The 144,179-nt window shown below is 37.4% G+C and overlaps 1 protein-coding gene and 1 long non-coding RNA gene across 8 annotated transcripts; one reads left to right on the forward strand and one right to left on the reverse strand.

The window, feature by feature from the left end:
• Positions 1-55,626: 55,626 nt before the first annotated feature.
• On the reverse strand, positions 55,627-77,520 carry LOC132650104 (uncharacterized). 2 transcript variants are annotated; one of them, XR_009588472.1, is made up of 4 exons: positions 77,391-77,520; positions 71,317-71,458; positions 56,721-56,772; positions 55,656-55,726 (listed from the first exon to the last, which is right to left on the reverse strand). It is a non-coding gene; the product is annotated as an uncharacterized LOC132650104 (long non-coding RNA). The 2 variants fall into 2 exon arrangements; XR_009588471.1 differs by lacking the exon at positions 56,721-56,772 and having other exon boundaries at positions 55,627-55,726.
• A 100-nt stretch (positions 77,521-77,620) lies between these two features.
• Positions 77,621-114,273, forward strand: Fmr1 (fragile X messenger ribonucleoprotein 1). Of its 6 annotated transcripts, none has more exons than XM_060375432.1 (17): positions 77,621-77,938; positions 86,053-86,105; positions 89,287-89,380; positions 91,935-92,006; positions 92,421-92,569; positions 94,101-94,194; positions 94,281-94,397; positions 96,522-96,692; positions 96,805-96,883; positions 100,949-101,058; positions 102,499-102,633; positions 103,104-103,166; positions 104,852-104,938; positions 107,308-107,503; positions 108,944-109,090; positions 109,751-109,833; positions 111,885-114,273. In XM_060375432.1, exons 1-17 carry the CDS (start codon positions 77,888-77,890, stop codon positions 111,993-111,995), a joined length of 1,812 nt encoding a protein of 603 aa, XP_060231415.1. In that variant the 5' UTR covers positions 77,621-77,887; the 3' UTR covers positions 111,996-114,273. The 6 variants fall into 6 exon arrangements, with proteins under 6 accessions (XP_060231415.1, XP_060231414.1, XP_060231417.1 ...); XM_060375431.1 differs by having other exon boundaries at positions 77,622-77,938; positions 108,908-109,090; XM_060375434.1 differs by having other exon boundaries at positions 77,622-77,938; positions 108,983-109,090.
• The last annotated feature ends 29,906 nt before the right edge of the window (positions 114,274-144,179 follow it).

Raw genomic sequence — 144,179 nt, forward strand, 5'->3', positions numbered from 1 at the left:
AGATTATCCCCACATCATGGGCTAATTTCAAATGAGATAAGAACAAATTACCTTTTAAGATTGTATGTAAACTACCACATTAAATACTGATTGTAAGAGGTTTTGGTAATACTTCAACTTAATAACAGAGGCAAAATTGTAATTTTAGCTCAGTTTATCTTTGCAGGTCCTCCTGTGGTACATTTCTACTACTGCAGTTTGGGCCTGGAAACTTTAGTCTGAAAAAAAATTTTTTTTTTGAGAGGAAAATTTTTTTGCTTTACTTAAGCAATTATGTAAATAGCATTGCACACTTCATAGCAAACTATCTGTTAGATAATATTTGCTTTATTTGCAGCTCAGGCTTCATATTTGGAAGGACAGCACTGTCTCATGTCATATGATTGTGTATCACATATGGCCTTTGAGAACTTGAAAATTATTCTTAAGAAATTCTACTACATTTTATTTAATTAGCTTACATTTAAATATTCTATTCAATTTTTACTATTTTATATGACTATTCCTCACTGCCACCACTGACAATTTGGTACCTTGATTGATATGTGCTATTGGTAAATTATACACCTAATTTCAGGTACTTAATATAAAAAGGAGTATATATCATGAATATATTTTTTAATACAGGATTTTGTTGTGTAGCCATAGCTGGCCTGAAACTTGGTACATAGAACAAGCTATATTCAAACAGGTCTGCCTCTGCCTCCCAAGTGTTGAGATTAGGAGTGTATGCCACCAAGCTCAGCTCATAAATATTTAACAAGTAACTATATATTAGTTTATTTCTATAATGCTTCTCCAAGGGAAGTATAATTTTTTTAAATTCACTTATGAGCCAGGAAGTGGTGGTGAGTGCCTTTAATCCCAGCACTTGGGAGGCATATGCAAGTGGATCTCTCTGAATTCAAGGCCAGAGTGGATTACAGAGTGAGTTCCAGGACAGCCAGAGTACACAGAGAAAACCTCACCCAACACCTCCCCCCAATTTTTACCTCTATTTTTACTTGTTGAAGTGGCTAGATAACTTTCTTTGTGCATGATGCTTATATTAATCTTTATTTTATTAAACAATTCTACTGTAGAACATTTAAATAGTAATGAGTTCTATTAGACTGTTAAGACTTAAATATTAAATTTGCTGAAAATTATAAGAATTATATACTTTCCTCAGTGCAACTTTATGTTGATATTCAGGAACATTTATTGAAAGAGTTGTCAATATTACCTCTAATTCCTCATCGTTCTATTTTAATTTTCCTGTTTCCAAAATTCATTTTACTTATTATTGTTTCCCATATACACATTCTCTACCACCTTCCCCCTTCATACTATATTTTTGTGCACTGATTTCTTTTGCAACCTTCCAGTACTGTTTCATAAAAATGAAGAGCTTAGGAATATGTTGCCCTGACTTCTTCAGCTCTGACTTTTACAACAGGTAGCACTCATTGCTCTGTCCATTATTTTACACACTTTGCAAAATATTCTAATATATTAGGTTGACATCACTACATAGGCATAACCTTCATTATAATTCTATTGTATAATATTCTATTAGATATCCCATGGTTTATTTAAATAGCCTACAGTACCAGAATATGGGATCTTTTACTATTAAGTACACATGTAAGAATACTGAGTCCTGACATTTGGCACGAAGAGACTTGAGAGAGACTATACTATCATGAATTCTAACAATGTCTAAATGTCTGTTTCCTTACCATTTTTTCTTCTCTGAAATCTCTTTTGTAAATTGTATTTGTTTATTTCTGTGTATATGTGCATATATAGGTTCAGAATAGAAAAAAATCTCACAAGAGTCAGTTTTCTTCTACCATGTGAGTTAAACTCACATTGTCAGGCTCAGCACCACATGCCTTTATTCACTGAGCTATTGTAACTATCCCTCTCATGAACTCTTTCCCATTGGACGTGGAATTTTGCATGGAATAATAGCATTAGAAAAAACAACACATTGAAACTGTTCAAATATTATAATATAATGGAAGTATAATATATACATATATACTGAGAGAAAGAGGCTAATTGAAACACAAGTGTACAGCTGGAGCTGAAGGAAAGAAATAGGGGAAGGGAGGTACACATATAGCTACATATAAAGGGCATTCTACTAATTCAGTAGTATTTGTGTCTATTATATGAATGTAGAGAAGAGTTAAACAGATGTAAACAAAAATGCAGTATATATCACCTAGTATATGTCAAATAAATATTTGTTAAAAGAATCAATGAATAAAAAGTTAAAATTCAAGTGTGAATTGTGTTTGTACATTTACCTGTATGTACTGGCTTCTGTGTTAAGAACATTTCTTTCTAGATTCTTTTTACTCAAGTTAAACTATTGTGGCCATATTTAAAGCTTTCTGTTATTTTTTAATTCTGCAACAAAACTCCAGTTCAGGTATTAATTTTTGAGAACAGTCAAAAGTGGCTTGGGTTCTGAAGGAAGTTGATTTGGTAGCCGAAACACTACAGAGAAAGTGTCCAATATCTCTCTGCTGTTGGTGGATTCTTTTAAATGGCTGGCTGTTCTTTCATTCTGTATACTGGTTTGTTTAGGCATGCTTATGCATGTCAGCTTCTGCATCAATAAACAAACAGTTAAAAGTTAAATCTCTTGTTTAAATAGCTTGCTCTCTCCATGCCCTTAAGATGTGACTAGATTTTCCAAAGCTTATCTCCACAAAGCTTTTCATGAAAGTACATGTTTTGTGAAATAAAAGTCTTATTTAGTACCAACTTTAAGCTGCCATTGTGTGCTTGCTGATTTTAAAAACTGTATTAAAACCTCACTAATGAAGAATCAAAAAGCAAAATCTCTCTATTGGTTACTTTTCAGTAACTATGTACAGAAAGTTCACCTAACTGGATGCTAGGAGAACCTAGAGTTTCTTGTATCAGTACTTTAGCACTCATCTTGACAGAGTTGGTAAATTTTATTAACAGTCTTCCATTCAGTTCTGGGTGTTATTTTTCAGGAATAAATTTCAGTATAACTTGTTCCAGATCAAGTTTCTTAAAATCTCTCAGAAAATCCTTTGTTATTTCTTTGTTAATTTGCTTTATTTTACCTAGTGCAGCATTGGTGCTTATATTGATATCTGACAGGAAGATTTGTTTCTGAGGTATATATGTACTACTAGTCACTGTTGTAGGCAGGAAGGTAGAGCAGAATGTAACCCTTTTGCAATATGGGGAAGAAAAAGATTTAAAACAAGAGCATTGGAAAATGAGAAACAGAAAAAGTGGTGCTCCTGAGGGAATAGTCTTGCTCATGGCATGCTGCCCAGAAACTGCTGTTCCTTCCTGGCTAAAACCATGGGGAAGATGAAAAGCTGAGTCCAACAAACAGAGGCAAATTGTGGTGGGAAACAGAGCTTCATGGAAGTCAGCAGTTTTCAAGGCTAAATGTCCAGTGTGGGAACAAGGCAAGCCAGGAATGTATACAGCTTAGCCAATGGCACCTGGACAGATCAGGACAAAGGGAAGAAAAGTGTTCCCAGTGAGACAGGGACTTTGTAGGCACAAAGCTGAGAATATGGTTTCTCAGAAAGAACATGGGACTTAGGCTCACTTTTTGGAAGGATAGTACAGTACACATACAAATAGAATAGTACAAACAGTAGCAGTCTTAAGAGCAGCCACAGAAGCAGTAGCAACAGCAGTAGAATAGCAGCTGCAATGAAATGGAACATAAAACCTGATTTTTGCAGTAGATCCTGAAAAGGTGCTTAAAGAATGCAAGAGTACAAGATTTCATGTAGCAAGCACAAGTAAAAGATCCAAAACAAGGCTGGAGATGAAAGTCAGTTTTAGAGTGCTTTCCAACTGTATGTGAGGACATGGGTTTGATATCCAAAAACACCAAAAAAAATAATAAAGAAATAGCACATGTATGGGAGAGGATAAATTAAATAAAACTGAGACCTAGCCTACCATGGCAATATTTTATGATGCTGTGGGGCATGAAATAATGAACACCAATGGGATCCGGTAGGATAGAAACAGGACTTAAAATAGTGTGCCAGCTATACTGGGATGTAAACTTCTTGACAGCCAACTATTGGAATAACCCATCTAGAGAGACACTGCTTCCTTAAATTAGCCCCATCCCAGCCATGTCTCTGGTATGTCATGATTCAGCTTAAGGGTCACTCAGGCCAACTCCTGCCTGCAGCTAAATACACTCCAGCCAAGCTGGTGCCAGCGACTGACCCAACGGGTCACAGTTTTACCCAAGGGATGTGACACCTGGTGTCAGAAATATCCCAGGTCGAGTTCCCTTGAATTCCATAGGCTTGCTTAGTAAGCCCCACATCTATTGCAACTGTCAGAAAATTTTCAAGCCAGTTTTTCATGACCAAAAACATAATCCTATAATCCTTGAAAACTATTCAGAACAGATATCTCTTATAGCTTAGGACCTGACACAACCAGGCACCAAATACTATGGTCTTATTAGGTAGTGGTATTCAATACAATTAAACCTTTCATGCAGCATAGGAGCCTAGCCCACTATTGGAATTGTTGCAGTTTAAAATCCTTTCTGCTGGAGAGCAGGTTGCATGCACTCAGATAAAGGGTGAATAAATAATGTTTGATGAAAGAAGTATTTCTTTCCACAAAGATTACTGGAAGCTGGTCCAAACACCTAAATAAGTACTTGGAAGATTATCTTTTCTATTGAGAAGCCAAAGTGATTTACCTTTGGATACATAAATTTGAATACAAGGATTTGGTATTAAAATAGAAAATTAAATTAAATAGGCCCTTCCATCTAATGGTCAGTTCATGGAATCTATTTTTTTGAAGAATTGTTGTGTGTGTAATGAAAAATGTTGCTAATGTTTAATCCTGAGTGGTTTTGAAAGTTCACCAATTAACTTGAAAGACTATTGAAAATAAAGCAAAAGCTCTTATTAAAAACAGAATGAATAACATTCCATTTTGCTGGAATTACAACATTAGAGGCTTAAGCTGGACTTTGAGAAAAAGTGAAAATAGCATCAAGTTTTCAATGAAACAATAATTATGAAAACTGTTCACTTAAATGGGCCGTAGATGAGGAAGCTAACCACCGACCTTTGAATTCAGAGCTCTTCTTTTGAATTGCATGTGATAGCAAACTGGTTTTCTTACCTGCTTTTTCCCTTTATCCTCACTCTTTCTGAAGTGTCAGTTAGATCAGAAACACTGAGGAAGTAAGTAAAGAATGAGAAGTAGGTTTGCTTAAAAGAAATACCCAAATCAGAGAATACTGAAGACTACAAATACAATTCAAGGTGGGATCTTCTGAGAGTCATTTACTAAGAGATAAATCAACTTCCATACTCACTGTTCAATAAAGCACAGGAAAGATATAAGGCATTTTTTTTTAACTTCCAGCTTTTGGATAAAAGAATAAATTGAACTTAGGAAAAATATAACCATAAAAGAACACACTCCTGAGAATACCCCATTCCTGCATGGATCCTCCCTTAGTCACTCACAGAAAGTGCTCCATAGCTTCATGGAGTACACCTGGTTCCTTGTAGCTCAAGATAAATGGTAAGAACAGCTAGCACTCAGTACTTCTATTCAGAGAGTCTGTCAGTGCCTGAGCTTCACTTCAAATTGAGTACTGTACATATCCAAACCCTTCTTATTATTCAGAAACTCAAGAAGAAGAAAATCTTCAATTCCGACTCATAAATGCCCAAGAGGCACCTGATGAGATACAGCCACCATAAGACTATATGCAAACTCAACCAAGATGGCATATCATATCTTAAAATCTCCATTACATATGTGACCTCTTTCCTAAGAATTAAATGAACTTATTCTGTGGTATTGATCCACTCTGTGTAGTACTGAGAAAGGGCTAGTCATAATCAAAAGGACATTTACTAACAATTGAGAATAAAGATGTGGAAAATTGGAAATTTCAGACACTACTAGTTGGGATATAAAATGGTGAAGCTGTTTTGTCAAAGGGTCTTGTCATTGTATAAAACATTAACACAACCTGCCAATACAACTGGAAAATTCTACTTCTGGGTGCATACTAGAGATAAATAAAAATAAGTGTTCTGGCAAAATTTGTAATTAATGTTCATAGCATATTATTCATATTTTTCCAAAGTGGCAGTAAGTGCAATTTCTACCAACTGAGGAATAGATCTTTAAAAATCATCATATTCATACAGCACAATAAAATAAATATTGTACTATCAAAAGATTAGGTACTAGCTAGGTGTGGTGGTACAAGCTTTTTATTCTGACACTCTGGAGGCAGAGGTGGGAGGATCTCTGTGAATGTATGACAAGTCTGGTCTACATAATGAGTTCCATGACAACTAGAGCTACAGAGTAAGACCCTGTCTCATAACAAAAAAGAAAAGATAAGATACTTCAATGTGGATGGGCCTCAATAACATGAAGAGAAGTAAAGGAAACAAGTTATAGGGGACCATGTATTGTGCGATTTATTTTTATAAGAAAAGCAAGAAAGGGAAAGCATGTTTTTCTGTTACATTGGGGATCTTAAGCAGGAACTGGGGAAATTGAAACTCAGAACAGTAGGGAGTGAGAGTTACTTGACACTGGTTTCTTTTGGAAGTAATAAATGTTTTATGAAAGTGGCTGTGGTGATTTTTTTTTACAACTTTGTTAATATAGCAAAACTAATTTAATTCACAGTTAGCATGAGTGAATCATGTGGAATATGAATCACATTGCAGTACAAATAATTTCAAATGAACATGTGGGTTGTGCTCCATCCAGCATATCTGACGGGCTTTTTAAAATTAAATATTTTTACTCCGGTATTTCTCAAATTTCTTATGAAGTACTGTTTTGAGTTAAAATCAGTGATGTACTTATGCTTGTTTGTTTTAAACAGTGCTGAGTGAGACATATTTTGATATTGTTTACTCTTAAACATCAGGACATTATTAGTAATTTTTCACAATACAATACATTCACATTAAGGCAACAGGTAAATCTGTCTAGGGATATGGAAGATTTTTTCTTTAAATTTTTAATTTAGAAAAAAAATTCTCAGTTATAAAATAACACATAACCAGCATATGTAATTTGAGAAAATGCAAAATAGATAAGAAAAAAAGCCAGTCACTTAATTTCCAGCCACAATACAACTGTTAACATTTTCATTAATTTACCCTTGTTTTATAATGCATATTTTTCATATAATTGTGGGGACATGTGGTACTTCAGCATTTATCCACTACTTGCTTTCATTATAACTTTGAAGAATGAGATTAATGAAACTTGGACACTGATTTGTCTCTCAAGCTACCTCCTTTCTCCTCTTTTGTTTTCTCTACAGCTCAAAACCATCACCAAGTAAGTCTGAAGACCATGAAGCCATTGTGAAGAAAGCTATCAAACCAGGCTTTTAGTGCCCATAATCTTGAAGTACCCATCCATCACCATGATGTCTCTCTCAGGGTTATATAAAATAAATTAATACCATAACAGTTCAGTTTCAACTTACAAAGAAGATCTCTATTCTAATCAAGTATTACCCACTTGTCATCTCACAGGAGATTTGCCATGCTGTTGCAGCTTTCTTAATGCATGACCTCTTTAATGGTGCTGGTACAAGGACACACCTAGTACAAACTGGAAAGTTATTTTCATTTGGGTAGGACATGATGCTAATAGTTTAAGAATGGGCTAAGCCAAGGATTATATTTTATTTTTTTAAATTTATATATTTTTATTAATTACATTTGATTCACTTTGTATCACACCTGTAGTCCCATCCCTCATCCCTTCCTAATAACACCTTCCATCCCTACTCTCCTCCCATGCCCATCCCCAAGACCACTGATAAGGGAGGTCCTCCTCCCCTTCTATTTGACCCTAGCCTATCAGGTCTTAGGAGGACTAGCTGCATTTTCTTCCTCTGTTGCCTGGTAAGGCAGCTCCCCATCATGGGGAGGTGATTAAAGAGGCAGTCACTGAGTTCATGTTAGAGACAGTCCCTGTTCCCCTCACTAGAGAACCCACTTGGATACTGAGCTGCCATGGGCTACATCTGTTCAGGGGTTCTAAGTTATTTCCATGAATGGTCCTTGGTTGGAGTATCAGACTCAGAAAAGACCCTTGTGCCCATGTATTTTGGTTCTGTTGCTCTCCTTGTGGAGACCCTGTCCCCTTCAGGTGTCTAATTAACCACTTCTTTCATAAGATTCCCTGCATTCTACCCAAAGTTTGGCTATTAGTCTCAGCATCTGCTTTGATACCCTCCCGGGTAAAGTTTTTCAGAAGTCCTTTGGTGAAGGCTCCTGACTTGTTCCCTGTTTTCTCCCTCTTCCAATGTCCACTCCTTTTGCCTTTCTGAGTGAGGATTGATCATTTTAAATAGGGTCTTCCTTCTTGCTTAGCTTCCTGAAGGTATACAGATTTTAGTACTCTTATCCTATGTTATATGTCTAATATCTACTTATAAGTGCATATATCACCTGTGTGTCTTTCTGTTTCTGGTATAACTCAAGCAGGATGAGCTTTTCTAGTTCCCACCATTTGCCTGCACATTTCATGATTTTCTTCTTTATAATACTGAGTAGTATTCCATTGTGTAAATGAACAATTTCTGTATCCATTCCTCCAACGAGGGACATTTGGATTGTTTCCAGCTTCTGGGTATTATGAATAGAGCTGCTATGAACATGGTTGAGCAAATGTCCTTGTTCTACACTTGAGCATATTTTGGATATATGCCTAGGAGTGGTTTAACAGTATCTTGAAGAAGCACTGTTTCTAATTGTCTGAGAAAGTAGCTGTACAGGTTTAAATTCCCACCAGCAATGGAGAAGGGTTCCACTTTCTCCACATCCTCTCCACCATGTATTGTCGCTTGAGTCTTTGATCTTAACCATCCTGTTGGGTGTAAAATAAAATCTCAGTGGATCCAATATGGTGGCGACCAGCACCCACCGTATCTGAGAGACAGCGGATCTGAAACTCCAAAAATGGTGAGTGGAGGGGCAAATGAAGCCAGAAAATTGACATTGAGGTTTCCTGAATGAGAGGGGACAACACATGGGCTGAGAACATTTAGATTCAGATCACTACCCATGGACTTCTCTGGGGATGGAGAGTGGCAAACATTCCAACCGCTTACACTGTTTCGGGCCTCCCTCCTTTTCTGCAGAGCCAGCCCACAGAGACTCTTAGAGACTATTAGCACAGAACTCACTGCCTGGGGATTGAGACAGCAGAGGTGGGACTCCTAGCTCCTCAGCCATGGCTGCCAGCTACACCAGCCTTCTGAGTCCCAGATCAGTGGTACCATCCTTCCAGGTTCCGGGTCTGCAAGAGGCTGTGTGGACTCCTCAGGGCCTCCCAGCCAGTGACTGTACAAGCCACTCAATCCCCCAGTGGTGGACAGCCAGCTATACAGCCAACAAACTCACCAGACCAGCCAAACCACCAAGGTACACCAGGCACCGGGCCACCTAGGTCTGTGGACCACTGTTGTGGTTCCCCAGGACTTCCCAGCAGGCACCTGGGGCCACTTCCCAGTTTTGCTGCTGTATCTGGACTGCCAAGTTCAGAGGCTTCAGTACAAGTGAGCTGAAAGAGCTCTTATACCCGCATTTGACCCAGCAGGCCCAAAACTGAGGGTACGGAACAGGTGGAACCCCTGTGCTTTCCAATGTGACCTGCTAGAGAGTGAGTGTGCCTTCAAGTGCCTGCAGAGCCCCAGATCTAGGGACCTTCTAAGCTAGCAGTCAGACATCGGATCCCTTATACTCATATACCTACTGTGGGAAAGAGAGGAACAATGTTTTCAACATTGAGGCCCCTGTTCTGCAAATCTACCAGTAGAGTTCAGGCAAATAATTCCTGGAGCTCAAACAGAGCTGAATACCAGTGGCCTGCAGGCCATTGAGGTATTGAAAAATCTGCACAAGCAAATTGTGCCTACAAAGACCTCAAGAGCCTGCAATCTTTTTGCTGCCTGCATAGTGCTCCTGCCCCACACTTCCACACTTCAGGCATCTACATTCTCTAACACCTTGTCCATCAAGGCACATTTCCACACACAAGCACACTCACATGCTTGCCAGCATTTGTCCTTTTGCACCCACAAATCGTTCTCCCTAAGGTACAGCTGAATCAACAACACACACTCTCAAACCACTGGACTTCTCTCATCTTCCTGAAGAATTCTCCAGACACCAGAGAAAGACTGTACCACTCTGAACTGCAGAATCCAGGAACAGTGAAGGTTAAAGATAAGCAAATCGCCAGAGATCTGCTTAAGAACATATCCAAAAAAATCAGGACATCAAGTCATCACCAGTAAACCCAAAAATCAACAGGTACTCCAAGTCATCAGAAACACAGGAAAATGATGTTAAAGCTATGCTTATGCAGTTATTAGAGGCACATAAAGAGGAAACAAACAAATCTCTCAAAGAAATAGGCACACAAATGGAAGGAAATAAACAGGAAATGAACAAAGCTCTCAAAGAAACACAGGCAAATATAGCTAAAAAAAAAAAGTAGAGGCACAATTAGTGGCATATAGAGAGGAAACCAACAAAAAATAGAGACTTTCATAGAGAGACAGGAATACACATTCAAACAGATAAAGGAAATGGTGCAGGACATGAAAACAGAATTAGAATCAATAAAGAAAACACAAACTGAGAAAAGCCTGGATCTGGAGAACTTAGAGAAAAGATCAGGAACCACAAAGGTAAACATCACTAATATAATACAAGGGATGGAAAAGAGAATCTCTGGTGCTGAAAACATTTGCAGAAATTGATACTTCTCTCAAAGAAAAAGTAAAATCAGAAGAGGCCCAAAGACAAAACATCCAAGAAATCGAGGATGCCATGAAAAGGCAAAATCTAAGAATTATAGGAATTGATGAAAAAGAAGATAACAGCGTCCAAGGTCCCAAAAATTTTTTAAAGAAAATCATAGAAGAAAATTTTCCCAACAAACAAGAGGCCTACAGAACACCAAATAGACTAGATGAGAAAGAAAACTCAAGTCACATCATATTCAAAACACTAAACCTACAGAACATAGAAAAGATATTAAAAGGAACAAGGGGAAAAGGCCAAGTAACATACAAAGGTAGACTTATTAGAATCACAACAGACTTCTCATTAGAAAATATGAAAGCCAGAAAGGTCTAGGCAGATGTCATACAGACTTTAAGGGACCACAGATGCCAACCCAGAGTGCTACAACAAGCAAAGATTTCAATCAACATGGATGAAGAAAACAAAATATTCATGACAAAACTAAATTTAAGCAATATCTACACAGCAAACTAGCCTTACAGAAGCTACTAGAAGGAAAACTCCAATCTAAAAAAAAAAAAAAAAAAACAAAAACAAAAACAACTACACCCAAAAAAATATAGGACACAAATAATTTACCAAGAAAAATTAAAAGAAAACAAGCAATGAATCACAGTAAGACCACCAACTCCACAATAAAAGGAACTATCATTCATTTGTCACTATTATCTATCATCATCAGTGGACTCAACTCTCCAATTGAAAGACAAAGACTAACAGAATGAACGTGGAAACAGGATCCAACATTCTGCTGCATCCAAGTAACACACCACAGTGACAAACATAAACACAACCTCAGAGTAAACACTTGGAAAAAGGTTTTTCAAGCAAATGGACCCAGAAAACAAGTTGGGGTAGCTATCCAAATATCTAATAAAATAGACTTTCTACCAAAATTAATCAAAAAAAGGAGGGGCACTTCATTCTCATCAAAGGAAAATTCCACATGAAGACATCATAATTTTAAACATCTATGCCCCAAATACAAGACCACCTACATTTGTAAATGAGACATTATTAAAGCTAAAATCACACATCGATCCCAACACCTTAATAATGGGAGACATCAACACTCCACTCTCACCAAGGGACATATCATACAGACAGAAGTTAAACAGGAGAATAAGGACACTTACAGAGTCTGAAATCAAGCTGACCTAATAGATGTCTACAAAATTTTTCACCCGAATTCAAAAGATTATAACTTCTTTTCAGTACCTCATGGAACCTTTTCCAAAATAGACCTTATAGCTGGTCACAGGGCAAGCCTCAGCAGATACAAGAAGACTGAAATAATCCCTTGTATCCTATCTGACCATCATGGTCTAAAGCTGGACATCAACAAAAACAGAAATTACAAAAGTCCTACACATACATGGAAACTGAACAACTCACTACTCAATGACAGCTGGGTGAGGGAAGAAATTAAAGACTTCTAAGAATCAAATGAAAATGAAGGCAAAACATACCCAAACTTATGGGACACAATGAAAGCAATGCTAAGAGGAAAGTTCATAGCACTAAGTGCCTTCAAGAAGAAATTTGAAACATCTCATAAAAGCAACTTAATAGTTCACATGAAAGCCCTAGGGAAAAAAAAGCAGACACACCCAAGAGGAGTAGATGGCTGGAAATACTCAAGATGAGGGGAGAAATCAATAAATTAGAATCAAATAAAACTATTCAAAGAATCAATGAAACCAAGATCTAGTTCTATGAGAAAATCAACAACACAGACAAGCCCTTAGCAAAACTAATTAAAAGGCTGAGAGACACTGTCCAAATCAGCAAAATCAAAAACAAAACGGTGGACATAACAACAGACACTGAGGAAATCCAAACAATCATTAGGTCTTACTACAAAACCCTATATGCCACAAAATTTGAAAATCTAAATGAAATGGAAAATTTTTTTTATAGATTCCATTTACCAAAATTAAAGCAAGATCAGGTAGAAAGACTGAGTAGTCCTGTATACCCTAAGGAAATAGAAGCAGTCATCAAAAGTTTCCCTTCCAAAAAAAAAAAAAAAAGCCTAAGGCAAGATGGTTTCAGGGCAGAATTCTACCAGACCTTCAAAGAAGAGCTAACTCCAATTCTCTTCAAACTATTCCACAAAATAAAAACAGAAGGAACATTATCAAACTCATTCTATAAAGTCACAGTCACCTTGATACCTAAACTACACAAACATCCAACAAAGAAAGAAAACTTCAGACCTATCTCTCTTATGAACATTGATGTAAAGTTACTCAATAAAATACTTGCAAACCGAATCCAAGAACACATAAAAGATATCATTCACCCTGAACAAACAGGATTCATCCCAGGCATGCAAGGGTGGTACAATATGCAGAAATTCATCAATATAATCTACCATATAAACAAACTGAAGGAGTAAAACCACATGATCATCTCCTTAGATGCTGAAAAAGCATTAGACAAAATCCAACATCCATTCACTTTTAAATTCTTGGAGAAATCAGGAATACAAGGAATATACCTAAACATAGTAAAAGGCAATATACAGTAAGACTATAGTCAACATCAAACTCAATGGAGAGAAACTTAAATCAATCCCACTGATATCAGGGACAAGGCAAGGCTGCCCACTCTCTCCATATCTTTTCAAAATAGTACTTGAAGTCCTAGCTAGAGCAATAAGACAACTAAAGGAGATCAAGGGGATACAAATCAGAAAGGAATAAATCAAAAGTATCACTATTCTCAGATGATATGATAATATACATGAGAGACACCAAATATTCAACCAAAGAACTCCTTCCACTGATAAACACCTTCAGGAAAGTGGCTGGATATAATGTTAACTCCAAAAATATCAGAAGCCCTCCTGTGTACCAAAACAAAAGGGCCAAAAAAGAATCAGGGAAACAACACCCTTCACAATAGCCACTAATCACATAAAGTACCTTCTTCGTGTGACTCTAGCCAAGCAAGTGAAAAACCTGTTTGAAAAAAACCTCAAGTCTCAGAAGAAAGAAATTGAAGAAGCTATCAGAAGATGGAAAGGTCTCCCATGCTCGTGGATCGATAGGATTAACATACTGAAAATGGCCATTCTGCCAAAAGCAATCTACTGATTCAATGAAATTTCCATCAAAATATCAACGCAATTCTTTACAGACCTTGAAAGAAAAATTATCAACTTCATATGGAAAAAGAAAAACCCATAATTTCCAAAACGATCCTGTACAACAAGAGGTCATCTGCAGGTATATCCATCCCTGATCTCAAGCTATATTACAACGCAATAGCAATAAAAACTGCATGGATTGGCATATAAACAGAATGGTGGATCAATGGAACCAAATAGAATACCTAGAAATAAATTCACACACCTATGGATACTTGATTTTTACAAAGAAGCCAAAACCATTCAATGGAAAAAAGACAGCATCTTCAACAGATGGTGCTGGTCCAACTAGATGTCAACATCCAGAAAATTGAATATAGATCCATAATTTATCACCCTGCACAAAATGAAAGTCCAAGAGGATCAAAGACCTCAACATAAAACCAGATAAAATAAATCAGTCAGAAGAAAAAGTGAGGAAAAGCCTAGAACTCATTGGCACAGGACACAACTTCCTGAGTAGAATACCAACAGCACAGACTCTAATATCAATGATCAATAAATGGGACCTCATGAAACTGAAAAGCCTCTGTAAAGCAAAAGACACTGTCATCAGAACAAACTGACAGCCTACAGACTAGGAAAGGATCTTCACCAATCATATATCTGACAGAGGACTAATATCCAGAATATATAAAAAACTAAAGAAGTCAAAAAGCAACAAATCAAGTAATCCAACTTAAAAAATGGGGTACAGAGCTAAACAAAGAATTCTCTGTAGAGGATAGAATCGCAGAGAAACACCTAAAGAAATACTCAACATCGTTAGTCATTAGGAAGATGCAAACGAAAACCATCCTGAGATTTCACCTTACACCCATCAGAATGGCTAAGATATAAAACTCAAGTGACAATACATGCTGGAGAGGATGCAGAGAAAAGAGACCTCCTCCTCCATTTCTGGTGGGAATGTAAAATTTACAACCACTTTGGAAATCAATTTGGCACTTTCTCAGAAAACTAGAAATAGTGCTTCCTCAAGATCCAGCTATAACACTCCTAATCGTATATCCAAAATATGCTCAAGTACACAACAAGGACGTTTGTTCAACCATGTTCGTAGCAGGTTTATTCTTAATAGCCAGAACCTGTAAACAACCCAGATGTCCCTCAAGAGAGGAATGGATACAGAAATTGTGGTATATTTACACATTGGAATACTACTCAGTAATTAAAAACAAGGAAATCATGAAATTAACAGACAAAAGGTGGGATCTAGAAAAGATCATCCTGAGAGATGTATTACAGAAGCAGAAAGATACACATGGTATATATTTACTTATAAGTGGATGCTAGACCTAAAAGATAGGATAAACATACTAAAATCTGTACACCTAAAGAAGCTAAACAAGAAAGAGTACCCAGGGTAAGATAATCAATCCACACTTAGAAAGACAAATTGGATGGATATTGGAAGTAGGAGAAAACAAGAAACAGGAGAAGAGCCTACCATAGAGGGCCTCTGAAGGACTCTACTAGCAGTGTATCAAGGTAGATGTTGAAAATCATGACCAAACCTTGGACAGAGTGCAGGGAATCATATGAAAGAAGGGGAAGTTAGTAAGACCTGGAGAGGACAGGATCTACACAAGGACCAAATATATCTGGGCAAAGGGGTCTTTTCTGAGACTGATTCTCCAACAAAGGCCTATGTTTGCATATAACTTAAAACCCCTGCACTGATGTAGCCCATGGCAGCTCAGTCTCCAAGTGGGCTACCCTAGTAAGGGGAACAGGGACTCAATGGCAGGCTCTTTGACCTCCACCCTGTGAGGGAGGAACAGCCTTGCTAGGCCATATTGTAGCAAGTCCTGATGAGACCTAATAAGCTAGGGTCAGATGGAAGGTGAGGAGTTTTTCTCCTATCAGTGGACTTATAGAGGGACAGGAAGGAGATGAGGGAGGAAGGGTGGGATTGGAGGGAATGAGGGAGGGAGCTAAAGCTGGGATACAAAGTAAATAAACTGTAATTAATAAAAAAAAAAAGATGAAATCTCAGGGTTATTTTGATTAGGTTATCTCTGATGACAAAGGATGTTGAGCATTTCTTTTCTCTGCCATTCAATATTTCTCTATGAGAATTCTCTGTTTAGTGCTATACACCACTTATTAATAGGATTACATGATTTATTGTGTTTTAACTTCTTAAATTCTTTATATGTTCTGGATTTTAGCCTTTTGTCAGATATAGGGTTGGTGAAGATCCTTTCCCACTCTGTAGCCTAGCATTTTGTTCTGAAGACAGTGTCCTTTGCTTTACAGAAGATTTTCAGTTTCATGAGATCCCATTTATTGATTGTTGATCTTAGAGCCTGTGCTGTTAATGTTCTGTTCAGGAAGTTCTCTCCTGTGCCAATAAGGTCAAGGCTCTTCATCACTTTTTCTTCTTACAGATTTAACATGTCTGCTTTTATAGTGAGATCTTTGATCCACTTGGACTTTAGTTTTGAGCAGGGTGATAAATATGGTTCTATCTGCATTTCTCTACATGTTGACATCCAGTTAGACCAGCGCCATTTATTGACGATGCTGTCTTTTCTTCCATTGAATAGTTTGGGCTTCTTCGTCAAAAATCAAATATCCATAGGTGTGTGGGTTTATTTTTGTATCTTCTATTTTATTCCATTGATCCACCATTCAGTTTCTTTGCCAGTACCATGCAATTTTTATTACTATTGCATTTTAGTATAGCTTGAGTTCAGAGATGGAGATACCTCCAGACAATCTGCTGCTGTACAGGACTGTTTTTACCAATTCTGTTGTTTGGTTTGTTTGTTTGGTTGGGTGGTTGGTTTTGTTTGCTTTTCCATATGAAGTTGAGAATTCTTCTTTTGAGGTCTCTAAAGAATTGTGTTGGTATTTTGATGGGAATTTTAATGAATCTGTAGATTGCTTTTGGCATTTTCACTATGATAGTCCTACTGATCCATGAGCATGGGAGATTTTTCCAACTTCTAATATCTTCTTCAATTTTTTTCTTCAGAGACTTGAAGTTTTTTTCAAACAGGTTTTTCACTTGCTTGGTTAGAGTCACACCAAGGGACTTTATGTTATTTGAAGGGTGTAGTTTCCCTAATTCCTTTTTCAGCCATTTTGTCTTTTTTTTCTTTGAATAAATATTTATTTATCCAATTACATAAAATATTTATAAATATAAATAAATGTGGGATAAAATATCTGTGGCTCCCCACCAAAGAAATGCAAGTGCCAGAAACTGCCAAACTCACCTAAATTATTATTTAATTAGCATAGGCTAAGGACTTGGAAATATACTCTTTCTTTCTTGGCAAAAAAAAAAAAAAAAAAAAAAAAAAAAAAATCTGTTGTTTACCCAAAGATTATTTTTTTTAATTTTTAATTTTTTAAGTTTTAGTTACATTTTATTACCTCTGTATCCCACCTACATCATGTTCCCTCATTCCATCCCAAACCCTCCCTCCCTCATCTCCTCCCTGCCCCTCTCCAAGTCCACTGATTTCATTTTTGAAATTTATGTATTTATTCTTTCATACATTACATCCTAACCATAGTTTCCCTACCATCTGCTCCTTCCAGTCTCTCCTGTCCCACTTCCCTTCTTTTTATTTTATATATTTTTATTTTTTTAAATATTAGTTACAGTTTAACTTTGTATCCTTGCTGTATCCCACTCCCTCTTTCCCTCCCAATCTCACCATCCCTCCCTCATCTCCTCTCTGCCCATTTCCAAGTCCACTGATTGGAGAGGACCTCCTCCCCTTTCATCTGACCCTATTTTATCAGGTATCTTCAGGACTGGCTGAAAAGTCCTCCTCTGAGGCCTAGCAGGAATGATCCTCCCTTGGGGAGAAGGGGTAAAAGTGCCTGCCATTGAGTTCCTGTCAGAAATAGTCCCTGTTCCCCTTGCTGTGGGAAACCAATTGGTTACTGAGCTACCACGGACTTCATCCAAGCAGAGGTTCTTGGTTTATATCCATATGGTCCTTGGTAGAGTGTCAGTCCCAGAAAAGACCCCTGTGCCCAGACGTATTTGGTCCTTGTGGAGCTACCATCCTTTCCACGTCGTACTAACTCCCCCTTCTTTTATATGATTCCCTGCACTCTGCCGAAGGTTTGGTTATGAGTCTTAGTATCTGCTTTGATACACTGCTGGGTAGAGTCTTTCAGAAGCCCTCTGCAGTAGGCTCCTGTCCTGTTACTTGTTTTCTCCTATGTCCAATGCACTTTTCATTTGTCTTTCTAAGTGAGGATTGATCATCTTATTCCAGGTCCTCTTTCTTGTTTATCTTCTTTAGATGTATAGATTTCATTATGTTTATCATTTCTTATAGGACTATATGCACGTGTGTCTTTCTCCTTCTGGGATACCTCACTCAGAATGATCTTTTCTAGATCCCACCATTTGCCTGCCAATTTCATGATTTCCTGGTTTTTGATTGTTGAGTAGTATTCCATTGTGTAAAAATACCACAATTTCTGTATCCAATCCTCCACTGAGGGACATCTGGCTTGATTCGGCTGATCTGGCTGGCTAGGATGGTGTCCCCCTTCCTCCCTCACCACTCCGTGTGAATCTCTCCCGAAGCTGTGAGCTCTTTGGAATAGGACGACCTTCCCTGAATAGAGGAGGACAGGTCTTAGGTCAAGGGTTAGAGTACCTGCTCTCCCCTGCTAGAACCTCCAAACAAGCTCAAGGTCCATTTTGTCTTTCTTATTCATGAAGGTAATTTTGTATCCAGCTACTTTGCTGAAGGTTTTTATGAGCTGAAGGTGTCCTCTGGTTGAATTTTGAGGGTCACTCAGATATACTATCATATCACTATTATAATGATATTTAGATTTCTTCCTTTCTGATTTGTGTTCCCTTGATCTTCTTTAGTTGCCTTATTGCTCTAGCTAGGACTTCAAGGACTATGTTGAAGAGATACAGAGAGAGTGGGCAGCCTTGTTTTGTCTCTGATTTCAGTGGGATTGATATGTTTCTCTCCATTTAGTTTAATGTTAGCTATAGGCTTTCTCAATATTGTCTTTACTATGTTTAGGTATGTGCCTAGTATCCTTGATCTCTCCAAGACTTTAAACATGAATGGGTGTTAGATTTTGTCAAATGTTTTTTTAGCATCTAAGGAGATGATCATGTGGTTTTTCTTCTTCAGTTTGTTTATATGGTGGATTTCTTTGGTGGATTTCAGTATGTTGAACAACCCCTGCATGCCTGGGATGAAGCCTGCTTGGTCATGATGAATGATATCTTTGATGTGTTCTTGGATTTGGTTTGCAAGTATTTTATTGAGTATTTTTGCATCAATGTTCACAAGAGAGATAGGTCTGAACTTCTCTTTTTTGGTTGGGTCTTTGTGTTTTAGGTACCAAGGTGACTGTGACCTTATAGAACAATTTTGGTAATGTTCCTTCTCTTTCTATTTTGTGGAATAGTTTGGAAATAACTGAAGTTAGCTCTTCTTTGAAGGTCTGGTAGAATTCTGCACTGAAACCATCTGGCCCCTGGCTTTTTATGGAGTGGAGAATGCTTCTATTTCCTTGGTTGATATAGGAATATTTAATCTATTTATCTGATCTTGCTTTAATTTTGTAAGTGGAATCTATCAAGAAAATTGTGCATTTCATTTAGATTTTCAAATTTTGTGGCATATAGGCTTTTGTAGTAAGACCTATTGATTGTTTAGATTTCCATAGTGTCAATCATTATGTTCCCTTTTTGTGTGTGAATTTGCTGATTTGGATAGTTTCTCTCTGCCTTTTAAGTTGTTGGAAGTTGTTGGGCTAAGTGTTTGTCTAGCTTATTGATTTTCTCAAAGAACCAGCTTTTTGTCTCATTGATTCTTTGAATTGTTTTCTTTGTTTCTAATTCATTGATTTCAGCTCTGAGTTTGATTATTTCCAGTCCTCTACTCATCTTGGGTGTGTCTCCTTCCTTTTTTTCTAGGGCTTTTTGGTATGCTGTTAGATTACTAGTATGAGAAGTCCCAAACTTCCTTCTGGAGCTGATTAGTGTTATGAAGTTTTCTCTTAACAATGCTTTCATTGTGTCCCATAAGTTTGGGTAAGTTGTACCTTCACTTTCATTGACTTTTAGGAAATCTCTGATTTTTTTTTTCATTTCTTCCTTGACCAAGCTGTCATTGAGTAGAGTGTTGTTTAATTTCCATGTGTATGTAGGCTTTTTGTTATTTCTGTTGTTGTTGAGTTCTAGTTTTAGTCCTTGGTGGTTTAAAGGGTACAAGGAATTTTTTTATTAAATATTTATTTTTTATATTTATTATATTTTATTCACTTTGTATCCCAACTCTAGCCCTAATTCCCTCCCAATCCTACCCCCCTCATTTCCACCCATTCCCTTCTCCAAGTCCACTTATAGAGGAGGCACTCCCCTTCCATCTGACCCTAGCTTATCAGATCTCATCAGGACTAGCTGCATTGCCCTCCTCTGTCGCTTGGCAAGGCTGCTCCTCCCTCAAGGGAGGTGATCAAAGAACCAGCCACTGAGTTCATGTCAGAGACAGTCCTTGTTCCCCTTATTAGAGAATGCACTTGGATACTAAACTGCCATGGGCTACATCTGAGCAGGGGTTCTAGGTTATATCCATGAATGGTCCTTGGTTGGAGTATCAGTCTCAGAAAAGACCCCTGTGCCCAGAATTTTTGGTTCTGTTGAACTTTCGGCAGAGTGCAGGGAATCTTAAAAAAGAAGTGGGAAATAGTAAGACCTTGGAGAGGGCAAGGATTCATATAGATCTTCTTGTATCTGTTGAGGCTTGCTTTGTTTCCGTTATGTGGTCAATTTTTGAGAATGTTCTATGAGGCGCTGAAAAGAAAATACACTCTTTTGAATTTGGGTAAAAAGTTCTGTAGACATCTATTAGGTCCACTTGATTTAGGACCTCTTTAGGTGTCATTATTTCCTTATTTAGCTTCTGTCTAGATGATCTGTCCCTCATTGAGAGGGGAGTGTTGAAGTCTTCCACTATTAAGGTGATGGGTTCAATGTGTGATTTAAGCTTTAATGTTTCATTTACAAATGTAGGTGCTCTTGTTTTAGGGGCATAGATGTTTAGGATTGTGATGTCCTCCTGGGAGATTTTTTTTTTTCTTAGATGAGATTGAAGTGCCTCTCCTCATCTTTTTTTTATTAATTTTGGTTGAAAGCCTATTTTATTATATATTTGTATAGTTACCCCAGCTTGTTTTCTGAGTCCCTTTGCATGAAAAACCTTCTTCCAGCCCTTTCCTTTGAGGAAGTTTTTATCTTTGTTGCAAAGTTGTGTTTCTTGAGTGCAGCAGAATGTTGGATCCTGTTTTAGCAACCATTCTGTTAGTCTGTGCCTTTCTACTGGAGAGTTGATTCCGTTGATGTTGATAGACAACAGTAACTAATGAATGTTAGTTCCTTTTATTGTGGGGTTGCTGTTGTTACTGTGTTTCTATGCTTGTTTCCTTTTATTTTTTTGTTGTGAAATTATTTATATCCTGTGTTTTCTTGGGTGTGGCTGATTTCATTGGATTGGAGTTTTCCTTCTATTATCTTCTGTAGGACTGTGTTGCGGTGGAGATATTGTTTAAGCTTAATTTTGTCCGGGACTATTTTGTTTTTGCCATGTATGTTGATTGAAAGCTTTCCTTGTTATAGTAGTCTGTGTTCGCATCTGTGGTCTCTTAGAGTCTGCATGACATCTGCCCAAGCCCTTCTGGCTTTTACAGTTTCTGTTGAGAAGTCTGGCACAATTCTGATAGGTCTACATTTATATGTTAGTTGGCCTTTTTTCCTTGCTGCTTTTAATATATATATATATATATATTTTTTTTTGTTCTGTAGATTCAGTGCTTTGACTATTATGTGATATGAGGTGATTCTTTTCTGGTCTACTCTTATTCGGTGTTCTGTAGGTCTCTTGTACTTTTTCTTTAAGTTGGGAAATTTTTTTTCTATGATTTCCTTGAAAATAATTTTTTGAGCTTGGAGCCTAGAGTCTTCTTTTGTCTATTTCTATTATTCTTTCTTTCTTTCTTTCTTTCTTTCTTTCTTTCTTTCTTTCTTTCTTCTTTCTTTCTTTCTTTCTTTCTTTCTTTTTATGGCATTCTTGATTTCTTGGATTTTTTTGGGGGGGTGAACTTTTCCGATTTTACTTTTTCTTTAGAAGATGTGTCAATTTCTGCAATTGTATCTTTAGTGCCTGAGATTTTCTCTTCCATCTCTTGTATTCTGTTCGTGATGCTTACCTTTGTGATACCTGACCTTTGCTCTAAGTTCTCTAGCTCCAGGGTTTTCTCTGTTTCCGTTTTCTTTATTGATTCTAATTATTTTTTCATGTCTTGTACCATTTCCTTCATCTGTTTGAATGTAGATTCCTATCTTTCCATGATGGCCTCTATTTTTTTGTTGTTGTTGTTGTTGTTGTTGTTCATTTCCTCTCTATATGCCACTGCTTGTGCCATTACATGTGCTTTTATTTGCTTGGCTATATTTGCCTGTATTTTTTTTTGAGAGCTTTGTTCTTTTCTTCTTTATGTGCCTTTAATCACTGGATAAGCATAGCTTTAAAATAATTTTCCTGTATTTCCAATGAATTAAAATATCCAATCATTTCAGGGGTTGCTATTGAAGCCATAATGTCCTAATTTTTGTCAGATATGTTCTTATGCTTACCCTAGCCATCTGTTTATCCAAAACCTTCTTTGTTTATTCCTGTAGTCAGTATTTCCGACTGGTCTTGTCTTTCTCTGATTCTTCAGGAAGATGAAAGAGGTCCACTGGTTCAAGAGTGAATGTTGGTGTTTCACTTGTACCTAAGGGAGGAAAGTGGCAGGCGCATGTGTGCAAGCACAGGTATGTGTGGAAGTGTGCCTTGAAGGACAGAGTAATAGAGAGTGTAAATGCCTGGAATGGTGGAGCATAAGGGCAAGAGGAGTTCCTGGAGCTGTTGGTGGGCTCAGTGCACATGGGCAAGGTGCTCCTAATATCTCAGTGTGCTACAGGCCTGTTGTACTGTCCTCCTGGTATTCTGATCTGTCTAGGATCCAGGAATTGTCTGCCTGGACTCCACTGGGAAACCCACAGAACAGGGTCTGTGTTGATAACACTGTCCCAAGGATCCCTATGTTTCCCACAGTGGGGTTGAGGGTATGAGGGATCCAATGTCTGGATGCTAGCTTATAGGGACCCTGAATCTGGGGCTGTCCATGCACTCACTTGAATGTGCACTCACCTGCTTGCAGGCCTAATCTGAAAGCACAGGGTTTCCCTCTGTTCTCTACTCTCAGATTTGAACCCACAGGGAAAATGAGAATGTCAAATATCTGTCAGCTCTGCCAGGCAGGGAGGCTGGTACTTGGGACAGCCACCTCTGCTATCTCAGTCATTTATCACAGAGACACTTGTTTAGGCTAGCTGCTGCTAGGCTAGCTGCTGCCAGCCCTGCTGCAGTTGCAGACCTGGGAGGCCCTTACTGCCACTGCCTCTGCTGTCTCAGTCACCGAGCACTGAGGTTCCTGCTTGGGACAACCACTGCCTTCTCCATGTAGCAGGAAGGTCCATGCTTGGGGGAAAGAAAAGTTTGGGGGGGGGGGTAAATATTTGCCACTCTCAGTCCCCAGAGATATCTACAGGTGGCCTGGATCCAAACTGTCCCAGCTCGTGAGTTGTCCCCTCTTGCCCAGGAAGCCTCAATGTTGATATTCTGGCTTCAACTGTCCCTCCACTCACCAATTTTGGTGAGTGTATCCTGTATCCTGTGTCCCTCAGATAGGGTGTGCGCTGGTCACTGCCATCTTGGACACTCCACAAAGGTTGATTTTAAAAGACCCATTGATATTAGTTGCATCCATAAACAGTATAGAGTCACTTTAAGCCACTGGACTATTTATTCCAAACTCGCAAACCAGCCATTGGCATATAGGTACAGAGCTTGCAGATATAATGAATGGAGAGAGGATGCAGTAGAAGAGAGAGATCTTGTAGAGTTTCAATAGAGTCACTGAGCTGTGCAGATGTGCCCATTGGAAGAAGTGCCATTTGACTTCACAACTGAAAATAATTGGTGGACATAACATCTACAACATTGGCACCAAAAGATTTACTAAGCTTACTTTACCAAGACGAAACTAAAGAAGTTATTGAAGTGTTTGATAAATGGAAGACTTAAGGAAACTTACTGCTAATATCCTAGTGATTCTTTTTTTTTTTCTTTTTTTTTTTTTTTTGCATTCTTTTTTTTTTTTTTCAATGCAGTTTATTCAGGAACATTGAACAATCCTCGGACCCCGGGGAAAGCAGGAGCAAATTGATACCCTATGGCAAATCGCTCAACCTGGCTGTCAATGAAAGTATGCTGGACTTTGTGTCACTAGCATACAACATGAGAATTTTTCCTGTGCTGCAAATCTGTCTAAACAATTGTCGAGCTATATTTTAGGTAATTGAACTGGAGAATTCGATACTACGATGGAGCAGCTGAGAGGGGCCATTGTCACGGTAAATTCTACCAGAGTGGACGCAGGACTAGCCACAGGATTATCAACATGGATTGCTGCAGCCATGAATCATCTGAAGGAATGGGCGGGCATGGGAGCGTTAGCAGGCCTTCTAGTGATTCTTAAGTCCCATATTTCTCTGTTATAATTTTATAAAATGTCTTTACTAACCTATACCAGCCTTATGTACAGATGAAAACAAGGTGTGAAAGGGGTAAAGGCATCTTAAAACACTTCTTTGGCTCTGTTTATGATCAAAAGAACTATAGGACAAAGGCAGAAAGAATTGGAATATTAAAATCCTGTAATATCAGTCACTAATAACATACTGGGAGAAAATCAATCACAATAGCTTGGCTAAACAGTATGATATCAAATTGTTAAGGACTGTAGAGCTAGAAGAAAAAACAAAAAAAGCAAAGGGAAAATATGTGAAGCTTGAATTTAAAGGTCAAAAGTTACGAACAAATCTCTCAATCCATACACATTACTGGAATGAACTGATGTTAAAATAGTCACTCCAATAGAAATAAATGTATTTGGTTAAAATGTGGAAATAAACCCAACTTAGTTCCTGAAGAAGTGGTGTTCTAAAAGATCAGTTGCAGAGAAATAGTTACATGGATACAATTTCAAAGTTTACTTTGTCAGTTTGATGAACAAGTACCCTTGAAGTGAACTAAAGCCTTAAAGAAAGAGACTTATGTATGACAAACAGTGATTAAATAATTACTTTGCAACAAGCAAAAGATGGCTGAGGGGTAAAGGTCCTAATGACTTCTGTTGGTTCTCCAGAACCATATGGTAGAAAGAAAAAGGACTCTGGCAAGTTGTCTTTTGACCATCACGCTTTTGCTGTGGAGCACCAGTGCTCAAAATAAACAAATATAGAACAAATATAGATAGATAGATAGATAGATAGATAGATAGATAGATAGATAGATAGATAGATAGATAAGCAAATGGGTGATTAAACTCATAAGTCCTTTGAGAGGTAAACTTTTAATTTATATCAAAGCATCCGTGAGTCCGAGTGATCAACAATAGACTCAATCCAGAAATGACATTTGAAAGATGGAGAGAATATTTCATCATCAGAGACTTATTTCCTTAAATATGATCTTGAAGTTTCAGGCTTACTGGAAAGCATGCTAGCAGTGGAGATCCTGACCATCCCATTATTTTGATTAGGAGTAAAGAAAAATAATTTGAGAAGCTCATTCTAAATTTCAGTTTGTCATTTTTCTTTGAAAAAGACAGATGGGATTGGGGGAAGCATACGGGGAGAGGTTTTTTTTTTTTTTTTTTTCTAAGTCTCAGATATCTTGTATACTTGTAAAAATTTCCCATTATTTTACAGGGATAGTCTGTAACTTGACTGCCACCTTAAAGCAATTTCATCTGCAATACAGAACCTATCCAGTCCTACATTAATCCTCTAAAGAAACAACACACAATATAGAAAACAGCTTCATAACAGAACAGGTTTTTCTCTTCCCTTCATAAAAACTACCTTTGACCTACATACTGAGAACAGATCAATCATAATCTCCTCATTCCATTCTCTCAGCAAACTTTGGACTCTATATGAGGCTTCCAGGTTTTCCATGACACAACAGATCACAAATTTGATTTCATTGTTATGTTATCATGTGTATGGTCATACTCACCTCCAATGTTTGAAGCTAAATCACCAGAAGAGTTTCTTACTCTTTCCCCCCATTGGTGTTTGAAGTTTGCTTGCCACCAAAATGTCACTGTTTTTAAACAGACTCATATAAACCCACTTCACTCAGGTGCCAAAACTACCAAGAAAATTTAATATGATGTGATTTGTTACATAGTTGGCATAGTTCATTTTTCCTATGTTTAGGAGTAGATTAAATTTTTCTTCCCATTTTTCTTTGAATCACTCCTTCCCTATACTCAAAAGTCAAACAGGATATCATTCAGCTACCTTATTATGTTATATGCATGTATGTGGAGTATGTGGCATATACATACCACAGCTATATGAAGAAGTTAGAGGACAACCTCTATGAGTCTTTTATCTTTTTCTACCATGTGGCCCTGAAAATATTTCTGATCATCAGTCTTGGAAGCAAGCATATTAACCACCTGAGCTATCTTGAGGGCCCAGGTGGTTTGAATTAAAATAAAACAATGAAAAATCAAGAAGGAAATAGAGAAGATTATTAACATTTTCTAAGAATGGAATAGGATTTTACAAACAAAAGAGAAAACATTGTGAAATCAAGGATATATGAACATAACAAATAATATAAATCTTTTCAGGTTGAAACAAAATTTAATTGTAAACAAAAAAGTAGTGAAATATTTGCTTAAAATATGTGACACACAAAGTAAAGTTAATAAATTAATAACCTGATGAGTTAGTCAATAATTGCATTGTCCTTTACCTATTTATCTATCAGATTGTTTGTCTTTCTGCGTTAAGTTTTGAACTGTCTTTTGTATACTAACAATATTAATTTTGCATGTCACTGAGGAAATTATATAGAGGTAAGGGTGACAAGTTTGCACTTATTATAATTGAACAAATTTATGAACTGAATTACTCATCCTATACTGTATACAACAGTCAAATTGAATTTAAATAAAACACTGAAAGAACATTTCTTACCTGCATAAGATGTAATGAAGAACTCTAGTTCCACATCCTTTAATACCTTTTAACTTCTTTTTACATTTATTTATTTATTTATTTATTTATTTATTTATTCATTCATTCATTCAATCGTTTATTTACCTTCAGTGGGAAAAGTCCATTATGCCACAGCACATTTATGGAGATCAGAACACAACATCCTCTCCACTAAACCATGTAGGGATCCAGGGAACAAATTCAGGTCATAAGAAGTGGTGGCAGGTACCTTTTCTCACCAATCCATCTCTCCAGCTCCTCCTAACTTTTCTAACACATAATAATTGTATATACTTATGTGATACAGTGTGATATGGAAGGGAAATTTCTAAGAAACTTTGTTTTGTTTACTAAAATTATAAATTTCATGTGTCTTATTTGCTTTTTTCTTTTTGCTTTAGAAAAAGAAAAGGTGATTAAAGCTAAAATATTCAGCTTTAAGCCAATGGATCAATACCAGCAACTTTTTACATCAAAATACCCATTTTGTGAATGAAAACTATTTTTATTAAACAACTGTTATTTTTACATTGCAGCAAAGAACATTTCTTGTGGATCTTTTTCCTATGATTAAAAAACCAACACAAAGAAAAGAGATGTAAATACTATGTCACTTCTGTGATGCTGAATTCTTTGACCCAACCTAACTTACCAAGAGATATTTAGATACCTGATAAAATGTTAATTCTGAGTGTGTTTGGAATTATTTCTTCAGGAAGAGATTGTCATTGAAGTTGGCAGACTGAACAAAAAGATTGCTCTCACTAATGCAAGTGAGGACATTCAAATTTGAAGACCTTAAACAAAACAGCACAGACACACAATAATACGTTCCCAGCCTTAGAACATTGGCTCAGTTACAATACTGGGTTTTTCTTCTTTTTTTGAGCTTTTAGCTGGTAGCTCAATAATCCCATGAGCAAATTGCTATAATAAATAAATCTCCTTCTATGTAATGATGTAGATTTCTGTTCATTGATTTTAACCTTATATATAACCTGTATATTGACAACAAAATATCAAGCTTAAAACATTCTTCAAATTGAAGAGTTAGGCAGAAAAGGTCAAATTCTACTTGATTTCACTTTCAAGCATAGATTCAAGCATGTTACAGATTATAGGGATAGAAAAATGATAGAAGCTAGGGATTCATGGGATAGAGATGAATTGGGAGGCATTGTTTAATGGGTACAGGGTTTCAGGTAGGAAAGAAGAAAGAGTTTGGGAAATATAAGATGGTAATGGTTGTATAACAATGTGAATTTCTCTGATGTCCCTGAACTGTATAGTTAAAATAGTTCAAAATGGCAAACAAAGATACATACGTATACATACACAGTGAAATCAGAAGGAAAATCATTGCAATCATTTTTAGAAAATTAAAACTTGCTGTATTTTAAACTTTTAATGTCTCTGGTTAATGATGGTCCATTTGTTTTGAGAATGAAGAAAACAGCTTCACTCACAAACTGAGGGAGGGATAATCTAAATTGGTCAAACCACTTTAGAGGAAAAGATAGTCAATTTTACCCAAAAGTCCTATAAATATTCATGTACTTAAATACACTGATTCCACTTCTAGGAATACAGCCAATAAAGGAATTAAAAAGTGCAATGTTTTATTTCCAAAGATGTTCATAAGAGAATTTTTTTTCCTGATACCAAGTAATAGGAAGTAACATGTATCCAGAAAAAGGTTGGTTTAAATGAACTGTAGTGCAAACTTTCCAAGAGATATTGGATCATTATGATGAACAATAGGTAGATATCTAGCTGTGTTTTTAAATGACCTAAGAAGATGTTTCAATTTATAGTATCAGCCATACCTCAAATTTCGTAAATTAGGACTTCTGAAGGTGGGGCTCAAACATCAGTATTTTTTAAAGCTACCCCATCCCACCACCTACTGATTTCACTATGCAGCCAAGCTTAAGAAGCACTTGTGTTGACTTCTATTTATTAACAAGGAAAATATATAAATATTCACTGGAATTTGATGGTAAAAGCAAATTATAGAAGACTTCGGTATAGCATGAGCTTATTTAAAAATAAAAATGTGTGGGACTTTTGAGTAATGATGATAAATTGAACTCCCACATTTGCTTTTATTTCCTCCTGAATCTCCAGTAAAACAACAAAAAAAATTAATTTGCAAACTTTTAAGAAAAAATAACTGTCTGGGAAAAACAGCCATGAAATCTTGGAAGCCAGAAAGCATTTCAGTATTAACTTAGAAGAAGAGTTGAGTTTCAAACCCATAGAAAACACTAAGAATGCAATTTACATCACAGAAACCCCCACACATAGTAAAGAAATATAGAAACAATTGCCAGAAATGAAGGACAGATTTCCAACTCAAATGGGGCCACTAAGTGCTCAATCTAGAAGATAAAAACAGTCACATAAGTTACATCTCAGATAAATTATAGAACATTTAAGTCTATGTATTCTAAGTTTCTTTTTGCTGTTTGCATTTTTTTCTTCTAACGCCCTGTTGATGAGACAAACCATCATTACACAATTCTGTGTCCCCTTTGTAAGGAGTGAGTTACTGCAGTTAGTCAATGATTCATATTGCACAAATGAAGCCAAAGTCGACTCTTCTCAGAATAGGCAGACAGATTATGAAAGATTGCTTCTGAACCTGTAAGCACCAGGGCAACTATGAAACCATGTGTCAGCAGCCTTCATGACTAGAAACCCAACATTAAAGAAGTATGGATAGAACAACTCTAAGATCAACAATCAATAAATGGGACCCCATGAAACTGAAAAGCTTCTATAAAGCAAAGGACACTGTCATCATAAATAAACGACAGCCTACAGACTGGGAAAGAGTCTTCAGCAACCCTATATTTGACAAAGGGCTAATATCCAGAATATATAAAGAACTAAAGTTAAAATGCAAGAAATCAAGTAATCCAATTGAAATGGGGTATGGGCCTAAACAAAGAATTCTCTGTAGAGGAATATTGAATGGCAGAGATACACTTAATGAAATGTTCAGTGTCCTTACTCATCAGGGAGATGCAAATCAAAACGACCCTGAGACTTCACCTTACACCCATCAGAATGGCTAAGATTAAAAACTCCAGTGACAACACATGCTGGAGAGGATGTGAAGAAAGGGGATCCCTCCTCCATTGCTGGTGGGAATATAAACTTGTACAACCACTTTGGAAATAAATTTGGCACTTTCTCAGACAATTAGGAATTGCTTCCTCGAGATCCAGCTATACCACTCTTAGACATATATTCAAAATATGCTCAACTACACAAGGACATTTGTTCAACCATGTTTATAGCAGCTTTATTCGTAATAGTCAAAACCTGGAAACAACCCAGATGTCCCTCAGCAGAGGAAAGGATACAGAAATTGTGGTACATTTACAGAACGGAATACTACTCAGCACTTAAAAACAAGGAAATCATGAAATTTGCAGGCAAATGGTGGGATATAGAAAAGATCATCCTGAGTGAGGTATCCCAGAAGCAGAAAGACAGACACAGAATATACTCACTTATAAGTAGATACTAGACATATAATATAGGATAAACATACTAAAATCTGTACACCTGAAGAAGCTAAGCAAGAAGGAGGACCCTGGGTAAGATGATCAATCCTCATTCAGAAAGACCAAAGGGATGGACCCTGAAAGAAGGAGAAAACAGGGAACAGGGCAGAAGCCTACCACATATGGTCTCTGAAATACTCTACCCAGCAGTGTATCAAAGCAGATGTTGAGACTCATAAACAAACTTTGGGCAGAGTGCAATGAATCTTCTGAATCTTCTGAAAGAAGGGGGAGATAGTGGGTCCTGGAGACAACAGGAACTCCACAACAAGGATTTCAACAGAACCAAAATATTTGGGCACATGGGTCTTTTCTGAAATTGATACTCCAACCAAGGACCATTCATGGATATAACTTAGAACCCCTATTCAAATGCAGCCCGTGGCAGCTCAATATCCAAATGGGTACCCCATTAAGGGTAACAGGGACTATCTCTGATGTGAACTCAGTGGCTGGCTCTTTGACCTCCCTTATCAGTGCACTTTGAGATGGGCATAGGAGGAGATGAGGGAAGGAGGGTGGGATTGGGAGGGAATGATGGAAAGGGCTACAGCTGGAATACAAAGAAAATAAACTGTAATTAATATAAAATAATAAAAATTTAAAAGGAAAAAAAATCAGGCAATTGAAGAAAGCTGGAATCAGGAAAGGTGGCCCTCCCTAGGAAAGAGCCCACCAAGGGCTTTTTTCTGAACTTATTTATTTCTTATTCATTTTACATCCTGGTTGCAACCCCATCCCTCCTCCCTTCCTAGTCCCACACTTCTTCCCTTTTCCCTCCCCCTCCCCTCTTTCCTCTTCCTCAGAAAAAGGGAACTCTCTTTCCCATCTACTGAAGCTCATCATCAAGTTGTATCCAGACTGAGGTGTCCTCTTTCACTGTGACCTGGCAAATATCTGTGCAAATAAAATCTTAACAAAATATGACAGAAATTCTCATGTCAGTTATAATCCTCTATTATACAAGTGGTAATGTGGCCTTAGCTGGTATTTATAACCACCACCCTCTACTACCCATTCTGCAATTCCTCTATCCTCAATAAGCTCCTCAGCAGGTCTTGGCTTTCTTATCTCCATTGTGGAGGTGCAATCCAATTTCCCGTTGGTAATATGGATCAATAACCCCTACTAAAACTTGTTCCTTTCTTAGCCTGTTGGCTTAAGGGCATTAGAAACCCAAAGTGGCTGGAGGGAAGTCTGAGCTTGTAGTTCAAAGGAATGTTTGATTTATCTCCTGGCAGGGACACTCCCCACTCTGAAGCAAAACTTCTAGGCCGACAGAACTTAGGTTTTGGGAACAGGAAGCAAACATTTTCCTAATGGGTCACTAGGGGTGATAGTGAGTAGAACTATTTTCTTTTCCACCCCTTGATACATGGACAGGTAGATAGATCGTGACTATGGAAGAAACCATACCACATATTGGACACTGATTCAAAATATATACCTACCTCTGGAGAACCATACCCCAGCCCTCTAGGCTGCAGATACCCAATTGGCACTGTAAGTGTGTCTTCAAAAGATCATTCTATCTTTCATTCAGGATAGCTGCTTCAGGATGGTAGAGAACATGGTAAGACAAGTGGATTCCATCATCATGAGCCCATTTTTTATCTTCACTGGCTCTGATGTTAGTTCCTTGGTCAGAAGCAATACTGTGTGAAATACCATGATGGTGCATAAAGAATTCTGTAAGTCCACAGATGGTACTTGTAACAGAAGCATTACATGCCAGAAAAGTCAATCCCTAACAAGAATAAGTATCTCCTAGAGTAAAGACAAAGCATTGTCCTTTCCTCAGAGGGAATGGTCTATATAGTCAACCAGCCACCAGATCAATGTATGGTCACCCTGAATAATGATGCCATATCTAGGTCCTTGCTGTTTGCAGATTTTTCAATCAGCAGCAAATGTAGCCAGGTCAGCATTGGTGAGTTAGAAGTCTATGTTATCATAGACATTACCCTATCTCTACTACCACAACTACTTTGTTCATGGGACCATTGAGCAATGAGTGGGATGCCTGGGGAAAGGAGCTGACATTCCACAGAATGGATCATCCTATCTATTTGATTACTGAACTTCGCTTCTGTTGAAGTCATCTTTTGATGAGCATTTACATGAGACACAATATCTTTACATCCTTCACCCATTTGGAGAGATCTATCCACATACTTCTTCCCAAGATAACTTTCTTATCAATTTTTCTATCATGTTCTTTCCATGTTACTGACCATCCAGTCAATCCAGTCCATAAATCAGTGAACAACCACATATCTAGCCATTTCTCCTTTCAAACAATGTGGGCATTTTTACTATGGAAGTTCTGCCCACTGTGAAGATTTTTCTTTGTCAGTGTCTTCCAGTATTGCCTCAGAAAAGGGTTGTAATTCCACAGCTATCCACTTATAGGTGGTGCCTGCATAATGTGCAGAACCATCAGTGGGCTTGGCCTTAGTTGTCTCTTCCTCAGTCAGCCTACCACAGGGCACGTGCATGGGGCTATAGATGCATTTACAGAAGACAGCATTGTAATAGAATCACTGGAATAAAAATCATAGACATTTGGGTAACTTCATCATGTAACTAACTTTCTTACACCTTCAAAACCTACTTGGACCGAATCACATATATTCCACTTCCACTTGATAATAGATTGCTGCTGTGCACTTCTTACTTTATGACTTGGTGGAACAGATAACACCCAGCTCATGATGGGCAACTTAGGTCACATGGAAACTTGGTGGCTTATTGTCAAATATTCAGTTTCCACGAAGGCCCAGTAGCAGGCTAAAGGCTGTCTTTACAAGGGAGAATAGTTGTCTGCAGATGATGGAACAGCCTTGCTACAAAATCCCAAAGGTCTCTTCTGTGATTCAGCTATAGGGACAGCCAAAGGCTCCAAAAAGCATCCCTATCTGCCACTTGATACCTCAAGTACCATCAGTGCTGGATCATATAATCCAACTGGTAGAGCAGCCAGCTCAGCAGCCAGGACCTGTTAAAGAGCCATCTATTTCAGGCCCCACAAAGCTAGCAGAATTCTGAATCAGTTGGTATATGGCTGGAGTAACAAACCCAAGTGAGGAATATGTTGTCTTCCAGAATCCAAATAGGCCCACTAAATGTGCTTTTTACATGGTGATGGGAGAGGCCAGTGCAATAACTTACTCTTCACTTTAGAAGAGACTATCTCTGCATGCTCTACACCATTGGACTCCTAAGTTTTTCACTTAGTAAAAGGCCCTTGAATTTTGGTTGAATTTATTTCTCATCTTCTGTTGCACATGTAGTACCAATAAGTCGAAAGCAGTTGCTACCTGTTGCTCACTTGGTCCAGTCAGCATAAAATCATCAGTATAGTGAACAAATATGATACTTTGTGGGAGAGACAGATGATCAATATTCCTTCGAATTAAATTTTGACATTGGGCAAGAGAGTTAATACATACTAAGGTAAAACTGTAAAGCTATACTTCCGGTCTTGCTAAGTGAAAGTAATTTTTTTTCTGGTGATCCTTATGGACAGGTACCATGAAAAATGTATTTTCTAGATCAATAGCTGCATACCATGTACAAAGAGATTTGTTATTATGCTCAAGAAAAAACACCACATCTGGTACAGCAGTTACAATTTAGTCACTCACTACTTGCTTGAGTGATCAATAGTCAAGTGTCATTCTCCATGATCTGTCTTCTGCACTGGCCAGATGGAAGAGTTAAAGGGAGATGCGGCAGAAAAGACCACCTGTGCATCTTTCAAGTCCTTGATGATGGCACTTATTTCTGCAATTTATCTAGGCATGTAATACTGTTTTTTATTCACTATTTTTTCTTGGCAGAGGCAACTCTAAAGTATTTCATTCAGCCTTTCTAAACATAAGAGCCCTCACTCCACATGCCAGAGAATCGATGTGAGAATTCTGCCAACTTCTAATATATTGATGCCAAATTTACATTCTAGGACTGAGGACATAACCACATGATGATATTTGGGGCCCACTGGACCTACTACATGTTAGATTTTAGCCAAAACCACTAATCACCTGACTTTATAAGTCCATACTTTAACTGGAGTGCCACAGTGTTTCTTGAGGTCTCCTTGAATCAATGGCAATTCAGATCTAACATCCAATAGAACACAGAAAGTCTGCTTTTCTTTCCTCTTAATGTGAAGTTACCCCTGTAAAAGGCCATATTCCTCTGGGAAAGGACTAGGGAATGGCTAACAATAAAACTCTTAGGTTTTGAGATTTTATCTTACACCCATCAGAATGGCTAAGATAAAAAACTCAAGTGACAATGTGTGTTGGAGAGGATGTAGAGAAAGGGAAACCTTCCTCCATTGCTGGTGGGAATGGAAACTTGTACAACCACTTTGGAAATGTGCTTTCTCAAAAAATTAGAAATAGTGCTACCTCAAGATCCTGCTATACCAGGAGGACCCTGGGTAAGATGCTCAATCCTCATTCAGAAAGGTAACAGGATAGACAGCAGAAGAGGGAGAAAACAGCGCAGGACAGGAGCCTACCATAGAGGGCCTCGGAAAGACTCTACGCAGCAGGGTATCAAAGCAGATGCTGAGACTCATAGCCAATCACTGCCGACACCTAGCTCCTGCTACATTGGGACCTAATTAAACTCACCACTTTTAATTCATCCAGCTGAGCAGCTGCATGCCCAATGAGGAAAAAGATGACAAACTCTTTAAATATGCCCATGTCCTTCTCAACATTTTGTCTTATAGAATTAGTGAAGGGCATGTGTTCTAGGTCTTCTCTAGAAGACATGTGGAATTAATTATGGAGAATTGGGTTTTAAACAGTGTATCCACTCTAGCATTGCAACTTACCTGAGCCTTAAAATCCTTTCAACACCAAACCAAAGGATATCAAGCATCTACAACTCCTTTTCAGTTGCCAATCTTTTGACAAATGTTTCAATCAACCATGCAAATTTTTTTCACTTTTTTTAAGTGTGACACCTTCCATATTAATCCTAGAATCTACACTCAAGGGGTCCATATCAATAAATGCAGCCTGCTCCAGTTTTATGTTCCTTTCACCATTATCCCACACTCTTCAAATCTATACCCACACATATTCCCCAGACTTCTGCTTGAATGACTTTGCAAATAAGCTATTTAGTAGTATAGAGCACCTCTTCATGGACTATACTTTTTCTATCTTCCTTCTAAAAGCCTGCTTTTTCTTAAATCTGGTTGTAGGACTGTTGGTAGGCCCCGAGAAACATCAGTATTTTCTTACCTGGCATCTCCTTCAGAGAAACTCACCACTGGTTTAGCAAACAATGGAGGATTAATTTCCCCAGTCAAAGGTGAAAAAGGCAATAGTTAAGGAGGTAGGAATGGGAGAACATCTTCTGCTCAGGTGAAAAAACTACTTTCTCAGATGAGATGAACCCTTGATAAGGGTTTAAAGTTATCAGCCTCAATAGGGACCTCCTAAACATCCTCACCTCATGTTACAGAATCCTGTTATTTACCAATTAATGACCTCATTTTAATGGTTTACACCCTCCAAAGCTGACACTTGGATTTTCTTTGTAAGTCAGCCAAACTTACAATGAGGGCTTTGGTTTGATTTTCTGCAACTTTGAACTCTGTCGCTGCTGGAGAGAAGATTCTCTTCCAGGGCACACATAGAAATATTTAGACTTTTATGTACATCTGGAGGTGGTCAGTTTAATCACTGAGTTCATTGTTGTACTTTATATTATTCTGAGACACTAGACATTAGTTAATTTTATCATGGAGTGTATTGCACTCCTTTGTCAATTTATCCAGAAATGCTAGGAGCAACTGAGCAGCAGCATCATTTTTCTTATTTTTCCACTAACTGTCAAAAGTTTTATATACAGAGTCACCAAATATGTTACCTCTTACAATTGGTGAAGCAGGATAATCAGATGCATTTGTCTCCTTAAGTTTGTAAAATAGTCCACAACATGGGCTTTCAGTATTCAATATGCTCCAGGAGAGGCTTCAGTAACCAAAGAGGCTTCAGTAATTGGAGGTTCTGGCAAATTAGACAGCTTTTTTAAGATAATTAAAAATTCATCTGTATATTTCTGTTACTAAAGAAGAGAGGTTCTCAACAATGGCTGTCTCTTAAAGGAATGTCCTAATTGTTCAGTCTAAGACTCTGGATGTTTCAGCTGGTCTTCAGTATATACCAGATTCCCAAAGAAGCAGGCTCTAATGCACTGAAGGAATGGGCTTGGCAGAGAGAGCAAGCAGGCTTCTATGCCCTTTGTAGAGGCTGCCAGCAGACCGTGTAGTGCAGATTAAAGGTATATCTTCCACCTCACAAAAAAAAAAAATCCAGATTTAAAGAAAAAAAAAGTCTTCCCTTCTCTCCTGGGAGGACTAGGAACCCCAGGTAGGACACCAACTACCTCCTGCTAACACATTTAAAAAAAAAAATCATTTTACTGCCTGATCCCAGTTCCCTCCCTCCTCTCCTCCCAGTCCCACAATCATGCCCCCTTCTCCCTGTCCACCTTCCTTCTTCTCAGAGAAGGAGAGGCCCCAAAGGAGTACCAACCTGGCACCTAAAGTCACAGAAGGACTAAGGGCATCCCATCCCTTAGGCCAGACAAAGCAGTCCAGCTAGAATAAAAAAAATGAAAGGCAGGCAAGAGAGTGAGAGACAGCCTCTACTCCAGTTGTTAGGAGACTTACATGATGACCAAGCTGCACATCTGCTACTATGTGTATCAGGCCTACGTCCAGCCATGGAAGCTCTTTGATTAGTGGTTCAGACTCTGAGAGCCCCCATGGGCCCAGATTGGTTGGCTCTGTTGGCCTTCTTGTGGTATCCTCTCCATCACCCCCAAACCTCCACCCTTCCACAAGACTCCCTGAGTTCTGCCTATTGTTTGGCTGTAGGTCTCTGTATTTATCCACCCACTACTGGATAAAGTCTCTCAGAAGGCAATTATTCTAGTCTCCTGTCTGTAAGCCTAGTAAAGTATCTTTAATAGTGTCATGGATTGGCTCTCTCCCGTGGAGTGGGCCTCAAATTGGGTCACCTTGTCATTTCCTCAATATTTTGTTCATCTTTACCCCCACACTTCTAGTAAGTGAGACAAATTTTGGACTGTAGGTTTTATGGATGGGTTGGTGTACCCCTCCCTCCACTGGACATCCCATCTGACTACAGGAGGTAAGGACTTCAGGCTCCATATCCCCTGCTGCTAGAAGTCTTAAGTAAGGTCATCCTCATAGACTCCCATGATCCTCTTCTGTCCCAGAGATTCCCCCACCCAATTTCTGTTCTCTTTCTAGGTACTCCCTCTTGGTGTACCCCACTCTCCCCACATCTTATTCCCAACCCTGCTTCCTTTCCTACCTACCCTACGCCACCCAGTTCCCTCCTTCCATCTACTTCAGATGTCTATTTTATTTCCCCTTCTGAGATTCAAGAATCCTCTCTTGGACCTTCCTTATAACTCAGCTTTTTGGGGTCTGTGGATTTTAGCATGGTTATCCTGTGCTTTATGGCTAATATCTGCTGCTAAGTGAATACATTCCACATGTGTCTTTATAGGTCTGATAGCTCACTCAGGATGATATTTTCTAGTTCCCACAATTTGCCTGCAAATTTCATGATTTCCTTGCTTTTAGTAGCTGAGTAATATTCTATTGTGTAAATGTACCATATTTTTAATTTTTTCTATTATTATCATTTATTACAATTTATTCAACTTGTATCCCATCTGTGGCTCCCTCCCTCAACTCCTCCCAATCCAACCTTCCTGCCCTTATGCCCTTCTCTTAGTCCACTGATACAGGAGGTCCTCCTCCCCTTCTATTTGACCTTAGCCTATCAGGTCTCATCAGGACTGGCTGCGTTGTCTTCCTCTGTGGCTTAGAAAGGGTACACCCCCAGGGGTGATGATTAGAGAGCCTGCCACTAAGTTCATGCCAGAGAAAGTCCCTGCTCTCCTTACTAGAAAACCTACTTGGATACTGAATCTATGGGATACATCTGAGCCAAAGTTTTAGGTCTTCTCCATGCATTGTCCTTGATTGGGGTATCATTCTCTTCAGGGCTCACAAGGCTCAGTTTTTATGGCTCTATTGGCCACCTTTTGGAGCTCATCCATTCCAGGTTTTTCTGTCTCCCCATTCTTTCCTAAAATTCCCTGCACCCTGCCCAAAGTTTGGCTATGAGTCTAAACCTCTTCTTTGATACCTCGATCAGTAGAGTCTTTCAGAGGCCTTCTGTGGTAGGCTCCTGTCCGGTTCCCTGTCTTCTTCTGCTTCCAATGTCTATCTTGTTTATCCTTCTGAATTAGGACTGAGCATCTTCTCTAGGGTCTTCTCCATTGCTGATGGGAATTGTAAACTTGTACAACCCTTTGGAAATAAATCTGGTACTTTCTCAGAAAATTGGGAATAGTGCTACCTCAAGATCCAGCTATTCATCTCTTAGGCATACATCCAAAAGATGCTCCACCATTCAATAAGGACATTTGCACAGCCATGTTCACAGTAGCTCTATTCATAATAGCCAGAATATGTAAACAACCCAAATGTCCCTCAACAGAGGAATGGATACAGAAATTGTGGTATATTTACCCAATGGAATACTACTCAGTTATTAAAAACAAGAAAATTATGGAATTTGCAGTCAAATGATAAGAACTAGAGAAGATCATCTTGAGTGAAGTACCCCAGAAGCAGAAAGACACATATGTTATATACTCACTCATAAGTGGATACTAGCCAAATAATATAGGATAACTGTACTAAAATCTATACTCGTAAAGAAGTTAAACAACAAGGAAGACCCTAGGGAAGATATATCACGATTTTTTTTTTTTTTTTTTTAATCCATTATTCAGTAAGGGGCATCTAGGTTGTTTCTAGTTTCTGACTATTACAAATAAAGCATACATGAACATGGTTGAGCAAATGTCCTTGTTGTACAAGGGAGCATCTTTTTAGTGTATGCCAGAAGTGGTATGGCTGGGTCTTGAGGGATAACTATTCCCAACTTTCTGAGAAAACTTCATATTGATTTTCAGAGTGGTTGTACAAGTTTGCACTCCCACAAGCAATGGAGGAATGTTCTACTTTCTCCATATCCTCCCTAGCATGTGTTTTCACTTGACTTTTTGATCATAAGCATTCTGATAGCTGTTAGATGGTATCTCAGGGTTGTTTTGATTTGCATTTTCCTGACATTTATGGATGCTGAACATTTCTTTAGGTGGTTTTTGATCATTAGAGATTCCTCTGTTGAGAAATCTTTGTTTAGCTCTGTACCCCATATTTAATTTGGTTATTTAGTTTGCTGGTGTTTAATTTCTTGAATAATTTATATATTATTAATATTATCCCTCTGTCAGATGTAGAGTTGGGGAAGAACTTTTGGATTGCCTGAAGACTGCCATTTTGTCCTGTTGACAGTGTCCTTTGCTTGACAGAAGCTCTTCCTACCAATACTTAAGAACCTGTGTAGCTGATACAAGAGCACTTTTCCCCCTCTGTTCCATATGGAAGCCCACACTCCTGCAGGAGATCCCTGCTCCTCCAGAAGCCAATCCAGTACCTAGAAGCTACACCAATATCCAAAACCTCAGAAGTCACACCAAAACCCCAGCAGACAAATCTTACTGGACCTGAAGACTCATTAATCACCAAAATCCCAGGGCACTTAGGATAGAAGACCAGAGAGGAAAGAAACAAGAGGGGAAAAAACATCCATCCAACAATGATAAACTCAAAATTCAGCACCTACACCTATAATTACCTCAAACCCAGATGCCTAGAAGCTACCATAAAAATACAATTAACAACAGGTGGGGCAATATGGCACCAACAAAGCCCAGCTATCTTATAACAGAAAGCCCTGGATATTCCAACTTAGCTGAGGCACAAGAAAGTGACCTTAAAACAAATTTTATGAAAATGATAGAGGTACTTAAAATAAAATTAATCCTTTAGTTTCTCTTTAAGGAAATGGCCAAGCAAAGACTATCCCAACCTGAGACCCACCACATAGGAGAAAGACAACCCCTGACACTATTAATGTCATTCTGCTATGACTGCAGACAGAATCCTAGCATAATTGTTCTCTGAGAGGCTCCACCCAACAGCAGATCAAAACAGATGTTGAGACCCAGAGCCAAATATCAGGCAGAGCCCAGAGAGTCTTGTTGAAGAGTTGGGGGAAGGATAGAATGTTTAAAAAGGGACAAGAACTCCTCAAGAATACCAAAAGAGTCAAACAACCCATAAGAGGCTTACAAAGACTGAACTACCAACCAAAAAGCATGCATGGACTGGACCTTACAGATATGTAACTAATGGGCGACTTGGCCTTCCTGTAGGTACTCTAGCAAGTGGGGCTGTGGGTATTCTCTGACATGGACTCTATTGTTAGATTTTGGATCACTTTCCCCCATCTAGGCTGACTTTTCTTGCCTCAGTGAAAGAGGATGTGCTTAGTCTTAATTCAACTTGATTTGCCAGTGTGGGTTTGTATGGGGGGTGTTTATTTTTTCTGAGGAACAAGGATAAAAGGGGGAAGAGAGTGAGGGTGTGGGACTGGGACCAGGTGAAGAGGAGGGAGGGGGCTATGATCAGGATGTAAAATGAAACAAGCAATAAATTAATTTAATTTAAAAATAAAAACTTCCTAAAATTCAATGAAAATGAAAGCACAACACACCCAAACTTATGGAATACAATAAAAGCAGTGAGAAGAGGAAAGTTCATAGCACTAAGTGCCTTCATGAAGAATTAGAGAGATCTCATACTACCAACCTAACAGCATACCTGAGAGCACTAGAACAAAACAGAGCAAACACATTCAAGAGAAGTAGACAGCAGGAAATAATCAAACACAGGGCTGAAATCAATAAAATAGAAACAATACAAAGAATCAATAAAACAAAAAGTGGGTTCTTTGAGAATATCAGCAATATAGACAAACATTTAACTAAATGAACTAAGGAGGAGAAAGAGAGTATCCAAATTAACAAAATGAAAAACAAAAAGGGGATATAATAACACCAAGAAAATCTAAAGAATTATTATGTCATACTTCAAAAACCTGTACCTGTACTCCACAAATTGGAAAATCTAAAAGAAATGGACAAATCTGTTGATAGGATATCACTTTCCAAAGTTAAATGAATGTCAGATAAAGAATTTAAATGGAGCTATAACCTCTAACAAAATAAAAGCAGTCACCCAAAATAAAATAAAATAAAATAAAACAGCCCAAAGCCAGACAGTTTTAGTACAGAATTCTACCAGACTTCCAAAGAAAAGCCAATACTAATACTGTTCAAATTAGTCCACAAAATAGAAACAGAAGGAACATTGTCAAATTAATTTTATGAGTCCATAGACACCCTGATTCACAAACCACATAAAGACTCAGTAAAGAAAGATAATTACAGACCAATATTTCTCACAAATATTGATGCAAATATATTTAATAAAATATTTGCAAGCCAAACCCAAGAACAAATCAAAGATATCATCCACCATGAACAAGCAGGCTTCATCCTAGAGATGAAGGAATGCAACATATGAAAATCTGTCAATGTAATCCACCAAAGAAACAAACAAAAAAAATTACATGACCATCTCATTAGATGCAGAAAAAGCCTTTGATAAAATTCAATACCACTTCATGATAAAAGTTTTGGAAAGATCAGTGATACAAAGCCCATACCCAAATATAATAAAGGTTGTATATTGAAAGCCTGTAGCCAGCATTAAACAAATCAATTCCACTAAAATAAGGAACTAAGGAACAAGAAAAGGCTGCCAACTCTCTCCATATCTTTTCAATATAGTATTTGAAGTTCTAACCTAAAAGAGATCAAGGGGATATAAATTGGAAAGGAAAAAGTCACTATTGGAAAGAAAGAAGTATCACTATTCGGAGATGATATAATAGTATACATAATTGACCCAAATAAATTCTACCAGAGAACTTCTACAGCTGATAAACTTTTAGCAAAGTAGCTGGATGCAAGATTAACTCAAAAGAAAAAAAGAAAAAGAAAGACTAACCCTCCTGTATACAAATGACAAATGCACTGAGAAAGAAACCAGGAAAACAACACCCTTTAAAATAGCCATAAATTATATAAAATATCTTAAGATATCTTGATGTAATTCTAAACAAGCAAGTGAAACACCTGTATAATAGAAACTTCAAGTCTTTGAAGAAATTGGAGAATATATCAGAGGATGGAATGATCTCCCATGCTCATGGATCAGTAGGATTAACATAGGAAAAATGGCCATCTTATCAAAGCAATCTATATATTCAATGCAATCCCTATCAAAATTATAATACTATTAATTATAGACCTTGAGTCTTAGTCAGGGTTTCAATTGCCATGAAGAGACACTGTGAACACAGCAACTCTTATAAAGAAAAACATTTAATTGAAGCTGGCTTACAATTTCAGAGCTTTAGTCCATTATCATCTTGAGGTGGAGCTTGGCAGCATCCAGGCAGACATGGTGCTGAGTTCTACATCTTGATCCACAGGCAGCAGAAGGAGGCTATGTAGCATACTGTGTACCTGAGCATATATAACCACAGAGCCTGCCTCCATAAATGACATACTTCCTCCAAAAAGGCCACACCTCCTAATAAGGCCACTTTCTATGGACAACTACTTAAACTCATGAGTTTATGGGGGCTATACCTATTCTACTCATGACACCTTGAAAGAACAATACTCAACTTCATGTGGAAAAGCAAAAAAACAAAGGATAAATAAAACAATCCTGCAATCCTTTATCTCAAGCTTTACTACAGAGCTATAGTAAAAGCCACATGGTATTGGCATAAAAACAGACAACTTGACCAATGAAATCAAATCAAAGACCCATATATAAACCCTCATAACTTTGGACAGTTGATTTTTTTTATGAAGAAACCAGATTTATACATTAGAACAAATAAAGCATTTTCAACAAATAGTGCTGGTCTAATTGGATGTCTGCATGTCGAAGACTGCAAACAAATTATTACTGTCACTCTGCACAAAATTGCACAAAATTCAATTCCAAGTGGATCAATGAACTCAATATAAAACTAGAGTCATAGAACCTGATAGAATAGAAAGTGGGAAATAGCCTTGAGCACATTGGCAGGGCACACAACTTCCTGAATAGAATACCAGTAGGACATGCACTAAGATCAGCAACCAATAAATGGGACCTCATGAAACTGAAAGGCTTCTATAAGGCAAAGGACACTGTCAACATAACAAAATGGCAGCGTACAGATAGGGAAAATATTTTCACCAACCCTACATCTGACAAAGCGCTAATATTCAAAATAAATAAAGAACTCAAGAAACTAGACAACAACAAAACAATCCAATTTTAAAATGGGGTGCAGTCCTAAACAGATAATTCTCAATAGAGGAATATGAAATGGCCAAGTAGCATTTAAAGAAATGTTCAACACCCTTATCCATCAGGGAAATGTAAATCAAATATATTTTGAGATTTTGCCTTACACCTGTCAGATTGGCTAAGATCAAAACTCAAGTGACAGCACATGCTGGCAAGGATGTGGAGAAAGGGGAACATTCCCTCATTGCTGGTGGGAGTGCAAACTTGAACAACCACTGTGGAAGTCAGTCTGGAGCTTTCTCAGAGAATTGGGAATAGTTCTACCAGTATACCACTCCTGGACATATGCATAAAAGATGCTCCACCATACAACAAGGACATTTGCTCAACTATGTTCATAGCAACTTTATTCATAATAGTGAGAATCCGGAATCAACCAAGATGTCCCTCATTTGAAGAATGGATACAGAAATCGTGGTACATTTACACAATGAAATGCTACTTCACTATTAAAACAAGGAAATCGTGAAATTTTCAGGCAAAAGGAAGGAACTAGAAAAAATCATTCTGAATAAGTTAACCCAGACCCAGAAAGACTCACATGGTATATATTCACTTATAAGTGGATACTAGCCATCAGTACAGGATAACCATACTACAATCCACAGACCCAGAAATACATACTCACTTATGTATGTACTCACTTATAAGTGGATATTAGGCTATTAGCTGTAAAGTACAGGATAACCTTGCTACAGTCCACAAGCTACAATCCCAGAAAGGCTAAGTAACAAGGAGGGCTCAAGGGGTAGATTATGAATCTCTCTGTGAAAGGGAAATAGATTAGATATCTTGGGTGGACTGGGCATAGGGGGGGACAGGAACAGGAGGCATCAGGCAGGGGCAGGGGAAGGATGGAGGGAGAGAGTACAGAGAGAGACAACTTGAATTGGGGAGCACTTAAGAAGCAAAGCAAAAATCTAGTGCAACGGAAACTTCCAGGAATCTACTAATATGACCCTAGCTAAGACTCCTAATAGGGGGAGGATATGGAGGCTGAATAGGTCATCTCCTATAACCAGAAAAGACTTCTAGTGGAGGGATTGGGATATCAACCCAGCCACATAACCTTCAACCTATAATTTGTTCTGCTTACAAAATAGATGTGCTGTGCATAAATTGTGGACTCGACCAACCTATGACTGGTCAAGCTTGAGACCCCTGCCATGAGAGGGAGCCCACTCCTGACACTGTTTGCAGGGTCAGATACCAGAGGGTAGATGGCCCAAAGATCCGGAATAAAAGCACACAAGATCAGAAAAAGTCAATGAAACTATTTCTAATGATATTCTTCTATACTGATGCATTGCTACCTAGTGCAATTGTCACCAGAGACTTCATCCAGCAACTGATAAAAACAGATGCAGAGACCCACAGACAAACATCATGATGGTATCAGAGAATCCTGCAGAAGAGGACAGGATATACCGTAGAAGCCAGAGAGATCAAGGACACCACAAGAAAACCTATAGAATAAATTAGCATGAGCTCAGAGGAGCTCACAGAGACTGAATTGACTATCAGGGAGACTACATGGGTCTGACCTAGGCACTCTGCATATATGTCACAGTTGTGTAGCTTGCTGTTTTTGTGGGAATCCTAACAGTGCAAGCTGAAGCTGCCTCTGACACGTTTGCCTATTCCTTCAACTTAGTTGCCTTTTCCAGCCTTAATGTAAGGGGTGGTGCACAGCTTTATTGTAACTTTTTATGCAATGTTTAGCTGATATCTGTGGGAGGCCTACCCTTTTCTGAAGGGAAATGGAGACGTGGATATAGAAAAGAAGGGTAGAGCCTTTCAGAGGCCCTCTGTGGTAGGCTGCTGTCCTGTTACTTGTTTGCTCCTATATCCAATGTCCATCCCATTTGTCTTTCTAAGTGAGGATTAATCATCATACCCTGGGTCCTCTTTCTTGTTGATCTTCTTTAGGTATTTCGATTTTCAGTATGTTTACCCTATCTTATAGGTCTATATAAATGAGTATAAACCATGTGTGTCTTTCTGCTTTTGGGATACCTCACTCAGGACGATCGTTTCTAGGTCTGACCATTTGCCTGCAAATTTCATGATTTCCTTGTTTTTAATTGCTGAGTAGTATTCCATTGTGTAAAAGTACCACAGAGGGCCTCTGAAAGACTCTACCTAGCAGTGTAACAAAGGAGATATTAAGACTCATAACCAAATCTTCAGCAGAGTGCAGGGAATCAAAAAAAAAATGGGGGTGGGGGTGGGAGGAGTTAATATGACCTGAAGAGGACAGGAGCTCCACAAGGACCAAATATATCTGGGCACAGGGGTCTTTTATGAGACTGTTTCTCCAAACAAAGACCATGTATGGATGTAACCTAGAGCCTCTGCTCAGATGTAGCGCTTGGTAGCTCAGTATCCAAGTGGGTACCCTAATAAGAGAAACAGGGACTGTTTATGACATGAACTCAATGGCGGGCTCTTTGACCTTCTTCCCCCACCCCACCCCTGAGGGAGGAGCAGCCCTCCTAGGCCACAGAGGAGGACTTTGCAGCCAGTCCAGAAGATACCTGATAAAACAGGGTGAGATGAAAGGGGAGGAGGTTCTCCCCTATCAATGGACTTGGAAAGGGGCAGGGAGGAGATGAGAGAGGGAGGGTGAGATTGGGAGGAAAAGAGGGAGTGGGATACAGTAGTGATACAAAGTTAACAAACTGTAACTAATATTATATATATATATATATATATATATATATAATAAAAAGAAGAGAAGTGGGACAGGAGAGACTGGAAGGAGCAGAGGATGAGGAAACTGTTTAGGATGTAATGTATGAAAGAATAAATAAATTTCAAAAATGACTTTAAAAATAAACGATGGTCTTCCCACTTCAAATTATTTTATTCAGAAAAAAAATCCCCACAGGTGTGTCTAGCTATTTGGGTTTTAATTAATTCCAGATGTGGTCAAGCTGACAACAAAGAATAGCCATCACAAGTGGTTTACATATTTTAGCATGCTCAGTCATCACAATGTCCTCTGTGGTAAGCATGATTAATGTCTGTATAGTAGAAATGAGGAAACTGAGACTCAGAGTGATGTAACTTGCAAAGATGTAAGGAGAGGACCCCAAAAGTGACCCATCAGTAATATCCCACAGTATGAAGGACTTTTCCCTTGTGCTTGGAGCTTAGAAATTTGGTTAAAAATTGTTTTCTGAAAATAATTGCATTCTCAAAAAAAAATATGACTTCATATTTTTTTTTGAGAACACTACACTGAATATAAAAATTAGAATTACTGGGCACCTAATAAAAGAAAATTTCCTTCTAGTCGGTAAACATCTATTCAGATCAAACCATTATTATTATATTAAAATATAATGAAAATGCATTGGTAGAAATCCCAAATCTATTTGAATAAGAAAACGTTTAATTATAAACAAGTATTTATGAAAAGAATTTACCTTTTCACTTTTAAAAAAGCTGTCACGGGGCTGGTGAGAGGGCTTAATAGATAGAATTGCTTGCCACCAAGCATGATGACCCAAGTTCTATCCATAGGATCTACGTAATAGGAAAAGAAAACAGATTCCTGCCAGTTATTCTCTGAATATCACATATATGTGTATGGGATACTTACACACACACACACACACACACACACACAAACACCTGCATGCATGCACATAGTAACACAAAATAAGGCAATTTTAGGGTGATATTTCAAAAAGCTATCACATTTTTTTCTGTCAAATCATTCAAGAGTTGATTTTGATAATTAGAGGATAATAGTTTATCACAACACACAACAAAAGCAGCTTTTTTGCATATTTTCATTTTGTTAGATTCATTCATCTAAATGGAATTAAGTCACAGAATATAGAGAATCCCTGCAAAATACAGCAGACCTCAAATTTCTCAAAATCTGGATACACTATTCCAAATCAAAACTTTTGTGTTGTTTTTCATTTTGCACTCTTGGCAAATGTGCTCAATATGCTTCTGCTTCTATTGTTTGATTTGTATCTGGCAACACCCTTATAACCCTGACAGGAAAGATGAGCTCTTTATTCACATGATCCCTTCTGGTCTTCGAATGTCTTGTCTTTTGATCTTTGTCAGTTTTATTTCTCTTCTAGTTACCTAGGTAACTTTAAATATTGTATTGAAAGCTCTACCAATTTTTGAGAGTATTACAGATAGAATGCAAATAGAAGTAATAATAACGACCTAGAAGATGGCATGTGAGCAGGGTCAATTTTTTTAAGTGTGTGATCTACATGGTTTAATACTATACTATTATTAGTCCTGACATCCCTTATTCATTAACAATATCTTAAAAAGAACAGGGATGCCTTGTTTGTGGTCTAGTGGTATGTAATAAAATGTAATTCTAACTAAAGTCACAACAGGTGTTTGTGTGTGTGTGTGTGTGTGTGTGTGTGTGTGTGTGTGTGTGAAAGAGAGAGGGGCAGAGGAAGACAGACAGACAGAGAGAAGAGAAAGGGAGGGAGAAGGTGAGAGAGGAAGAAAGGAAGGGGAAGGGAGAGGGAGAAAAGGAATGGGAGGGAGAGAATGACAGGTAGAGAGATTGAGGTTGTTGGTGCTATGTATGTCAGTTTGCCCATCCTTTTTTATTTTTATTAATTACATTTTATTCACTTTGTATCCCCCATGTAGCTCCCTCCTTGCTCCCCTCCCAATCTCACCCTCCCTCCCTCTTCCCTAACTGTGCCCCTCCCCCAGTCCACTGAAAAGGGAGGTCCTCCTCTCCTTCCCTCTGATCCTACTCAATCAGGTCTCATCGGGACTGGCTGCATTGTCTTCATCTGTGGCCTAGTAAGGCTGCTGCCCCTTCAGCAGAGGTGATCAAAGAGCAGGCCAATCAGTTCCTCTCAGAGACAGTCCCTGTCCCCATTACTATGGAACCCACTTGGACACTGAATTGCCATGGGCTACCTCTGTGCAGAGGTTCTAAGTTATCTCAATGAATGGTCCTTGGATGGAGTATCAGTCTCAGAGAAGACCCCTCTGCCCAGATTTTTTTGATCTATTGCTCTCCTTGTGGAACTCTTGTCCCCTCCAGGTCTTACTATCTCCCACTTCTTTCATAAGATTCCCTGCACTCTACCCAAAGTTTGGCTATGAGTCTCAGCATCTGACTCCATACCCTGCAGGGTAGAGTCTTTCAGAGGCCCTCTGTGGTAGTCTCCTGTCCTGTTCCCTGTTTTCTCCCTCCTCCAATGTCCATCCTCTTTCCCTCTCTGAATGGAGATTAAGCATCATAGCCAGAGTCCTCCTTCTTCATTAGCTTCCTTAGGTACACCAATTTTAGTATGTTTATCCTATATTGTATGTCTAATATTCACTTATGAGTGAGTATCTACCCTGTGTGTCTTTCTGCTTCTGGGATACCTCACTTGGGATGATCTTTTCCAGTTCCCACCATTTACCTGCAAAATTCATAACTTCCTTGTTTTTTATTGCTGAGTAATATTCCATTGTGTAGATGTACCACAATTTCTGTGTACATTCCTCAACTGAGGGGCATCTGTGCTGTTTCCAGATTCTGGCTATTAGAAATAAAGCTGCTACAAACATGGTTGAGCAAATGTCCTTGTTTTATACTTGAGCGTCTTTGGATATATGCCTAGGAGTGGTATAGCTGGATCCTGAGGAAGCACTATTCCTAATTGTTGGAGAAAGAGCCAGATTGATTTCCATAGTGGTTGTACAAGCTTACATTCCCACCAGCAATGGAGGAGGGTTCCCCTTTCTCCACATCCTCTTCAGCATGTGTTGTCACTTGAGTTTTTGATCTTCACACAAAACTAGAGTCCAAGTAAATGAAAGACCTCAATATAAAACCAGACACACTAAACCTGCTAGAAGTAATAATGGGGATGAGCCTTGAACTCATTGGCATAGGAGACAACTTCCTGAATAGAATACCAACAGCACAGGCTCTAAGAGTAACAATCAATAAATGGGACCTCATGAAACTGAAAAGTTTCTGTAAAGCAAAGGACACTGTTGTCAAAACAAAACAACTGCCTACAGAATGGGAAAAGATCTTCACCAACCTTATAGCTGACAGAGAGCTAATATCCAGGATATATAAAGAACTCAAGGAGCTAAACAGCAACAAAACAAGTAATACAATTAAAAAATGGGATATAGTGCTAAACAGATAATTTTCAATTGAGGACTATAGAATGGCAGAGAAGCACTTAAAGAAATGTTCAACGTCTTTAGTCATCAGAAAAATGCAAATCAAAACAACCCTGAGATTTCACCTTACACACATCAGAATGGCTTTTTTAATTAAATTTTTATTTTTTACATTAATTAAATTTTATTAGCTATTTATCCCAGCTGTAACTCCCTTCTACATTTCCTCCCAATCCTTCCCTCATCTCCTCTAATGCCCCTCTCCAAGTTCACTGATAGGGGAGGTTCTCCTCCACTTCCATCTGACCCTAGCTTATCAGGTCTCATCAGGACTGATTACAATGTCCTCCTTTTTGATGCCTGCAATTACTTTTGGGAATGCCCTCCTCAGTTGCTGCTACATGTTATATTTTTAGACCAGATTTTTAATTCAATCTAGAGCTCATTGTTCTGGTTAGGCTGGATGGTCAGTGAGTTCTGGAGATTTTCTGTCCCTGTGCTCTAGTTGGGTTTAATCATGCACTGCCATGCTGGCTCTTATGTATATGGGTGCTATAGACCTGAAATTCAGTCCTCATGCTGGCACAGAACTTTACTCACTGGATCATCTCTTCAATTCACAAAAGAAATATTTTAGAATATACTGGATTGTTTCTTTTTTTCTGTTTTTTTTTTTTAATCAGTGTCTTTTGTAACTCATGTTTACAGTGTAGCTGATGATGAACATGGATTTCAGATCATCCTTGATATCATTTCCCAAGTGCTTGGATTTTAAGCTTGCACTACCACACCCACTTTATGCAGTGATGAGTGTTTTACCAACTGAGGAAAACCCACAGCACCAATGGATTGTCTCTTTACAAGACATCAGAAATAGAAGACAAGGAACAGGACAGGAGCCTTTCACAGAGGACCTCTGAAAAACTCTATCCATAAGGTATCAAAGAAGATACCAACACTCATACACACGTTTTGGTCAGAGTGCTGAAATCCTAATAGAAGAAAAGGGAGATAAAAAGACCTGCAGTAGTCAGGATCTCCACAAGGAGAACAACAGAGCCAAAATACTTGGATCCAGGGAGGGCCTACAGGGACCAATACTCCAACCAAAGGGACCATGTATGCAGAGGACCTAGACTCCCTGTTCAAAGGAAGCCTCATTGGCTGCTCAGTTCCCAAGTGGGTTCCCTAGTAAGGAGTACAAGGGCTGTCTCTGACTGACATAAACTCAGTGGCCAGTTCTTTAATCACCTACCCCTGGGGGGGTACAACCTTACCAGGCCACAGAGAAGATTATGCAGCCAGCCTTTATGAGACCTGGTTAGCTAGGGTCAGATAGAAAGAGAGGAGGTCCTCCCCTATCAGGGGACTAGGGAAAGGGCATAGGAGGAGATGAGAGAGGGTGGGAGGGATTGGGAGGACGTAAGAGAGGGAGCTGCAGCAGGGATACAAAGTGAATAAATTGAAATAAGTAAATATATAAATACAATTAAATTTAAAAAGATTAACAAGGAAGTAATTCAGAATTTTTAAATGTTTTCATAATTATAAATTGTTAGGTTGGAGCTGAAAATAAAAGTTTTATTTTATTTAGTATGAAAAAAATTTTCACACATGTAAGTAATACATTTATATATTCAGTATCTGAGCTTTGCCTTTGTCTTGTTGTATGAAAGAAATTGCCATAAAACAACAACAATGAACGTGATATGTCTGGTATAGGGACAAGGAACAGAAAAATCAACTGAAACATTCTATAGAAAAATACAAACAATTCCACATTTGGCTAAGGCTGAGGATCTGGCTTGCTTCCATGTATGTGGACCTATCTGCATTGCCCACGTGGCACGCCTGGGTTGGCTACCCAGAGGCTATTTAAGCTGTGGGCTGGCTTTCCCCAGGGTCAGATGATTGTTCAAGGTTCCTGAATAAACTGCATTGAAAAAAAAAAATAAAATAAAACTTAAGGAAAAAAAAAGAAAAATAGATACACAGAAATTTTACATGTCAGTGGTGATAAGCAGAGATGGGGTATATTATTCAATGGGTACTGATGAGATAATTATATACCCTATGATATAACCTATACCAATATGGTTTACCAATAAATGATAAACCATAAATTTCACATGAAAATGAAAAGCTTCAAATGATTTAAAGTGCAGTACAGCTTCTTATGTAGAAAAGAAATGCATTTCGTTATAACCACTTACACAGTCATGCAAAGTAACAAGCCAAATCTGATAGTGAGATAGGTCAACCAAAATGGAGACAGTATAAAACTAGAGGAGTCAAGGACTAACCCCTAAGAAAGTAAATCTTATCAGCTAATAATTTTAAAAACAAATACAAACTAGCTACTCACTCTTCTTAGTTTCATAGTTCATCCACCGTACAATTGCTAGGTAAAAATCATACATCTTATAACTTGGAGGACACAAGATTTTTAAAAAGAGTACAACAAAATCATTTTACAGAAAGAAAAAGAATGACATGAAAATAAGCCAAGAAATATATTAACAATCAAAAATGTTTGGAGAAGGAGGAGCATACTGTTAAATGAAGAAACCAGGAGGAGATGACCGCTTTACACAGGAAAAAAAAATATGTGCATCCTGGAAAATCAGTTATGATGCTATTAATGTAGGAATCTATGTAACTTGAATCTCCTCTAATTCCTGAATAAAAAATGACACTTTTCAGTATTTACACTTCATATCTCAGACACCTACCTCACTTGCCTTGGCTCTTTATTCATTGTGCTCTTTATTTGAGAGTCTAAAAAACTTAATGATATAGCTTAAAAAGAAAAAATAATCACACACAATGTGCATCATTTCTAATGCTACTTAAGATCTGGGTGTGTTACTAGAAATTTCCTAAAGAAAATATAAATACAAGTCTGTGTCTTCATAGAATTAAGTCTCACCAATTAAGATTTATTGAACACCCACTGTTTCGGCTAATTGCGTTATTGGTCTCACTTATTGTAGTGGGACAGCTAAACAAAGTCTATGTCTCCAACCAGTGTTATACCCTTACCAGGAGTTAGAGGAAAACAAGGGGATCTAAAATCCCAAGTGCTAGTATACTTGGCTAATATCTTTGTACTTCTGTATCCATACTTCCTTCAAGATTGTCATCATTATAAATGGTCTCTGCCATCTGCCACACTTGCATATTGCCTTCTGATACAGGAAAAATCATTCAACGTTCTTTGGGATTCCAGGAGAAATTATGAATTTTGGCAAAGAATAAACTACTTTGATAGGAGATATTCTGGGTACCGTTCAGAATTATAATGGAAAATATTCATTTACTAAAATATAACATGAAGTCTAGTATTTTTGTGTTTTATTTCTTGCTTTATATTCATTGTTTTGCATTACTGCTTGCAATTTTTCTTTCCTCTTACAGCAGCATTTACTTACTGTTTATTTGAGTAAGATATTGAATGTTGCATCTATCAACATGTACCATTCCTTTTCTCATTTTCCCCATATAGAATATTTTCATTTCATTCTACCTTCCTCTCCCTATTCTTTGAAAGATTTTTATTTTCTCTCACTGCTGATCTTTCAGCAAAATCTCTGCATTTGTTTCTGTAACAATGTAATGCTTGATAATGCTTCATAAATCATCTTGTTCAATCTCTACAATAAGCCACATACAAAAAGAAAAGTAAAATGCAAGGTAGAACTAAACAAAGATGAAACTATAAAAATTTTAGAAGGTAACATAGAAAGGACAGTTTTCTTCCCTGGGCTAAGGGTGGATATTTTTAGGGAGAATATGCAAACCACAATCTACAAGGAAAAAATAAACTGAACATTATCAGAATTCAGAAGTATTACACTTTGAAAACCACACTGAGGAATAAAAGATACATCTTCTGAGCCTTTTAGCTAAGATTAAGTATAAAAACAAAAAGACAAGCTACATAATAAGATAGAATATTTGCAAAAAATATATACAGTAAAAGGAACGTATCCAGAATACTAACAGAAATAACAAAATGTAAAATATTTAGGACTATTTACCACAAGGTGAAACATAAATATATCTGGTCTTGTAGTATAGACATGTAATCATAGCTCCTGTAGAGGTTGAGGGAGGAGAACTACAATTTCAAGGCTGACTTGTGCAAGTTATTGAGACCTTGTCTCTAAACAAAAAGTTAAAAAGAGGGCTGAGGATGTAGCCCACTGGTAAAGTTTGGCATGCATGAGGCAGTGAGATGCATCCCTAGTATTAAAAAAGAAATGCCGGCCTGGGTCTGTACTTGAGTGGTAGAACAGTTGCTTAACATCCAAGATTCAATCCCAGTACTACAAGGAAACGACACAGAAATGTGTAACAATCTCACAATTTTTAAATGGCAATACCCAATGGTCATAAGCATACTGAGAATCGTATTGCTTATGGAAATGCTAAACAATACAGCCACTTTCAAAAATAGTAATTTCTCTCTTTCTTTCCTGTCTTTCTTTCTTTCTTTCTTTCTTTCTTTCTTTCTTTCTTTCTTTCTTTCTTTCTTTCTTTCTTTCTTTCCTCCTTCCTTCCTTCCTTCCTTCCTTCCTTCCTTCCTTCCTTCCTTTCTTTTTTTCTTTCTCCAGGTCAGAATTTCTCTGACCTGTGTAGCCTTGGCTGTCCTGGACTCACTTTATAGACAAGGCTATCCTCAAACTCATGGAGATATACCTGCCCCTGCTTCCCCAAGTTGTGGGATTACAAACATGTGCAACCATGCCAGGCTTAGTGATTTCTTATCAAGTTAAACACAGACCTATCATATGACCCAGCATTCTCACTCCCAGATATTTACTCAAGAGAAATAAAAATTGTTCTTGAGAGGCTGGAGAGATGGTGGTTCTGCAGTTAAGGGCATGTATTATTCTTACAGAGGACTGAGCTCAGTTCACAGCACAACAACTGAAAACCACTTGAACCTCCAGCTCCAGCATATCTGCTGTCCTCTCCTAGACTGCACAGGCATAACATTCATATGCACAAGTCTACAGCCTAATGCACATATACATGTAATTACAAGTAAAAATAAAATATTTTAAGAGCATGTGTTCATATATGCATCCTGTGTAAATGCTTATTCTAGGCTTATGCACAATATTCAAAGACGGGAAAAGAAGCCCAATGTCCTTTAAATAGTAGAGTGGTGAAATGGTGTGCATGTATTTATATGTATGTAGGTAATACCCTACTTTCTTGTTACACAAGAAAAATGACTGATATGTACAAATGTATGGACACTATTCATATGCATTTTCTAAAAACAAAAATAATACTCATAAAGGACACATATTATATATTCCATTAATACGACATTCACAAAAATACAAACCTGTAGAGGTTACTGGAAGGGCTGAATGTGAAAGAAGTGCTTATAGTTGTAAAACGATGGCCAGTTTTCAAAATTCCAAGAACCATGTGCTAAGAAAAAAAAAAAAAACACTAACATACACTAAACAAATTATAGTTCAATTTTTAAAAAGGCAAATGAAAAATATCTTTCCAAACTGTGGTAAGCATAGCCTATAAAAGTCTTCGGTTATGGAATATGGTTTTCCTGGAATCATCGAAGGTCAAGTAGAAGATGAAATTCTTATTCAGACTTCCATGGCACAAAGGCCAAGAACATATGGTTCAGCAGTCGCACTGCTCCAGAGTTCTTTTCAGGAAGGCTGACTATGCCTGTCCTGCATGGTTAATTTGCACCTGTTTGCAGATGCATTGCATCTAATGAGGAAAACTCAGTCTGAGATGTCTCCTATAGTTCATTTCATGAACTGTTTTCATGTTTTATCTTATTTGAAGTCCACTCTGGACCTTTGCAAAGGCTTTTTTCTAAGTTCATGGAGCTGATAATACAGTATTTCTCCCGCTTGTTCTTATTTGATGTCCATCTATTCAAATTATAGCATCTATCATTATGGCTGCTTCTGGGTTTTAAAATACAAGAGGAACACATTGTGACATAGCAGAGATAGGAAGAAAAGGTGTTTTAGATTCCTTGCTGAATTTACACCTCTGTTATGTGTCAAATTCCAGAACCACACATTGCCAATACAGATTTTCCTCCAATAGTGTCCATTAAACACTCCCTCCTATTGTTGCCAATCAACATTTTTTTTTCTCTTTTGGTTAAGGATACAGACAAAACTCTTTATTTGTCCATTCAGAAACAACAATCTAAAGCCAAGATATTAAAGCAAAGAAAACATGAGAAAAATAAATTATGTTCTCCCAAATGTAGGCTTGGAAAGGAACTATTCAGTAACAATTATCTGGACTTAGAATTTTCCCATGCCCCAATGTCAATTATACTGAACTCATTTTGCCCCAATGTCAGTTATACTGACCTCTTTTTAAATAAAATCATTAAGCATTTAATTTTAATTTTTAAAGTTATAAAATAAAGAAGTACCTTTAAGATTCAAAGCCATTTCTGTTCATTCACATAGGATGATGTGAACACTCTAGAAATAGAGAAACTTAGGGACCAATTGCTCAGACTCATACATAATCTAAAAATTGTCTGATCTATCTTCTCAGACACCTGCATGGATCGATTCACCTTATAAGAAAATTTTCACAAAGAAATTATTCTGGTAACATTATGCGGTAGAAATTTGCATCTCATGTTCATATATTTTAGAGAGTACTATTTTTTCATTAATATATTGATTCATTTTATAGAGTGATTGTAGCCCTCCCTTCTTTCTCTCCTCCCAGTCCCATACTCACATCTCACCCTATATCCCCTCATGTTTTCCTCAGAGAAGGTGAGGACCCCATGAGTACAAACCCACCCTGGCACATCAAGTCACAACACATCCTCTATCACTGAGGTTAGAAGAGGCAGCCCAGCCAGGGGAAAGGGATCCAAAGGCAGGCAACAGAGTCAGAAATAACCCCTACTCTCATTGTTAGGGTATCCATATGATGACTAAGCCACACATCTCCTACATATTTGTAGAGGGCCTAGGTCCAGCCCATGTATGCTCTTTAGCTAGTGGTTCAATATCTGTGAGCACCCATGGGCCCAGGTTAACTTACTCTATAGGCCTTCCTGTGCTGTCTTTGACTCTCTAGCTCCCTCAATCCTTACCCACTCCACTCTTCCACAAGACTCCCTGTGCTCTCTGCCTATTGTTTGGCTGTGGGTCTCTGCATCTGTTTCTATCAGCTGCTGACTGAAGCCTTTCAGAAGACAATTATGCTAGCCTCCTGTCTGCAAGCATAGCAGACTATCATTAATAGTGTCAGGGATTATCTCTCTCCCATGGGGTGGGTCTCATGTTGGGCCAGTCATTGGTTTCCAAGTCTCTCAATCTCTACTTCATCTTTATCCCTACACTTTTTGTAGGCAAGACAAATTTTGGGTCTAAGGTTTTATGGATGGATTAGTGTCCACATCCCTTCAGGAAGACCTACCTGGCTACAGAAAGTGTTGATTTCAGGCTCCATATCCTCCACTGCTAGGATTCTCAGGTAGAGCCACCCTTGTAAACTCCTAGGAGCCACCACTGTCCCAGAGATACCCCCATCAACTTCTGTTCTCTCTTCCAGCCCCCCCTTCCCTCTCCCTACACTACCAACATTCTCCTCCTCTCCCATTCAGTTTCCTCCCTCCAACTACTTTAGATGTCAATTTTATTTCCCTTCTGTGTGAAACTTAAGCATCTTCCTTGGGCCCTCCTTTGAGTCTGTGGATGGTAGGATCCTGTACTTCATGGCTAATATCCATTTATAACAGAGTACATTCCATGTGTTTCTTTCTGGGTCTGGGTTACCTCACTCAGGATGATGTTTTCTAGTTCCATCCATTTTCTACAAATGCATGATTTCCATGTTTTTAATAACTGAATAGGATTATGTTATGTAAATGTACCACATTTTCATTATCTATTCTTTGGTTGAGGGACATCTATCTAGGTTGTTTCCAGTTTCTAGCTATTACTAATAAAGCTGTTATGAACATAACTGAGAAAATGTCCTTGTTGTACAGTGGTGGATCTTTTGGGTATGTTCCCAGGAGTGTTGTAGCTGGGTCTTGAGGTAGAACTATTCCCTTTTCTTAGAAACATTCAGATTTATTTCCATAGTAGTTGTACACTCCCACAAGCACATTCTCTCCAGCATGTTCTGTCACTTGAGTTTTTAATCTTAGCCATTCTGACAGGTGTAAAATGGAACCTCAGAGTTGTTTTGATTTGCATTTCCCTGATGACTAAGGATATTGAGCATTTCTTTAAATGCTTATTGGCCATGAGAGAATCCTCTTTGAGAATTCTCCATTGAGAATTTAACTTTGTACCCCATTTTTAATTTGGTTATTTACTTTATTGCTGGCTAATTTATATATATATATGTTGGATATTCCTCCTCTCTCAGATGTAGGGTTGGTGAAGATCTTTATCTGTGGCTTTCCTCCATCCTGTGGGTTGCCTTCCAGCAGCCCAGGAAGTCAGGAGGGGCAGGAGATGAGAAGCACTCCTTGAATAGCCTATGAGAATCTTAAGGGATCACACACTCAAGGAACAGCTGATGGCTAGTTCAACTTTAATTCCAGAGAACAAAGAATATATACCCCTAGGGGAGGGGTTGTTTGATTTGCATTATAGAGCATGCTCTTATCATAAGATTAGAATGTAAGTGCTTAATTAACATATAGGCACAGGGAAGAAAGAGCAGGACTCTGTCAGAGGCCAAGTATCTAGAGTGGCTAGAGGAATCTGTACTTAAAGGCACTCTCCAGTTGAAGTCAGGGAGAGATCAGGGGACCCAGCTGAGGAGAGTGAGTTCTGCTCTTAATGGCTATCTGGTCCAAGCAAGAAATGCAACCTCAACCAGCAGGGTGTCTCCAACATTTTTCCATCCTGTAGGCTGCTGTTTTATTCTACCGGCAGTGTCCTTCACCTTACAGAAACTTTTCAGTTTCGTGAGGTCCCATTTATTGTTGATCTTAATGTTTGAGCTGTTGGTGTTGTGTTCAGGAAGTGGACATTTCTATTTTATGCAGAAAGTTATTCCTGAAAAGAGTTCACTTTTATGAATCAGCACTCAAAGATCCAAGATACCTTGAGATCAAAGTTTTTTTATATATTTAAATATAGATACTCTCAACAAAAATCTTTAACTTGGATCCTTTTTGGCTTCCATTTTCTGGGGAAGTCAATAAAAACAAAAAATTAAAACTTTATTAGCATTAATATTATAATATGCCATTAAGAAGTTATTGATATACTCAGAGTCGTCACTCCATTGTAGAATAACTGATTTCTATCATATCATATTTCTAGTATATCAAAATTTGGAATACCTTACTTAAATCCTCTCCTTTTGAGTAAAAGACCTTGGAATACTCAGCCCTAAAAGAAATGTCGCCATCAAATCCCTCCCCTCAGGGCTCAGGGAACCCGACTAAACAGTAGGCAGAATGAGAGTGAGAACCAGGAGAACAAGGCTCTCTAAATCAACTGAGTAAAGTTCATATGAATTCGCAGAGATTCAGGCAGCATGCACAGGGCCAGCATAGGTCTGCATGAGGTCTTCAGCATATATATTATTGTTTCCATTTTTGTGGTTTTTATAAGATTCCTGAGTGTATGAACAAGTGTGTCTCTAATTGTTGTGTCTTTTCTTAGGCTTTTCATTCTGTTTGTTTGTTTGTTTGTTTGTTTGTTTTTTCCAACTTCAATATAAAAGTTTTATTTTATCATATTTTCATTTATTTTATTATCCTTTTATAAAAACAAAGAAATGAATGAATAAATACCTAGATACTAGGGTAAAGGTTAAAAACTAAACTGTCATATATCCCTCCTGGGAGAGAGAAATTTGGTTATTCTACAATGGTGTGACTTGGGGTATATCAACAACTCTAGAGAAGGCTTTATGTTCATAAATAATTGATCAACATATAATGGACTCCACAGGGTGTGTGTCTTGTTTTATATAGTTAAAGTTTTGTGGGGTTATTGTTATGTTTTTCTAATTGGATAGTTTGTCTGTTTGGGTTTTTTTTTGTTTGTTTGTTTGTTTATCCTATTTTGTTCTTTTGATTTTGGAGGTTTCTGTTGCTGTATTGCCTTTTGTTTGTTTTCGAGAAAGAACTTAAAGTTGGGTGAGTATGGATGGAAAGAGGATCAGGAATGACTTGAGGGAGAGAAAGAATATGATCAAACTATATTTAAATTTTAAATTGCTTTAAAAATAGACAAATTAAAGAAAATTCCTCTGCCTTTGTAATCTCCATGTTCCATGCCATTTCTATAAGCATCAGCAACATGAAATTCAAAGCTTTTTCACCTCTGCTGTCACCCCTTCCCAATTCTGGAAGCCTCTAGCTGTTAGCAAGTCCTGTCCTGAAACTGTACTAACTGCTTACTAACTGGGGTCCTGAGTTTTATAAGGTATTAGGTTATGAGCTATCTACTTAATACACCTATATAGATCTCTGCCTAAATAGCATATTATTCCTCCCTTCAGGGTTCCATTTCCCTTCTGGTGTTAGATACAGAAACAATGGGGTTAGAGAGATGGATCAATAGTTAAGAGAGCAGGTTCAGATCCCTGCATTTGCATAGTGGCTTACAACCTTCTATAACTCCAGTTCTAGAGAATCCAATGTCCTCTTATAATACTCTTAGGAACCAGACATGCACATGGTACACAGATATACATGCAGACAAAAACCCATACACACACAAAAAAAAATAAAAATAAAATAAGAAAAATAAAAAGAATAATGCATGCTGGCTCACAACTTTAATCCCAGCACTGTGGAGGCAGAAGCATGTGGATATCTATGAGTTCCAGGCCAGCTTGGTCTGCAAAGTGACTTCCAGGAAAACCAAAGCAACACAGGGAGACCTTTTTTTTTTAATATGAAAACAAAAGAAAAGTAGAAAATAATTTAAAAATATAAATAAACTAAGGTGGCCAGGGAGATGCGTGAGTTGGTAAATTGCTTGCCATGAAATAATGAGGACCTAAGTTCAAAGCACCAGCATCAAGATAAAAGCTGGGCATGGCCATAACCTATAACCCCAGGGTTGGGGTTAGGGATTAGAGGCAGATGAATTACTAGATATCTCTTTTTAACCAACCTAGCCAAAAATGTGAGCTACAGAGCAATACAGAGGCCCTTTCCTCAAAAAAAGATAAGACTGAGTGCAATTGAAAAAAATGATTGACATCCACCTCTGTCCTTCACCTATACATCTATGCCTGTACACTGGTGTACACATCACACAATCACATGCATGTACACAGAGAGACAGACAGACAAACAGAGAGGGGAGAGGGAGAGAGAGAAAGAGGAAATAGAAAGAGACTAAAACACATGTATACACACAAAAGCAAAAATGAATGTAAGATATGGGATGTAAGATATGGCCATATTCTCTAAGAAATGTGGGCAAATACAGATAAATAGAGGAACATGTAGAGGCACAAATAGAGTCATATAGAGAGGAAAAGAACAAAAAGAAAATATAGGCCACCATGGACAAACAGAAATCTAAATAAAACAGATGAAGGAAATGGTTCAAGATATGAAAACGGAGTAAGAGTCAATAAAGAAAACACACAATGAGAAACTCCTAGAGATGGAAAACCTAACAAAAAGATCAGAAACCACAGAGGTAAGCAAGATATGGAGGAGAGAATTTCGGGAGCTGAAGACACAATTGAAGAAATCAAGAAATCCCTCAAAAAAACATAAAATCAGAAAAGTTCCTGACACAAAACATCGAAGATATCAAGGACACCATAAAAAGACAAAAATCTAACAATAGTAGGAATAGACTAAAAAGAAGATTCCAGTCTCCAAGGTCCAGAAATATTGTCAAGGAAATCATAAAAGAAAATTTTCCCAAACTTAAGAAAGAGATGTCCATAAACATACAAGAGGCCTACAGAACACCAAATAGACTACACCAGAAAAGAAACACCTTGTGTCACATAAAAACACTAAATCTGCAGAACCAGAACAAAGAAAAAATATTAAAAGCAGCAAGGGAAAAAGGCCAACTAACATATAAAGGAAGACCTGTCAGAATCACACCAGACTTCTCAACAGAAACTATGAAATTCAGAAGTGCCTGGGTAGGTGTCATGAAAACTCTAAGAGGCCACCAATGCCAACACAGGACTACTATACCCAGCAAAGCTTTCAATCAATGTAGATGGAGAAAACAAAATATTCCATGACAAATCTAAACTTAAACAATATCTACACAGCAACCCAGCCCTACAGAAGATACTAGAAGGAAAACACCAACCTAACAAAATCAATTACACCCAAGAAAACACAGGATATAGATAACTTCAGAACAAAAGAAGGAGAGAAAACAAGCACAGAAACACACTATCACCACCAACTCCACGATAAGAAGAACTAACATCATTGGTCACTATTATCTATCAACATCAATGGACTCAACTCTCCAGTAAAAAGACACAGACTAACAGAATGGCTGCAGAAACAGGATCCAGCATTCTACTGCATGCAGGAAACACCTCTGCGAAAAAGATAAACACTACCTCAGAGTAAAGGGCTAGTAAAAGGTTTTTCAAGCAAACGGACCCAGAAAACAAGCTGGAGTAGCCATCCCAATGTCTAATAAAATGGACTCTCAACCAAATTAATCAAAAAAGATGATAAGGGACACCTCATTCTCATCAAAGAAAAAATTCACCAGGAGGACATTACATTTCGGAAATGGAACATTATTAAAGCTCAAATCACAGAAAAGAGATCTACAGGGATCGAAGATGGTAGTGCAGGTACGACAGTTTCTGACAAGCAGAGCAGCAGTGACCTCACAGTGACCAAGAGACTGAACTCTGGGCCCTAAAACACCAGCGATTGTGTTTCCCAGGTGAGAGGAAACCTCATGGTGTAGGAAGTAACTGGGTTCTGTTCACCCAGCTAAACCCCTGAAGAGCTCCTGGGTCACAGCAGTCACCCAATCTCCAGTCCAGATCCACAGGCCTGCATGCTCTGATCACCATCCCACAGTGAACTGTGGGCACCACAACATCAGACACTGAGATTTCCAGTCGATAGAAAAACCCACAGTGAAGGAAGCAATTGGGATTGATCTCAGGTCACCCAGACAATCCCTGGAAAAGATCTCAGGATCCGATGGGTGCTCAGCCACCAGCCCAGAGGCCTGTCTCACACCCAACAAACTGTCTCAGACAGAACTGTAGCATCCAGGGCAGCAGAGACTGGATTTCTCTTTTTGGAGGAAATCCCATGGTGAGGGAAACATCTGGTCTGACCCCAGGCACTCAACCAACTCCCACACCCCGAAAAGTTCTCAGGAAAAATTCCTGGGTTCCTGCAGGTGCCCAGGCACCCAATTACCAGTGCATCAGAGCCACTCGCTTGAGCCTGTGTGCTCTACTCGGCATCCCAGAAGGAACCGTGGACCCTAAAAATACCACAGACTGGGTCTTCCTGTTGGGAAGAAATCCCACAGTGGGGAGAACATCAGGTCCGACCTCAGGACACCCAGCTCTGGAAACGTTTCTGGGTTCTCAGAGACTCCAGATTCTAGCCTTCTGCTGCATTCATGAGTTTCGTGCTCACCTGCCACTGATTACCACTTTGATCCTGGGACACAGAACTCCAACCTCAGACCTACAGAAGCCTAAGAGCCACAGATCAGCCCACAGATAATGCTCCAAGGTATAGCTAGGTATAACTAGCTAAACTGAACAACCACAGGGCTCTCTGGGTCTTCAAGAGGGCTGCACCCAGCAAACATAGTTTAAGAGCAGCAGAAGCTCACTAAATTGAGAGCAAGAAACCCAGAGGCCAGACAGCCATCTCCAGGACTTCTCCTGGTAAGAGGAGAGACCCCTGACTACAAACAACCACAGTAACCACACAGGTCCATACGCCTGAGATGAGCTGTACCAGTTCCTGAGACATACCAACAATTGTTTGACCATACCCACAAAGCTGAGGAGGACTCCTTCAGAACCCTGCTTAGGGGATTCCCCCCACCCCAGGATTCCAGCAGGCACAAGAACCTAACAGCCAATACCGAGACAGTCAGATAGGTAGAAGCCAGCGTAAAAGCACAACCAATAAAAGGCAAAGCAATATGGCATCTCTAGAACCTAGTTATGGCCTTATACCTATGCTTATGAAAAGGATAATGGAGGAAACAAATAAAATCAGTAAAGAATTAGAGGAAGATAAATTCAAAATGGCCATCCATAAAAAAGTACAGGAAGATGCAGCCAAGCTGTTTGTGGCTTTCAAAGGAAATAATTAAATAACTGAAAGAAATAAAAGAAACAGAGGAATGTTCAAACAAACAGGTGAAGGAATTGAAGGAAACACAGGAAAACACAGTCAGATGGGTGAAGCAAATCAACAAAACATTTCAAGACCAGAAGGCAGAATTGGAAAAATTAAAGAAAACACAAACGGAGGAAATCATGGAGAGGCAGAACATGGGGGAAGAAAGCAGGAGCTACAGAAGTAACCATAACCAACAGAGTACAAGAGATGAAAGAAAGAATTTCAGGTGTGGAAGATACAATGGAACAAATCAATATATCTGTCAAAGAAAATGATAAATCTGAAAAATTCCTGACACAAAACATCCAAGAAATCGAAGACAACATGAAAAGACAAAACCTAAGAATAATAGGAATGGAGGAAAAAGAAAATTCCCATCTCCAAGACCCAGAAAATATTTTCAACAAAATCAAAATAAAATTTTCCCAATTTAAAGGAGAGACCTACAAGCATAAAAGAGGCCTACAGAGTATCTAATAATTTAGACCAGAAAAGAAAATACTCTTGCCACATAATAATCAAAACAGTAAAATCCTCCAGCCACATAATAATAAAAGCAATATGTATACAGAACAAAGAAAAACTACTAAAAGCTGCAAGGGAAAAAGGCCAAGTAACATATAATGACAAACCCATCAGTATCACACCTGACTACTCAACAGAGACTATGAAAACCACAAGGGCCTGGATGAATATCATGCAGACCCACAGAGAACACAGATGTCAGCCTAGGCTACTATACCCAGCAAAATTCTCAGTCATTATAGATGGAGAAAACAAGATATTCAAGGACAAAAAAAAAATTAAACAATACCTAACCACAAAGCCAGCATTACAGAAGATACTAGAAGGAAAAATACAACCAAAGAAAAATAACTACCTTCAAGAAAATACAAGAAATAAATAACCTCACTACAACAAAACTAAAAGTAGCTAAGCACACAAACATACTCAACCAACATCAAAAATCAAAGGATCTAACAGCCACTGGTCATTAATCTCTCTCAACATCAGTGGAATCAATTCTCCAAAAGAGACTAACAGAATGGATGCATAAACAAGAATCAACAATGTGTTGCATATAAGAAACACATCTAAGTCAAAAGGATAGATATTACCTGAGAGGAAAGTAGTAGAAGACAGTTTTCCAGGCAAATGGATTTGAGAAGCAGGCAGGAGTAGCCATTCTAATATCTGATAAAATAGATTTTCTACCAAAATTAATCAAAAGAGATGGTGAAAGACATTTCATGCATATCAAAGGAAAGTTCCACCAGAAAGACATCACAATCCTGAACATCTATGCCCAAAATAAAAGGGCACCCACATTTATAAAAGAAACATTAATAAAACTTAAACCACCCATAGCTCCCCACATATTAATACTGGGATACTTCAACACCCCACTATCAACAAAGGACAGATCAACAAAACAGAAATTAAACAAAGAAACAATGACTCTAACAGAGGTCATGAATCAAATGGACCTAACAGTCATCTACAGAACATTTCAAACACAAAAAAATTTACTTTCTTAGCACCTCAGAGAACATTCTAAAATTAAAAAAAAAAAGATTATATCATTAGTCACAAAGCAAGCCTAAACAGATAGGAGAAGGTTGAAATAATCCCTTGAATCCTATCTGGCCACCATGGACTAAAGTTGGACCTCAAAACAGAAATAGCAAAAAGCCTACACAGACATGGAAACTGAACAACTTGCTATTCATTGACAGCTGGGTCAGGGAAGAAATAAAGAAAGAAATGAAAGTCTTCCTAGAATTAAATGAAAATGAAGACACAACATACCCAAACTGATGGGACACAATGAAAGCAGTGCTAAGAGGAAAGTTCAATGCACTAAGTGCTTTCAAGAAGAAATTCGAAACATCTCATTCAAGAAACTTAATGGCTCACCTGCAATCCCTAGGAACGAAAAAGAAGCACATACACCCAAGAGGAAAAGATGACTGGAAATAATAAAAATCAGAGCTGAAATCAACAAATTAGAAACAAATAATACAATTCAAAGAATAAATGAAACCAAGAGCTGGTTCATTGAGAAAATCAACAAGATAAACAAACGCTTAGCCAATCTAACTAAAAAGCAGAGAGACACTATCCAAATCAACAAAATGAAAAGGAAGACATAAAAACAAACAGTGTTTGGTTGGAGTATCAGTCTCAGGAAAGACCCCTGTGTTCAGATTTTTTGGTTCTGTTGCTCTCCTTGTGGAGTTCCTGTCCTCTCCAGATCTTACTGTTTCATACGATTCCCTGCACACTGCCCAAAGGTTGCCCATAAGTCTCAGCATCTGCATTGATAGTCTGCAGGGCAGAGCTTTTCAGAGGTCTTCTGTGTACCAGGCCACAGAAGAAGACAATGCAACCACTCCTGATGAGACCTAATTGACTAGGATCAGAAGGAAGGAAAAGAAGACCTCCCCTATCAGTGGACTTGAAGAGGGGCATGCATGCAGAGGGTGGAGGAAGGGAGGGATTGGGACAGGAGGAGGGAGGGAACCACAGGGGAGATACAAAGTGAATAAAGTGTAATTAATAAAGAAAAAAAACAGTGAAGAAATCCAAACAATCATTAGGTCTTACTTCAAAAGCCTGTACATCACAAAATTTGAAAATCTAAGTAAAATGGAGGATTTTGTTGATTGATTCCACTTACCAAAGCTGAATCAAGACCAGGCAAATAAATTACATAGTCCTATATCCCCTAAGGAAATAGAAAATGTCATCAAAAGTTTCCCATCCAAAAAAAGCTTAGGGCAAGATGGTTTCAGCACAGAATTCTTCCATACCTTCAAAGAAAAACTAACACCAACATTCTTCAAATTGTTCCACAAAATAGAAAGAGAGGGAACACTACCAAACTCATTCTATGAAGGCACAGTAACCTTGGTATCTAAAACTCACAAAGACACAGAAAGAAAGAGAGAGAGAGAGAGAGAGAGAGAGAGAGAGAGAGAGAGAAAGAAAGAAAGAAAGAAAGAAAGAAAGAAAGAAAGAAAGAAAGAAAATTTCAGGCCAATCTCCTTTATGAACGTTGATGCAAAATCACTCAACAAAATATCAAAGAAATCATCCACTATGAAGAAGTAGGCTTCATCCCTGGTATCCAGGTGTGGTTACATAAATGGAAATCCATCAATGTAATCCACCATATCAACAAACTGAAAAAAAAAAAAAAACAACAAAACAAACATATGATCATCTCCTTAGATGCTGAAAAAGCATTTGAAAAAAAATCCAACACCCATTCAAGTTTAAAGTTTTGGAAAGATTAGGAATACAAGGCATTTACATAAAGGCAAGATATAGCAAGCTTATAGCCAATATCAAACTAAAAAGAGAGAAACTTAAATCAATCCCACTGAAATCATAGACAAGGCAAGGCTGCCCACTCTCACCATATCTCTTCAACATAGTTCTTGAAGTCTTTGGAAGAGCAATTAGACAATTAAAGGAGACCAAGGTGAAACAAATTGGAAAGGAAGAAGTCAAATTATCACTATTTGCAGATAGTATACATGAGTGACCCAAAAAATTCTACCAGGGAACTCCTACAGCTGATAAACACCTTCAGCAAAGTAGCTGGATACAAAATTAACTCAAAAATTTCAGTAGCCCTATTGTATACAAAAGATAAAAGAGCTGAGAAAGAAATTGGGAAAACTATACCCTTCACAATAGCCACAAATAAAATAAAGTAACTTGGTGTGACTCTAACCAAGCAAGTGAAAGACCTGTTTGAAAATAACTTCAAGTCTCAGAAAACAGAAATTGAAGAAGCTATCAGAAGATGGAAAGATCTCCCATGCACAAGGATTGGTATAGTGAAAATGACCATACTACCAAAAGCAATCTACAGATTCAATGCAATTCCCATCAAAATGCCAACACAATTCTTTACAGTACTTGAAAGAACAATTCTCAATTTTGTATGGTAAAACAAAGAGCCCAAAATTGCTAAAACAATCCTGTACAATAAAAAGTCTTCTGGACGTATCTCTGTCCCTGATTTCATGCTGTATTATAGAGCATCAGTAATAAAAACTGCATGGTACTGGCAAAGAAACTGAATGGTGGATCAAGGGAATCGAAAAGAAGACCCAGAAATAAACCCACACACCTACGGATACCACAAAGAAGCCAAAACCATACAATGGGGAAAAGATGGCATCTTCAACAAATGGTGCTGGTCTAACTGGATGTCTACATGTAGAAAAATACAAATAGATCCATATTTATCATGTAGCACAAAACTAAGGTTCAAGTGGATCAAAGACCTCAACATAAAACCAGACACACTATACTTATTAGAAAAAAAAAAAAAAACAAAACAAACAAACAAAAAAAAAAAAAAACAGTGGGGAAGAGCCTTGAACACATTGACAAAGGAGACAATTTCCTGAACAGAACACCAGCTGCACAGGCTCTAAGATCAATGATCAATAAATGGTTATTTCATGAAATTAAAAATCTTCTGTAAAGCAAAGGACACTGCGAGTAAGAAAAAAACGACAGCCTACGGACTGAGAAAGGATCTTCACCAACCTTCTATCTGACAGAGGGCTAAAATCCAGAATATATAAAGAACTCAAGAAGTTATACACCAATAAATCAAGTAATCCAATTAAAAAATGGGGTACAGAGCTAAACAGAGAATTCTCAACAGAGGAATATTAAATGGCAGAGAAACACTTAAAGAAATGCTCATTGTCCTTATCATCAGGGAAATCCAAATGATAAATGACCCTGAGATCAATAGAATCAAATAAAGACCGAGAAATAAACCTACACACCTATGGATACCACAAAGAAATCAAAACCATTCTTATACCCACCAGAATGGCTAAGATCAAAAACTCAAGTCACAACACATGCTGGAGTGGATGTGGAGAAAGGGGAACCCTCCTCCACTGCTTGTGGGAATATAAACTTGTACAACCAGTTTTGAAATCAATCTGACATTTTTCTCTTGAAAACTAGGAATAGTGCTACCTCAAGATCCAGCTACAGGATTCCTAGGCACATGTCCAAAATCTGCTCAAGTATACAACAAGGTCATTTGCTCAACCATGTTTGTTGCAGCTTTATTCATAACAGTGAGAACCTGGAAACAACTCAGATGTCCCTCAATGGAGGAATGGATAAAAAAATGTGGTACATTTACACAATGGAATATGACTCTGCTATTAAAAACAAGGAAATAATGAAATTTTCAGGGAAATGGTGGGAACTAGAGAAGATCATCCTGAGTGAAGTAACCCAGAAGCAGAAGGATACACATGGTATATACTCACTTATAAGTGAATAATAGACATATAATAGAAGATAAACATACTACAATCTCTACACCTAAAGAAGCTAAGCAAGAAGAAGGACCCTGGGAAAGATGCTTAGTACTCATTTAGAAAGGCAAATGGGATAGACATTAGAAGACAGAGAAAACATGGAACAGGATAGGAACCTATCACAGAAGGCCTCTGAACGACTCTGCTAGCAGGATATTGAAGTAGATGCTGAGACTCATAGCCAAACCTTGGGCAGAGTGCAGGGAATCTTATGAAAGAAGGGGGAGATAGAAAGACCTGAAGTGGATAGGATTTCTACAAGGAGACCCATAGAATCAAAAATCTGGGCCCAGAGTAGTTTTCTGAGACTGATACTCCAACCAAGGACCATACATTCAGATAACCTAGAACCCCCACACAGATGTCACCTATGACAGCTCAGTCTCCAAGTGTGTTCCCTAGTGAGTGGAACAGTGACTGTCTCTGACATGATTCAGTGTCTGGCTCTTTGATCACCTCCCCCTGAGAGAGTGGGCAGCCTTACCCAGACATACAGGAAGACAATGCTATCTGTTGTGATGAGACCTATTGGGTAGGTTTTCCCCTATCAGTGGACTAGAGAAGGGGTATGGAAAGAGAAAAAAGGAGTGTGGGACTGGGAGAGGATGAGGGAGGGGGTGACAGCCAGGATATGAAGTGAATAAACTGTAATAAATAAAAAAAAATAAATGAATAAATAAAAGAATTGATGTATCATATCTTGGCCATGCTTTGCCATCAATGCTTTGAGAGTACTTTTATTAATAGCATTTTCTATGAAGGTCAGAGAAACAGTTTGCTTGTTGTTGTATCTAGAACTGCCCTTTTCATCTCAGGCCTGAACCATCCTAACCTGGGCAATTTTAATAAACTGGATTTTTCTTTCAGGGTGGTATCTACAAATACAGCACTTTTCTAGTATTTCAAGTAACTTAATTTACTGCAGGAAACATTAAGTTCCTTCTGTACCAACTTTCTGGTATCTTAGAATGCACAGACCTCTCCAACTCTAATTACCAATCCAGTCAGGAACTTGCTGTATACCTTCAATCCACAGACTCACACCTTTAATCCTTAGACAAAGATTTCCTTCTATCATTTCTTTATTCTTTACCTTCTATATTTTTTCCCTGAAATTCTTATCAATTTTCCTATTAAAATTTCTATATCTTTCATCCAAGTGTCCTAATTATTCACGATGTCCATCACTCTTGTTTTTTAAATTTAATCCCCCCCCCACTCCAGGAAAATCTGTACAGTATTTTCTTCCTCAGCTCAATGGTCTGAGATGCTATTTTGCACATATTTTTGCAGCTTATGAAGGTGAAAATTCCCTATCAGCTTACCGCTGAAGAATTCAAGGCTTGATGTGTTTCCATCAGCTGGAGGTTCCAACATCTGCTTTCAAGGGCAGTAATGATATTGGAATTGACAATTATGTGTCCAAAGTATCTCTTTTCACTTGCAAAACTTTGTAAACATCAAAACCTGAAACATAAGACATTATAAATATATATATTATAAATTTGAAAATTCTTCCCAATTTTCCCTTCGGTTTTATTAGAATCATTTTCACAATGTATTACCACAAAAGAGCCTGATTTTAAAAAGCTACAGGGTCTGTTCCATTTTTAGTATTTATATAGCTTTTTCAGAAGACAAAACCGTCATTAATCAGATTAAAACCAGCTCCCGCCTTAATTTTGAAGAATTAATTTCTTTTAAATAATTAATTGGTCAGTTTCTATGAATAATAATAGTTTGAGCAAAGTGTACATTATTATTTTTATTTATATGACAAAATTACCATTTACCAGGTGAAAACATTATCAGACATAAATATTTCAAGCCAAACTGACTTTTGTTTTCTTCTGTTCTTCAGTATATTACACTTTAGTCAGCATTCATAAGTCAGGTTTCAGTACTAAAGGAACCCATCAAATAGCAATCAGTTCTGCTGCAAGGCCTAGTGAAATACATTCTTTTATATATTTATTCTCAGTCATATCAACCTAGATGGAAAAATAAGAGTCATAATGGCAGTACTACAAGTGTATTTCTCTGACTGTGCTCCATCCAATATAATTTAGAGGATATTGTAGTCTCTTCTGTTTCTTAAAACTAATTCTGAAGAATCCCTTAGTAATGCTTAATGTGTTCTCTTTTGTCATTTTCTTTTTCCCTGTTCCTATTTTGATATCTCCTGTCTCTAAAGCTCTGTTAGTACTTGGAGATGAAACAAGGCCACTAACACCTCTGTCTCCAAACTATACCATTACTGCTGTGTCCAGGAATTCCTGTATGGATGCACAAACCATTGCCATGAAGAAATTGAAGATACACACTCTCACTAGTTGGTAAAAACAACATGGTGTCAGCTCCATGTTGTGGAGAAGAACTTAGGCCAAATACAAGCAACGCCTTACATAATATCTCTAGCTGATCCTCTTAGATCTTGATTTTGTTCATGAGGCCATGGTTAGGGATCCAGAGCACAAATCAATCTGAATGACAAATACTACACCAAGTTTTGAGTTAGTCTCATTGTCCTAATCTGTCTTCTAATTCTAAACCACACTTATCTGACCTATCTTTTCCAGATATGTTCTTTGATAATAGGCTTCTAATATCTCATGAATAATAAACTTGTGGTAATATTTTTCTCCCTTGAGTTTTCTAGACATACCTAGATATCTGTTGTAAAAACATCTTAGGAATATGTCAAAAGGTTTAGATATGATTCATTCTAACTACAGTTGCTATCGTTGAAATGCTAATATACTACTATTTAATATTTTCCTACAGCAAGCATTACCTTAGTTTTCTTTTTATCTTTAAGACAAGGTCTGCTCCTGAAGGACAGGATCTCATTATACAACTGAGGATGCCCTTGTTCTTCTGATCCTCCTGCTTCCGCCTCCATGCTGGGCTGGCTTTAGAGGCATGTATCATAAAGCTTGGTTTTATGTAGTACTGGGGATCAAATATAGGCTTTCTGTGTACTAAGCTAGGACTCAATTAAATGAAGTGCATCACAATCTTAGTATTAATTACTAACAAATCTTTTATTTAGAAAAAATATACAACACAGTTTCCCTTTACTCCCACCTGATTCCTACCAGTGTTTACTTTTTACTTAGTATGTTACAACTGTAGCAATCAAGAAACCTGAGGTGTTGGAGAAATGACCCAGGTAAAAACTGGATACTGCTCTAGCAGAGGACTTGAGTTTATTCCTAGCACTCATTTGTGATGACTCACAACAACCAGTAACTCCAGCTCCAGGGGAATCTGATGCCATGGCCTCCATGGGCACCTGCAGTCATATTCACAAAACCACACACAGACATACACATAACAAAAATACCTATTTTTAAAACCTATAAATGAAGATGCCCTTTAAAAAATGTAGCCAGGCTTGGTGGTTCTTTCCTGTAATCCCAGCAAGCAGAGGCCAGCCTGGTCTACAAAGGGATCCAGGACAGCCAAGGTAACACAGAGACACCCTGTCTCCACACAAACAAAGAAAAACAAATGTAAGTAGTTAGTTATTGGTGTAGTACAATAAACAGAACAGAAAGATTTTTGGTAATGTAACTATTTTCTGTGATAAGGCCATGGTGGATTCTTTATGGATTTGTCAAAAGCCCACAGAACTGTCTAACACACATAATGAATGTTACTGTAAGTAATAGACTTTCACTAATGATGTATCAATTAAAATGAATGTTCTCATACTAGTACAAGATATTAACAATAAAGCATATTATGCAAGGGCAGGGCATGAGAAAACTCTGAACTATCTGTTTAATTTTCTGTCAGTCCAAAACATTGCATTATATTTTTTAAGTCTCTTTCAAAGGAGAAGTGAGAGCCAGGTGACATGTTCAGAACAAAGGGCATGAAAGAAGTCAGATGTTAGCAATGTCTTAGAGGGCATATAAAGTTTCCAGATTTGGAAAGACAGAAGGCATTTCAGCTGGGATTGGGGAATGAAAAAGGCCTAGAGGATTCAAGTTACATAACTATGAAATATAGGAGAAATCTATGCAGAGACAACATACAGTTATTTAATGGAAGGTAGGGGCCAAAGCAGGGCCAGATGTGCTGAAGCATAGAAACAGCTTTTATTTATTCTGAGTCTTCAATATGTATTCATTCATTCATTCACTTACTCATTCGTTTAATAAATATTTAGAAACTATCTGCTTTGTTCCAGACTTTGGTGACACAAGCAATAAATAAAAGACTTTTATTAAGTTTTCATTCTAGTGAAAAAGACAAACAACTTGCCTGATACTTTCAATACATCAAAGAAAGCATCATGATTGTAAAATTCAGAATTTAAGGCAGAAGAGATTTTTTAAAAAAGCCAGAATGTGTAGAACATTGAGACTTGAATAAATAAGGACTTTAGGTTTTACCAAAGAAATTTTACCAGGGACTTATTGGCATGTTTTGGATGACAGTATGATGGTATGACACATAAACAGGGGTATTGTTTTTTGTATTGGGAATTGACACAAAGAAGACAAGAATGGCTAGGGGAAACCATGTGAAAGAATGGAAACTTGGATAAGCATAAATGGTAAGAGGAATATTTTGGACTCTGAGAGGATTTGGTATGGGATTAGGTCTGAGATAAATCTGAATCAAAATGGCATAGTTTGGGCAAATCATCTTGCCAGGAACAAAGAGGAAAGATAACTGGAAGAGAAGGGTCATAATTAGGGCTAAACTGTCTTTCAAGGGGAAGTTTCAAAAGAGAGGCATCAGAGTAAGACTGAGACTTGAAGTTGAGAAGAAAAGACCACAGCATAAGCTGTAGAGTACAGCTCCACCCCTAGAATGAAAAAAGAAGAAAGATAAAGCTACAACATGTCCAAGGAGAGAGGAAAAACACCAAAAATTTAAATCTACCTAGAGTACAAGGGTGAATAAGATATTTTTCTACCTAGATAATACTAACAGTCCAATCAGGAAAATAAATGTAAATAAATAATTCTCCTCCATTATATATGACAGAAAAATATTAAGCATTCAGTGCCTGCTGTATAAGCAATGCAAAAAAGAAATAGGAAGTATATACACAACCAAGTAAGAGTATACACACACACACACACACACACACACAATTCTTGCCAAGGTTCATGAAGAAAATCATAAGAGTTTTCATGCCCCTGGTAATGGTGGCATGTGCCATTCAGGTGGCAGGAGCAAACAGATCACCACGTGTGCAAGGCCAGTCAATGCTAAATAGTGAGACCTGGCTCAAAAGAAATTTTAAAAATAAAAATTTAATTGTAACAGGTAGAAACAGATTTACAGTCCAGTAGCATTTCTGTAAATACAAAAGCCATACACAAATACTATTTATTTTGTGGCAGGCTTTTAGGCACATGCCTTTTATCCCAGCATTCTAGAAGTGGAGAAAGAAAGATAGGAAATTCAAGGGTAGCCTCTGCTGATACTGAGTCCTGGCTAGCCTGCCCTACAGATAATCTGTCCTTAAAAACACTGTCTTAATCTATTAATGTTATATCAAATATTACAATTTGTTTTTAGAAGAATGAGACAAGCAACATATACAATAATAAGAAAAAAAGAGGGGCATGTGAGAACTAATGATGAAAGCATGCTAAGAACTGAAAGAAAAATTCACTCAAATATTTGCATATGACTAACTAATAACTTTGAGGGGAAAGAAAAGTATGTACAGTGACATGAAATAATGAAACTATGTCTTAGGACATGACCTTTGTGAAGCACTGACATGTTTGAAAGCCCTGAGCAAACTGCATATCTTACACTTGGAAGATACACTCTTTTCAATCATTATGCCCCCTTTTACTACACTTGAGTTCAAGCTTATGTTATGCTCCCATCCAGCCTATGGTGATATTTGTTTTCAGCCCCACTGGGTTAATATATTGTGGCTACTCCAAAGACCCTAGTTCAGTGGGTCAGAGTCAGGGAATATGGCCCTTGATCCACTGCCTTAAAGCTGGAATTCCAATAGCATTAACATTGTTCTGGCTGGGGCAAGCTGAGAACTGGAAGTCCAACATGCCTTTCATCCTAGTACTATGACATCTGCCTGGGGCAATTCCCCCTTCCTCTCCCAGGTGCATACTCCCAAGTAAGTCTTCCGTGTCTCATTGCAGCTGGAATCATCTTGCTTCCGTAGTCACCTCTCCCACACAACATACAAGCTCATATCCAAATGTAAAAGGTATAGCCACAATTTATAGACCTCATTGCAGTTGCAATTCCATATTTACATTTCTCTCTGTGTGTGTATATATACATTCATATGGGCACACATATGTCACAGGACATGTGTAGAGGTTGGAGGACAGCCTCTTTATGTGTAGTTCTTGCCTTCTACCTTGAGAGAGTCTCTCTTTTTGTTGTTTGCATCTGGGTAAGGCACACTGACCTGTGAACTTTTGGGAAATCAACTCTATAGGCTTACTTAGGCAAGTAAGCTTAGCTTTATATGGATTCTAGGGATTCCAAAATTTAGAATTCATTACTTTAGTAAAGGCTTTACCCACTTGAACCATCTCTCCAGCCTCACATTTAGTTTTGAGGAGTTGAATTTTGCCCATCTATTCCTGTAGGTTCCAATTTCAACAATGACAGGTTTTGGGTTTTTTGCTTGTTTGTTCTGCCTCACCAATGACTCACTAGCCCTTAGTACAGTGCTTGGCACATGGTAAGCATTCAATGAACTTCTCAGTTGGATGCAAGCCTTCTAGAATAAGGGAGCATGGGTCAGGCTGGATGCAAGCCCGGTAAAAGGCCAAAAGGAAAAAAAAGTTAGGCTTGGTACTTCTGTAGAAGGAAAAGGAAGACAGGTTCGTGAAAAAAGTTATAGTGATGTAGACAGGGTATATGACTGCTTTACCGATGCCCAGGGTGTACACAGAAGAGGCAGAAGCAAACTACAAAGAAATTAATAATTGTTTAACTTCCCCCCTTTCTGTCTTGTGTTATGAATTTCAATTACAAGTTTGAAAGGAATGTGTGCAGGGCAGCACTGTCTAAGAAAGGGATAACATTTTCTGAAGTCCTGGCACACCCCACTGGCCCTCAAAAAGTACTAGGTGTTCCCACAATACTTCCCCAAATCTCTTGGTAGTATAGCGATTTACTTTGCTTTCTGGCTGTGGGGAAGTCAGGATCAGTGAGGTCACCACTGTTCCTAGATCAAAGTGTTCTCCAGTTGAATTCATTAGTTTTCTTTTCTTTTCTTTTTTTTTTTTTTTTTTTGATCGCCCCTCCTGTCCTGATTTCCAGGGAAGAAAAATGTACCCAAAGCCCCTCCAGGTCTGGTGGGGCCCCATTTTCGACTGGAAGCCTTTTCCCATGTCCTTGTAAAAAGGCAAAAAAAGGCTTCTAGTCCCAGGCGGCTTACCAGAGGCAGCTAGACCTGTCACCACCCTCTCCACTTTCCGGCCTTTCACCAAGCGGGGGCCTTAAGGTCGGCCCTGTTACCCTGGGCAGGTTCCCAGGAGGGCGCATGCGCGTGCTCAGCTGTCCAGGAGTAGGCAAGGGAGGAGCGGAGGGGGGCGGGCTCCTTGGGGGTGGGGCAGTGTGTATCACGTGACGTCGTTTGACTGTTTACATAAGACGCGGGCAGAGCCGTCGGCCTCAGTCAGTCAGACGCTAGGCAGCATTACGGTTTCACTTCCGGCGAGGGGCCGCGCCTGAGAGGGCGGGCAGTGAAGCCAACGGACGGCGAACGCGGGCGGAGGCAGTGACGGCGGCGCCGCTGCCGGGGGGCGTGCAGTAACGCGGCGGCGGCGGCGGCGGCGGCGGCGACGGCGGCGGCGGCGGCGGCGGCGGCTGGGCCTCGAGCGCCTGCAGCCCACCTCTCAGAGGCGGGCTCCCGGTTCGAGGACGAAAGAGAAGATGGAGGAGCTGGTGGTGGAAGTGCGAGGCTCCAATGGCGCTTTCTACAAGGTAACCGGCTACCGGACAGGCCCGGTGCTCGGCCTCCTTCCCTCCCTTGTGTCCCAGACGGCGGGCAGGCCCTGCGGACGCGGCGGGCTCGGGCCTGTAGCCAGCCTTAACACCCCTACCCCAGCCCGAGGCCCCTGCGCCCGCCTAGCAGAACACAACCGCAGCGCGGAAAGCCCTGGGCGTTTGAGTGGCCAAGCTCAGGCTGTGAGGCGGGACTGCGATTACCAGGGATCGGCCATGGGGCTGGGGCTGGGGCTGGGGCTGGGGCTGGGGCTGCGGCCGCGGCCGCGTGAGGTGGTGGCAGAGGCGGCTTAGTCCTCCTGCTTTCCCTAATAATCCTCTCTCAATGGGTTCGGGGCCTGACACGCGGGCAGCAGGAACCAGAGACTCCTCAGTTTGGCCACCTCTTGCCCTGCCTGGACGTTCCTCAGGAGTCTTTGGCTCTTGGCTCTCGATCTGCCATACAGACTTTGGAGAGCTCCCCTGTTCTGTTCAAGGGACGTGGAGGACGTCATAATAAGCCATAGTCAGCCCGGAATCACAATGGCAACTGAGTTTTAGTGGTCTCTCTTTGTGAATTTCGAAGGTTTTTAGACCTAAAAGTTTCTGAAAGCCTGTGACATCTAAGAGTTATTAAAGAACCTGACCAAAGGTTATATCTATGGCCTCCTAACCTCTTTCGAACTGGGAGAAATTCAGAGATGCTCAAGTCTCAGCTCAAGTCTGCTTATTTAAAATTTTTCTTTGTGTTTAAGTTCTCAAGGACCTGAATATATGCCACAGAACTTCAAGAAATTGACTAGGACTATATGATTGTTAGTGAATTTTACCAGTACTGTTTGGAATATTTGTTCTGAGCTCTGAAGTGCTTAGTATATATAAACTTGAGTATAATCGCTTTGACTTTTGCAGTGTGGCATTGGACTATATACTTGAGGTTTTAAATAAGCATTCATGGAATTACTGAGAGGTTTTTGTTTTTTTTTAATGTCATTGACTATCAGGTAACATATATTCTTAAAGAAGCCTTAAAATATATGCACTGTGGTGTGATTGTTGATACTGCGTAAATGTAGATCTAGCAATTTTATAAATTTTTTAATGTTTATAGCCTGTGTAAGGCCCCATCTCACTAGAATATTTTAGTAACAGAAGGTGCACATGGAAGGAAGCATGGAAAATACTATTACCATTGTCCAACAGTTTTAAGTTTATTGTAGAATAACTTGGATATTTCAAACAGGATGTACTTGGCTAAACTCGGGAAAGTGACTTTAATAAATTATACTTTTACCAAGTTTACAGAGAAATTTAGAGGAAGATAAATTTTATGAATGTAGGAAATTTGTAAAATACTAATTTATAGTAAAAAATGTCCCTTTGTTGTAGTATAGGAGAAAAATAACACAGCATTATGTTATTAATTTTTGCCAATGCAATTTTTTTTAATTTGCCATAATAAAAAAAAAAATGTTCCAGTTAGTTTGGGTTAGTTTGCATTAGGTTTCTAGGTTCTAGAATGACAGTTTTAGTTGCTAGAATTGGGACACCGAGACATCGATGAGCAAGGGATAATAGTTAAGTAGTATTTTTGTTCATCTCTAATACCAGCTTAGATTTGAGTCTGTTTGTGGCTTTTAACAAAGAAGGCAAGTAGCACATCCTAACCTTGAAGGCTTTATTGGCTCCAATAATTTTGCCAGCAAACTGATAGGAATATTTTTAAAAAGTTCTCACTTTTTGCTCTTAATCCCCTTGTTTTTTTTCTTTGCTTATTCAGTGTCTTCTAAAAGGAGTGGGTTATGGATTATTATTTTACTTCTTGGGGTCTTGGGGATGGGACATGTAGTACTTTTAAAATTACTATTATATTTAAGTTTGTTTTTTTTTAACAATTTAAACTGATCAGTATTAAGGGAAAGGCACTGTCTGTACTGAAATAGATTTAATTTTTATATCAGTTAGAATATTAGCTGTGAACAGGAGAAGTAAAGTAGTAAAAGCATGCTGAGTTGTTTTCTGGTAAAAGGATGACAAACATGAGAAATAAAGACCATTCAAAAAAAACTGGGAACCTTGTTCATTAAATTGATAGAAATAAAATTTTAAAGTCCAATAAGTCAAATTCTGTACAGTTGAATTCTGTATAATCTTTGATTTGCTTCTTAGAACTAGTATATTCTGAAGGATAGTTGTACATATTTAGTTTGCAGAATAACTATGTAGATAGAACATATGCTAGGAATGATTTGACTTTTTAAAAGATCACTAAAGCAAGATTTCAAATTTGCAAATCATGTTTCTGGCGTGCCACGGGACAACCAGTTCTAGGTATTTTGTTTGTTTTGTGGTGGGTTTTTTTTTTTTTTGTTTATTTTTTAAAACTATTATATTTACTAGTGACTGTGAGAGGGTGTGTGGGTGCCTCTGTGCTTCCCATACCACACTTGTCAGAGGAAAACTTACAGGTGTTGGCTATCTCCCATGTAACTACTGGGGAGAGAACTCAGGTCTGCAAGCCTTTACCTGTTGAACCATCTCAAGACCAGGCCCTTTTGGTGTTTATTTTTAAAATCTGAAAGTTAGATCTAGTGATTACCAGAGACTCTACTTTTTTTGTTTTTGTTTTTTTCAGTTAATTTAAAATTTTTTTATATTAATTACAGTTCATTCACTTTGAATCCCAGCTATAGCCCCCACCCTCATTCCCTCCTAATCCCACCCTCCATTCCTCTTCTCCCAAGCCCCTCTTCAAGTCCACTGATAGAGGAAGTCCTCCTCCCCTTCTATCTGACCTAGCTTAACAAGTCTCATCAGGACTGCAGAGCCTCTACTTTTAAGTTTTGATATTTCTTTAATCTAGAAAAAGTTGGTTACATGTACCAGTTTTTGAGCCCTTTGGGCATGTTATTTAAAATATGAAGACATTTTATTTGTATCTCATATGATTTTTACAAAGTATTGCTTAAACTATTATTTTTTTTTTCAGTATATTGCAGTGTATTGTTATTTTATGGGCATATGCCCCTATGTGGTATTTTTTATGTATTGCAGTTTGTGTATGTTGAGAATAATAATGTAGAATGTAGAATGTGTGCCATTCAGATGTGAAAGTACTCTAAATACGAAGATTTCCAGGTTTTGTATTCTAGTATGAAAATTAGTAAATAATGTTGGAGACATATGATATAAAACCTTTTAATTTCAAGCTATAATGACATATCAGATTCATCATTATGTGTAATTATACAAATATACAAATATATTGTCATATTATACTTAAATATCTTAGCTTTAAGCTTGCTAACTAAAAAAAAGACTCCTTTTAACTGAGTATTGTTACATTATGTAGCAGTTAATTAATATACAATATACAGTCAAAATGTTTTTTAATGCCAGGCAAGATGGCAGAGGCTGGTAGATTTGAGTTCCATGCCAGCTAGGGCTACATAGTGAGACCCTGTCTTTTAAAAAATGGGCAGGGACAGGGGGAAGTAACGAAATCTTTAGTGCCCAGCTTATCATTTTAGTTAATTGCCTGATAGAAATAAATGTTTTGCCACAAATAAACTTTCACAAGTTTTAGAAATTTATAAGCCTACATAAATTTCAAATAAACTCACATTCATGGTTTTCTTTAAAGTTCAGCAAACTGCAAGTATAGGTATTAATTTACATATTGAAGAAATGAGTGATGTAAATCACCACATTTTATCCTTCCAAATCCACATACCTTTTTTAAGATTTAATATCTTTGTGGATGCAATACTCCACCTTGGAAAAGTGTATTTTCCAGTTCCATACTCATGTATTCTGATAACTTCAAAATTACTAATTTTGTGTAAAATCCAACACTGCAGTACTTGGAAGTTCAGTGCTCTGGAAGATGATCGGGATCATGGTTATGGTGATAGTTACCAAGTGTGGAGTCCTCGGCAGTACTTTATCTCTGTTACTTAACTATATCCCACTGTTTGAATTTATATAAGAATATAGACATATAGGGAAATGAGATAAATAATTACTAATGCTTGTCAGGGTGCTAAAAGTTTTGGATTTAGGATTAGAAATCAGAATTTTGACAATGAAATGATGAAATTTAGCTTTGAAAAAATAAAGTGAATTCTATTTGCAGCCCACTTTTTAATTTCATTATACTGTTTGCTCATATTTGTTACTATGACATTGCCCTAATTAGCATCACATAACTACATTTGTTGTACAACCATTTTTAACTGTGGACACAAAGATTTCATTAACCTCCAGTTTATGAATCAGTGTTTTTAATCTAACCCTTCTAGTTTGAAATAGCATCCTGTAATTTTTCCTATAAAATCTTTTTAAGGAAAAATAAAATTACAAATCTTTGATGCTGCTGTGACACTTGCTTTTTGTTACTTACCCTAAGAACTCACTAACCCTGAAAAGCTATGTAACTTATTTGAACAGTATATAACCATCAGGAAAACAAGTCATTGAATACTTTTTTCTTTGTACTTATATTGTCTTTGGTCAGGGTGAATCATGTTTTACAGTGAATAAAAACTCATTGTATATATGAAGCCTTGGATTTGAAGTATACATTTTATATGCCCCCATAATTTATCTCTATTTGGAATATTTTATAATGCTGTTAAGCTTTCTCTGTACTACACATTCTGGCATAGGTCTGTACTGATAATGTAATATTTCAGTGACAGTTAAGGGGCTATATTGAAACTTTTTATAAAATAACCTTTTGTGGCCAGTTCATCTCTATTTTTAAGATAGTTTATTATTTTTTTTAAGTTTTAATTTATTTTATATGTATGAGTTTTGCCTGGATTTATGTTTGTGCACAGAGGAAGCTAGAAGAGGTCATCAGCCCCCCTTGGGATAGATGTACAGATTGTTGTGTTCCGGAATGTGGATGCTAGGACTGAAACCAGGATCCTCTGGAAGAACAGCCAGTGCTCTTAACCATGGAACAATTTTTCTAACCCCTAGTTTGCTATCTTAAAACCTAATATATGTAGGTTTTATGTATTATGAAGTCATAATAGGGGAATAAAAAGTTCACCCAGATAGGCCTGGACTTGTCTTCTGTGCAATGATTTAATAAAGTAGTGTTTGATTAGATATTTCTGATTATTGTATATCCTCAGGAGTATGATTCAGCCCATTTGCCACTAAATGGGGGATACTAAAATACCTTAAATTTTCTGTGAAGAACCTTAGTGTGTTTGGTCACTGCTTCATTTTTTATCACTTTTTTCAAACCCTTAAGTCTTTTTTTTTTTTCTTCCCAGAGCCAAAGTAACCATTTAGTATTTAGTAACTTTGTAGAAATATTCCTTTCTTATCCTATCTTACTTTTTAAGCCTTTTTTGACCTTTAAGGCTTTAATTTAGTTTTCCGACTAGCAGTCTGTGGATCCTGCCATCATGATAATAAGTGGCTAAATCTCATCTCTCCTTAGGAAAACATTAGCAGTATTGAGTGACTGATATCCTGTGGAGAACTTGAATCTTTAGTCATGCCCTCAAGAGCTTCTGGTTTGATAACCCCATTAAAGCCTTTTTTAAAGGATAGAGGAAGATTGTAACATTCTGAAATACAATGTATTTTTATGGCTTTTACGGTTCTGTGTCTTTTATGAAAATTATATATATGTATGGTTTCATTACAACTTAAGAGGCTAGTACAGGTCCTTACTTAAAAAAAAAAAAGAGAGAGAGAGAAATCTGAGGTTCCCAGATTCTGCACTTATTATGTGATAGAGCTAAGATTTTTGAGCCTATATTTAATTCACAACAAAACTCAACCTCTAAGTTCCCTGATCCCAGTAATACCACTACTTGTCAGGTACAGTGAAGCTCTCTTTGGGCATTCATCTAATATGCCTTTGAAAATATCACAGAAATCTTCTTAGCTTATTGTTTTTCACAAACACCAACTTAGCCTGGTAGAAAAGAATGACAGCAAAATGTTTTTCAAGTTAATAGGTTAGCTGATAGCTCTCTAGAGGGATGTAGTAAATGAGTTAAAAGAGAGAGATAAAAATGCATCCTTGGAAGAAGAATAATGAGAGCACATAGAAAGATATGGAACCTGTGGAGAGACGGTTTGCTAAAAGACTTTAGAACTGACAGGATGTATTGTCCTTAGTGTGTTTGGAGGCCAGAGTTCACTTAGAGATTCCTTTATTCTATTTAGTAATGCAGCAACCAGAGCGTATTAAATGCCTGCTATATTCAAATAATATGCACTGACTAAAATGACAGATTTTGAAACAGTCCTGCAAATATCTATGCATAGATAAGCCTCATTAACTCAGAGGAAGTGGTCCTATTGGGATGGGATGATTACTCAAAGTATTTCTGACACTTTTTATCCAGAATTATATTCAAGGACTGTGAAAACATTTCTTCTGTTCCTTTTTTGGTTTTGCTTTTTTGCTTTCTCTCTTTTAAATTTATACCATTTAACTTCTCTTTTGAGAGAATGTTTCATTTTTAGGAAAAAGAGAAATTACTGAATGCATGTGATTAAGCTGGATAATAATTTAGTCAAGATGGGAGAAATAAGAATATAGACTATATAGTCTATAGGCATATAGTCTGTAAGGCACATGTACTGAGTGCATATGATTAAACTACATAATAATTTAGGTAAGAAGAGAGAGATCAGTAAGGTGTGCTACAATAACCACTGGGCTGCCCATAACTCTTGAACACTCAAAATGTGGTAGGTGACTGAGTGACAGAATTTGTCATTAATTTTGACATAAATAGCCACAGGTCACTTCTGGTTACCACAGACTATACAAACAGCAAAGACCAGCTTTTGAAAGACTTCGTTTTACAAAGGACAAATCTCCACCTAATTGTACCAAAGTTCAGTTTGCTGACCAAAGAGTTTAACATTTTTAGTATATAATGCACTGTAAAGTACTAGTGATGTACTGTTGACAAGGCATACAAACATCATACAAACTTTCAACATGGATGAGGAAAGAATCATACAAACATCATACAAACTTTCAACATGGATGAGGAAAGAATCAGTTTTCTTTCCTTAGTAAATGAAAGATAGTGAAAGTCTGAAAATCTTAATTTTAGTCGGGAATCTAATACTCTCCTCCAGAAATGTATTATTAACAATAGTATTAGCTATTGTGTGATGACAGAGGACTCCTGGGGACGAAATGGGTATCCTTCCCCTTCTCCATAATTGTATTCCATAGTATATAAAACTAAGCCCCCAGGTGAACATTTCTCATGACTTTTAAATCAAAATCATGCACATTTGTTTTTGAATTGGATAAACAATCCCTTAGAACACTAGAAGCATGTTTGCTGATGAAATAGGGTATATTCTAAAGTATCAATATTAAACCAGAGTTGTCAAAATGTGCTGTAGAAATTTTAGTAATTTAAATATATCTAGGAAATAAGCAATATCAGATGGATGAGAAGAAAATTTGAATTCATCATCATTTAAATCTGTAACCATAAGTGTGTGTGTGTGTGTGTGTGTGTGTGCATGCTTGCTCCCTGCAACTTTTGGCCTTATATTCCACATTCCTGGAATTTCCAACTGTTTTTGGCGTCTCCATTGTATCACTGGCTTCACATAATCATCCAGAAGCTCCCCATAGGGATTTTATCCCTGATTTACATATTTCTTACCTGGCCTCCGATATTTTTTTGCAATTTGGATGGAAATTTTCATAGTCTTTATTACACCTGTGAAAGCTGGTGAATCATCAAGGTGTGCTGCCAATGCCATATTGGTGAAGTGAAACCTGGAGAAATAACTTTCTCTGTCATCTAACTTGAGCAGGGTTCCCTGGTGCATCTGTGTTCTCAAGGGAACATGTATTGCTTGACTTGTAGATATCCATCCCATCCACACATTATGGGTTAAAAACACTAGTGCTTCTTTCACTGACTCAGCTTCATTATTGATGATTTTTTTCCCCAATATCAAGGTGCTTTTTGTTGTCTGTATTTTTACTCTTGCTTCTCCATCTTTCCCGTCTTTGGCTAATTCTTCTGTAGACTTGAAGAATCGGTAGAAACCTTTAAATGGTCTCCAAGCTTAAATGTTAATTTGTTGTATTTTTCTTGCAGGCATTTGTGAAAGATGTCCATGAAGATTCTATAACAGTTGCTTTTGAAAACAAGTAAGTTTCTCAAACTTAATGTTGAATATTTTAATGTTTTATTCCTATTCCTTTTTTTTCTCATTTTTTGAAGTGAATTCTGGTTTGAGTTTTGTTTCCCATTACCAAACAAGTCGTTCCCAGAGAGCTCAGTATTAAATCAGTGGAAAGCACTCTTTTGCCAATGACTTCAGAGGTCCTTAATGTATAATCTTGATCCTTAAGTCCATTTGATTATGAAAAGAAAAGGTACATTTTTCTCTATTATTGGCTGACAGTTTATATTTTTTTCATGGAATCATTGGATTTTTTAAATTATTTTTCTAATCACTTTACATCCTTGTTGTAGCCTCATCCTTCCTCCCCTCTTCCACAGAAAAGGGGAGCTCCCTTTCCCATCCACCCCAGCTCATCAAGTTGCATCAGGAATGAGCTTGTTCTCTTCCCTCTGGCCTGACAAGGCTGCCCCTCCAGGGGGAAGTTCTCAAAAAACTGTCAAGTGAGTCTGTGTCCAATGCAGTCTCCACTTCCCTTACTAGAGGTACCACATGAGGCCTAAGCTGCCCATCTGCTGCATCTTTGTAGGGGGCCTAGGTCCTGTCCATGAATGGTCCTTGGTTGATGCTTCAGTCTCAGCAAACCCTTCTGAGCCCTGTTTAGTTGGCTCTGTTGGCATTTTTGTAGAGTTCCTGTAACCTCCAGGTTCTTTTTTCTTTCCTATAAAACTCCCTACTCATTGCCCAATGTTTGGCTGTAAGTCTCAGCATCTGTTTTGAGGCACTGCTGGGTAGAGTCTCTTAAAGGTCAATTATGTCAGGCTCCTGTCTGAAAGCTTAACAAAGTATCTTTTACAGTGTCAGGGGCTGACACTTTCTGGTAGGGTGGATCATTGGTTGGACATTTCCTCCATCTCTGCTTTGTCTGCTCTATAAGGGTGCAGATAATTAAGAGGATGGAGAGATCAGACCTGGGGAGAACAAGGGAGAGGGTACAGAAGGCCTGTAGAAAAAAAGAGAAGCTGAGAGTAGGGTTATCTCTGTGACAAGCTGGAGACCTAAGTCCGAGTAGGCTCCTGGGAAGAGATGAGGAGGACTCAAGCAGAGATTCTTTGTAGCAGAGGCCATAGAGATTGGAGAGGACACTGTCTAACTGGACTAGTCTCCTAGCAGAGTGATGGGAACACTAACCCACCGATAAAAACTAGCTGACGGTTTAAATAGGAGGAATATTTGTAATTATATTAAAAGTTGAAAATGTGGGAATTCATGGGTGTTTACAACAAAAAATGGTTGTAGGTTTTACAGTCTTTTTTTAGTTACATAAGAATATGGGCTGTGTGGAAAAGTCAATAGTATAGATATTATCATTTCATTGAGAGAAAAATCTATTCACTAAATTTCTTGAGGATGAATCAAGGCCTTTTTTTTAAAATAATGGCCTTTTTAAGGTAACAATTTGGGACACTAAAGTACATATACATTTGGTACTGATATTACAATTTTGTGACACTGTGGTGATATTTACAACATTTAGCTTTTCTGTACCATGATAGTAGTACATACAAAACAGGGTGAAAATCTGTTGATTAAAAAGTAGAGTGATTACTTAGATCTTGTTTGAGGGTGAGAGAAAGGCTGTAACTAAAGTATAGAAAACTCCCTGTTGTGGTGTTAAAAATGTTCTACAATTCACTAAAAATAATTGTAATAATTGTATATATCTGAGAACATACAACACACTATTGAATTGTACATTTAAATTGGTGAATTTTGTGGTTTATAAATTTTATCTCAGTCAGAATTTGTGGAAATCTGGTTGAATTGTGAATACACTTGAAAAGAGTATAATTAAAATAAAACTAGACCCGGATTCAGTGAAACACACATGTAATCCCAGCACTCAGGGAGGCAGAAGTGAGCAGATCACTATGAGTTTGAGGTCAGCCTGGTCTATAAAGTGAGTCCAGAAAAGCCAAGGCTTCATAGAGAAGCCCGGTCTAAAAAAAAAAAAAAGGTAAAATAAAACAGAACAGGTTTTTTATAAGTATTGACAACTAGTGACATCCATATGATATATAATTTATAACATAAATTCCGACTCATTTTGTCCTCTATACAACAGTTCTCCTTTATAAACAGAAAAGGAAAAAAAAGAGAAATTAGTATTCCTCAGTAGTGTTTTACTGAAATATCCTATATAAAAAATATAGGCATTATATGATGCTAGAAACATTACTTAGCAGTTAAAGATGCTTGCTGCTCTTATAGAAGACTGTAATTCAGTTCTCAGCATCTGAATCTCTAGTTCCAGTATGTCTGATACTCTTTTCTGGCCTCTGTGGATGCATATGCACAGACACAAAAGCATACATATAAGCACAGAAAATTTGAAATAAATGTAAAAAATACATGTTTTACACAAAACAGATCGTAGTGTTTTCTTATGAAAAAAGTGACTATTCAACTTATTGAATCATCCAGTATCTATAAAATTTATTACTTAGTATTTTATGTATTTCTCATTAAAAAAGAAATTATGTTAAATCTGTTCAATATTATTTTAGATTAAGAAATGTAGACAATGTAATTGAACTCCTGTAGGCTGTCTCCATTGGGTATCTGTGGTTTAGGAGACACCCACATACACACACACCAACCCAGTCCATGTTGATACATCATACTGATCAGCATCCAGCTACCTGTGGCAAGAATTGAACACCTCGTGGGATCTAAAATTGAAAGGGGTAAAAGTGAGTTGAGAATTGCTTGTGTGCTGACTGCCATTTTGCTTGGGAAGTAGAGGATAGTTTCTGTGGTTGATGAAGTGTGGTCTGAATTATTTTGCAAGTAGAACTATGTTGATGATATTACTAACAATTAATTATCAATACTAAAATAAGCAGCAAAAGAATTTCTGTTTTTTGTTTTAAAAGTCTTACAGTGAAATTATTAGAAGAAAAATCTTTTGAATAATAGTCTTTTGTGTTTAGAAAAATTTGTGTGGAAGCAAAAGCTGCTTTGCTGCATGTAGACTTCATTAAAATGTTGCTTCATTGTGCAACTCAGCAAAAACTGGCCATTTGAAAGCATTTGCTTCATTAAACCCAGAAAATTCACACTTAACCAAAGTTGATTGCAGCATGGTCAGTGTTTGCATTAAACACCAGGAACATGTCAAATAATGATATTTTGTTTTTTTGTAGCTGGCAACCAGAGAGACAGATTCCATTCCATGATGTGAGATTCCCACCACCTGTAGGTTATAATAAAGATATAAACGAAAGTGATGAAGTTGAGGTGAGTTACTCCAGCCATGAAATAACTAAGGACTGAAGGCATCTGTGTATTTACTTTTCTTAGAATTTAAAAATATGTTGCTTTTAACAGTGTTTAACCCACCTTGAGTGTTAGAGTTGAAATGGCCATATATTTTGAGTATCCCTTTTAGTTAGTGATTTGAAATGTTATAAATGTTATATGGTGCTTATATTTATTTAAGCAATAGTCAGGGACTATCTTGTCATTGTCTTCAGTTCCTTTACCCGTTAGTATACCATTGGTCCATCTCTAACTCTTTGTGTAGGTAATACTTTTTCATTTGTTCTTATTCACTTTTCAAGCAAAATGAATTAAAAAAATAGTTTTACAAAAAGTCATAATTCTAACATGATGATGAAGTATGCCTATAATCCCAGCACTTATAAGGTAGAGGCAGGAAGATCAGGAGTTCTTTTTTTTTTTTTTTTGTCATTGACTACATAACATGTTAGGAGCCAGTTCTGCATATGTACCTCCTAAAACAAGTTTAAGAAATAGTTCTAGAGCCAGGTGTGGTGGCACATGCTTTTAATTCTAGCACTGAAGGGACAGAGGCAGGTGGATTTATGAGTTTGAAGCCTACTAGGTTTACATAGTAAGTTGTAGGGTAGCCAAGTCTACTTGGAGAGACCGTGCTTCTAAAAAGAATAGACTGGTAACCTAAAATTTATTTTAGTAATACACACACACACACACATCTCACACGCACGTACACATTTTTTTTCTTTGGCTCTTTTGAGACAGAGTTTCTCTGTGTGGGCTCTGGACTTACTTTGTAGATCAGGCCTTCTTTGAACTTCTAGAGATCCGCCTCTGACTCCATGAGCACTGGGATTAAAAGTGTGAGACACCACACTGGACTAACTGGTATATCTTATTTTAAACATATATCTTTTATATCACATGTAAAGCTCAGATATCCTCTTCACAGGGCATACTGCACATCTACCATTGAGCTCTTAGAATAAAAGATGCTGTTGGGACTTAATCAGAATCATTGTATTTGTGATTCTTTATTCATTGAAAATTGATTTTGTATTATACTTTGCCCTTATAATAAGTCTTATTTATCTTATAGTTTTGTAGCTTCTTTTATCTTCCACTTCACAAGCCTCATTTGAGCTCTTTTTTAAAACTATAGGACTTAGTATATTACCTTATTCTTTCTAATTTCATGCATATTTGCAATATGAAGGAAGCAAGTAAATACTTGAAATGAAGTTAGGTCCTTAAATGTTAATATTCTTCTGGATATCGGAGGTACATCAAAACAGAACAGTTTTCTTCCTTTGATGAGGTTTCATTCTTGCTGGAATAGCTAATTTCATGACAAGTGAAAAGTCATATGAAGGAAGAGAAAGCTAAATTGAAGATAATATAGGGGTAACAATGATATTTCAGAGTCTAGTTGGAGGTCTCTGAATGTCCAAACCTATGTTCTACTTTCTACAATTTAAATGAGGAATAACATGTTATTTATTTGCCTTAAGTGTACTTAGTGTCTTCTGGGTTTGGCTTTGCAATAGATTTTAGTTGTAAAGAGAGATGTTAAATAAATCTCTAAAGGCGTTTAGCCTGCAGATATGGCTCAGTAGATAAGGGTACTTTCTGCCAGTGCTGATGATCTTAGTTACATGTAGAAGGAGAGAAAGGACACCTGCAGAGTTGTTCTCAGACCTCCACATGTGCATCCATATACTTTCATTACCAAGTAAATAAATGTGTTTGTTCTTTTTCAAAAACCCTCTGGTAACTACTTCCCTATGGGTTGCAGGCTTCATAAAAGCAAGGGCCAGTTTGTTTGTGTGTGTGTATTTGTTTTTATGACAAGAAAACCATTTTTTTCAACTTAATTGCATGACACGTGAGGTTACCTGAGGAGACAGTAAGATGGCTTATATTCTATTAACACTTATATGCTAGTATCTTTGCAAAAGATTCCAGGTTACATATTGCAAATGAACTTTGAGGTGATTTCCTAAAAGTTAATCATTAGAACTGTGTATGTGAGGCAGAACAATGATATTTAGATGATTGCCACAATTGTCCTTTTTCGTAGAGAGGAGGAAAAGCAGAGTAGCCTTCAGAAGAGATAAAGGCCAGTTGTTTGAGTGATTGTTGAACTTATCTGCTTAATGAACAGGTAGTTGTAGTCATTGTGTGTAACTTTGGATTAGTTTTACTTACTATAATAAAAAAAAAATGTTGTTTAAATGATTCCAGATATATTTTCATAGCTCATTAAGTACCTACAGAAGAAAATCTAGCCATGTTAATGATCTCATCTTTTCTCAAGTGTCCATATTGACATAGAGCAAAGAAGCAAGCAAAGTGCTTTAAACAATGAGTTCTCAGGTTGTTTCCAATTATGTATCTTTGTCTAGCTTATATCAATTAGTACATTTTGGGTGAAGGCATGCGGCATACAATTTCAAAGATATGTAGGGACTTTTTAAGATTTCCTCAATGTCTAATATCTGCTGGTTTTGAATTATGTTAATCATAAATATTCTGTTTTGTAATTTTTGTGTAGGTTTATTCCAGAGCAAATGAAAAAGAGCCTTGCTGTTGGTGGTTAGCTAAAGTGAGGATGATAAAGGGTGAGGTAGGAAATGCATATTTGTTCATACTATTTACATTTTTTAAAGCCAGGTACTACATTTTACATTTTGATGTCATTTTGAATTACTGCCTAATTTAAGTCATTTTATGAAAATGTTTTCATTATCGGTTTATTATATACTACGTGTTTCCATTGAGTAAAGTTCTCCCTCTCCCCTGAGAGTTTATATTTTAAAATGATAGTAGGAGCTGGGTATGGTGATCTATTCCCTTAATCCCAGTACTAAGTGGCCAAGTCAGAAGGATCAGGGATTCAAGGTCATCCTTGGTTATATAGTTACATATTAAGTACTAAGCTAGCCTGGGTTATTATAAGTTCCTGTCTCAAAATAGTAGAAATATAGGTTTCTGTTCTTTTTTAAAATATGGCTAAGAATGACTTGTTTATTTTTCTCAGTTTTATGTGATAGAATATGCAGCATGTGATGCTACATATAATGAAATTGTTACAATTGAGCGTCTACGGTCTGTTAATCCGAACAAACCTGCTACAAAAGATACTTTCCATAAGATGAAACTTGAGGTGCCAGAAGACTTACGACAGATGTAAGTTGATATATAGATAGATAGATAGATAGATAGATAGATAGATATAAGCCATATGAAAAAATGCTAGGAACATGAAAGGGTGTGTATTTTTACAAATGCACATTTTTACATGCACATACATATGTGAATGTATATATGTATACAAGTTACTAATTCAGAATGTAAATTTAAAAATATTATGTTTTTGCATTCAGTGAATTTTGGCAAAAATAGTTTGGTTACTAGTGAAGTAAAATGTTTTTTTTTTTCCTACTTATAAACAAGCAAGTCTTATATGTGTTTAAACCCACTTGATATATGGCTAAAGTGTGTAATCTACATTGAAATCTCTAAACCAATTTTTTTCATGTTTTTAAGATTTTGAAAACGACAAAATGATAATTCTTTCAAAAGTCACATTATAGAATACAAAGTTTTCTTCTGATACTTTCCCTTTTAGATAAATTATTTTCAGAAAATTATATAGTAAGTTAAACCTAAAGAAGCTTAGAAAAGTTCTGTCTATAATCTCTTATCTGGAATTTGTTAAACATTTCAGATAAGAGATTGACTTTTAAAGGCATAGTAAGTCTCATGTGGACATCTACCCTAGATAAATGTCATATTATAGTTCAGAATACATAGATTTTTTTTTAATTCTTGAGATTATATATACAAGTAATTTTCATATGTTTTATTTTCTCTTTTAATAGTCATAGCTGTTTTTTTTTAAAGGGAAAAAGAAAAACAAAAGAAATTCAGATACCCTATAACTTCTCTCCAAAAGTTTCAGTTTGGCCTACAAAAAAAAGACTATGTAAAAGCAAAATAAGAAATTACACAGAAGAGAGTGAGTTGCCTAAATGTGACTTCTTTGGCATTCTAACCCTAACAGCAATTTCTCAAGAGAATGACTGTTTATACATGGTGGTACCAGCCTGTAATCTCAACACTCAGGAGATAGAGGCCAACATCAGTTATATAATTGAATTTAAGGCTAATCTAGGATAACATGCTAAGACCATCTATTAAAAGGGGAAAAAATGCAAAGCTAGAGCTGATGAGATGACTCTGTAGGTATACTTGCTGCCACACCTGACCACCTGCGCCTCACACAGTGGGAGTGGTGAACCAACTCCAATAAGTTGTCCCCTTATCTTCACATGCGTTCCATGGCCCACATGTACTCACACACATCATGTGTATGCTCACACACATTATGCATGTGTACATACAGAAAGACAGGTAAATACATGCTTTAAAAATAACTAGAGGGACATGGGAGTCAGGGGGTTATGTATATGCAGTGCCTATGCATGAAATTTTCAAAAAAAAGTCTTAATTAGCTGGTTTTTTACCCTTTCTTTATTGTATCAAATGTTTGCTTTGACTATTTCAAAGATGTATAGTAAAAGAACATAACTTGTAAATTTACCAATAAAAGAAATTTAGTATAAATCCTTGATTCTTATTAGTGTAATTCTTGTTCTAGTGATTGGTGATCATTCATGTTAATGATGAATTTTTTTTTTTAATTTTTTATTTTTAGGTGTGCCAAAGAATCGGCACATAAGGATTTTAAAAAGGCAGTTGGTGCCTTCTCTGTAACTTATGATCCAGAAAATTATCAACTGGTCATTTTGGTGAGTATTTTTTAATTGTCCAGTTTGATTTATTTCATTTGGGGCATTTGCTTTGGTAACAATGTTGTTAACTTTAAATCACTCAGTCCATCAATGAAGTCACCTCAAAGCGAGCGCACATGTTGATTGACATGCACTTTCGAAGTCTGCGCACTAAGTTGTCTCTTATACTTAGAAATGAAGAAGCCAGTAAACAACTGGAGGTATGTTCCTTTCCCTAGTGCTGTTGGTAAGGCTGTCCAGAAATAACTGTATGGTTCTCAAATTCAAATATGAGTAGCTTGTTTATTTTTTGTTTATTTCCCTCTAGTTTAGAAAATTAAATTGAACGAAATATAATCATACTAAAGCTTTCATGCCTGATATTTTGCAATTACACAGAATTTCATGTATTTTAAGGAAAATTTGGACAATTCGTTTTTACCAAAAGTATGTCAAAACTTCTATAAAGTGAGACAATGCTTCTTCTATGTAACATGTTATCATTAAAGTACTAGAGAGTATTTAAATATCTAATCTTATTCCTTTCATTATGTATGTTTATCTCTGTTTAAAAGGGTATAGAACTTCTTCATTCTAATTGGTTGTCACTCTTTAAAACTCCTGTCTTCAGATTCCTGCCAGAGGCTATTTCCCTAACTTACTATTTCGTCTCTTAAGGTGCATTTTATCTACTTTTATTAATCCTCCAATAATTTCCATCATCATGCATTTATTTTCATTGATAACTATCTAGTACTTCCATCCATTACCATAAAAACTAAATGGATTTTATTTTAATGTGCCAACTCAAGTAGATTGCTGTCATATTGAAGAGTCCCTCATCATTATTCATTTTGTTAGGGGGAATCATTAGTTGATATAGCAAAAGAGGGGAGTTTCAAATTGTAGTTTAAGAGGAAAAAAAAAAGGTAGTCAAGGCTGTGAAAATTGCCACTTTCCAACTTGATGTGTGATTGATGAACTTTTAACAGGAAAGAAAAAATTTATTTTGTTTGCCAAATGGCCATTGAGGTCTGTTCTGTTTTTTTTTTTTTTTTTTTTTTTTTTTTCTTTCTCTCATTCATTCTTGATGACCTCATGTTTATACTTTTGTGGTTTGTTTAGTGATTTTCTCATAAATTTTAGGCCACAACGGCCTTCGTAATTTCATTGTATTATGAAAATGTACTCATAAACCTCTTCTTAAGCATCTAATTCTTCTTGAATATTCTTTACGTTATCTTTGGTTTACATGTATCCATAAATTAGCAATGGGAAAAATGAACCAGGCTAATGAATCAAGATCCAAAAATGTGACTTCTTGGAAAATCCTAGAAAATTTTGTATACTTTACTACTATTATCTTTAGAAACAACTATTGTTCTTTTAAAATTTCTTATATTAAATATAGTCATCATTCAAATTATTAGTTGTGTTGAATAATGATAAACTAGTGTGCATGCCTATTTTCTTTACTACTAATATTAAAAAGGTTCATAAATCCTGATAAGAAATACCCATTTTCCAACATGAGCCACTAATCTGTTTGGTTTTCATTAATGGCATGTTAGAACTAAACATTCAGTTTTGATATGCTACTTAAAAGCAGTGATTATCCACATGTGTGGGGTATCATTGGAACTTAGTTTTGTCATCGCTGGATATTTTGAAGAGATCATCAAGCTTGTGGGTTCAGATCACAAAGTCTTACAGACTCTGAACAGATAAGTAATACAAATTTGAGATTTCTGTATTCTCTAAGTATTCCCTAATCTGATAAAACACCAACTTTTACAAAGTTTTTTCTTAGGTTTGGAGACTGAGGAGTATGTTGTTTTAGTGCCACGTTTCAACAGAAGGATGTTTAGATACACCATATCTGGTGATATATTATGAAAATGTCACCATTTCTAGAAAAAGAACTAATATAATAAAAGTCACTGAACAAATTTTTCCTTAAAGATGGCATTTTTAATTTGTTTTTTAAATTGAACTGAGTCTGTCAGACCAGGTGAACTGTTTTTCAATTGGGAATATTTTGTCTGCTTCTTAATTATTATATTGTGGGCATAATTGAATAACAAAGGCAGCCTTGCAAATAGGTTTTCAACAGTAACCTTGAAAAAGTGTCAGCAAGCTCTTTCCTGTTAACAACAAAAATGTTTTAAGTGGTACAGACCTTTAGTAGCCTAAAAAAAATTATGTGTGTTTCTAAAATTATTTTTTATCTAAAGCAATTTATATAACCCTGATATATAGGGTCAAGATAATTTACATGGCTGACCTAAATGAAATAGCCTTAAAAATTGATAAAGCATGTTCATCAGTTGTGCATTTCTCTTCAGAGTTCAAGGCAGCTTGCCTCAAGATTTCACGAGCAGTTTATCGTACGAGAAGATCTGATGGGTCTAGCAATTGGTACTCATGGTGCTAATATTCAGCAAGCTCGAAAAGTACCTGGGGTCACTGCTATTGATTTAGATGAAGATACCTGCACATTTCATATTTATGGAGAGGTAAATATTTTGCCATATAATCTAATTACCCCTCTCAACGAAGCAAACAAACAGCATTTCAAATGCCAGATCTTTTGTCTTGATACTATACCCACTCACCCCTCTTTATTAGGATCAGGATGCAGTAAAAAAGGCAAGAAGCTTTCTGGAATTTGCTGAAGATGTCATACAAGTTCCTCGTAACTTAGTAGGTAAGTAAAAATAACTGTAATTAAAATTTTATTTTTTATATTAATTACAGTTTGTTCACTTTGTATCCCAGCTATAACCCCTTCCCTCCTCCCCTCCCAATCTCACCCTCCCTCCCTCATCTCCTCCTATGCCCCTCTTAAGGCCACTGGATAGGGGAGGCTTCCATCTGACCCTAGCTTATCAGATCTCATCAGAACTGATTACATTGTTGAAAAAAAATAATAACTCTTGATATATATAACAGAAAATAAAAGTCTAGTATATAACTTCTATACCAGTTTAATCTCTTTCCATCTCTGAAAAATGTAGTCTAATTGAAGCAGTCTTTGAAATGTAGCCTGTTTCTATGGTATAACAAGATACATATATACTAAAAAAATATATTTTCAGAAGAAATACAAGAAATACTTTGTTAGTTCAAACCTATAAATATCTGAAAGGATAAATTTTACCTAGCCTCTTTATAGCATAGTTTTTTGAATCATAGCATTAGTTTTTTTTTTTCTCAGAATGAATGAGAATTGAGTTTTTTATAGTTGGTGATATTTGATTAAATGACGTATTTATTGTGTCAGTTATCTTTGAATTAAATATCTAGATGTGGCTTACTTAGATGTAGTAAATTTCAAAGATTAACTCCGAATGTCTTGGGATTTTATGGAGTCAGTGGTAGCTCTTCCTTTTAAATTAATGTTTCCTAATCATCACTGTGATGGGTGTTAGCATAGGAAACATAAACATACACGCAAAATGTGTTTTTAATTTATAAATGAATTTGGGGCATATTAATCCTCTTGTAGAAGTTTAAAATGAACAAAATTTCTATGTATTTTATGTGCATGGTTTAAAAGATTCATAGGCCCCTGTGCTCAGATTTTTTGGTTCTGTTGTTCTCCTTGTGGAGCTCCTGTCCTCTCCAGATCTTACTATTTCCCACTTCTTTCATAAGATTCCATGCAGTCTGCCCAACAGTTGTACGTAAGTCTCAGCATCTGCTTTGATAGTCTGCAGGGCAGAGCCTTTCAGAGGCCCTCTGTGGGAGGCTCCTAACTTATTTTCTGTTTTCTTCTTCTACTGATGCCATCCTCTTTGCCTTTCTGGATGGGGATTGAGCATACTCCAACCAAGTACCATGCATGGAGATAACCTAGAACCCCTGCACAGATATAGCCCATGGCAGTTCATTGTCCAAGTGGGTTCCATAGTAATGGGAACAGGGACTGCCTCTGACATGAATTGATTGGCCTGCTCTTTGATCACCTCCCCCTGAGAGGGGAGCAGCCTTACCAGGCCACAGAAGATGACAATGCAGCCACTTCTGACAAGATCTGATAGATTAGGATCAGAAGAGAGGAAGACCTCCCCTATCAGTGGACTTGAGGAGGGGCATGTGTGGAGAAGGAGGAGGAAAGGTGGGGTTGGGAGGGGAGAATGGAAAGGTTTATGGGGGGATACAAAGTGAATAAAGTGTAAGTAATAAAAATTAAAAAAAATAATTCATGAAAAGCAAATATGACATAAAAAAAGGCTACATGTTTCAAGTTAGGATTGTAATCATCTTCTAGTATCATTTAAAAAGCACTAGTAATAATAGCCCAGCCTTCAGGAGACAGAAGGAGAAGGATCACAATTTCAAGGATAGCTTGGGGTACACATAGCAAGACTCTAAAAAAATGTCCAAGTATGGTATTTTTTCCCATTAATTAAAATAGCTTGAAGGTAAAAATACAAGTTCTAGTGAAATTAGCTTACATACTACAACACAAGTATGTGAGTGTAGTGTTATGAACACACATACCAGTTGTACAGAAGATGCATACATAGCACAGGATGAAGTGATTATGGTAGAATCATGCTTATACATATTGGTAGCATTGTGACTTTGGATAATTTAGCTCTTGAGAGCAGTTTTTCCCTTCACTTAGCATATATATGAATGTGATAATTAATGGTCTAGCTGTTTGATTGAGGTATAGGTGTGTGTAGTACCTAGCGCAGTTCTGGGCACAGTAGAAAACTATATGTTCTCTTTTGTTTATTAATTACTACTCCATTTCTTTACAGCAGAATTACAGTAAATTGTTCCTTTGGAATTTGGAACTGCGATACAGGATTAAACTAGATTTGATTAGATTATCAAAGATGAAAGAGAGATTATACCTTCAGTCTTTCATTGAATGTATAGGATGTTTGAAGTTACTTTTCACTAGAAAGCTTGTTGCAGTAAATGACTGAGTTCTCTTGGCATGTTGATACCTAGTGAAATGAGAGAATTTTGTTTCAGGGAGGGATGCTACACCTCTGGGAATGCTAGACTTCAGAAAAGTTTTTTTTTTTTTTCTAAAGTTTGTTGGGCAGGAGTTAAGGGAAATGTCAGAGTCAGTATCACATGAGTTTTCTGAAGTCTCAGCTACTGGTTTATTTTTTATTAAAAACAGAAACAAGTCTTCTTCCGTATACATAGCAATTTATAATTCCTAAAAAGTTGCTTGTTCTTTCTGCACTTTGACAATGAGTTTTTTAGACATAAGCATGTAGGGTATTATTTTAATAGAAACATGCTAAACATCAAGATATTATTTTAATATAAACATGCTAAAATCCCACTTCATGATAATTTACATCTTTATTAAAATCAACCTTCATGAATATGTAAGGATTTTACAGAAAAAAAAAAAAAACTGTGGGAAGACTCCAGGTAGTTTTGTTTTTGTTTTTGTTTTTTTTTTTGTTGTTGTTGTTATGTACTTGCTTTTCATTTGAAGAAGAGAATAGCAGAAATAATTAATAACAGATTTTAAATTAGGAATCCTGATTTAATGGGATGAGTTTCATCCTCTAACCACTGACCAGATCAAAGAGCTCATGGAGGAGAAGTGAGAAAGCCACACACAGCAAGAATGTAAACTGTGGTTCTGATTATAAGAACCATGAATCCTTCTGCAAGAAGAATTTTTGATAGTTTCTTATTTAGAATAGCTGGAAGCATATTTTGACTTCCCTTTTCACCAGTTTTGCCTTACTTAAGAGGTAGGACAAGTATATAGCAGCATTTCAGTCATGGCTTGTTTAAGGTTCCATAGCTGAGCCCTTGAAACCTGGAATGGCATATATATATATGTATATATATATATGTATATATTACAGTAAATTGTAGTAATATATATACACTACTAATTCTAGAAACATATATATATTATATTATAATTTATATATTATAGAGTATTAAATAATATATTATTGTATATTATTAATATATTATATATTTCTAGAATTAGTAGTGCTTAATTTATAAATTCCTGCTTTATACTCATATATCATGGTGGTTATAAAAGCAGTCATGTCCCAGTTTTATGTATAATTGAATATTATACAATGAGACACAGTCAGGTACTATTTATTATTAGTACTGGATTCTTCTAAGTTTCAGCAGATATTAATAACTTTCTTATTTTAGTTTTGAGTTATTTGAAAGTGTGCTTTAACTATCGATATACTTCTCTAAATTGTGACTAATGCATAGAAATACTGTTCTGTTAGTAACATTGACTTGAAGAATTTGTTCTTGACCTGACGATACTTAGCTTCCTAAACTTCTTTGAAACTTAAGAACATTTACAAATATGCCATACACAATTCTAAAAATCCTATGTATAAATTAGGAATTGTGAATAAGAGCTAGATGAAAATTGAAATTGTCAAATGACCAAATATATTTATTGTCTTTCTTTTCCTTAATTTCTTTTGTACAGCTTTATGGAGTGGTAAATACCACAGTGCCAATGAGTTTGAAGTATACACTCTTATGTAGATAAGAAGTTCTCTTTGAATTACCTTTAAAATTACCCAGTCAGTTCACAAGTATTAATCAACTGTAGTTTCTGGCCAAATGAGTTTAAATAATGACCTAATCAATTTATAATTAAACTATCTTCTCAAAAAGCTTGTTTTGAATTTTATAATCTAGTATGTATATATAAACGTGTAAGAGTTTATATTGGAGTGTGCTTGTAGGATTTGTGTGATGTCTTCTTAGAGCTAAATATGAATTATTCCTTTCTTAGGCAAAGTAATAGGAAAAAATGGAAAACTGATTCAAGAGATCGTGGACAAATCAGGAGTTGTGAGGGTGAGGATTGAGGCTGAAAGTGAAAAAAATGTCCCACAAGAAGAGGTATGTAATAGTGCTTATGTTTCTGGTTTGTCTAAGAAGAGCAAGTTCTGTAGTGTGTGTGTATGTGTGTGTTTTACTTACTAATTTATAGGCCTCTATATTATGTTCATTTTTTTTTTGTAATTCTGGGAAACAAATCCAGGATGTTGTGTTCTACCACTGAGCCTGAATATAAATGATCCAATTATCGGAGATGCTTGATACTATAGATAGTAGACTATCTGTTTTGGTTGGTTTGGTTTTTGGCTTGTAAGACATGGTTCCTCTGTGTAGTAGCCTGTTTGTCTTGGAATACTCTCTGTGAAGACCAGGCTGCCCTTGAACGCAGATCTGCATTCCTTTGCCTCATGAGTTCTGGAATGCACTACCCCCAACCACCCAGTGATTTTATATTTTCTAATTCTGGACTTTAGATAAGTAATTTTAACATATATTTGTCATATTTTTTTTGATCTTATAATGGGTAGTCATTAGCTTGCAACTATAAGGAATATATGACAATTAAATAATAAGTATAGACAGCCTTTGTAAATGCTTTTGTTGGGGTTTTGTGATAAGTGATTCTTTCTGTGTGTGCTTTTTCTGCACATAAGATCACTACCCCTATCAGTGGACTTGGAAAGGGGCAGGGAGGAGTTCAGGGAGGGAGTGTGGGGTTGGGGAGGGAATGACAGAGCAGGATACAGCTGGGACACAGAGATAACAAAATGTAACAAAAAAAAATCACTACCCCTAACATCCTCATATCTTTGACTTTATAACTCTCAGTCTTATGTACTCTCAGTCTTATCTACAAACACATGCTTAAGTGTTTGTATGGATGTAAGAGGGAATGTGATGGCCATTAATGCAGTTGTATTCTCAAGATACTTTCCACACACAAGGTCATAATTTTCACGTTAACCAGATGTCTTTTGTGAAAGATTATTTTAATTGAAGTTAAATCTTTTTAATGTTTTTTAAGATTTATTTTCATTCTTTAATGAGAGAGAGAAAGTGTGTATGTATGTGTCAGAGAGAGAACATAAGAGAGAATGGATCCTATTGAGCTGGAGTTGTAGACAGTTGTGAGCTGCCTGACATGGGTGCTGGAAACCAAACTTGGTTGCTAGAAACCAAACTTGGTTCCTCTGCAAGAACAGTACATGTTCTTAACCACTAAGCCATCTGTCTCTACCTCCTGATTTCATTTTAATTGCATAATTTTACCCCTATAATTTTTATGTGAAAACTCTTGATAGTAATCTGTTTTTTTAAACAGCATTGTTAATGGGAAAAGGTGAACTTTAAATATTTTGTTTGTTTCTAGTATGTTGAATTATGCTTGCTTTTTAAATAATTAAATGGCTATGTTTAAGAAAAAAGTCAGTGACACATTAATAGAACTAAATAATCATAAAATTGGTACTTTTTACCTTTTGTGTTTTGTTTTTTATAAAGGAAATTATGCCACCAATTTCCCTACCTTCCAATAATTCAAGGGTTGGACCTAATTCCTCTGAAGAAAAGAAACATTTAGATACAAAGGAAAACAACACCCATTTTTCTCAACCTAACAGTACAAAAGTTCAGAGGGTAAGAATTAATTTGTCAACTAATCACACTAAAAGTAATTTCTCTGACACAGATGCCACATTTGATATTTGAGCTCTTTTCTCTGATTAGATTTGTAGGCTACTCTTATTCTATGTTTTCACATAGGAGATTACAAAACAAAGTAATTCAGATTTTTCAATTTATTCACAGTGGCAGATCTTAAGCTGTAAACATAATGGGGTCACTTTTTTCAATTGAGGGTGGAGTTTTTTTTCTTTAATTCTGTAACTCCTTAAATTTTGCAGGTGTTTTAAGTCACAGTGTATCTTTTATTAGCTATGTTATTTACTTCTTAAAGCCTTATTTTAAAAACTGGTTTTCACTATTTGAACTAACCTAACTATTTAGAAATGCATTTAGAAGTCCTGCAGTAAAAGTCCTGCGTTCAGGCTTCTGTGTATCGTTCATTATAGTTAATCACATCACTTGCATTCCTTATACTACTTTAGGTGTTAGTGGTTTCATCAGTTGTAGCAGGGGAACCCCAGAAACCTGAACCCAAGACTTGGCAGGTAGGAAACCATTCATTGAAAAATACATTTTAAGTTGATATTTTTAATGTTTATTCCCCTTGTTAAGAAAGACTTCAAATGAGCCTCATGGTTGAGGGCTGGTGGAGGAGTGTTTGTGGGTATTTGGATCCACAGCCCTGCACTAAATCTCAAACAACTTTATTCCATGTAGAAGTTCTCCCTTACATGTCACAGTGTCATTTCTCACCAGTCTCCCCACTGTGTCTTCCAGGGAAGTTTGAGCTCTATTAAAATTCTTTGAATTCTCTGAAGTATATCATAATTGCTGCTTCTAGATATGTACACTAGAAACCCAAGTGTGGGTTCATTCTACCCAAACTTGTTTTTTTTTTCTCCTGCATTTGCTGTATTGCTTTAACCCTCTTGTGTGTGAAGCCTCTCTTGTGTACCTACTGTAGATCTCCCACCTGCTCCGTTTTCCTGTGTGCTCACCCAGAGCATAATGTTTTTATATGTTTTCTTGTTGGTTTCCTCAACCACATTGTAAGCTCCTTGACATCAGGGTTCTTTACCCAGCCTTTGAGAATGGTATAACTCAGAAGAGATTAAAAGAAAAAGAAAATGTCATTTTATATAAAGAACTAAAACTGCATATGAATTGGATACTCCTTTCTGCTAGGCATCCCAGTTCTCATTGTAGAATAGAGAATCATTTTATACTAATAATTGCTATTCCATATTTTCAGTTAATTCAGATCTTCTGATTAAGCACTTAAATTGTAGTGGTTCCTGAGTACTCCATCAGTTTGTGCCATGTTATAAGGGAAAATAATTTTAAATAATGTTCTTTAAATTCAGCCTAATGAAGTCTACAACACTGAATTTAAAGCTTATTTTGTTGATTACTTGGAAAGCATATAGGATTTCATCACTTGATACATGGCACTTGAAAATAATACAGTTAACGCCTTTGTGTCTATGCTCATGAAAAAAGGAATAATATAGGGGAATGGGTTACATATTGTAGTACAAAAAGGAAAGACCTTACAAGTTTTCTTGGGAACTTCATAGTTCATTTAGTCACTGCTATACTAGAAGAGAGCGCCTTGCCTACTAGATGATAATCAAATCTATAAGAAATATTTTCTGATGGTTCAGTTTTGTTCTGCATCAACAGTAACATTCTTGTACAAGGATAAAGAAAATGCTGTCATTTTTCCCTTCCTGTCTTGAACCTACTGTATACTGAGTGCAAGCAGAAAAAAGCATCCCAACAATCGCTATATATACATAGAAAATGTTCTTTAGAAAAGAGTAGCACTTTGCTCAAGGGACAGCTTCTTGGCCTTCTACACCTTTTAACTTTGCCAAACACTTATAACTGTAATATTTTTCATTAGTCATGTGTGAATACCAATAACCATGTGTTTTTCTTTAGTAGTAAAATAATTGGACTGTTCTCAACTTAGAATGTGCCTTAATTTCCCCCTCTTTGTACACCTGTGGCTAGGTTTCCCTACTGGTTGTGATATGGGATGGTTTGAGTTTTTTTTCTCTTATGCTGATGAGAAGTACAGATATTTAGATTGTACTCTTTAAACAATCCCTGTTTTGAAGTGTTATACATAAAGACTCTGTGCTAGGAATTTAGTCTTTAGTTGTACTTTTTTTTCAAATTAACCATCACTAGTTTCTTAGGTTCAGTGTTACTATTTCTTTTTCAGGGTATGGTACCATTTGTTTTTGTGGGAACAAAAGACAGCATCGCTAATGCCACTGTTCTTTTGGATTATCACCTGAACTACTTAAAGGTGAGGACAAGATGACTTTTAGCTTCTAATCTTCTTGTGCTGATTATTAAAAACTTTATAATAAATCTTTCCAAAACTAGGATCCTTCTAAGCTGTGCATTACAATCTGTGACTTTGTAAAAATAATAGATATAATACTCACATTGTTTTACTTTATTTCTTCTAAAAAACATAAGTTAATTTTTCATTATAAATCTTATGGCTAATATCCTAGTTCTCAATATATTACTATACTTATGGTTATTATGTTAAACAGACTGAATATAGATACTATCTTAATGTAGTTGAACCTTCTAGCTTTTATAGATGTTTTCCAATCTAAATTTAATGTCTGTAGTACTTGCCTTGGTTGTCCCTCTTATGTTGTTTATCACAGAAATCCTAGCATTTTGTGAAGTCCTCTGTTAAAGTTTACCCTTCATACTTTTCTCTATATTGTGTTAATCAAAATATAAACTACTTGCATTTTCTTGTATATCCTCATCTTACTGTTTTTACTGTAATGCCTCCTTTAGCTTGCAAGCTGTGAAGTAGGAACCAGGACGGTATTAGTAAAAAGAACATGGGATTGGCAATACAGCTATGAACTATGTGACTTTAAGCAAGTCAATAACTTAGACTAAATGCTTTTGCAGTTTCCCTTTGGCACAGATGTTATAAATTTAATGTAATGAAATCTTAATTGTTTTTATTTTTATAATGTCTTATTTTAAAATATACATATACCAGAATTATTATATAGGTCTTTTGAAAAAGGATATAAAATAATCTGTTCTATTTTATTCATGATACTATCTTAAGATGTGTTTGCTGACTTAAAGAATAAAATTTGAATGAGTCCACTAGTAAGAGTTAAAGGAGAAAAGGTGCAGTACCTGGCCATTCCATTCATTCAGTTATTAAATAAATGTGGGAAGCTTTCATCCAGCAAGGTTGGCATGGGTAGGATGCCACTTTGATTTGCTTACTTCTTTTTTGTTGGACATATTTTATGTGCAGTTTGTTGTTTGTGTTTCCTTTATAATCTTACTAAAATAATTATTGTGACCTAGATAGGGCTGCATTGTATCATGTCCCCTGTTCTTTCAATTAATGCTCTTTCTTTGATAATTTATTTTTCTCTATTGAATAGCTTGTCTGGTTATTGGCAGCTGTGCTATTGCCATTATTTCCATCACCAAATCATCTTTTGGTTGGATCTGGCATCTCATCAAGACTGACTGCTTTGCCTAGTAGAATAACCATGGAATACCATTCTGTTATGCAAGATCTAGACAACACATTCCATGAGCTAGAAATAAACCTTTGTAGGAAGCCACTAACTCAGCTACAGTCTTTCCTTTTGGCTGCCCAGTTTATTACAAATTCTGGTTTAGAGAACAAGTAAAATTCACTGTGGGTTCTCAGTCTGACCTTCTTCCCTTAGATTAGAACAAAGATTTTTGACAACTTAGTTTTGATGACCTCTTTTTGACTGACACACTGAATATTTGCTGTAATTACAGATCTTATTCCCTGTAGCTAATAAGTGAGATGCTCATGGATATGTTAGAAAGGCAAGGATTAAAATGAAAGTTTCATCTGGATTCAATAGAACCCAAGCTGTTGCATATATTATAAGGGTCTATCAGTGGGTTTTGGAGTTGATACATTTTGTTCAACTCAATTTATATTGTTTGTTATACTTGTAAACTGTTTTAGTATTTTAAGAAGTTTTTTCCCAAGGTATGATGGGAGACTTAGATGTTTTGATTGGATACCTAGGGATTTCCCCCCTTTATGTGAAGGAATATTAGCATTTTTAGTTCATTGAAAACAAGTGGTCCTTAATTGTATAATTATATCCAAAATAATTATATTTTCTTAAAAAATACCCCTAGGACAATACTTTGTAAATTAAAATATTAACTGATGATATAATTTCATTGAGCTCATTTATAATGTGTGACTAAGGTTAGTTGATTAAACCTTAAATGTTTGTCATTTATTTGTATTTTTATACTTTTTAGTGTTGTTTTAGTCAGTTTTACATCAAAATTCCCCCAAACTGATGTATTTCTGCCTTTTCTACAGATTAATTGAATAGTAGTGCCAAATCACTCAATCTTAAATTTATACAATATAACTTTAAAATTGAGTGTTTTGTTATAGCTTTAAGTCTTTACATCAGTAAGTGTATCAATAGTAATCTTTCTTTTTAAGGAGACCATTCAATTTCTTGATAATTCTGTGTTGGTAGTATTTACTATAAATTTAAAACTGAAATTGAAATATTTCCAGTATACTTTTTTTATCTGATGAAAAGGAGAAAGGTATTACTAAGTAAAATGTCAAATTATTTTTACTGTTATCTTGTATATTTTAAATAGGAAGTAGACCAATTGCGTTTGGAGAGATTACAAATTGATGAGCAGTTGCGACAAATTGGAGCTAGTTCTAGACCACCACCAAATCGTACAGATAAGGAAAAAGGCTATATGACTGATGATGGTCAAGGAATGGGTCGAGGTAGTAGACCTTACAGAAATAGGGGGCACGGCAGACGCGGTCCTGGATATACTTCAGGTACAAACTAAGCATTTTCCTCAGTAACTTTATCTGTTTCTAGACTTAATAGCTGCTAATCTCTAGTATTCATTAGAACTCCATTATAACAATTTCTCACTACATGGTTTCCAACTCATAGTGGGTCAAATTGTGTTTGAAGAGACATGTAGAGTTAAAGCCTGCTAATGACACACAGTTCACAGAGCAGTTGTGAGTTCTGTTTATATTTTAATTGGGGATTAATCTGCTTAAGCCCTAGTGTGTTGATGACCTAAGACCTCTCCTTATTTTATTAGTGTATAGCCCAAACCTTTTCATTTGTGTACTGTGGCTCATTTTTTTGTCAGGCATGTGCTGGTCATACTTGCTGGATAGACTGTAAATCTGAGGTCTGCATCCTGTGGCTCATAAGGTGATTTTGAGTGGCATGCCAAAGTCAGCCATAGGCACAGTCAAGAAGTAGGCAAAGTGTCTCTTTGCCTTCCCAACTCTTCTGTTTGTGCTTCTTTCTTTTCTCCCAGTAACTTTCAGTGAACCCAGTGCCTACCTACGAGTTCCTACTGTCTTTCTTGCTCAACTGTGTATCTACTATGTAACTTGCTAATGATGGCATAAGGTATAATCCATCTCAAAAATATTTGAATTTCATAAGGAACTCTTTAAGATGGAAAAAGCCTTCAAGAACCGCAGGAGTGATACTATAACGGTGAAGCTATAATTGGTCATTAGCTCCAACAGAGGAAGAGAGATAGTAGAAGTGATATTCCAGAGTGGGGAGAGATACCTACTCATAAGGCCAACCTTGAACATAACCCTTAACCCTCCTTCCAACAGTTTGTTCTTTTGACCAATGAATTTTCTCCTCACTGTGGAGCTCTTTTTTCCTACTCCCCTTCACTATGTCATTAAACCCCTCAGACATGAAGAGTTGTTTTATAGTGATCCTTTGTTCAATCATTCCAGTGGGAGTAGGAAGGAGATTTTCTTTGGGGATATTCCCACAAGAGACCCTATCTTGAGACACAAATATCATGGTGGCCTTTATTGGCTGCTTTTAGAATTGGCCAAAATGTGTACATCTTTCTGCCCCAATGCCTAATATTTAAAGCTCTTATTATAGAAGTTTTGACTATCAAAGTATTACACTGTTACAGACAAGTTTTCCTCCATTGATCACAGCTATTTAAAGATATGGCACATTCAGATCTGAACTTAGGTAGCTAACAGAACACCCTTAAAAAATTTTGAAAAGCAAAATTGCTTCAAATATGGTTCCTTTAAAATACAGAAGATGAGTATATTCTTTAGTAGGCTTCTAAATTGGGAAGATATTTAATCACTCCTGAAACTTCATCTCTGGAAGCTTCTGTTAACTTTTTTTTTTAAGTCAGACAATGGTATATAACTTTTAACTCTCGATAGGAACTAATTCTGAAGCATCAAATGCTTCTGAATCAGAATCTGACCACAGAGACGAACTCAGTGATTGGTCATTAGCTCCAACAGAGGAAGTGAGGGAGAGCTTTCTGCGCAGAGGAGACGGGCGGCGACGTGGAGGAGGAGGAAGAGGACAAGGAGGAAGAGGAAGAGGAGGAGGCTTCAAAGGTATAGTGGTTTACATAACTAAGAAGTGAAGAATCAGGTTCAGTGAGATGGCTCAGTGGATAAAGGTACTTACTGCCAAGTATGAAACCTTAGTTCAATCCCTACGACCCACATGGTGAAAGGAGTGAAACAACCCCTGCTACTTATCTTCTGGCCTGTATTCATAAGCTGTGGTATATGTCCCCCTACACATACATACCCAAAAGTAAATTAATAAAAATGTAATATTTTTAAAGAGAGACATAAAGATTAAAAGTAAACTGTTAGCTGTTTGAAGCTGAGTAAAAATCTTGATGATATATTCTCTTATGTTTATCATCATACACAGGAGTACTTTTTCATTTGTGTAATGACAGAAGACAGCCTTCCTTGTGATTTATGGAAACTATGAATAAGTAATGATAACTAATTCATAGTCTTTGGGGTTTCTAATCAGCATCTGATTGTTAATCCAGATTGACCTGCTGATTCATTAGAAAATACCTTCAAAATATTTTGTTTCTTGTTAGCAGAACAGATTAACTGTCATATATTTGGAATTAGTAGGCCATTACATTTTAGCTTCTATTGTTGGTCTAAATGGGGGATCTGAAAACACAGAATTCTGAGCAAGTATTTTAGAGTCACTAACTGTTAAACACTTTAAAAATATTTATGCAGGAAACGACGATCATTCCAGAACAGATAATCGTCCACGTAATCCAAGAGAGACTAAAGGAAGAACAGCTGATGGATCGCTGCAGGTAAAACTTAAGTGATTCTTTCCATCTAAGTAGTTTGAATATGACCAAAGATGGTAAATCTATAGTATATGAAATATTTTTTTGAACTTCAGCAATACAGTGTGGCAATCTTAGTCCTCTGTCACAAATGTACAAGTATGAGGATTTCTCCAGAGAATATGTGGTCTTTAAGTATTTGTGAACACTTTCTTAGCCACATTATAATTTTCAGATCATGTTGGTTCTCTAACCTGCTCAAACAAAGTATTCTGAATGAAATGTATTAAGTGACCTGAGTCAGATACCCTCTCCTTTTAGCTGCAGGGATAGCCCTTATTTGTCTCATAGTCCTGATAAGATAGGGCTTATAACGTTCAGCTAGTTTCCATGCCCTGTCGGTCAGCTGTTCATTTATATTCACAGTCTAGTCTGAGGATCCCTTCTCAAGTAGCTGTTGTCAGTGCTTAACCAGTTGTTAAGTAATTTCAGGTTTATTCTCTGAACATATCCAGACACCTTTACTAAGTACTTCAAGTATATTTTATCTCACCTAATCTTACAGTAATCCACTGAGGTAAGAAATTTTATTATCCAGTTTATAGGTAAGTAAACAGAAGCTGCAGTTTGGTGCCCATAGTTATTTAGCTATCATAAAATATGATATTCCTCAAACTTTGGTACCTGATTCTCAGAATTCATATTCTCCTTCACTTTATCTGTAACTGTTAACACTAAATTTTTAAACCAAATAGTAAGACTTTCTTTCTGTCTAGAAACAAATACATACTGTTAGGTAATTTTAACTCAAACTTGTTATAGTAGAATCTTCTTTAGAATCCATACCAACTCGAAGGGAGTCTTGATTTTGTGGCAGTTTTTGAAGGACTAGATAAACAGAAAAGACTTAAAAATAGTTTGTACCACTTAGAATGTTATTTTTAAATTACTTTAATGTTCATACCTTCCTAGGATTCTAGTTGTACAAATCATTGTTTCCAGATTTCCCCTTTTCATTTTATTTTTCAGCATTCAAGTTAAAGGGCCATATGACTCTTCTTACTGGAGTACAATTTCCTAGAAAGTACAATTTATACTAGACTGATATAAACTACGTCCAAAAGTTTATGCTAGAACATTATTTAGAATTTCTAAATGTCTTTATTTATTAATGTATTTATTTTATGTATAAGAGTATGTATGTGCCTCAGGCATGGACTGAAAGTGAAGTAAAAGGTGCTGGTGAGCCAACATGTGGGTACTGAGAACTGAACCCAGATCCTCTGGAACAGCAGGGTCTCTTAACTGCTAAGCCATCTCCCTAGCCCTCATTATTTAGACTTTAAAGCAGCTATGAAGGAGGTTTCTAAAGGAATAGATGGAGTTTTCATTGTAGAAAAACTTACTGATTCTATGATGATGTAAATGGAGACTAAAGGTTAGCTCATGAATGGGGTGGTTGAGTTCTTAGTGGTTGAGTTCTCATTCTGGTGAAACTGTAATAAGATACATTATATTGTGTGTTTCTTGGATTTCACAGTTGATGTAGAGTAAGCCACTCTTTGAAATATGTTATTGTGAGTTGTGCTTTGTGTGTGCATGTGCATTCATATGGTATGCTGTATATTCTGCATATAACATGTATCTTCTATTAGCCAATAATAGAAATTTGTTTTAAATAGTCTCACTCTTTTATTCTGCTTGGAATATAAAGTAGGCAAATACAAAATTAGATATTTTTTCGCTTAGATTGGACACAGTGAGATGGCCACTGTTTTCCAGCTAAAGAACAATAAAAAACCCTACTGTGCTTTGATTTCTTACACTTATATTTTCATCTACATTCCACTCTTTTTTTTGAGACAGAATCTCACTTATGTAGCTCTGGATGGCCTGGAACTCAGAGATCCATCTGTTTTCATTTCCCTGTTTAACATATGGAATTCACATTTCAGGATTAAATTTCTTTTTGTCAGGCCATTTACATAGGATCTGGTGTAAATATAAACTATAACATGTTTTAGATCAAAGTTGACTGCAATAATGAAAGGAGTGTCCACACTAATCTATTGCAGAATACCTCCAGTGAAGGTAACAGACTGCGTACAGGTAAAGATCGTAACCAGAAGAAGGAAAAGCCAGACAACGTGGATGGACAGCAACCACTCGTGAATGGAGTACCCTAAACTGCATAATTCTGAAGTTATCTTTACTCTACCATTTCCGTAATTCTTACTCCATTTTAGAAAACTTTGTTAGGCCAAAGACAAATAGTAGGCAAGACGGCACAGGGCATGAAATGAATAAAAATTCTGCAAAGAATTTTTTTATGTTGGCCATAAACAACAATCTTCCTGGTTTGCACAAAATGATCTTGAAAATTGAAGCATAACTTTTAAGTAAACTTAACACTTCAGGGCAGGATTTTACTTTTATTTTTTAAAATACTAAGCAGTGATCTTTATTAACTAGGACCATTTTCCTGCATTGGGCTATATAACTCAGCAGTACGTTTCAGTCTTTCTGAGTAAATCACATTTGTGATAATCATACTAGATATCTGTCTTCGGTCTCATAAAAAATCTCCATGAAATGCTGTGCCATTTCATGTCCTGTGTCAGTTTATGTTTTGGTCCACTTTTCCAGTATTTTAGTGGACCCTGAAATGTATGTGATGTGACATTTGTCATTTTCATTAGCAAAAAAAAGTTGTATGATCTGTGCCTTTTTTATATCTTGGCAGGTAGGAATATTATATTTGGATACAGAGTTCAGGGAAGAGAAGTTGGAAACACTAAATGTTAAAGATGTAGCAAACCCTGTCAAACATTAGTACTTTATAGAAGAATGCATGCTTTCCATATTTTTTTTCATTACATAAACATCAGCTTAAGCAGTATAAAGAATAGGACTTGTTTTTTGTTTTTATTTTTTGTTGCACTGAAGTATGACACATAGTATTATTGAAAGGGATGTGTAATTTTTCTGTATTGACAGGAGAAGAAATAACTATCTTTTCAATTAGGAGAGGCTAAAAATGTTTTCAGCTACTTGCAAATCTTCCTGGTCGAAAGTTAGTAGGGTATGCCTGCTCTTTGGCCTGATGATGAATTTCAGCTTAGAGACACTTTTTTTTTTTGTTCTCCCCAAATTTTGTCACGTTTTTCACTCATATTATGTTAAAGCTTATTTTGGGGAGATATGAAGGTCATTTTCATGAACACATATTAACCCTCAGAAGTATAGGTACTTTGTCTGAGAAACATGGAAAGCAGGTTAAATGCTTTGTAACTTTGAAATACGAAGTCTAATGTATAAGCAGAACTGAAAAGCAGACCTAGGATTGGTTAACAAGTAACACTTTTTCTTTTTTCTTTTATGATGTGTTGAGTCTTATTCTTGAGGTTTTTTTCTCTTTTTTTTTTTTAATGAATGAAATTTACTGAAGAAAAATATGTGAAGGACCTTCACTCTGAGATGTTATATTTTCTTAAAACATAACTCCTGAGTAGGGGTACCACTGAATATGTACAGAGCCGTACAAAACCGAAGTTCTGCCTCTCATGTACTTTGTGAATTTATTTCTTTGAATTTTCATTTTTCATTTACTTTTCCTTGCATACAAATATGAATATAAAATGGCAACAAACTGCACATGATTTCACACATATTAAAAAAGTCTTTTAAAAAGTATTGCCAAACATTAATGTTGATTTCTAGTTATTTATTCTGGGAATGTATAGTATTTGAAAACAGAAACTGGTACCTTGCACACATCATCTGTAAGCTGTTCAGTTTAAAATACTGTAGATAATTAACCAAGGTAGAATGACCTTGTAATGTAACTGCTCTTGGGCAATATTCTCTGTACATATTAGCAACAACAGATTGGATTTTATGTTGACATTTGTTTGGTTATAGTGCAATATATTTTGTATGCAAGCAGTTTCAATAAAGTTTGATCTTCCTCTGCTAAATTGATGTTGATGCAATCCTTACAATGATTGCTTTTAAAATTTTAAGATAAGAAAGAAATCTATAGAAAGTGTTCTGTTACAAAATGTAACTGTTACCATTGGAAATTTCACATGTCATAAGAGGTTAGCCGTTATTTACCAACTTTGAAGAACATAATCTTGTTTAATAAAGTGAAAAATCAACAAATGGTACACAGTCACAATGTACCATTAAAATATGCACTAAGTCTCTTTTTTACAAAGGCTGATTTCAGCAAGGCGCTAACTTGCTTAAATGTGAATTACTAACTTCTAAAACTGTAATTTGATTCACGTTTTCAAATGGAGTTGGAGTTGATTCATAATACAATATTTGTGTGCAAAATGTGTATGTTTTTCAGTTCAAAGTCATGTTTTTAAAATCTTATTAAAGTTTCAAAATCTAAGATTGTTTATCTTATCTAGATGTAAATTTTTATTAAAAAGTTGCACTTATGAAAAAGCAAAATGTTAGTCTGACAGATGTTTGCTCCGGTTTTAAATTTCGACACAAATAGAAAAAATAATCTATTGGGACTAGAGGAGATATTTATCATTCAGAGCAAATAATCACTTTACACATTCTTTTTGTTTTGGTGTATGTGTGTGTCTAATGTGCATGGAGGTGTCCACAGAGATCAGAAGATGGAGTCAGATCTTCTGAAACCAGAGTTACAGGTTGCTCTGAGCTACCATGTGGGTGCTGAAACTAAACCCCGGTCTTATAGAAGAGGAGTAAGTGCTCTTAACTGCTTAGCCATCTCTCCAGGCTGTTTAATCTATGACAGTCTCATACCATAACTAGAGCTGACCTGGAATTCATTATATAGACCAGGTTCACCTCAAATTCATGGCAGTTTTTTTGTTTGTTTGTTTGTTTTTGTTTTTGTTTTTTCCTTCTGAATGCTGAGGTTTATGTGTTTGTAAAAAACAAAAGTGAAACTTTGCGTGCTTTCTAAAGATAGAGAAAGAAGGGGGCAAATTGTGTGAATGGGCAAGAAATGGGAAGAACCTGGGAGGAATCGGGGGAGGGAAAACCATGATCAGAATATATTTTATGAAGAACTGTAAAACAATAAAGTAAATACTTAAATTCTACTCCATGTTCTTAGTTCTAAAGTTCAGTATTTTAAGACATAGGATTCCAGTAAATTACATTAAGCATTCACTCTTGTCTGTGCACACATCAGAACACCCTGACATTAGAGCCAGGGTTGAGCAGGCTTTTGAGTTTAAAATTTTTCTTTCTATACATTTTTATTTTATTGTGTGTGTACATGTGTGCCACAGTATGCAGGTGGAGGTCAAAGAGCAACATTTTGAAGTTGATTCTTTCACTGATATGAGTCTGCAGGGATCAACCTCAAGTCCTCAGGCTTGGTAGAAATCACCTTACCTGCTGAATTCAAAACAACAAAAAAATAATCATTTATTTTTTGAAAATCGTTTGCATGAATGTAACCACCCCATATATCCTTCCCTTCTACTCTTTTGCCTCACTACCATTTTTCCCTCCGAAGGCCATGTATTTTTTAAACTCAGTAACTGAATCCACTTATTTTTACCAGTCTGTTCATTGGTATAGGGTTCTCTACCGAGCCTGTCAGGGACTGAATCCCCAAAGAAAACTTACTCTGCCTCTAGCAGCCATCAACTGCAAAGTTCATCAGGTAGGGGTAGAACTTCCACTAATTCTGGAATTTTGGCTGGTTTGATGACTGTGGCTGATCTTGTCCATATAATCAGTCACTAAGCTCATGTGTGCAACAGCCTTGTCTGTCGTGTCTAGAAAACACTCCATAAAAAATCCATCCCTACCTCTGACTCTTACAGTCTTTTGCCTTGGGGTGAGGTGTGATAACAGATGTTCTAAATAGGGCCTTGTACTTCTCAGTCTCTCTGCAATTTATGGAGCATCTATATTGACCACTGTCTATTATTTACTAAAAAAAAAAAAAAAAAACCCTCTGATGAGTGTTAAGTATAAAAAATATCTCAGATGAGGTAAAACCTTACCTAATTAGGCAAGAGAAACATGTTTGGCTATGGCATTGATCTCTGCACGGAAAACCCATTATTTTTAGATGTTCCAAGTTTGGTATAACTAAGGCACTTAGAATTTGAAAGTGAGGAGATACTATTGAGGATATAAAAAGCCAAACTGAAGTTGAACGTGTGGAAAATATTTAAAGAACTGTAAACAATCAGATTTGTACTTAGGTTTGTGAGTCTTGACTGCCAAAGGGGCATTGCCCAAATCCTAGGCTCATCTAACTAGAGATGTAAGTGCCCTGCAGTGCAAACCCCATGACATCCAAGGGTACAACTGCTAGCAGCTGCTGTTCACAAACAACACTGTTAAAAGCTGTCATCTAGGCTCAGGTCACTGACATGTAAATCCCAATTTAAATCTCCATATGAATGGCTTCCATAGATCTTAGGCTGTGGGCAGATAGACTCCTAAAGAAACACTTTTGGGGTACAGATGTTGGCAGCTTTGCCTTTGTGTTGTCATATGTGAATGGAATCCATGTGTTATTCCTGCTGATCCTTTGCTAATAAGTTCTTATTAAACTTTCACTTCTTTTATATGCTATGTGGCTTGCTTTAACCCACTACACAGATGATGCCAAACTGGTACTAACTATTACTTGGAAACTACAAAAGGAAGCTACAGAAGAGATCAAATAGAACCATTTCTTGCAAAAACAAGCACTCCACCTAAAACGAGTGACAATACTTGGAAATAAGGGGTCAGAGATACTCAGTTGGAATGCTTGCCTAGCATTTCAGGATGCCCTGAGCTCTCCAATACTGTATGAACTGGGTATGGTACACAACTAATCTAGCCCTCAGGAAGTGAAGACAGAAGAATTAGAAGTTTAAGGTCAGTCTAAAGTATATAAAAAACATCACAAATAAGTTAAGAATCTCTGGTGAACATGTTTATGAACTGTTACTATGCATAGAGGCTTTGGAAAGCTCACCACAAGAATCAGGTTGAAATACTTTAACCCTTTGTCACTCCCTTACAATGCTGCCAGCCCTTGTAAGGAAAAATAATTTCAGGAGAAAAAGATCTTAATTTCAGCCCCTGGGACAGCTAATGCAACTTAACTTTGAGTTGACATTTAGGCAGTGTGTATCTACTTTGTAGGAAAGTAAGTCATGGACTGTGGGGCTGCATATAGGTAACAGGAAATTGGGCTTCTAGTTGTAGACACTGCAGTATCTTGAGGCTTGATTTGGTAATGTGATGAAGAGGTTACACCCGTGAAGTAAATGAAACTGAATTGCAAACATGGCTTTAATGCAGCAGTTCTCAACCGGTATGTCACAACCATTGGACTTTTTGCAGAGTGCAGGGAATCTTATGAAAGATGACCTGGAGGGAACAGGAGCTCCACAAGGAGAGCAACAGAACCAAAAAATCTGGGCACAGGGGCCTTATTTATTTATTTTTTAAATATTAGTTACAATTTATTAACTTTGTATCCCTCGTTCCCTCCCTGCCCCACCCTCTCTCATCTCCTCCCAGCCCCTCTCCAAGTCTACTGAAAGGGGAGGGCACAGGGTCTTTTCTGATACTCCAAACAAGGACCGTGCATGGAGATAACAAGTGTCCAAGAGGGTTCCCCAATAATAGGAACAGGGACTGTCTCTGACATGAACTCAGTGGTGGGCTCTTTGATCACCTCCACCTGAGGGAAGAGCAGCCTCACCAGTCCAGAGAGGAAGACAAAGAAGCCAGTCCTGATGAGACCTGATAGACTGATGTTGGATGGAAGGGGAGGAGGACCTACCCTATCATTGGACTGGGGGATGGGCATAGGAGAAGAAGAGGGAGGGAGGGAGGTTGGGATTAGGAGGGGTTAGGGAGGAGGCTACAGCTGAGATGCAAAGTGAATAAACTAATTAATGAAAAGAAAACACGTATTTCCAATGGTCTTACAAACTGAGACACTGCTGAGTAGCAAAATTACAGTTATGAAGTAGCAATGAAAATAATTTTATGGGAGTCATCACAACATGAGGAACTGTATTAAATAAAGGGGCACAGTACTAGAAAGGTGGGGAATAATGCATGATTCATTTTTGCCTGCCTGATTAGCTAGCCTGCTGACCTGTGAGATAAGAACAAATGTGAGTGCAGCTGTCCTTGAATTGGATCCTTAGGGAGTTCAAATTCACAGACCTCCTGTTGAATGGGCTTTAAGTTGGACTCTTGGTTACTGGCCAAGATATAACTGCCACCATTTCTCCTTTAGGGATATCCCACCTTGCAGGTCATTGTTGTGGTTCATAGGCATCATAGCAGGGTGGGACTATTGCTTGCTTCCCTCCCTTAGCAGCTTGTAAAGTACCCTTTGGTACTATGAAAACTAGTCCTCAGGAGGAGGCTTTCAGGTCAGGTCCAACTCGATCACTAGATGGTGTCTACAGCAATAGGTACTCACCTTCAACTTCTGGGAGATAACCAAGGGTGGCAGCAATAGCCTATATTGAGGGGAGTGTCTTGGACTTGCCCAACAAACAACTTTGAGAGGGGTGTTTTTCATGTCTACTATTAAGTTTTTTGTTAGTCTGTTGCTTGTGGGGATAACATCATAAAACTAAATGGTACAACTTCATGTAAGCCACATACACAGTTTGGTATACACACCACACACAAGTAAATAAAAAAATAATGTGATTTCTTTATGAGTCTTCTTCTATTCTTTTACATTTCTTCTATATTTAACATCCCGACCACAGTTTCCCCTCCCTTCTCTCTTCCCAGTCCACCCCTCCTTTCTTTTCAGAAAAGGGCATGCCTTCCATGGATATCAACTGAACATGGCATATCAAGTTGCAGTAAGACTAGGCACCTCCCCTCATCTTAAGGCCAGACAAGGCAATCCAGTAGAAGGAAGAGGGGCCCAAAATCAGGCAAAAGAGTCAGAGGCAGCACCTGCTCTGATTGTTAGGAGTCCCACAAAAAGATCAACCTACACAATGGTAATATATATGCAAAATACCTAGGTCAGAACCATGGATGCCCCTGGTTCGTGGTTCAGTATCTGTGAGCCCCTATGAACCCAGACTAGTTGATTCTTTGGGTATTCTTGTGGTGTCATTGACCCTCTGGCTCCTACAATCCTTCCTCACTTCTGCAGGATTCCCAGAGCTTTGACTATTATTCGGCTGTGGGTCTCTACATTTGTTTCTATCGGATTCTGGGTGAAGCCTCTGAATGACAATTGGGCTAGTCACCAATCTTTGAGTAAAAAGCAGTGTAGGAATCAGTTCACTGAGTTTTTTTTTTTTTTCTCCCGGTATATGGGTGGGGGGAAGGGTGGCAATCATATTTGGTTCTATCTTAGGTCTTTGGGCTATTCAGCCTCTGGGTCCTGGTCCTCCATGCAGTGTCAAAGGAGGGCTTATGATGGCATGGGTGTAAAGCTGGACTAGACATTGGTTGGCCACTCCCACAATTTCTGAATCACCTTTACCCCAGCACATCTTGTAAACAGGACACAGTATAGGTTGAAGATTTGGGGGCTGAGTTGGTCTTCAACTTGCCTTCTTACGGGAGATGGTCAGTTAGGCTCCATATTCCCCATTGCTAGGAGTCTTAGCTAAGGTCACTCTCATAAATTCCTGGGAGTTGAGTTTCTTGTCCCCAAGGTGACCCCTAGTTTCAGTTGTCTTTCCCAGTACTCTGTCCCTCCATCCTCGCCTGATGTCCTACCCCCTATTCTATTTCCCCTACTCAGGGAGAGTCATGTGTCCCCACCTTGAGACCTCGTTGTTATGTAGCTTCTCTGGGTCTGTGAATTATAGCATGATTATACAAATTGGAAAGGCAGAAGTCTATGAATTTTTCAAGCATTTTTAAATTAGTTTTTCTTCCCTCACACCTCTCCTCTATTGTCTATGCCTAAAGCTTAGGGAGCATCACGGAAGACAGGGTAGAATGAATGTAAGAGCAACAAGACCAGGAAACGTTCTTCGAAATCATGGCTCCTAGAAATGTTAGGGAAGCTATACCAATGATATCTCAACAACATGGCTGCCTAACCAGGACCTGCACAATAACAACACTAATAGACATGCTATCATGGAAAAGTGAAATCTCATGGGCCCCCAACTTGTGACAAAAACTTACTTGCAACTAACTACTGAGAGAGGGAAAAATAGTCAAGCATGAGCCCCTAATTGGTTATCCAACACCAGGTGGTCAGCCCTGAAAATATATACACATAATATTAAATGGACACAGCAGGCTGCATATATACGTATGTTTAATGGATTTATACATATATGTAACAAAAACAGTTAAAGAAAAAGAGACTGTCATAATCAATGTTCTGTTGCTGTGAAGAGAAACCTTGACCAAGGCAACTAAAAGCAAGCATTTAATTGGGGGCTTGCTTACAGTTTCAGTGGCTTAGCCCATTATCATGGCAGGAAACATGGGTGCAGGTTAGCATGGTGCTGAAGAAGTAGTTGAGAGTTACATCCTAATTGACAAGCAGAGAGACCTAAGCCTAGCGTGGGCTTTCAAAAACCTCAAAACCCACCCCTAGTGACACATTAACTCCATAAGGCCACACCCACTCCAACAAGGCCACACCTCCTAATCCTTCTAATTCCGTTGTAGAAAACATAGGCTATTATTTTTTATTAAAATCCTATAATAATTGTGCACATTATTAACCCTCTACCATATGAAATAAAAGATATAGACACCTTTGTATTTAAATAAGCCTTATTTCACCTAGTGCTCGGCAGATAGTACCCCCTAATCTACCCTGTCAACTCTCAGCCCCACATCCCATACCATTAACTTTAATCAGTCCTATCTGGGCCACTTTTCTCCACACCATTCTCAGAGTTCATTCCTCCTGGACCACATGGGTCTTTACCTATCCCACTGCAACTCTCCTTCTTCCTCTTCATACCTGTCCCTCCCTCACGTGATCCTTCTGTCTTCAAATCCCAAAAACTTTGGACAGACCTCTTCCTTCTGTCTTGCACAGCTGTGTAGGCATTTATTCAGTCAATCAGGGAGAACTTGGAGGCATAACTTAAGGTATGTGTCTGCTCCTAAAAGGCAGCAAGCATGAAGTGTCCTTCTCTATCTCAAATACAAACCTGCAGACCATGTTGTTACATGATCCTATCAAAGAGTTCTACTCCTTGGTAACTAAGCATTCGAATATATGACCCTATGGGGACCATTCTTATTCAAACAACCACAAAGAGCATCATTTGAGAAGGAACAAGGGGAGTAGATGGGATGGGTGGGAGGGAGGAAAGAGGAAAGGAAATAATGTATTTGATTGTTATTTATTTCTCCCCCTGAGGTCTGCTTGCTGCATTTATTATTATTATTATTATTAAATTATTTATTAATTACACTTTATTCACTTTGTATTTCCCCTGTGGTTCCCTCCCTTCTCCTGTCCCAATCCCTCCCTTCCTTCACCCTCTGCATGCATGCCTTTCCCCAAGTCCACTGATAGGGAAGGTCTTCTTTTCTTTCCTTCTGATCCTAATCAATTAGGTCTCATCAGGAGTGGCTGCATTGTCTTCTTCTGTGGACGGGTAGTTTTGCTTCCCCCTGGTAATTAAAGAGCAGGCCAATCAGTTCATGTCAGAGACAGTCCCTGTTCCAATTACAATGGAACCCACTTGGATACTGAACTGCCATGGGCTCCATCTGTGCAGGGGTCTTAGGTTATCTCCATGCATAGTCCATGGTTGGAGTATCAGTCTCAGGAAAGACCCCTGTGCTCAGATTTGTTTGATTCTGTTACTCTCCTTGTGGACATAGAGAAGGACACTTCATACTCATCAAGGAAAAAAATCCACCAGGAAGATATCACAATCCAGAACATATATGCCTCAAATCCAAGGGCACCCACATTGGAAAAAGAAACTTTAATAAAACTTAAACCACACATAGACTCCCACACATTAATAGTGAGAGACTTCAACACCCCACTCTTAACAAAGGACTGGTCAACAAAACAGAAATTAAACAAACAAACAATAACTCTGACAGAGGTCATGAATCAAATGGACCTCATGGACATCTACAGAACCTTTCACCCAACACAAAAGAATTTACCTTCGTCTCGCACCTCATGGAACCTTCTCCAAAATAGACCATCTGGTTGGTCACAAAGCAAGACTCAACAGATACCAAGAAGATTGAAATAATCCCTTGTATCCTATCTGATCACCATGGACTAAAGCTGGACCTCAATGACAAAAATATCAAAAGGCCTACACAAACATGGAAACTGAACAACTTGCTACTAAATGACAGCTGTGTCAAAGAAGAAATAAAGAAATTAAAGTCTTCCTAGAATTCAATGAAAATGAAGGCACAACATACCCAAAATTATGGGACACAATGAAAGCAATGCTAAGAGCCTTTAAGTGCCTTTAAGAAGAAATTCAAAACATCTCATACAAGCAACTTAATGGCTCATTTAAAAGCCTGGGGGGGGGGGACAGACACACCAAAGAAGAGTAGACTGCTGAAAACAATCAAACTCAGGGCTAAAATCAATACATTAGAAACAAATAAAACAATTCAAAGAATCAATGAAACCAAGAGCTGGTTCTTTGGGAAAATCAACAAGATAGACAAACCCTTAGTCAAACTAACTAAAAGGCAGAGAGAAACTATCCAAATCAACAAAATCAGAAATGAAAAGGGGGACATAACCACAGACACTGAAGAAATCCAAACAATAATTAGGTCTTACTTCTAAAGACTATATGCCACAAAATTTGAATATCTAAATGAAATGGACAATTTTCTTGACCAATTCTACGTGCCAAAGCAGAATCAAGACCAGGTAAACCAATTAAATAGTCCTATATCCCCTAAGGAAGTAGAAGCTGTCATCGAAACTCTACCATGCAAAAAAAAGCCCAGGGCCAGATAGTTTCAGCGCAGAATTCTACCAGACCTACAAAGAAGAGCTAACACCAATATTCTTCCTTTTAAAACTGAGTCCCCTTGATCTCCTTTAATTTTCTTATTGCTCTGGGAAGGACTTCAAGGACTATGTTGAAGAGATACGGAGAGAGTGGGCAGTCTCCCTTTGAAATAAAAGCCCTGAGCCAGATGCATTCAGCACAAAATTCTACCTGACCTTCAGAGAAGTGCTAACTCCAATTCTCTTCAATCTATTCCACAAAATAGAAACAGAAGGAACATTACCAAACTCATTCTATGAAGCCCCAGTTACCTTTATACCTAAACCACACAAAGACCCAACAAAAAAATATAACTTCAGATCTATCTCTCTTATGAACATTTATACAAAATACTCAATAAAGTACTTTCAAAATGATTTCAAGAATTCAAAAAATATATCATCCACCATGACAAAGCAGGCTTCATCCCAGGTATGCAGGGGTGGTTCAATATACAGAAATCCATCAATGTGATCCACCATATTAACAAACTGAAAGAAAAAAAAAAACACATGATAATCTCCTTAGATGCTGAAAAGGCATTTGACAAAATCCAACACCCATTCATGTTTAAAGTATTGGAGAGATCAGGGATACAAGGCACATATCTAAACATAGTAAAGGCAATATACAGCAAGCCTATAACCAACATCAAACTAAATGAAATCAGGGACAAGGCAAGGCTGCCCACTCTCTCCATATCTTTTCAACATAGTTCTGGAAGTCCTTGCTAGAGCAATAAGAAAACTAAAGGAGATAAAGGGGATACAAATTGGAAAGGAAGAAGTCAAATTATCACTATTTGCAGATGATATGATAGTACACCTGAGTGACCCCAAAAATTCTACCAGGGAATTCCTACAGTTGAGAAACATCTTCAACAAAGTGGCTGGATACAAAATTAACTCTAAAACATCAATAGCCCTCCTGTATACAAAAGACAAAAGGGCTAAGAAAGAAATAACAGAAACAAAACACTTCACAATAGCCACAAATGACATAAAGTACCTTGGTATACCCCTAACCAAGCAAGTCAAAGACTTGTATGAAAAAAAGTTCAAGTCCCTGAAGAAAGAATTATAAGAAGATATCAGAAGATGGAAAGATCTCCCATGCTCATGGCTTGGCAGTATTAACATAGTAAAAATGGCCATCTTACCAAAAGCAATCTACAGATTCAATGCAATTCCCATCAAATTACCAACACAATTCTTTACAGACCTGGAAAGAAAAATTCTCAACTTCATATGGAATAACAAGAAACCCAGAATTGCTAAAACAATCCTCTACAATAAAAGATCATCTGCATCTCTGATCTTAATCTGTATTATAGAGCAACAGTAAAAAAAGCTGCATGACCCTGCCATAGAAACAGAATGGTGGATCAATGGAACCGAACAGAGGACCCAGAAATAAACCCACACACTTATGGACACCTGACCTTTGATAAATATGCCAAAACCATACAATGGAAAAAGATAGCATCTTCAACAAATTGTGGTGGTCTAACTGGATGTCTACATGTAGAAAAGTGCAAATAGATCCATACTTATCACACTGCACAAAACTAAAGTCCAAGTGGATCAAAGATCTCAACACAAAACCAGACACATTAAATAGATTAGAAGAAAAAGTGGGAAAGATCCTAGAACTCATTGGTACAGGAGACAACTTTCTGAACAGAACACCAACAGCACAGGCTCTAAGAGCAACAATCAATAAATGGGACCTCATGAGGCTGAAAAGCTTCTGTAAAGCAAAGGACACTGTCATCAAAACAAAACGAGTGCCTACAGATTGGGAAAGAATCTTCAACAACCCTTTATCTGACAGAGGACTAATATCCAGTATATATAAAGAACTAAAGAAGCTGAAAAGCAGCAAACCAAGTAATCCAATTAAAAAATGGGGAACAGAGCTAAACAGAGAATTCTCTGTAGAGGAATATCGAATGGCAGAGAAACACTTAAAGAAATGCTCAATGTCATTAGCCATTAGGGAAATGCAAATCAAAACGACCCTGAGATTTCACCTTATACCCATCAGAATGGCCAAGATGAAAACCTCAAGTGACAACACATGCTGGAGAGGCTGTGGAGAAAGGGGAACCCTCCTCCACTGCTGGCGGGAATGTAAAGTTGTACAACCACTCTGAATATCCATCTGGCACTTTCTCAGACAACTAGGAATAGCACTTCCTCAAAATCCAGCCATACCACTCCTAGGCATATATCCAAAAGAGGCTCAAGTACACAATAAGGACATTTGCTCAACCATGTTTGTAGGAGCTTTATTTGTAATAGCCAGAAGGTGGAAACAGCCCAGATGCCCCTCAACTGAAGAATGGATGCAGAAATTGTGGTACATCTACACAATCGAATATTACTCAACAATGAAAAATAAGGAAATCATAAAATTTGGAAGTAAATGGTGTAACCTGGAAAGGATCATCCTGAGTGAGCTGTCCCAGAAGCAGAAAGACACACACGCTATATACTCACTCATATAGACATGTAATGTAGGATAAACCTACTAAAATCTGTACATCTAAAGAAAATAATCAAAAGAGAGGACCCTGACTAAAATGCTCAATCCCCATCCTGAAAGGCAAAGAGGAACGACATCAGAAGAAGAAGAAAACAGGAAACAAAGTAGGAACCTGCCACAGAGGGCCTCTGAAAGGCTCTGCCCTGAAAACTATCAAAGCAGACCCTGAGACTTATGGCCAAGTGTCGGGCAGCGTGCAGGGAATCTTATGTAAGATGTGGGAAATAGTAAGATCTGGAGAGGAAAAGGAACTCCACAAGGAGAGCAACAGAACCAGAAATTTGAACACAGGAGTCTTCCCAGAGGCTCATACTCCAACCAAGAACCATACATGGAGATAACCAAGAACCCCTGCTCAGATGTAGCCCATGGCAGTTTAGTGTCCAAGTGGGTTACATAGTAATGGGAAGAGGGACTGCCTCTGACATAAACTGATTGGCCTGCCCTTTGATCACCTCCCCCTGAGCGGGGAGCAGCCTAACTAGGCCACAGAAGATGACAATGCAGCTACTCCTGATGTAATCTGTTAGACTAAGTTCAGAAGGAAGGAGAGGAGGACCTCTCTTATCAGTGGATTTGGGCAGAAGCATGCATGAAGAAGGGGAAAGGAGGGTCTGATCGGGAGCCGAGGAGGGAGTGGCTTATGGGGGTATACAAAGTGAATAAAGTGTAATTAATTAAAAAAATAAAATAAAAATATAAAACAGAAATATCACAAAATCTAAAATAATAATAATAATAATAAACAAAAGAAAGACACTTAAGTCACAAAGATAGACATTACCTGAGAATAAAGTGCTGCAGGATGGTTTCCCAAGTTATTAGACACAAGAAGCAAGCAGAAGTAGCCATCTAATATCTAATAAAATAGATTTTCAAATAAAATTAATCAAAAGAGATGGGTGGGATCACTTCATATACATCAAAGGAAAATTCCACCAGGAAGACATCACAATCATCAACATCTACGCCCCAAATTACAAGGGCACCCACATTTGTGAAAGAAACATTAATAAAACTGAAAACACACATACATCCCCACACATTAATAGTGGGACACTTCAACACTCAGTCTCAGTGAAATCAGGGACAAGGCAAGGCTGCCAACTCTCTCCATAGCTCTTCAACATAATTCTTGATGTCCTTCCCAGAGCAATAAGAAAATTAAAGGAGATCAAGGGGACTCAGTTCCAAAAGGAAGTCAAAATATCACTATTTGTAGATGATATGATAGTACACATGTGTGACCCCTAAAATTCTACCAGGAAACTCCTACAGCTGGTAAGTACCTTCAGCCAAGTAGCAGGATACAAAATTAACTCAAGAAAAATCAGTAGCGTCCTGTATACATAAGACAGTGGGCTGGAAAAAAAATGAGGGAAACAGCACCCCTCACAATAGCCCTTGGTGTAACTCTAACCAAGCAAGTCAAAGACTTGTAGGAATAAAACTTCCAGTCTCTGAAGAAAGAAATAGAAGTTATCAGAAGATGGTAAGCTCCCCTATGCTCATTGCTGGACAGGATTAACATAGTAAATATGGCCATGTTAACAAATCAATTTACAGATTCAATGCAATTACCATCAAATTACTAACACAGTTCTGTATAGACCTTGAAAGAATAGTCTCAACTTCATATGGAATAACAAGAGATCCTGAATAGCTAAAACATTCCTCTACAATGAAAGATCTTTTGGAGGTATCTCCATCCCTGATCTCAAGCTGTATTATAGAGAAACAGTAAAACAAACAAACAAACAAACAATAACAACTGCATGGTACTGGCATAGGAACTGCCTCATAGATCATTGGAATCGAATAGAAAACCCAGAAATAAACCTGCACACTTATGGACACCTGATTTTTGACAAAGATGCCAAAACCATACGATGGAAAAAAGATAGCATCTTCAACAAATGGGGCTGGTCTAACTGGATGTCTACATGTAGAAAAATGTAGATAGATCCATAATTATCACCATGCACAAAACTAAAGTCCAGGTGGATTGAAGACCTCAATATAAAACCAGACACACTAAACCTCTGTGAAGGAAAAGTGGGAAAGAACCTTGAACTCATTGGCACAAGAGACAACTTCCTCAATAGAACACCAACAGCACAGGCTCTAAAATCGACAATCAATAAATAGGACCTCATGAAAATGAAGAGCTTCTGTAAAGCGAAGCACACTGTCATAAGAACAATAGCCTACAGACTGGGAAAGATTCTTCACCAATCCTGTATTCGACAGAAGGTTAATATCCAGAATATATAAAGAACTCAAGAAGTTAAACATCAAAAAATCAAGTAAACCAATTAAAAAAATGAAGTACAGAGCTAAAGAGAGAATTCTCTGTAGAGGAATATGGAATGGCAGAGAAACATTAAAAGAAATGCTCAACATCCTTAGTCATCTGAGAAATGCAAATCTAAATGACCCTGAGATTTCACCTTACACCTATCAAAGTGACTATGACAAAAAACTCAAGTGACAACATATGCTGGAGAGGATGTTGATAAAGGAGACTCCTTCTCCGTTGTTGGTGGGAATGTAAACTTGTACAACCACTTTGGAAATCAATCTGACGTTTCCTCGGGTGCCAGGCCTGAGTCTCAAAATTACTTTTTTATTTTATTCATTCTCTTTTGAGAAAGAGTCTGGCTGTCTGGGAATTCACTATGAAGACCAGGATGGCCTCTCTAACTTCTGAAAAGAGATCTGCCTTTTTCTGCCTCCCAAATGCTGTGATTAAAGGTGTGCACCATCATGGATGGATGGCTTTCTTTTTATTCACAAAGCAAGTGTATTTACCTTGAGCTTTCTAAACAGGTCTTTATGAGAGTTAGAGAGAGATGACTCAGTGGTGAAGAACACTTACTAATCTTACAGAGGATTTCGGTTCAGTTCCCAGAACTCATACAACAGCATGAACATGTTGCCAAGCATGAAGAGTTTAGTTTAAAACCCAAGCACTGGTGAAAAATCCAGGCATACTGTGACTCCCAGTGCTCTGGGGACTGGAGACAGAAGGATCATGGGGGCTGTTGACTACTATCCTAGCTGTGGTTTCAATGAGAGACCCTGTCTAAGCACACATAGTTGATATGCAAGGGTCCAACCCATTGTGGGAGCTGCCATCTCTGGGCAGGTGTTCCTGGGTTGTATGAAATGGAAACTGAGTAAAACAGTATGCAGTGTTAGTCCATGATCACTGTTTTAGTTCCTGCCATTGGGCTCCTGCCTCCAGGGTCCTGCCTCGTATTTCCTTCATAACAGAGTATGATTTGAACATGTAAGACCAACTAACTATCTTTTCCCAAGGAGCTTTGGTCATGGTATTTATCACAAAAATAGAAATCAAATTAGAACAGTTTGTAATTGAGAAATGAAGTCACCAGATGAAGACATGTGAGATGGAAATGGTACATCCAATCAGCAATCAAACCAAATGCAAGAACAAGCAATGGTACATTCAGTGGATACTATGTTAGTTTTATTGCCTTAAATTGAGTTTTATTTTTCTCAATTTTGATGTTTGATATTATATGAAGTCTGCTAAGCATAAGAGATGACTTTCCTCCAAGATGAAAAATACTTCAAAGGAATACTAAGGCAACTGTCATAATGATAATAAGTGTTGGAAATCCATAGCATAACCTACTCTATAACAGATGGAACTTCAAGTAGTGCTTTTGTCAATAAAGCAGTTGGCTTTTTGATGAACACAATAAACTTTTCTGTAGAATCATTAACTGCTGCTAATAGCATCAGTCTTTGATCAGGCCACCCAGGATGAACCTATTAACAAATGCATGCTATGCTCCCTTCGGAAACCTCTTCCACAAGCTAAATCAATAAACACATACATACTAATCATTTAAAAACTTTACATTCTGAAAACAACAAAGCACCTGGAATTAGAACATTAAGTGAACTTGTGTGTCATTCTATTCATGATGGCCCACCCAGCAGATAAAAGTTCAGATCTTTCATAGTGAGAAAATCATTACAAAGACTGCTTTTTTACATAAAAATTAATCATGGATAGTTCCAGAGACTGTGTTCCTTGGAAAGTTCACAAGCGTGTATTTCAGAGTGAATATTACACAGCAGAAAATTCATTACTGGCTTATGTCGGTAGATTAATTTAGACACTCCTTCTCATTACATAGGGACATATAGTCAATTCTGCATGACTTGGACAGCCTCTGTACTGAGGCATTGCAATCACCACCTCTTCTGATCAGCACACATAGATTTAAGAATGATTACCTTTGGCATGTATAATAATTTCCTTACATGGTACAACATGACAATTGAATTCAGCAGCAATGTCAATGAGAGTACCAGCATAGAATTCACTGGATTGCCATGCTCTTTTTCACTCTCATTCAGCAGGTGCAACTAAATGATAGTATATCCAATGAGTTCAAGCAACAACTGCACTGGCCATGTCAACAAGATATGTGGTTGAGGATAGCCAAGTGATAGAGCACTTGTCTAAGACCTTGAATTCAATCCTCAACACTGCATAACCAACCAAGTCATCAAACTCCAGCACATTCTCAATACGTGCAATTTTGTATGTTCAGAATCTCTGAGAGGTAGATTCCAAAACAGAAGTAGATGTGTAAGAGAGTCAAGGGAAAAATTACCCCTGAGGGATAAAGTTGTTAAGTGTTAGAGAAGGTCTAGAAATTTCAAAACATGATAGAGATATAAAGGAGAATCAGAAAGGAGACTCTCAAATACAGAGCAGTCAAGCAGTTCCAGTTAAGTTTCATCAAAGCTAATGAGGAGTTCTTAAGGAAAGTCAACTTATGAAAGTGTTATGTTCACAGCAATAACTGTGTGTGAGTATCATCACTCTGTTCAACAGTTGACTAGAAGTAGCACCTTGTTTCAGATACAGTAGTGGGTCTAGAAAGACAGTGCCTGGGACTATACGTAAATTGTAAATTGGTTATAGTCTCCATCACAGATCAGAGTGACAAATGTTCATGTGTCTCAAACTATGCAATTATTATCTTCTTTTTGAATCTCTACTGACCATAGTAAATACCTGGAATATTTTTCCTGCATGGGTCAGAGAAATGTGACTACAATACCTCTGGCCTCCATGAGCACCTGTACTCACAGGTATGTACCTTGACTTAGGCACGCACACATACAAAAAATTAAAAATGATAAAAAATTAAAAAATTATGAAGATATAAGTTCAGGCATAGTAGTTTATACCTTTAATCCAGGCACTTCAATCACAGCAAATTGCTGGACAATTGAGCCCTTCCTGGTCTACCTAGTGAGTTCCAGGTCAGCCAGGGTTGTATAGTGAGACTCAGTTTTAAATATGTCTCAAATGAAGGAATTTCTGCCTTTTTAGGGTAGTTGACAGATACCTACTGATTATGCATAAACACTTCCAATCATTAGAAGCAACTAGAGAGATTAAGGAATAAATAAACTTTTTTTCCTGTTTTGGATTAATAAACTTATCTGCCTGAAATACCTGAAGTCATATTGACTAAGATATTCTTAATACCTCAGATTATTTTTGATATTTGTGTAATTTTTCATTCCAGTTACCCCTTGTCAACTATGGGGGACACATCACAATATTCCCATGTACATACTTGAAATTACAGGTGGTACCAAACTCAGTTATGTACTATACTCCTTCCATACATTCATCTATGGTATGGTTTAATTTCTAAACCATGTATAAAACAAGGTTAACAAATTATGACAACATACAACTTCTGTGTATGTTTTCTCTTTTCCTTAAAATACTGAAACTCAATATTATGGAATAGTAATGTTTTTAAATTAAGGTTAATCATAGATAACTGAAAACAGAGAACATGAAATCTTGACCAAAGGGAGACTACTATTTCTAATTATACAATGTGTGTTGTAACTTAACTCATTCGGGGTCAATACTTCAGCACAAAAAAAAAGAGATACCCATTAGAAACTATATAATTTAGTAAAAGGATCTCTAAAGTACCCCAAATAAAAGCTGTGGGTTATCTTTCTCATTACTTGACTTGTGCACCATAGAAAGAGATCTTAAGCAACATACAAAATTATAGAATTAATTTTGTGCTATTGTTCATTATTTCCCTCATTTGGCAACATATTCTTTTTTTGACACACTGATGAACCTTGTAAATATCATTATTATGATTTGACTATGAAATATTCTCCAAACCTTATGTGTTGAATAATGGTTTCTCAATTCAATATTCAGAGTTGGGGTATGAGGGAATTGATTAGATCATGATCTAGTAAGTTGCACAGTCCATTCTGAATCCATAATTTAATGTCATATTTGGGAAGCCACAGAAACTAGTAAATGTGACTTAATTAGGGGAAATAGATCACAGAAACTACATCCTTAATCAGTTTAATTATTCCCAGTTCATTTTCCTTTTTTTTTTTTAATATGGTGAAGTGAGCAGCTCTGCTCCATTATATCCCCCACTATACTGTCTTCAATATGTTTCTGTTACATTACAGAAATAGAGCCAGACATGAGGAGATTGGCACCTCTGAAACTGTGAATCAAAACAAACCATCCTTCTCTTTATGTTGTTGACAGCAGGTATTATGTTGAGATAACACAGGGTGATTAGCACAGAAAATTGGCCTTAAGAAATAGGACTGTTACTATAACAACATCTAACTACTTGTTCAGAAGCCTTTGGATCTGATTTGTCAGAGAAACTTAGGCATTTTTTTTGTGAAACAGGTGAAGAAAAAACAAAACCCCAACTTTTGAACTCTAAAAGCAAAACAGAAATTAATGAGTGATTCTATTATTAGTTCAATGGACCAGAATGCTGATAGGAACATGAAAATACAAAGCTGTTTATAAAGTTTCAGAAAGGAAAAGGAGCTCTGTTGAGAAATGAGTTAGAGGTCGTTGCCTACATATTGTGATAAAAAGTATAAAAAACAACAAAAAAGTGTTTATATTTTGCCCATTCCCTGAAAATTTGTGTGAAGTTTAATTTAAAGGTGACAGATAAATATGGTGAACAAAATTTAGGAAGCCTAACATTCAGGCTATTGAACGGGTATTGATGACTGTGGTGATCTATATATTCAGTGAGAATCTTGGGGGAGGAACAAAGAAAGTCTTGGCGTTTGCTCAAAAAGAAGCATGTTTCATGTGAGGAACATGGAACATGGGGTTGCTAAAGCTATTAGTTCCATCAAATGACACCACTACTTAAGACTATGACAATAAAAAGTATACCTTGAGGACATCTCAGGAACTAATTGAAAGCTAAGAATAAAAGGTGTGAACTTCTTTGAAACTTTTTTTTTTTCTTCTAAGCAGAGAGCATCATGAAGCTTGCACAGAAACAACTGGGAAAAGTGTTTCTTGCTACCCAGCCATTCAGGAACTCAGAGGCCATTGCAATCTATTTTACAGGTGACTTTGAGTACTGCTCAAGGTGGTGATGTATAATCTAAATGATGCTGGTTTTCAAGATATGCAGAATTCAATAGTATTAGAGAAGTGACAGCCTATGCCCAGATTTTAAAGGAAAGGCTTACATGCCAAGAAGTTTGGCAGCATTGGATCTCTCTTGTACAACCTCTGAGAGGGTGATGACTGAAGTTGTATGATGAATGAACTGAAATAGAGATTCCACAGAATAGTAAAGATACCAGAAGCATAAAATATCAGCCCAGAAATCCTCAGGAAGTGAACAGAACCACATCAATATAAAAGCCAGTTATGCTACAGGCTATATAGATATTATTGCCCAAGTTTCTGAGATTTCTGTTATTATGTCCCATGGATGCCAGGTACAATGCTACATAATTTGCTGCTTTGCCTACTGAGTTCCAGTTTTGTCTTGCTCCCAGATATCATTTTTGAAATGAGATTGTGTACTCTGCTGTACAATTTTATGTTGATAACATCTAATTCTCTTTGCAATTTTATAGGGAGTCACAACTTAGAATTTTCCTTGTGTACATTGTGAGATTGACATGTATTGTAAGGCAAGATTAAACTGTTTGAGGTTAGATGTAAGGTAACTGAAAGGCTCATGTGTTGGGGGTTCAGTTTATATCCAGTAGTGCTTTTTCAAGGTAACTGGATCAAATGGGTGCTAATTTCACCAATGTTTTAATTCTGTAATGAGTTCATACTGAATGTATGATTAGTAGGTGGGGCCTGAGTGAATAAATGGTGTAGTAGGAATATGCATTTGAAGGATATGATTATTTCTTGTCCTTGGCTCTTTGCTGACTCTGTCACTGTTTTTCTCTTCTATATGCTTCCCCTGCATGATCTGACTTACTCTTTGCAGCTCAGAGAAGCAAAAAAGCCAAGTTGCCCTGGGCCTAAACCTCTGAAATAAATCTTCCTGCCTTCATTTGGTTTCTCTCAGGTATTTTGTTGCAGTGAAAATGCAGCATACAGACGATTAAAAAATCAAAGTAACCTCTATTGTCAATGTGCAATTAAATCTATTCATATGCCCATTTTATAAGAGATATTGGTATTTCATTTTACACATTTTCTAGAGATAGATTTTGTTTTGTTTTGTTTTTTAAGACAGGGTTTCTCTCTGTAGCCTTGGCTGCCCTGGTCTCCCTTTGTAGACCAGGCTTGCCTCGAACTCACAGAGATCCACCTGCCTCTGCCTTTGTGAGTGCTGTGATTAAACAAGTATTCCGCCATGACCAGCTTGGAGATAGATTAAAAAGAGAAAGACTGCCAAGTATAGTGGCGTATGATTTTAATCCCAGCACTCCTGAGGCAAAGGAAGACTTCTGTAAAGTAGGGGATAATCTGGTCTATACAGAAAGTTTCAGGCCAACCATGGCTACAATGTGAGACTCTATTACAAAGTGGGATGGAGTTAGACTCATTGTAGCAAGTCAAGGCTGTTGGGATTGTGAGGCAATATGAAAGTAGAGAGAAAGGAGAAAGAAACAAATATTTCTTAATATTTAGGAGACAAAGCAAGTAGGATTTGCTGATTTCTATGTGAATAGAAGAAGAAAGAAATCATGGATTCTTATGTGTACATTTTGAGCTTCAGTAATTACTTGTTTTTAGAGAAATGGAGATAAATTCATTCAAGTAATATGTATTGCACCTATACTACAATTCATTCATGTTGTAGATACAAAAGAAAATGACACTGATAGACAAATTTAAGATAGTTAGAAGGACAAATAGATATGTGCCCCTTTATAGGTTAAATTGACAAGATGCAGCATCACATCTATATTGTTCATGCTATACGGTAAATAAGATCAATCCAATCTTATGGAAGCTCTGGAGAAACCTTGACTGATGACCATTTTATAAAGCAGAATGATCTCATTCTATAATTCTTGAGGTCATAAAATACAGAAACATAATAAAGAACTTATTCTGACCACAGGATAGTAAAGCAGATTGATTAAATAAAAAGGAATGAGCTAATAATGGTGAAACGAAGCTGTATTATATAAATGCAGGTTTGTCGGGAGCAGCAAGGGACTGGGAGGAGACAGAGGAGCACACCGCCATAGTTGGGGAGGGAGAGAAAATGCAGGAAGTGGGGAAAGGGGAAGAAAGGGCAGAAAGAGGCAATGTAACCAAGATAATGAAGGGCTTCTTAGAGAGAAGCCTTGCCCCTAGGTAGAGGGCAGGGTAGGGCACCCATGTCCTGCAGCATGTACAGACTTTAACATCTCCTCCTTTTGTTTGTTGACAATAATGGGTGAAGAATCTTTTCTGGCTACTTGTGGATGACATTGGTGGTGTGGATTTTGGATGTGGACAAAAAGCTGGAATGTTGGCCATGTCCCAAGAGCAGGCTGTTCTATTTGCTGTCCAGGATCCATGAGACCATTTGTAGCTAGGAAACTGCAGGTCTAGCTGATGCAGTCTGTGAGGTTTAGTCCAAAGCACCTGAATTCTGGATGTAGTTCTTGAGGAAACAGGATGCTGGAATGCGCACACTCTCGAGTGTGTGTGTGTGTGTGTGTGTGTGTGTGTGTGTGTGTGTGTGTGTTAGAGGCATAAGATAAAGTTAAGGAGTTTAACTTTTAGGTCCATGGACTTTTAGGCCCATGATCTTGCTAGTTGGGGGAGGGGAGTCCCAAAACCAGGGGAGGAATTCCACCCTCAGAAATAGTAAGCTGGGTAACAGGCTGTTGATTGACAGTACTTATCTGGAGCATGACCTGTGGATTCCAGTAGATCTCCTGAAGCTTACAAGAATCTTTTTAAGTTTAAAGAAAGAGACAAGTTGGTTTGTAAGACAATTTAAAATCTGATTAATGTTAAAGCTCTGAACAGTCTTAACTACAAAACAGTAGCATAGTGGGGTGAAGAGTTTTTATACATCTAAAGTTAATTTCTTATTACCAACCTTAAAACACATTCTCAGACCCTCAAACATTATCAGAAGCTCAAGCCTTACATAAACTATACATTTTTGAGAGGGTAGGTAAAGCCTTAGTTTCTGCTGTTTAACTGATCTTCGAAACCATCAGAGACCTCAGAAGGATAAATTACTGAAGGAAGCATAATACAAGCAGCCTATGTATTGATTAATATGACAGAGGCTTACCCATTATTCATATGGCTTTCCCATTAGACTCCTGTGGTGTCAGTGATTTTTGTGGGCACAAGTCCTAGGGCAGCATCTCTGCATTAGTCTTCGGGTCCAGCAAATCTGAAAGGACTTCCTGTGGAAGAGGAATTTGGGAGAATGATCGACCTTATTTTGTTTAGGCAAAAGGGGACAGTCAGCTCTCCATGTGTCCTGTTTGTCCACAGTTCAGGCAGGACCTTAGCAGCAGGTAAATTGAGGTAGGCTTGCCCAGTAGCACATTCCAGGTAGAGTCATCTATCATTGTGCCCAAAACCTTCTGGAGGCTTTGGGGTTACCACAAGAAACTAGGGTCCCTGCTACATTAAGCATTTTTATTAAGCATTTAAATGTACTAGTTTGCAGATTTTCTTACAGGTTTGAGGACCATGATCTATTAAGTAAAGCTGAGCCAAACAAACTTTGATTATTTTTAGTCACCAATCCTAAGCTTAACCTTGAAAACATAAAACGAGATTAGGTAAAGCTTAATCAGTTTTTTGGCATGACTGTAAATATATTTCTGAGCTAGTATCAAAGGAAAGCATTCAATCATAGAGACAATTCAGAGACTGGCAATCCTGCTGATCCTATCACACTGCATCATTATAAACTGAACAGCAAAAGCTTAAAAAGTGGTGACAAAGCCACAGTTCCCTCCCCCAATTCATTCTAAAATCAACATGGTGTTTAACCAGTCTTGTAAGCCACAGGCATAGGAACATTTTTTATTAATTTTAATTTTAATTATTTTTTCACAGTTTATTCATTATATATCCTGATTGAAGCCCTCTATTTCAACTTCCCCAGTCCCACCCTCCTTCCCTCTTCCCCTCTTCCCCTTCCTCTAGTCCACTGAAAGGGGGAGTTCTCTACTATTTCCATCTGCCCATAGCTTGTTAAATCTCATCAGAAATGCTTGGACCTTCTTCCTCTGTGGTGTGGCAAAGCCTTATCACCTGGGGCAAGTGATCAAAGAGCAGCCAACTGAGTTCATGATAGACGAAGCCCCTTCTCCCTTAACTGAGAGATCCACATGTAGACTGAGCTGCTAATCAGTCACAACTGAGCAAGGGGGTCTAGGTCCAATCCATACATGGTCCTCGGTTGGTACATCAGTCTCTGCAGGACCCCCTGGGCTCAGATCCTTTGGCTTTGTTGGTCTACCTGTGGGGCTTCTGTCTCCTCCATATCCCTCTATTCCCATTCCTCTCTTCTTCCATAAGCTTCCCTGTGCTCTGCCGAAAGTTTGGCTGTGAGTCTCAGCACCTGCTTCCATGCCCTGTTGGGTGGATCCTTTCAGAGGACCCTATATGTTAGGCTCCCATCCTGTTTCTTCTCTTCCATCACTTCTGGTGTCTACCCTGTTTGCCATTCTGAATGAGTTTTAAAACATTCAGTCATCATAGGTGGAGAAAAGATATTTAATGACAAAAAGAATTTTAAACAGTATCTACCCACAAATACAGCCTTACATTAGATACTAGAAGGAAAAATATAACCCAAGAAAGCTAACTACATCCAGGAAAATACAGGAAATAAATAACCTCACTACAGCAAAACTAAAAGTAGCCAAGCACACAAACACACTACCACAGCCAACATCAATATCAAACGATCTAAGAGCCACTGGTCATTAATCTTTCTCAACATCAATGGACTCAACTCTCCAATAAAAAGACAGAGACTGAAAGAATGGTTAAATAAATGAGACTGAACAATCTGTTGCATACAAGAAACAGACCTAAGTCACTAAGATTAGACATTACCTGAGAATAAAGGGCTGAAAGATGATTTTCCAAGAAAATGGACTCAAGAAGCTAGCAGGAGTAGCCATTCTAATATTTAAAACTGGATTTCTGGTGCTGCATCACCTGGCCCCACCACTCTCACCACCCACCAAGATCATGCATTGGTGTGGGGTAGTCAGGATAGGGTAGGAGAACCTGGAGCAGAGTGTGCAGATGCAGCCTCAGGTCGTGAAGGAGGGGGAGGAGTGAAATGCACTTCCCAAAAAACCTGGACAGATAGTTCAGAATTTTCCACAGACACCCAAGAGGTGTCTGGGAAACAATTTTAGACCCAGAAGCACCCATTTTCCCAGCCTTTACCAGAATCCCAAGATATTGACTTGGTGAGGTTGATCTATGAACAGACATTTCTGATAATGTGAGATTACTGTGGAAACAAAGGCCTGGGTTGGTTCCTTCCTGACAGACTCTTCTTCAGTGGCCACATATTTATAGAAGAGTCCAGGGGTATGGAGGTCATGAAGCCTGGAAGAGGCACTTGGTACCTCTTGGCAGAAGCTGGGAGGCAGGACACTTACTGAATCCAAGGTTGCCTAAGGTGGAGAGGGAGGTGGGAGGAGAGAAGAGGTTGGTCTCCAGATTGCTGAGTATCTGGGCTGGGTACTCGACTTGTCTTGAATTTGAAGATTATTGGATCCGGGAACTATCAGGTGAAGGGAGTGGCCAGCTTGTGGGGTAAAACAGAATGAGCTAGTGGCAAGACGAACATGTATTATATAAATGCAGGTTTGTTCGGAGCAGCAAGGGAGGGGAAGGGGATAAGGGAGCTCAAGCTAGAGGGTCAGAGAATGAAGGGGGAAAATGTTGGTGGGGAAGGGGGAAGAGGAAAAGGGGGAAAAGGTAGTCAAGGAACCTAGGTGTCTGGATTATATAATGAAAGGCATCTGGGAGAGAAGCCCTACCCCTTTGTGGAGGGCAGGGTATGGCAGCCATGCCCTGAAGCAGGTAGGGACTTTAACGAAAGCAATACCACTAAATACAATTTATGATACTATACTGAATCTTGAACAAGAAAAGGTTGTCTTTCTTTGTGAATGATTCTTGGAACAATTAGGTAACAGAATAAGGTCTGTAGCTTACATAAGATGACAATGTTAATTTCTTAATTTTGATAATTGCATTGTGGTTATGTAAGACAATGTTCTTGTTTTTTTTTTTTTTCTTTTTTTTTAATTTTTTTTTTCAATGCAGTTTATTCAGAAACCTTGAACAATTCTCGGACCCTGGGGAAAGCCAGCCCACAGCTTAAATAGCCTCTGGGTAGCCAACCCAGGCATGCCACGTGGGCAATGCAGATAGGTCCACATACATGGAAGCAAGCCAGATCCTCAGCCTTAGCCAAATGTGGAATTGTTCATGATAGAGAGCACTCACCATCGGGAAGGTGGAAGGCGGAAACCAGCTCCATCTTTAAGGCATAGCATTCTGCAGCTCTCTACAGTTCCCCCTTTTTGTTTTAGATGCATCAGGCAAGAGTAGAGGTCTGATCTCTGATATTAGAAATAAATTGGGACTTTGTACCGATGTTCGTTTAGGTGTCATCCACCCAAAGAGCATCAGACCCGTCCGATACCTTTTTCTCAGAGGTGGGACCTGGGGCATCAACCCGCATGCAACCAGACATGCTCTCTGGGTCCAAAGCGGCTGACCCTGAGTGCAGTGCTTAGCCTCGCATCCTGAGCATAACATTTTAGCTTTTTATGGTATCCAACCATGCTTGGGGAGAATGTCCTGCTTCAATGGCTGTAACGGCCTGAATGATCAAGGCTGCATCACACTGTTGTGAGACTCTAATCTTGTATATATACCACAGGCAAACCAAGGAGACCAACACCAGAAGGCCTGCTAACGCTCCCATGCCCGCCCATTCCTTCAGATGATTCATGGCTGCAGCAATCCATGATGATAATCCTGCGGCTAGTCCTGCGTCCACTCTGGTAGAATTTACTGTGACAATGGCCACTCTCAGCTGCTCCATCGTAGTATCGAATTCTCCAGTCCAATTACCTAAAATATAGCTCGACAATACCACTAAATACAATTTATGATACTATACTGAATCTTGAACAAGAAAAGGTTGTCTTTCTTTGTGAATGATTCTTGGAACAATTAGGTAACAGAATAAGGTCTGTAGCTTACATAAGATGACAATGTTAATTTCTTAATTTTGATAATTGCATTGTGGTTATGTAAGACAATGTTCTTGTTTTTTTTTTTTTTTTAAAGAAATATACAATAGAGTAGATGATCCCTGATTTAGAGATGGTTTGCTCATTTTTTTTAAATTACAATTGTACAAAAGTAATACACATTCAATAGGAACAACATTTAAATTTTTGAGTACTTTTCCTTTTCCAGGCTAGCGATATGTAGTATGATATTTTCTCATAATATTGTTCATAGAACTGAGACACAGTTACCAACCAGCCATGTAGTGACTGAGGTAAGCAATCTGTATTGTAAAATAGGTTGTTAAACTAAGATGTCTATTGGTTGAATATATTAAAGTGTTTTGGGATTATTATATACTTAACACATAATGGTTTTTTTATGTTACAAATTTCTTTTTTTTCCTTTTTTTTAAATTTTATTAATTACACTTTATTCATTTTGTATCCCCCCATAAGCCCCTCCCTCCTCCCCTCCTGATCCCATCCTCCCTCCCTTTTCTGCATGCATGCCACTCCCCAAGTCCACTGATAGGGGAGGTTCTCCTCTCCTTTCTGATCTTAGTCTATCAGTTCACATCAAAAGTGGCTGCATTGTCCTCTACTGTGGCCTGGTAGGGCTGCTCTGCCCTCGGGGGGGGGGGGGGCGTGATTAAAGAGCAGGCCAATCAGATTATGTCAGAGGCAGTCCCTCTTCACATTACTATGTAACCCACTTGGACACTGAACTGCCATGGGCTACATCTGTGCAGAGGTTCTAGGTTATCTCCATGAATAGTCCTTGGTTGGTTGGAGTATGAGCCTCTGGGAAGTTCCCTGTGTTCAAATTTTCTTGTTCTGTTGCTCTCCTTGTGGAGACCCTGTCCTCTCCAGCTCTTACTATTTCCCACTTCTTACATAAAATTCCATTCACTCTGCCCAACAGTTGCCCATCAGGCTCAGCATCTGCTTTGATAGTCTGCAGGGCAGAGGCTTTCAGAGGCCCTCTGTGGTAGGTTCCTAGTTTGTTTCCTGTTTTCTTCTTCTGGCTTTCAGAAGCCCTCTGTAGAAGGTTCCTAGGTTGTTTCCTGTTTTCTTCTTCTTCTGATGTCCTTCCTCTTTGCTTTTCAGGATGGGGATTGAGAATTTTAGTCGGGGTACTCTCTCTTAGTTTCTTTAGATGCACAGATTTTAGTGGATTTGTATGTCTATATGAGTGAGTATATACCATGTGTGTCTTTTTGAATCTGGGACAACTCACTCAGGATGATCCTTTCCAGATCCCACCATTTACCTTCAAATTTCGTGTTTTTCTTATTTTTCATTGCTGAATAATACTCCATTGTATAGATGTACCACAGTTTCTGCATCCATTTTTCAGTTGAGGGGCATCTGGGCTGTTTCCAGCTTCTGGCTATTACAAATAAAGCTGCTACAAACATGGTTGAGCAAATGTCCTTTTTGTGTACTTGAGCCTCTTTTGGATATATGCCCAGGAGTGGTATGGCTGGATCTTGGGGAAGCACTATTCCTGGTTGTCTGAGAAAGCACCAGATTAATTTTGAGAGTGGTTGTACAAGTTTACATTCCCACCAGCAGTGGAGAAGGGTTCCCCTTTCTCCACAACCTCTCCAGCTTGTGTTGTCACTTGAGTTTTTTATCTTGGCCATTCTGATGGGTGTAAGGTGAAATCTCAGGGTCGTTTTGATTTGCATTTCCCTAATGGCTAATGAGGTTGAGCATTTTTTAAGTGCTTTTCTGCCATTCAATATTCCTCTACAGAGAATTCTCTGTTTAGCTCTGTTCCCCATTTCTTAAGTGGATTACTTGGTTTGCTGCTTTTCAGCTTCTTTAGTTCTTTATATATACTGGATATGAGTCCTCTATCAGATAAAGGGTTGGTGAAGATTCTTTCCCAATCTGTAGGCAGTCCCTTTGTTTTGATGACGGTGTCTTTTGCTTTGCAGAAGCTTTTCAGTTTCATGAGGTCCCATTTATTGATTGTTGCTCTTAGAGCCTGTGCTGTTGGTGTTCTGTTCAGAAAGTTTTCTCCTGTACCAATGAGTTCTAGGGTATTTCCCACTTTATTTTTCTAGCCAATTTAATGTGTCTGGTTTTATGTTGAGGTCTTTGATCCACTTGGACTTCAGTTTTGTGCATTGTGGTAAGTATGGATCTATTTGCACTTTTCTACGTATAGACATCCAGTTGGACCAGGACCATTTGTTGAAGATGCTATTTTTTTTCCATTGTATGGTTTTGGCATCTTTGTCAAAGATCAGGTGTCCATAAGTTTGTGGGTTTATTTCTGGGTCCTCTGTTCGGTTCCATTGATCCACCATTCTGTTTCTATGCCAGTACCATGCAGTTTTTAAAACTGTTGCTCTATAGTACAACTTAAGATCAGGGATGGAGATACCTCCAGAACTTTTATTGTAGAGGATTGTTTTAGCAGTTCTGGGTTTCTTGTTATTCCATATGAAGTTGAGAATTTTTCTTTCCAGGTCTGTAAAGAATTGTGTTGATAATTTGAAGGGAATTCCATTGAATCTGTAGATTGCTTTTGGTTAAGATGGCCATTTTTACTATGTTAATCCTGCCAAGCCATGAGCATGGGAGATCTTTCCATTTTCTCAGATCTTCTTCTAATTCTTTCTTCAGAGACTTGAAATTTTTTTCATACAAGTCTTTGACTTCCTTGGTTAGGGTTACACCAAGGTACCTTATGTCATTTGTGGCTATTGTGAAGGGCATTGTTTTCCTAATTTCTTTCTCAGCCCTTTTGTCTTTTGTATACAGGAGGGCTACTGATGTTTTTGAGTTAATTTTCTATCCAGCCACTTTGCTGAAGGTGTTTATCAGCTGTAGGAGTTCCCTGGTAGAGTTTTTGGGGTCACTCACGTTTACTATCATATCATCTGCAAATAGTGATAATTTGACTTCTTCCTTTCCAATTTGTATCCCCTTGATCTCCTTCAACTGTCTTATTGCTCTAGCAAAGACTTCCAGAACTATGATGAAGAGTGGGCAGCCTTGTCTTGTCCCTGATTTCAGTGGGATTGCTTTAAGTTTCTCTCCATTCAGTTTGATGTTGGCTATAGGCTTGCTGTATATTGCCTTTACTATGTTTAGATATGTGCCTTGTATCCCTGATTTCTCCAATACTTTAAACATGAATGGATATTGGATTTTGTCAAATGCTTTTTCAGCATCTAGGGAGATTATCATGTGTTTTTTTTCTTTCAGTTTGTTAATATGGTGGATCACATTGATGGATTTCCGTATATTGAACCACCCCTGCATACCTGGAATGAAGCCTACTTGGTCATAGTGGATGATAGCTTTGATGTGTTCTTGTATTCAGTTTGCGAGTATTTTGTTGAGTATTTTTGCATCAATGTTCATAAGGGAGATTGGCCTGAAGTTCTCTTTTTTTGTTGGGTCTTTGTGAGGTTTAGGTACCAAGGTGACTGTGGCTTCATAGAATGAGTTTGCTAATGTTGCTTCTGTTTTGATTTTGTAGAATAGTTTGAAGAGAACTGGAGATAGCTCTTTTTTTGAATGTTTGGTAGAATTCTGCGCTGCAGCCATAAGGTCCTGGGCTTTTTTTGGATGGGAGACTTTCGATGACTGCTTCTATTTCCTTGGGAGATATAGGACTATTTAGTTGATTTACCTGGTCCTGATTTAGCTTTGGTAAATGGAATCAATCAAGAAAATTGTCCATTTCATTTAAATTTTCAAATTTTGTTGCATATAGACTTTTGAAGTAAGTCCTAATGATTGCTTGGATTTCCTCAGTGTCTGTAGTTATGTCCCCCTTTTCATTTCTGATTTTGTTGATTTGGATGGTGTCTCGCTGCCTTTTAGTTAGCTTGGCTAAGGGTTTGTCTATCTTGTTGATTTTCTCAAAGAACCAGCTCTTGGTTTCATTGATTCTTTGAATTGTTTTATTTGTTTCTAATTGATTGATTTCAGCCCTGAGTTTGATTATTTCCAGCTGTCTGCTCTTTCTTGGTGTGTCTGCTTCTTCTTTTTCTAGGGTTTTTAAGTGAGCCATTAAGTTGCTTGAATGCACTGTCACAAATTTCTTCTTGAAGGCACTTAGTGCTATGAACTTTCCTCTTAGTACTGCTTTCATTGTGTCCCACAAGTTTAGGTATGTTGTGTCTTCATTTTCATTGAGTTCTAGGAAGATTTTAATTTCTTTATTTCTTCCCTGACCCAGCTGTCTTTTAGTAGCAAGTTGTTCAGTTTCCATGTATGTGTAGGCTTTTT

This window comes from Meriones unguiculatus, chromosome X (assembly GCF_030254825.1).
Source record: "Meriones unguiculatus strain TT.TT164.6M chromosome X, Bangor_MerUng_6.1, whole genome shotgun sequence".
In the NCBI taxonomy this organism is placed as follows: Eukaryota; Metazoa; Chordata; class Mammalia; order Rodentia; family Muridae; genus Meriones; species Meriones unguiculatus.

Bases quoted from the DNA above. Each gene is read 5' to 3' on its own strand.
- Fmr1 (XM_060375431.1), top strand. From the start codon at position 77,888: ATGGAGGAGCTGGTGGTGGAAGTGCGAGGCTCCAATGGCGCTTTCTAC. The intron at 92,007-92,420 runs GTAGGAAATGCA...TATTTTTCTCAG, and splicing joins TGAGGATGATAAAGGGTGAG to TTTTATGTGATAGAATATGC. The intron at 104,939-107,307 runs GTGAGGACAAGA...TATTTTAAATAG, and splicing joins ATCACCTGAACTACTTAAAG to GAAGTAGACCAATTGCGTTT.